Source organism: Nerophis ophidion, linkage group LG05 (genome assembly GCF_033978795.1).
Source record: "Nerophis ophidion isolate RoL-2023_Sa linkage group LG05, RoL_Noph_v1.0, whole genome shotgun sequence".
Taxonomy (NCBI): Eukaryota; Metazoa; Chordata; class Actinopteri; order Syngnathiformes; family Syngnathidae; genus Nerophis; species Nerophis ophidion.
In genome coordinates this window covers 11,389,050-11,516,771 of record NC_084615.1, presented here as the reverse complement: position 1 = coordinate 11,516,771, position 127,722 = coordinate 11,389,050, and the positions used below count along the sequence as shown (strand labels likewise).

The 127,722-nt window shown below is 39.9% G+C and overlaps 3 protein-coding genes across 7 annotated transcripts; 2 read left to right on the top strand and 1 right to left on the bottom strand.

Annotated features, from left to right (window-relative positions):
• Window positions 1-6,657: 6,657 nt before the first annotated feature.
• On the top strand, window positions 6,658-14,117 carry rbmx (RNA binding motif protein X-linked). Of its 3 annotated transcripts, none has more exons than XM_061900013.1 (10): window positions 6,658-6,781; window positions 6,869-6,992; window positions 7,079-7,207; window positions 10,615-10,721; window positions 10,821-10,968; window positions 11,048-11,140; window positions 11,218-11,332; window positions 11,416-11,538; window positions 11,617-11,720; window positions 12,356-12,936. In XM_061900013.1, the coding sequence occupies exons 3-10, from the start codon at window positions 7,099-7,101 to the stop codon at window positions 12,664-12,666; spliced, it is 1,110 nt and encodes a 369-aa protein (XP_061755997.1). In that variant the 5' UTR covers window positions 6,658-6,781; window positions 6,869-6,992; window positions 7,079-7,098; the 3' UTR covers window positions 12,667-12,936. The 3 variants fall into 3 exon arrangements, 2 of the variants coding, with proteins under 2 accessions (XP_061755997.1, XP_061755998.1); XM_061900014.1 differs by having other exon boundaries at window positions 6,718-6,781; window positions 6,912-6,992; XR_009806739.1 differs by lacking the exon at window positions 12,356-12,936 and adding exons at window positions 13,784-13,876; window positions 14,016-14,117 and having other exon boundaries at window positions 6,740-6,992.
• A 10,750-nt stretch (window positions 14,118-24,867) lies between these two features.
• On the top strand, window positions 24,868-110,154 carry arhgef6 (Rac/Cdc42 guanine nucleotide exchange factor (GEF) 6). Its single transcript, XM_061900011.1, has 22 exons — window positions 24,868-25,159; window positions 34,931-35,014; window positions 50,608-50,692; window positions 56,332-56,426; window positions 56,489-56,684; window positions 56,747-56,799; window positions 58,859-58,953; window positions 62,591-62,686; window positions 66,277-66,399; window positions 69,975-70,113; window positions 72,398-72,457; window positions 74,712-74,858; window positions 76,188-76,274; window positions 83,581-83,662; window positions 83,739-83,854; window positions 83,929-84,108; window positions 87,395-87,415; window positions 95,294-95,390; window positions 98,846-98,932; window positions 105,273-105,372; window positions 106,245-106,299; window positions 106,369-110,154. Exons 1-22 carry the CDS (start codon window positions 24,995-24,997, stop codon window positions 106,492-106,494), a joined length of 2,289 nt encoding a protein of 762 aa, XP_061755995.1. The 5' UTR covers window positions 24,868-24,994; the 3' UTR covers window positions 106,495-110,154.
• A 4,143-nt stretch (window positions 110,155-114,297) lies between these two features.
• Window positions 114,298-125,762, bottom strand: cd40lg (CD40 ligand). 3 transcript variants are annotated; one of them, XM_061900009.1, is made up of 4 exons: window positions 125,091-125,762; window positions 119,626-119,653; window positions 119,442-119,534; window positions 114,298-114,830 (listed from the first exon to the last, which is right to left on the bottom strand). In XM_061900009.1, exons 1-4 carry the CDS (start codon window positions 125,325-125,327, stop codon window positions 114,436-114,438), a joined length of 753 nt encoding a protein of 250 aa, XP_061755993.1. In that variant the 5' UTR covers window positions 125,328-125,762; the 3' UTR covers window positions 114,298-114,435. The 3 variants fall into 3 exon arrangements, with proteins under 3 accessions (XP_061755993.1, XP_061755992.1, XP_061755994.1); XM_061900008.1 differs by having other exon boundaries at window positions 114,298-114,833; window positions 125,091-125,751; XM_061900010.1 differs by lacking the exon at window positions 125,091-125,762 and adding an exon at window positions 123,235-123,355 and having other exon boundaries at window positions 114,298-114,833.
• Window positions 125,763-127,722: the final 1,960 nt, after the last annotated feature.

Sequence of the window (127,722 nt, the reverse complement as noted above, 5' to 3'; positions counted from 1 at the left end):
TAGATCGGAATCTGGGTTTAACGTGGTTTGTGGAGCTCCCCCTGGTGTTGTGGTTATGGCGGTCTTTTAAGTTAAGGAAGTAGTTTGACATGTACTTCGGGATCAAGGAGGTGTAGCGGATTTTATAGACTAGGCTCAGTGCAGGTTGTTTTACTCTGTCCTCCACCCTGAGCCAGCCCACTTTGGAGAAGTGGGTTGGATTGAGGTGTGATCTGGGGTCGAGGTCTAAAAGTAACCGGATTAGCTTATTCTGGGATGTTTGGAGTCTAGATTTGAGGGTTTTGGAGGTGCTGGGGTACCAGAAGGTGCAAGCGTAATCGAAGAAGGGTTGAATGAGAGTTCCCGCTAGAATCCTCAAGGTGTTTTTGTTAACCAGAGAGGAGAGAGTCCTGGGTTCAAATCCAGGCTCGGGATCTTTCTGTGTGGAGTTTGCATGTTCTCTCCGTGAATGCGTGGGTTCCCTCCGGGTACTCCGGCTTCCTCCCACTTCCAAAAACATGCACCTGGGGATAGGTTGATTGGCAACACTAAATTGGCCCTAGTGTGTGAATGTTGTCTGTCTATCTGTGTTGGCCCTGCGATGAGGTGGCGACTTGTCCAGGGTGTACCCCGCCTTCCGCCCGATTGTAGATGAGATAGGCGCCAGCGCCCCCCGCGACCCCAAAAGGGAATAAGCGGTAGAAAATGGATGGAAGGGCCTCCACTCAGTTATGATCCCAGGGACCCCTAAGGGTTTTGGTAAAAAAATAAATAAAAATGTGTCCATCCATCCATTTTCTACTGCTTATTCCCTTTCGGGGTCGCGGTGGAATCTAGGAATCACAAATAAGCCGGAGTCTTTTGAACGCAGATTTCTTGCCGGGACATATGGTACAATACAATCGGCAAGATAGGCTGGAGCTAGACCGTGTAGTATTTTATACGTAAGTAGTAAAACCTTAAAGTCACATCTTAAGTGCACAGGAAGCCAGTGCAGGTGAGCCAGTACAGGCGTAATATGATCAAACTTTCTTGTTCTTGTCAAAAGTCTAGCAGCCGCATTTTGTACCAACTGTAATCTTTTAATGCTAGACATGGGGAGACCCGAAAATAATATGTTACAGTAATCGAGACGAGACGTAACAAACGCATGGATAATGATCTCGGCGTCTTTAGTGGACAAAATGGAGCGAATTTTTGCGATATTACGGAGATGAAAGAAGGCCGTTTTAGTAACGCTTTTAATGTGTGACTCAGAGGAGAGAGTTGGGTCGAAGATAATACCCAGATTTTTTACCGAGTCACCTTGTTTTATTATTTGGTTGTCAAATGTTAAAGTTGTATTATTAAATAGAGGTCGGTGTCTAGCAGGACCGATAATCAGCATTTCCGTTTTTTTGGCGTCACACTAAACATATTCTACGTAACAAAGACTTAATTTAAAGTTATTTGGTTCGGGTTCGGGTTAGGGTTATAATAAGGCCACGCCGAATAAGGCATTAATAAGTACTTAATAATGACTAGTTAGGAGCCAATATGTTACTAATTTGCATGTTAATAAGCAACTAATTGATGTTGAATATGTGTTTGTTCCCCATACTAAAGTGTTACCATGTTTTTTACTGGTGCACAAAATGAACCGTGCATGAACATCACCTTGTTCAAACAACAAAACGTACACAGCACATAAACTCACAACAAATTACACACCTGCAAATCAGTCTGACTTCTGCTGTTGCCGTATCTGTAATAAGCCGATAGGGAGAAGTTTATATTTACACGATAAGTCGGGTGTGTTTTGACCTCAGCCGAACCCCTGAGCCCGACTCACCGAACCCCTAAGGTTCGATCGAACCCAGGTTAGGAACCACTGTGTGGTTCTCAACCTTTTTTCAGTGATGTATCCCCTGTGAACATTATTTTAATTCAAATACCCCTGAGTCAGACCGAAGTATTTTTGGTTGAAAAAAAGAGCTCAAGAAGTAAAATACAGCACTATGTCATCAGTTTCTGATTTATTAAATTGTATAACAGTGCAAAATATTGCTCATTTGTAGTGGTCTTTCTTGGATTATTTGGAAAAAAAGATATAAAAATAACTAAAAACTTGTTGAAAAATAAACAAGTGATTCAATTGTAAATAAAGATTTCTACACATAGAAGTAATCATCAACTTAAAGAGCCCTCTTTGGGGATTGTAATAGAGATCCATCTGGACTCATCAACTTCATTCTAAACATTTCTTCACAAAAAAAGAAATCTTTAACATCAATATTTATGGAACATGTCCACAAAAAAATCTAGCTGTCAACACTGAATATTGCATTGTTGCATTTCTTTTCACAGTTTATGAACTTACATTCATATTTTGTTGAAGTATTATTCAATAAATAGATTTATAAAGGATGTTTGAATTGTTGCTATTTTTAGCATATATTTTTTAAAATCTCACGTACCCCTTGGCATACCTTCAAGTACCCCCAGGGGTACGCGTACCCCCATTTGAGAACTACTGATCTAGTTCAACATTAGGGGAAAAAAAAGGAAAAAACACCAAACATGCAATATGTTCACCCAATAACTTTATTAGGTGGAATATTTGAGATTATATAATAATCGGAGCCTTAATTTTGGATTTTGATTCATTATTATTTTTTGAGCAATGACACTTAAAAACAAATCACACTAAAATAATCGGGGATCCAAAAGTGTTCCTACTCATTAAAGTGTTAAAAAATAAATTATAATTTTTTTTTATTGTTTACTTTCAGCACAATAATCTCGAGATCAACTTCAGATTCATCCGTCAATTATAAATTGTATTGTTGTTTATGTTTTTTGTTTGATTTAGGCCCTTCTTTAAAAAAAACAGTTCGGTTTTTTTATATGGCAAAACACAAAATATGCAACATTTTCCCCCCAAAAATATCTCAAAGTGGACAATTTAATGTGACGTAATTGAAGCCTTGAATAGGTCAATAATTCAAAATGACATTTATTTTGATTCATGTGAAAACATTGCAACATTTTCTTGTTACATTTCTCCTGTTTGCACTTTTATACCACTTTTTATGTTTTTTATTTTTTTCAATTGTTTTTTTTTTTTAAATGTGCCGTGGGGCCGTTAAAGAATGACCTGTGGGCCGTAAATGGCCCCCGGGCCACACTTTTGATACCCTGTCTTACAAGGTTACTTGCATATTTGTTAAATATATCTTAAAAAAACAACAATCTACTATAGATTAAAATATGCTGTGCAGTTAAAAAAAATACAGATAATATAGCTTTTATTTATGTTTTGTATAATTGTATTGTTCAGTATTTCTTACTACAACTTTCCATTATATACAAACCACAAATAGCCTTGCATTACATACTCAAATATCATAACACTAAATTGGCCCTAATGTGTGAATGTGAGTGTGAATGTTGTCTGTCTATCTGTGTTGGCCCTGCGATGAGGTGGCGACTTGTCCAGGGTGTACCCCGCCTTCTGCCCGATTGTAGCTGAGATAGGCGCCAGCGCCCCCCGACACCCCAGAAGGGAATAAGCGGTAGGAAATGGATGGATGGATGTTTCTATGAATGACTTGAGGGGTTTTTCTATCTTTTAAATGTGTGACTTTTTTTCAATCTTTAAATGTACTATTTTTTCTCCATCCACTCTTCCCTCACTTGTGAACAAGACTCTGAGGTACTTGGGGCACTTAGGATTCACTTAGGGTCCACTTAGGGCAGGGTCTCCTCCCCAACCCGGAGATGGAACTCCATCCTTTTCCGGGTGAGAACCATGGACTCGGACTTGGAGGTGCTGATTCTCATCCCAGTCGCTTCACACTTGGCGGCAACTGATCCAGTGAGAGCTGAAGATCCTGGCCAGATGAAGCCATCAGGACCACATCATCTGCAAAAAAGCAGAGACCTAATCCTGCAGCCACCAAACCGGATCCCCTCAACACCCTGACTGCGCCTAAAAATTCTGTCCATAAACGTTATGAACAGAATGGGTGACAAAGGGCAGCCTAGGCGGAGTCCAACCCTCAATGGATAAAAAGTAAAAACAAAAAAAAAAAAAAACCCTAACCCGGCAAACCGGGGTGGTGGACCGGAGGGTGTGTTCCCACTATCGTGGGATCACACTCCTCAGGCTTTCCGATAAGGTTTATTCAGGTGTACTTGAGAGGAGGCTACGCCAGATAGTCGAACCTCGGATTCAGGAGGAACAGTGCGGTTTTCGTCCTGGTCGTGGAACTGTGGACCAGCTCTATACTCTTGGCAGGGTTCTTGAGGGTACATGGGAGTTTGCCCAACCAGTCTACATGTGCTTTGTGGACTTGGAGAAAGCATTGGACCGTGTCCCTCGGGAAGTCCTGTGGGGAGTGCTCAGAGAGTATGGGGTTTCGGACTGTCTGATTGTGGCGGTCCGCTCCCTGTATGATCAGTGTCAGAGCTTGGTCCGCATTGCTGGCAGTAAGTCAGACCCGTTCCCAGTGAGGGTTGTCCTTTGTCACCGATTCTGTTCATAACTTTTATGGACAGAATTTCAAGGCACAGTCAAGGCGTTGAGGGGATCCGGTTTGGTGGCTGCAGGATTAGGTCTCTGCTTTTTGCAGATGATGTGGTCCTGAAGAATTCATCTGGCCAGGATCTTCAGCTCTCGCTGGATCGGTTCGCAGCCGAGTGCGAAGCGACCGGAATGAGAATCAGCACCTCCAAGTCCGAGTCCATGGTTCTCGCCCGGAAAAGGGTGGAGTGCCATCTCCGGGTTGGGGAGGAGACCCTGCCCCAAGTGGAGGAGTTCAAGTACCTAGGCGTCTTGTCAACGAGTGGGGGAAGAGTGGATGGTGAGATCGACAGGCGGATCGGTGCGGCGTCTTCAGTAATGTGGACCTTGTACCGATCCGTTGTGGTGAAGAAGGAGCTGAGCTGGAAGGCAAAGCTCTCAATTTACCGGTCAATCTATGTTCCCATCCTCCCCTATGGTCATGAGCTTGGGTCATGACTGAAAGGATAAGATCACGGGTACAAGCGGATCAAATGAGTTTCCTCCGCCGTGTGGTGGAGCTCTCCCTTAGAGATAGGGTGAGAAGCCCTGTCATCCGGGAAGAGCTCAAAGTAAAGCCGCTGCTCCTCCACATCGAGAGGAGTCAGATGAGGTGGTTTGGGCATCTGGTCAGGATTCCACCCGAAAGCCTCCCTAGGGAGGTGTCTAGGGCACGTCCAACCGGTAGGAGGGCACGGGGAAGACCCAGGACACGTTGGGAAGACTATGTCTCCCGGCTGATCTGGGAACGCCTCGGTATCTCCCGGGAAGAGCTAGACAAAGTGGCTGGGGAAAGGGATGTCTGGGCTTCCCTGCTTAGGCTGCTGCCCCCGCGACCCGACCTCAGATAAGCGGATAAGCGGGAGAAGATGGATGGATTTTTTTTATTTTTTTTTTCTCCAAGATGGCGCTGCTGTAGTGGCTGCTGTAGGCAGGAGCTCTGTGCTCTTGTGTCATCCTTTTGTGTTTCCCTCTTGTTTTCATGTGTTATTATATTTTTTTGCATTTTGGTCCGGGACCCTTTGGGACTGTGTGACAAGGGGTGGCACTTTCGTGGCCTCTGTGGTGCTTTTTTTTGTGGACTTTTTGGATCTGCCTCCCGGGAGCCTTTTGGCCATGGAGACCAGCTGCTGGGTCTCTGCCACACCGGAGTCTGTTTGGAGGGACTGGAGGAGATGCGGATGAGGGGACAGGACTGTGGAGCTAGCACTGAGCGCTGGGACGGAGAGGCTTCGCGGTGTCTTGGCTGGGTGAGCAGGCGTCGGACACCTCAGTCACCTTGGACGTATCCTCGCTCATCCATGCGGACTGGACACTGGCCGAGAGTGGAGTCGGCTGTCTTGGTCGCTTTGTTGGGTCTGCTTCTGTCTCTGGCCATCCTCCCTCCACCCCAGGGGACGATGGCGTGGAACACCGCAGAGGCCACCACAGTGTATATGTTTACCATGAATTGATTAACGTGGACCCCGACTTAAACAAGTTGAAAAACTTATTCGGGTGTTACCATTTAGTGGTCAATTGTACGGAATATGTACTGTACTGTGCAATCTACTAATAAAAGTATCAATCAATCAATCAATATGTTTCTTTTACTTTTTATTCATAGCTGTATGTAGAAGTGTCTGGTTGTATCTGCTGCTTTAATGTCTTTAATGTCCTCTGTGTTCTTTGATGTTTGATGTTTCCCTCTTACACACAAGAGGGATGTGTACTATGGCAATGAGTTGTTGTTTTGTTTTTGTTTGTTTTTTTTTGTTTTTTCCCTTGGCCTCAGTCTGCACCCCCACTACAGGGCCCAGGCTAAGACCGATTTTTTTTAATTTTATTTTAATCTTCTATTCTTTTCTTTTATACCCCCCCCCCCATGTTTACCTGTATGTCATGTTTGTCTGATCTTGAATGGGATTGTGCTGAAAATTTTAATTTTCCTGACGGAATAAATAAAGTACTATCTAATCTAATCTAATCCAAAAAACAAAAACAAAAAACACTGAATTTATCGGAAACATTTTCCATTTCTCTAATAAACACAATAATTTATTTTATTTTCTATTTTAAACATTTTCCTAGATGGTATTCATAATTTGAAATCATTCACGGAAAGGGAGAGAAGCGTGTTGTAATTGGCACCGTGGCGATGCAATAGTATCTCCTAACCGACAGGTGGCGACATCCAGCTTCTGCGTGTGTTTGCTGGCCATTCGTGTGTAAGAAAAGAAGAAGTGTTTCATCAAGGAGTGACAAAGTGTGCTCGGCGAGGTGAGTGAGAGCTAGTGTGGCAAACTTGCTTTCTACTACTTAGGCCGAGATAAACATACATGCTGACTTCATCTTAAACTACACCAGGTGGTCGACAAGGCATCGTATTGTTCACCTCTCGCCTTCTTAGATTCGTACGTCGAGGGAAAAAAAAGGAGCTGCGAAGTCGGGGAGCGCGGTAATCGCCATTTTGTGCTTTCAACAACTGAAGGTAGGTGATATAACATAATACTGTGCTTGTCATCTAAATACCGCACACGACGACGGTTGATTTATTCATTCAATGTTCTTTTTCAGGGGGACTTTTTTTCTGTACCATGGCGGAAGCAGACCGGCCAGGAAAGCTGTTTATCGGCGGGCTGAACATCGAGACCACGGAGAAGGCCCTCGAGCAGTACTTCGGCAAATATGGCAGGATTTCTGAACGTAAGTTTAAAAAGCCTACTTTTTTTCCACTATATGAACCCATATTACTTACAAAGAAATGCTAGGTCGATTACACTTGCATAAATTTACATTTGCCCTGGAATAAGACGGTGACTGAAATAGTTCATGGATTTGGAAGAGACAGCCATTTTGTTATGTGCCGTGCCGTTTTTACAGTGTGAGGAAATAAACTAGATATATCAATAGAAATGTATTTTCCACATTAACCAGAGTGTTGTGTTTATTATACAGTGTTGGCGTTAGCACATTTTTGTGTCTTTTTACGCATTTCAATCAATCAAATCACGAGTGTTTCAAAAGGCTGCACAAGCCACAAAGGGAAAAACTCAACCCAATCGGATAACAATGGGAAACCTTGGAGGGGACCACAGTTGTGGGACCCCCATCCCCCGGAAGAAATCTTTAACGTCAGTATTTATGGAACATGTCCACAAAAAAATCTAGCTGTCAACACTGAATATTGCATTGTTGCATTTTTTTTCACAGTTTATGAACTTACATTCATATTTTGTTGAAGTATTATTCAATAAATAAATTTATAAAGGATGTTTGAATTGTTGCTATTTTTAGCATATCTTTTTTAAAATCTCACGTACCCCTTGGCATACCTTCAAGTACCCCCAGGGGTACGCGTACCCCCATTTGAGAACCACTGATCTAGTTCAACATTAGGGGAAAAAAATGGAAAAAACACCAAATACGCAATATTTTCACCCAATAACTTTTTTAGGTGGAATATTTGAGATTAAATAATAATCGGAGCCTTAATTTTGGATTTTGATTCATTATTATTTTTTGAGCAATGACACTTAAAAACAAATCACACTAAAATAATCGGGGATCCAAAAGTGTCCTACTCATTAAAGTGTTAAAAAATAAATTATACATTTTTTTTATTGTTTACTTTCAGCACAATAATCTCGATCAACTTCAGATTCATCTGTCAATTTTGAATTGTATTGTTGTTTTTTGTTTGATTTCAGGCCCTTCTTTAAAAAAAACAGTTCAGTTTTTTTATATGGCAAAACACAAAATATGCAACATTTTCCCCCAAAAATATCTCAAAGTGGACAATTTAATGTGCACATTTTTGTGTCTTTTTACGCATTTCAATCAATCAAATCACGAGTGTTTCAAAAGGCTGCACAAGACACAAAGGAAAAACTCAACCCAATCGGATAACAATGGGGAAACCTTGGAGGGGACCACAGTTGTGGGACCCCCATCCCCCGGGCGACCGGTGCAATGGACGTCGGGTGGATCTAGCATAATATACTGAGAGTCTAGTCCGGGGGTTACCAACCTTTTTGAAACAAAGAGCTACTTCTTGGGTACTGATTAATGCGAAGGGCTACCAGTTTGATACACACTTAAATAAATTGCCAGAAATAGCCAATTTTCTCAATTTACCTTTAATAAATAAATCTATTCATATAAAAAAAAGGGTATTTCTGTCTGTCATTCCGTCGTACATTTTTCCTCCTTTTACGGGAGGTTTTTTGTAGAGAATAAGTGAAATGAAGTGAATTATATTTGTATAGCGCTTTACATAGTGACACCCAATATCTAAGTTACATTTAAACCAGTGTGGGTGGCACTGGGAGCATGTGGGTAAAGTGTCTTGCCCAAGGACACAACGGCAGTGATTAGGATGGCACAAGCGGGAATCGAACCTGCAACCCTCAAGTTGATGGCACGGCCACTCTACCAACCGAGCTATGTGATGAAGAAAAAAAAACACTTAATTGAACGGTTTAAAATAGGAGAAAACACACAAAAAGAAGAAAATTAAATTTCGACTCTTCAAAATCCCACGGAAAAAAGAAGAGGAAAAACTAGCCAATTTGAATTTTTGGGGGGAAAAAATAAATACATTTATGGAGCATCATTAGTAATTTTTCCTGATTAAGATTAATTTTAGAATTTTAATGACATGTTTCAAATAGGTTAAATTCCAATCTACACTTTGTTAGAATATATAACAAATTGGACCAAGCTATTTTTCTAACAAAGACAAATCATTATTTCTTCTAGATTTTCCAGAACAAAAAATTTAAAAGAAACTCAAAACACATTTGAAATAAGATTTAAATTTGATTCCACAGATTCTCTAGATTTGCCAGAATAATCTTTTTGAATTTTAATCATAAATTTGAAGAAATATTTCACAAATATTCTTTGTCGAAAAAACAGAAGCTAAAATGAAGAATTAAATAAAAATGTTTTCATTATTCTTTACAATAAAAAAAAAAATTACTTTAACATTGATTTAAATTGTCAGGAAAGAAGAGGAAGGAATTTCAAAAGTAAAAAGGTATATGTGTTTTAAAAATCCTAAAATTTATAAGAACTAGGTAAAAAAAATAAATGAATTTATTTAAACAAGTGAAGACCAAGTCTTTAAAATATTTTCTTGGATTTTCAAAATCTATTAGTCTTTTCTCTCTTAGAATTAAAAATGTCGAGCAAAACTAGACCAGCTTGCTAGTAAATAGAGGCAGCTCACTGGTAAGTGCTGCTATTTGAGCTATTTTTAGAACAGGCCAGCGGGCGACCTGGTGCCCACGGGCACTGCGTTGGTGACCCCTGAACTAGATACATCAATAGAGATTTATTTTCCACATTAACCAGAGTATTTAGCACACTTTTTGTGTCTGTTTACGCATTTCAATCAATGTTTACTTATACAGCTCTAAATCACGAGTGTTTCAAAAGGCTACACAAGCCACAAAGGAAAAACTCAACCCAATCGGATAACAATGGGAAACTTTGGAGGGGACCACAGTTGTGGGACCCCCAACCCCCTTGGCAACCGGGATAATGGACGTCGAGTGGATCTCGCATAATATTCTGAGAGTCTAGTCCATAGTGGATGTAACATAATAGTGAGAGTCCAGTCCATAGTGGGGCCAGCAGGAGACCATCCCGAGCGGAGACGGGTCAGCGGCGCAGAGACGTTCCCAACAGATGAGTGGTCTACCCTGGTTTATTTAATTTTTTTAATGAATTAAAGTTTACGACAACATTTTTCCAAAACACAATATAGAATGTGAGATATAACAGGATAATGCATACATTTAACATTTGTTTTCAAGACACCTACAAAAAAGTGGGACCCCAAAAATTTCCTATGGTACGCGATTTTTATGACTAGATGGGGTCCTTGGGTTATGAACACCGAGTATATAGTTGTCTTTTGTCAAAACGCCCATTTTGAGTATGCAAAAAATGTTGCTGTTGGTGGTTTGAAGAGAGAAAAATGTTTCCTCAATCAGTGCTTTGAGGTTCATGTAACTAATGTCGACAATGATGATTGGCAACAACACGTTATTGCTTTGTGAAACTTGATTATGCAACATGTGATTTCTTTTATTTCCTTTTTACAGTCATTTTGATGAAAGATCATGAAACTAACAAGTCGAGGTGCTTTGCATTTGTGACGTACGAGAACCCAGCCGATGCAAAGGACGCGGCACGGGAGATGAATGGAAAGGTGCATCATTTTTACCGTACACAGGCCATCTATAAGAAAAAGTCAATTTAGATTTTTAGTATGGTGTGGTCATTTTGCTTCTGCCATCTCCCTCCATAGTCTCTTGATGGAAAGTCTATTAAAGTGGAGCAAGCAACCAAGCCTCAGTTTCAGTCCGGGGGTAGACGAGGGCCACCCATGCGCAGTCGTGGTCCACCTAGGGGCATGCGCGGGTCCAGGGGGGGTATGAGAGGCCCACCATCTAGAGGTAAAAAAATCACATTAAAGAATGATTAATTTCCCTTGGTCTTACCCTTGATGTGTACGTAAATTTTCTGTGCTTGCAGACTACTATGACGACGGCGGAGAACCCTATTTTAAAGGGATGAAGCGAGGACCTCCTATGCGCAATGGAGGTCCCCCAGCCAAAATGAGCAGACGTACGTCCCTTACCCACCCACTATTACCTTTTTGAAATGATTTTTTTTAGACATTTTAATTTCTGGTGATATTTCAGCCTCCATGTCAAGGGACAGGGACCCCTATGGCCCACCTCCTCGCAGAGACTCCATGATGTCAAGAAGGGATGACTATCCTTCACCCAGAGATGACCACTACAGCTCAAAAGACGGGTAGGGCCATCAAATATTTTACTACAGTAATATTTGCTTGTATGATACAAATTACTATCCTGAATTATGAAATTTTTGTACAGCTACTCGAGTCGAGAGTATAGCTCAAGAGATTCACGGGACTATGGACCTCCTCCCAGAGATTATTCATACCGTGACTACCCCAGTTCCAGGGATGACTATGGCTCAATGTCTAGAGGCTACAGGTAGGAGTTTGAGTGCATATAAAAGCTTGGTACAAAAGCCACGTTTTTACCACCAAGTAACAAATGTGCCTTTTGTAGTGACCGAGACGGCTATAGTGGAGGCAGAGATTCTAGAAGCTACATGGACCGCCCAAGTGGTGGTGGAGGCGGCGGCTCATACCGAGATTCTTTTGATGGTTACGGTAAGATATTTCCACACAGGTAAAATGCCCCCAAAAAAGTTTGAAGAGGAGCTGCAAAATAACAAACCTTCACTCCAAACAAAGAACAACCAAAGGGAAAACTACCTTTCAGTCAACTTGTCAAAGTGTTATGCTCAGTTTTCAGAACTAGTTGAAGAATTGGTATCCCAAATGCTATTACCACTATTTGCCTCAAAATAAGTAAATGTGCCGCAACAATTTTGCAGATTAGTTAATATGGCCAGTGTTGACTACCATAAGGAACCATCAAAAGTCCTTGGAAGCGTCCACAGAACAGAATAAGCTCCCCCTCAAGGAGTTTTCTTCACAAATAACCACCAAACTTGGATCACTTAAAGGAAAAGTGGCCTCAGAAATCAATGACAGGATGAAGCAGATAACATTGCTCAAGTCCATGTATCTGGATGTTTAGCAGCCTTAAGTGTTTGCAACAAATTGTTGAATTTCAGAGCATCATCACCAGCAAAAGATGGGACATGTACACATGGCCATCTGTTGAATTGCTTGGCACACAATTCAATGTATTGACAAAAGAATGAGCACCAAAAGCTGCAAGAACAAAAGCAATTTGTCAAATTGAACCTTTCCAATTACCTGACCCGTTGACCCTGCAGGTAACTCTCGCAGCGGCCCACCTTCACGGGGCCCGCCACCGTCCTTTGGGGGCGGCGGAAGCGGTCGTTACGATGACTATGGCAGCAGTTCCCGAGATGGCTATGGCGGCCGTGACAGTTACAACAGCAGTCGGAGTGACCCGTATCCACCTCCCAGAGGCGAGCGAATGGGTAGGCAAGAGAGGGGCCCCGGTCCCCCGGTTGAGAGAGGATACCCTCCTCGCGATTCGTACAGCTCAAGCCGCGGAGGACCGCGTGGCAGCCGTGGAGGCCACCGAGCTGACAGAGGCATGGCTCGCAGCAGATACTAAAATGGACATGGAAGTCTACATGTTAAGTCTTCGTGCACCCTTCAACGTGTTGTGGGAGCAGTTTATCAAACAAGCCAACATGTCTACATCTGTGAAATATGAAGCTTAGGTTTAAATTGTGTCTTGACTTTTTTATTTTTTATCTGTATTTAGCTTATTCATACAACAGTAGTTATCCAGTGCTTTTGTACATTCAGTTATTTTTAGAACCTGCAATGCCCTATAAGTCTGGCTTTTCCTACTCCAATAAAGCTATTAGTTGTACCCTGACCACTGAGCATCAATAGTGCAAGAAGACAAGACCTCATGATTGTTGCCAACTGAAATATCTCGTTGAACAAGTTTTCTGTCACGTTAAGTTGCTGCGTCTCTGCTCTGGAGCCTGAGTTAAAAGTCAAATGTGCATCCCACTCGTCACTTCTGTGTTAGGCGAATGTCACTGTCAAAATGTTCCAATGTAGTTCACCCGGAAATGGACCCATCTTCCTAGAGCAATTTGATGGCACGCAACGACAATACCAAAGGCCAAATGCAAGCTTCTATCCTACAAGAACCCATAGTCCACAGCTGGTAAGCAAAGCAAACCTCTTTGTTTCTCGTCTGTAAACTGACTTTGTCCTGTATTGCAATCGTCACTCAGTTCAAGACAACTTTTTTCTCAAAGGACTTAAAGAAGGATGTCCCCTCTAACATTCCTTTTCAGTCTAGCTAGGTCTCAAAACTGCAAAAAAAAGAACCTCCAAGGCAAGACCTTTTACTCCTTGCAAATAATGAAAATGGTAACAATTTTGCCGGCTGAGCCCAGAAGAAGAGATCCTAAGTATGCAGCTTTTGATATCCGTGCTTCTTGTTATACATCATAGTCAAAACTACTATTAAGGCCTTTTTGTCAATGTAAAATTAAAAGGAAAAACAAACATCCATTCTCAGTCTGAAAACATTTTCCTCAAGCATGCCAGCGCAAACAAAGGAGACCTCTGGAAGCTGCCGCCATAGCAAGCACCCAACTGGAAACAATCAGTCGAGCAAAATGGACCAAGGACTAGGAAAATTGTCTTTAAATGTTTCATGAATACAAAGCAAACGGTGTGGTGGTAAACATGTGTTCTCATTACAGGATGAACACTCTTCAAGGGAATCTTTCTTTCAAGATTGTACTCGGGGTTTTCAGACATGTGGACCAATCAGGATCACATCCCAGCTTGTGCAGGTATTTGGAATGACAATATTTCAATCATGTATGAATGACTGGAGAAATGACATTTCAATATTAATGTAAAAAAGTATTGCTATGGAATCTGTCTGCACTGACTGGTAACCAGTTGTTCTGAATGCCTGTTGTCCTTAAGGGTCTGCCACAGGCGAGAGACAGCTGGTTGAAAGACTTCTGGCAAAGGGGAGGAGAACAGGTGGATTTCCCTCAGTGGTTTTCAATAAATACCAAAAAACGGGTTTGCAAAGTTTCTTGTCCTCAAAGACTTGGAAGAACTGCTTGCATATTTTCCTAAACTTTCTTTTGATGTGCAGTCAAACATTAGCACCGTGTATATTTTCCAAACTTTGGTGAAAGATGTGTAATACAAAGGCGTAAGTAAGGATTCCAAAGATGGAACAAGCTCATTGTTGGGATAAAATTGTAAGTCGCTTACTTTTCAGTACAAACCTAGTACCATTCTGTCTTGGTCGTACATGTTAGGGTACCGTTAAGATAAACCAATAAAATGTTGAGCACTCTCTGATTAAAGAAAATATGATTTTTACCTCAAAACAATTCTGCATCCAAAGGTTGCAGGGAATTTGGTATGTTTCTTATTGTATCTTAGAAACCCTGTTTCCATATGAGTAGGGCAATTGTGTTAGATGTAAATATAAACGGAATAAATGATTTGCAAATACCTTTCAACCCATATTCAGTTGAATGCACTACAAAGACAAGACATTTAATGTTCAAACACATAAACTTTATTTTTGTGCAAATTAACTTCATGGCTTCAACATGTGCCAAAGTAGTTGGGAAAGGGCATGTTCACCACTGTGTTACATCACCTTTTCTTTTAACAACACTCAAACGGTTGGGAACCTAGGAAACTAATTGTTGAAGCTTTGAAAGTGGAATTCTGTCACATTCTTGTTTTATGTAGAGCTTCAGTCTTTCAACAGTCCGGGATCTCCGCTGTCGTAGTTTACACTTCATAATGCGCCACATATTTTCGATGGCAGACAGGTCTGGATTGCAGGCGGGCCAGGAAAGTACCCATACTTTTTTTTTTTTTTTTTACAAAGCCACGCTATTGTAAATAAATAAAATGATAAATGGGTTGTACTTGTATAGCGCTTTTCTACCTTCAAGGTACTCAAAGCGACGATTGTAACACTTCTCTTGCTGAAATAAGCAGGGGCGTCTGATAACGTTGCTTGGATGACAACATATTTTGCTCCAAAACCTGAATGGAACTTTCAGCGTTAATGGTGCCTTCACGGATGTGTAAATTACCCATGCCTTGGCCACCAATGCACCCCCATACCATCACAAATGCTGGCTTTTGGACTTTGCGCCTATAACAATCCAAATGGTTATTTTCCTCTTTGATTTGGAGGACACTACGTCCTCTTTCCAAATATAATTTGAAATGTTGACTCGTCAGACCACAGAACACCTCTCCAATTGGCATCAGTTCATCTTAGGCGAACTCGGGCCAAACCGGCGGTGTTTCAGGATATTGTTGATAAATGGGTTTGGCTTTGCATAGTAGAGTTTTAACTTGCACTTACAGATGTAGCGACCACCTGTAGTTACTGACACTGGTTTTATGAAGTGTTCCTGAGACCTTGTGGCGATATCCTTTACACACTGTCGGTTTTTGATGCAGTGCCGCCTGAGGGATCAAAAGTCCGTAATATCGCTTACGTGCAGTGATTTCTCCAGATTCTCTGATCGTGTTGATGATTTTACGGATTGAAGATGGTAAAATCCCTAAATACCTTGCAATAGCTTGTTGAGAAATGTTCTAAAACTGTTCGACAATTTGCTTACAAAATGGTGACCTTCACCCCATCCTTGTTTGTGAATCACTAAGCATTTCATGGAAGCTGCTTTTATACCCAATCATGGCACCCACCTGTTCCCAATCAGCCTGCACACTTGTGGGATGTTTGATATGTGTTTGATTAGCATTGCTCAATTTTATCAGTATTTATTGCCACCTTTCCCAACTTCTTTGTCACATGTTGGCTTCAAAAGTTAATGATTATTAGCAATTTGAACATCAAGTATGTTGTCTTTGTAGCCTATTCAACTGAATATGGGTTGAAAATGATTTGCAAATCATTGTATTCTGTTTATATTTACATCTAACACAATTTCCCAACTCATAGGGAAAAAGGATTTGTACACCTGTCAAAATGGCTGAATGGCGGTCACTCGAACGAGTATGACGATCATCCCGGTAGAGGTGTATCCCTCTATGGAGGATGCCTGTGCATGACTTGGTTTAACGTGGGGAGACTTGTGCAAAGACAGTCACCACATGATCCTTTACAGAATGGGATCAGGGTCCAGTGGCTTGAAGTCCAAGACGACTGGGGACCCTTTTCTGCTGCAGCCTTCTTCCGGCATCTTAGCTGTTGTGGTAGTTCTTAAAATTTACCGTATCCCTGGCTATGGGGCAGTCAGGTACTAGGCCTTTGCCAAGGGCAACCTGGGGTATCAGTAGTAAAGGGGTTAACCTTCTAGTGCCCCAAGACCCCATAGAGGAGCCTCCACTGCCGGATGCACTTTAACCTCATGTCCAGGACACTAATAATATATATAAGACACGGTTGGTGCCTACTATTAGGTTTAATTTTTTTGGTAAGATGTATTTTACCTACCCAACCAGCTTGTAATGAACACAGGAGTAACTCGCCCAATTTGGAGAAAGGGTATAGTGCAGGTGTAACATTTGTTATTCTGAAAAGAAGACCTAACAATAGTGATATGCACCACTTAACAACATCCTGTGGCCAGCTTGGACAATTGTGTTAGAATGAGTTTCTCTCTGGGTGCATATACATGTCAGCATTATGCCTGCTCTGCATATAGTCTCCAGGGGGACATTGTCCCTTTGTGCTAAAACCAGGGGTGCTCAAACTACCTTGAAGGGCCAAAGGGAAAATGTGCTAATGCAACTAGAAGTCAATTGTGTGAGTCTGAAAGCGGTCCTCACATCATGCACCACAGATTCACACTCAACCCAGTGATTCTCAAACTAGAATGGATAAACCAAAGAATTAAATAGAAGTTTTGTCTATTTTTACAACATGGTGCTACTGTTCAAATTATGTAATGTTACAATATATTTGGTCAATATAACCTCTGCCTTGTTTTTAATTGGAACTTAATGTTGGTAACTATGGTGGTCCTTTTAATAGCAGTGTTTTCTGAGGTGGTACTTGGGCACAAATGTTTGAGAACACTTTACTAAACTGTACATGGTTGCTTATAGTGACAAGTATCTCGGTGAGTGCAAATTGTGTTTAGAGTTGTTCCTTGCACCACGGGTGTCAAACTAAGGGCTCGTGAAAACCTGAAAAGAACAGGCATCAAAGTACTTCATCTTTCTATCTTTTTTGTACATGTTTTAAAACATGAATATTATCTAATGCAACAAATATACTTTCCAAACTTAGATTTTGGTTAAAACAAAAATATTTGAAAATGTGCATTTCTGGTCTCGTCATCCTCGACCCGACAGTATGGAGACACGGTGGTGCGGCTGGATCAAAAGAGATGCTGTGCGGAACTAAAAGATGCTTTATCACGAGTGAGTGTCCTTATACAGGACTGCAGTTCCTGGAGGAGGTCAAATAAAAAAAAAAAACAAGGCAAACCATCAGTTTTATAGTCCTACCTCCTGTCGGTGTGTGTGTGTGCTGGGTCAGGCGAGCGCATCCTGACCATAAAGGAGATGTTGGTGACTGAAAAGAAGTCTGTGGTCCCCTCCGAGGTTGCTCATAGTGCCCATTGGGTTGAGTTTTTACTTGTCCTGTTGTGGCTTGTGTGGCCCTCTGAGACATTTGTGATTAAGGGCTATATAAACATTTCACTTGTCCTGTTGTGGCTTGTGTGGCCCTCTGAGACATTTGTGATTAAGGGCTATATAAACATTTCACTTGTCCTGTTGTGGCTTGTGTGGCCCTCTGAGACATTTGTGATTAAGGGCTATATAAACATACTTGCCAACCCTCCGAATTTTCTCGGGAGAGTCCTGAATTTCAGTGCCCTTCCCGAAAAACTCCCGGGGCAACCATTCTAACGAATTTCTCCCGATTTTCACCCTGACAAAGATATTGGGGGCGTGCCTTTAGCGTCCTCTCTCACCTGAGACCTTCACTCTTTAACGACCACATGCTGTCCTCGGTTACGTCCGCTTTTCCTCGATATAAACAGCGTGCCGGTCCAGTCACGTAACCTCTATGGCTTTTGGAACTCAGGTTGTTGAGTGTGCACTATCTGGATTTCATAAGAGATTCGATTAGGATTCTGTTTGATAAGAGGATTCGCAAATGGCGGCGACATATATATACATTATATCCATCCATCCATATTATACCGCTTGTCCTGTTTGGGGTCGTGGGGGTTGGCTGGAGCCTATCTCAGCTGCATTTGGGCGGAAGGCGCTGTACACCCTGGACAAGTCGCCACCTCATCGCAGGGCCAACACAGATAGACAACATTCACACACTAGGGAACATTTAGTGTTGCCAATCAACCTATCCCCAGGTGCATGTCTTTGGAGGTGGGAGGGGCCTATCCTCAGGTGCATGTCTTTGGAGGTGGGAGGGGCCTATCCCTAGGTGCATGTCTCTGGAGTTTGGAGGGGCCTATCCCCAGGTGCATGTCTTTGGAGGTGGGAGGGGCCTATCCCCAGGTGCATGTCTTTGGAGGTGGGAGGAAGCCGGAGTAGAACCCATGCAGTCACGGTGAGAACATGCAAACTTCACACAGAAAGATCGGGAGCCCGGAATCGAACCCAGGACTACTCAGGACCTTTGTATTGTGAGGCAGATGCACTAACCCCTGTTCCACCATGCTGCCCATATATATATATATATGTATATATTCTCCCCAGCGGGCCTTTTGAACATCTCCCCAATTCTGAGGTCTCAAGGTTGGCAAGTATGTATATAAATAACATTCACCTTATGCAAAACATAGGATGAGTTAATTAATTTGCAAATTTCACACTGTAAAAATGACATCAGGAAAAAAATGCACTTTGAAAACACTTATTTTCCGCAAAATCTATTTTATTTTAGTGTGTTTATGCCAGGGGTGTCCAAAGTGCGGCCCTGGGGCCATTTGCGGCCTGCAGGTCATTTTCTAACGGCCCAATTTAAAAATACGATTGAAAAAAATAAAAATTAAAACATAAAAAGTGTCATGAAGGAGCAAACAGGTGGAATGTAACAATAACATGTTGTAATATTTACTGGAATAACACAAAGCTGCCATGCAGGCTGTTTTTCTTTAAAAAATAATAATGAATCAAAATCTATCCCATTATGAATTATTGACCTATTAAAGCAGGGGTGCCCACACTTTTTCTGCAGGCGAGCTACTTTTCAATTGACCAACTCGAGGGGATCTACCTCATTTATATATATCATTTATATTTATTTATTTATGAAAGAGACATTTTTGTAAACAAGTTAAATATGTTTAATGATAATACAAGCATGTGTAACACATATAGATGTCTTTCTTTCCAAAGACAAGAATATAAGTTGGTGTATTACCTGATTCTGATGACTTGCATTGATTGGAATCAGACAGTAATGATGATAAAGCCCACATTTTCAAATGGAGGAGAAAAAAAGTTGTCCTTTCTGTACAATACCAGAGTCTCGGAAAGCTGGCGTGCACAAGTGATGTGAACGCCAGCTTTCTGAGGGATCGCTTGTGCACGCCAGTTTTCCGAGACTCTGTATTTAGTTAGCGCAGGCAGCATGAAGCAGGGCTTTTATTGTGAAGATAGGAAATGTGCAGTCGGCCTTTAGAGTTTTGACGGAAGGGACGGCACGAGAGTCTGTTGAAATAAAAAGTGTTTCTCGCCTTCCTCTCGGTCATATTTTAATAATAATGATCTTGCAGCAGCCAGCCTCATCTCACAAGACCCTCCGGTACCGTGAATGTCATTTAAGTGACGTCTTGGTGAAGATTGATGATCACTAATTTTTAGGTCTATTTTTTTTAAAAGCCTGGCTGGAGATCGACTGACACACCCCCCGCGGTCGACTGGTAGCTCGCGATCGACGTAATGGGCACCCCTGTATTAAAGGCTAAAAAAAAAATAACATTAAATATTCCACTTTGAGATATTTTTGGGGGTAAATGTTGCATGTTTTGTGTTTCCCATATATAAACAACAAGGCAACTTATAATTGACGGATAGATCTGAAGGTGATCTCAATGAGTAGGATCCTTTTTGATCACAATCATTTTAATGTGATTTGTTTTTAGTGTTATTGCTCGAAAATAAAAATAAATAAAATCAATTGTGTTATGAGTAATTGACCTTTTTAAAGCTCCGATTCTTATATAATCTCAAATATTCCACTTAAGAATTTTATTGGGTAAAAATATTGCATATTTTGTGTTTTTTCCATAAAAAAGAGGGTTTTCTTTGACAAAAAGAGCATACAACTTAAATCTTTTCAAATGATATATTGACAGAATGATTTAATGGTGGCAGAGGGGTTAGTGCGTCTGCCTCACAATACGAAGGTCCTGCAGTCCTGGGTTCAAATCCAGGCTCGGGATCTTTCTGTGTGGAGTTTGCATGTTCTCCCCGTGAATGCGTGGGTTCCCTCCGGGTACTCCGGCTTCCTCCCACCTCCAAAGACATGCACCTGGGAATAGGTTGATTGGCAACACTAAATTGGCCCTAGTGTGTGAATGTGAGTGTGAATGTTGTCTGTCTATCTGTGTTGGCCCTGCGATGAGGTGGCGACTTGTCAAGGGTGTACCCCGCCTTCCGCCCGATTGTAGCTGAGATAGGCGCCAGCGCCCCCCGTGACCCCAAAAGGGAATAAGCGGTAGAAAATGGATGGATGGATGGATGGATTTAATGTTGATCTAGACCAGGGGTCACCAACCTTTTTCAAAGCAAGAGCTACTTCTTGGTTACTGATTCATGCGAAGGGCTACCAGTTTGATACACACTTAAATAAATTGCCAGAAATAGCCAATTTGTTCAATTTACCTTTAATAAATAAATCTATATATATTTAAAAAATGGGTATTTCTGTCTGTCATTCCGTCGTACATTTTTTTTTCGTTTTACGGAAGGTTTTTTGTAGAGAATAAATGATGAAAAAAACACCTAATTGAACGGTTTAAAAGAGGAGAAAACACACTATTTTTGAAACATAGTTTATCTTCAATTTCGACTCTTTAAAATTAAAAATTCAACCGAAAACTATAAAGAGAAAAACTGGCTAATTCAAATCTTTTTGAAAAAAAAAAAAAAAAAAAAAAATATGGAACATCAATATTTTTTCCTGATTAAGATTAATCTTAGAATTTTGATGTCATGTTTTAAATAGGTTAAAATCCAATATGCACTTTGTTAGAATATATAACAAATTGGACCAAGCTATATTTCTAACAAAGACAAATCATTATTTCTTCTAGATTTTCCAGAACAAATTTTTTTTAAAGAAATTCAAAGGACTTTAAAATAAGATTTAAATTTGATTTTACAGATTTTCTAGATTTGCCAGAATAATTTTTTTGAATTTTAATCATAATACGTTTGAAGAAATATTTCACAAATATTCTTTGTGGAAAAAAAACAGAAGCTAAAATGAAGAATTAAATTAAAATGTATTTATTATTCTTTACAATTAAAACAAATAAATTACTGGAACATTGATTTAAATTGTCAGGAAAGAAGAGGAAGGAATTTGAAAGGTGAAAAGGTATATGTGTTTAAAAATCCTAAAATCATTTTTAAGGTTGTATTTTTTCTCTAAAATTGTCTTTCTGAAAGTTATAAGAAGCAAAGTAAAGAAATAAATGAATTTATTTAAACAAGTGAAGCCCAAGTCTTTAAAACATTTCCTTGGATTTTCAAATTCTATTTGAGTTTTGTCTCTCTTAGAATTAAAAATGTCAAGCAAAACGAGACCAGCTTGCTAGTAAATAAATACAATTTAGAAAATAGAGAAGGCTCACTAGTAAGTGCTGCTATTTGAGCTATTTTTAGAACAGGCCAGCGGGCGACTCATCTGGTCCTTATGGGCGACCTGGTGTTGGTGACCCCTGACATAGAGATTTAAAACTTGAAAAATAATACTGAATAATGACACATTTTTAATATTTTTTTTTACCAAAATCCTATGGGGACTGAGTGGAGGCCTAAATGTATATTTGTTATACATATATTGTATTGGTGTTCAAAATAAAATAAAAACTATCACAACGGCCCCCGCTTGCTTTGATTTTTCAGTGTGCGGCCCTCAGTGGAAAAAGTTTGGACACCCCAGTTGTATGCAATATAATCAAATGCATAGGTCAGTTGTTTTAATCTTATATTGGTATATTTTCGGAATGAAAAAGAGTTTGCCACGCCTGCCTTATAGTAGTTCCTGACAACAGGCTTGTTGCAACTATATTTGGTGTCACATTTGCTGAGCTCTCAGATTGAGTCTGACCTGCTGCATTTTGCTAATATGCTGCATATGTTGCAAATCAATCATCAATCAATGTTTATTTATATAGCCCCAAATCACAAATGTCTCAAAGGACTGCACAAATCATTACGACTACAACATCCTCGGGAGAACCCACAAAAGGGCAAGGAAATCTCACACCCAGTGGGCAGGGAGAATTCACATCCAGTGGGACGCCAGTGACAATGCTGACTATGAGAAACCTTGGAGAGGACCTCAGATGTGGGCAACCCCCCCCCCTATAGGGGACCGAAAGCAATGGATGTCGAGCGGGTCTAACATGATACTGTGAAAGTTCAATCCATAGTGGCTCCAACACAGCCGCGAGAGTTCAGTTCAAGCGGATCCAAGACAGCAGCGAGAGTCCCGTCCACAGGAGACCATCTCAAGCGGAGGCGGATCAGCAGCGTAGAGATGTCCCCAACTGATACACAGGCGAGCGGTCCATCCTGGGTCTCGACTCTGGACAGCCAGTACTTCATCCATGGTCATCGGACCGGACCGAGGGGGGGGGACATAGGAGAAAGAAAAGAATCGGCAGATCAACTGGTCTAAAAAGGAGGTCTATTTAAAGGCTAGAGTATACAGATATACAGATAAATATGCTGCATGTTGCAAATATGCTGCATATGTTGCACCATGAATTGATGAAGGTGGACCCCGACTTAAACAAGTTGAACAACTTATTGGGGTGTTACCATTTAGTGGTCAATTGTGGGGAATATGTACTGTACTGTGCAATCTACTAATACAAGTTTCAATCAATCAATCAAAGTATGTGCTGCAAATATGCTGCATGTTGCAAATATGTTGAATATTCTGCAAATATGCAGCATATGTTGCACCATGAATTGATTAACTTAAAGAAGTTGAAAAACTTATTGGGGTGTTACCATTTAGTGGTCAATTGTACGGAATATGTACTGTACTGTGCAATCTACTAATACAAGTTTCAATCAATCAAAGCATGTGCTGCAAATATGCTACATGTTGCAAAAATGCTGCATATTTTGCATATGCTGCAAATATGATGCACCATGAATTGATTAACGTGGACCCCGACTTAAATAAGTTGAAAAACTTATTGGGGTGTTACCATTTAGTGGTCAATTGTACGGAATATGTACTGTACTGTGCAATCTACTAATAAAAGTATCAATCAATCAAAGCATGTGCTGCAAATATGCTGCATATGTTGCAAATATGTTGAATATGTGCTTCACGGTGGCAGAGGGGTTAGTGCGTCTGCCTCACAATACAAAGTTCCTGCAGTCCTGCGTTCAAATCCAGGCTCTGGATCTTTCTGTGTGGAGTTTGCATGTTCTCCCCGTGAATGCGTGGGTTCCCTCCGGGTACTCCGGCTTCCTCCCACTTCCAAAGACATGCACCTGGGGATAGGTTGATTGGCAACACTAAATTGGCCCTAGTGTGTGAATGTGAGTGTGAATGTTGTCTGTCTATCTGTGTTGGCCTTGCGATGAGGTGGCAACTTGTCCAGGGTGTACCCCGCCTTCCGCCCGATTGTAGCTGAGATAGGCGCCAGCGACCCCAGAAGGGAATAAGCGGTAGAAAATGGATGGATGTTGCAAATATGCTGCATTTGTTGCAAATATGCTGAATATGTTGCAAATATTCTGCAAATGTGCTGCATTTGTTGCAAATGTGCTGAATATGTTGCAAGCATTTAAGTCTCACCTTAAAACTCATTTGTATACTCTAGCCTTTAAATAGACTCCCTTTTTAGACCAGTTGATCTGCCGTTTCTTTTCTTTTTCTTCTATGTCCCACTCTCCCTTGTGGAGGGGGTCCGGTCCGATCCGGTGGCCATGTACTGCTTGCCTGTGTATCGGCTGGGGACATCTCTGCGCTGCTGATCTGCCTCCGCTTGGGATGGTTTCCTGCTGGCTCCGCTTTGAACAGGACTCTCGCTGCTGTGTTGGATCCGCTTTGGACTGGACTCTCGCGACTGTGTTGGATCCATTATGGATTGAACTTTCACAGTATCATGTTAGACCCGCTCGACATCCATTGCTTTCCTCCTCAAGGTTCTCATAGTCATCATTGTCACCGACGTCCCACTGGGTGTGAGTTTTCCTTGCCCTTATGTGGGCCTACCGAGGATGTCGTAGTGGTTTGTGCAGCCCTTTGAGACACTAGTGATTTAGGGCTATATAAGTAAACATTGATTGATGATTGAAATATTCTGCAAATATGCTGCATATGTTGCACCATGAATTGATTAACGTGGACCCCGACTTAAATAAGTTGAAAAACTTATTGGGGTGTTACCATTTAGTGGTCAATTGTACGGAATATGTACTGTACTGTGCAATCTACTAATAAAAGTATCAATCAATCAAAGCATGTGCTGCAAATATGCTGCATATGTTGCAAATATGCTGCTCGCCAGTGACTAGCATGTGTTGTGCAGCAACAATCAGTTGTGGCAAGTAGCAACAGAGCCCTTCTTCCTTCCTCCCCTCCACCTCCACCGCCACCCCTCCTCTCCTCTCCCCTGACGCCTCTCGCCCAGCTTCAAGCAGAAGTGCGGGCTCAACACTTGCAAACTGCAGCCGGCGGCCATGAGCGCCTTTTAGCGGGCGGTGACGGCGCCATGAACCCGGAGGAGCAGACCGTGACGTGGCTGATCTCGCTGGGGGTGCTGGGCTCCCCCAAGAAGACCATCGCCGACCCGCAGGAGTTCCTGCAAGCCTCCCTGAAGGATGGCACCGTCCTGTGCAGGCTGGCAGAGCGCCTGGTGCCGGCCTTCTCTGCCAAGGTGAGACGCAGCGACACAAGCTGACAAGAAAGATGAGGACGTGCGTCAAGCTCGAAGGAGGCTCTGATGTCAACACAAACATGCTCTCCGCCTTCTTCCTCGCTTCCAAACTACGCCTTCTCTTCTTTTCCACCATGTTTAACTTTGCACGGCTGCATTTGATTCTTGAAAGAACAACTTCCGCATTGACGTCGTGTCTCGCCCCAAAAAAATACAACACCCGGAAGTGGTATCCTTCAAAGGAGTGGGAATTGTTACGTTTATTGACATTTGGCGATGTGTTTTCCATGTAAAACAGGCACGGAGATTGGAAAGTGGATAAGAGTTTGTGCAGGAGAAAGTTCGTCACTTCCTCCTTCAAGTGTCTTCCCGCTGCGGTTTGTCGCTTAGACATGTTCTAGAAGGCGAGACAACATGGGGCGCTGCTGACGAGATTCGGGGCCGCCATCTTGGAGTGGTGATCCGCTACACTCAGTGATATTCATTTGGCACGGATTCCATCCATCCATCCATCCATACCGCTTATTCCCTTTTGGGGTTGCGGGGGGCGCTGGCGCCTATCTCAGCTACAATCGGGCGGAAGGCGGGGTACACCCTGGACAAGTCGCCACCTCATCGCAGGGCTGGCACGGATTCATTGATTGAAACTTTTATTATAGATTGCACAGTTCAGTACATATCCCGTACAATTGACCCCTAAATAGTAACACCCCAATAAGTTTTTCAACTTGTTTAAGTCGGGGTCCACCTTCATCAATTCAACTACTAATAAAAGTTTGATTGAAACTTTTATTGGTAGATTTTACAGTACATATTCCGTACAATTGATCACTAAATAGTAACACCCCAATAAGTGTTTCAACTTGTCAGGGTCCAAGTAAATAAATTCATGGTAAGGAGCAATAAACTGTCCGCACATTTAATTAATCCTACTTCACTAAACACCACAAATGTTCATGCAATTTGTTTGTCATATGTGGAGCTATGATAAAGGACACATGTTTTATTATTCATCCATCCATCCATTATCTACCGCTTATTCCCTTTTGAGGTCGCGGGGGGTGCTGGCGCCTATCTTCATAGTTTGCTTAAACCTACTGAAATTAGATGTTCTTATTTAAACGGGGATAGCAGCTCCATTCTATGTGTCATACTTTATCATTCCGCCATATTGCCATATTTTTGCTGAAAGGATTTAGTAGAGAACATCAACGATAAAATTCGCAACTTTTGGTCGCTAATATCAAAACACGAATTGGTATGTCAGACTTAGCCCTGTCTTGGTTTAACTCTTATCTTACTGATAGGATGCAGTGTGTCTCCCATAACAATGTGACCTCGGACTACGTTAAGGTAACGTGTGGAGTTCCCATGCCCCTAAAGCTGACCAACACGCCGGACTGTAGTCAGCTGGAGGCGTGTCTTAATGAAATTAAACAATGGATGTCCGCTAACTTTTTGCAACTCAACGCCAAAAAAACGGAAATGCTGATTATCGGTCCTGCTAGACACCGAACTCTATTTAATAATACAACTCTAACATTTGACAACCAAACAATTAAACAAGGCGACACGTTAAAGAATCTGGGTATTATCTTCGACCCAACTCTCTCCTTTGAGTCACACATTAAAAGCGTTACTAAAACGGCCTTCTTTCATCTCCGTAACATCGCTAAAATTCGCTCCATACTGTCCACTAAAGACACTGAGATCATTATCCATGCGTTTGTTACGTCTCGCCTCGATTACTGAAACGTATTATTTTCGGGTCTCCCCATGTCTAGCATTAAAAGTTGGTACAAAATGCGGCTGCTAGACTTTTGACAAGAACAAGAAAGTTTGATCACATTACGCCTGTACTGGCTCACCTGCACTGGCTTCCTGTGCACTTAAGATGTGACTTTAAGGTTTTACTACTTACGTATAAAATACTACACGGTCTAGCTCCAGCCTATCTTGCCGATTGTATTGTACCATATGTCCCGGCAAGAAATCTGCGTTCAAAAGACTCCGGCTTATTAGTGATTCCCAAAGCCCAAAAAAAGTCTGCGGGCTATAGAGCTTTTTCATTTCGGGCTCCAGTACTCTGGAATGCCCTCCCGGTAACAGTTCGAGATGCCACCTCAGTAGAAGCATTTAAGTCTCACCTTAAAACTCATTTGTATACTCTAGCCTTTAAATAGACTCCCTTTTTAGACCAGTTGATTTGCCGTTTCTTTTCTTTTTCTCCTATGTCCTACTCTCCCTTGTGGAGGGGGTCCGGTCCGATCCGGTGGCCATGTACTGCTTGCCTGTGTATCGGCTGGGGACATCTCTGCGCTGCTGATCCGCCTCCGCTTGGGATGGTTTCCTGCTGGCTCCGCTGTGAACGGGACTCTCGCTGCTGTGTTGGATCCGCTTTGGACTGGACTCTCGCGACTGTGTTGGATCCATTATGGATCGAACTTTCACAGTATCATGTTAGACCCGCTCGACATCCATTGCTTTCCTCCTCTCCAAGGTTCTCATAGTCATCATTGTCACCGACGTCCCACTGGGTGTGAGTTTTCCTTGCCCTTATGTGGGCCTACCGAGGATGTCGTAGTGGTTTGTGCAGCCCTTTGAGACACTAGTGATTTAGGGCTATATAAATAAACATTGATTGATAATAAAAAAAGCCTTGCCTGTACCGGAAGTAGCAGACGATGTGCGCGTGACGTCACGGGTTGTGGAGCTCCTCACATCTGAACATTGTTTACAATCATGGCCACCAGCAGCGAGAGCAATTCGGACCGAGAAAGCGATGATTTCCCCATTAATTTGAGCGAGGATGAAAGATTTGTGGATGAGGAAAGTGAGAGTGAAGGACTAGAAAGAAAAAAAAACTTAACGGCAGAGCGATTCAGATGTTATTAGACACATTTACTAGGATAATTCTGGAAACATCCCTTATCTGCTTTCTGTGTTACTAGTGTTTTAGTGAGATTATATGGTCGTACCTGTACAACCTGAAGGTCGGCTCCACACCTTTCTTCAGCACCAGTCGACGGGTGGTGGTGATGCCCATCTCCGCCCTTCGCAAGGGACCCTCTTCGAAACACCATCTTTCGAGGATGAAAGATTCGTGGATGAGGAAAGTGAGAGTGAAGGACTAGAAAAAAAAAAAAAAAGAAAAAAAAAAAGACTAGAGGCCAGTGGGAGCGATTCAGATAGGGAAGATGCTGTGAGAGGCGCCGTGGCAGCCATGGGTGTGGCAGGACCACTCGGCCAGGCCCAATCGTAACAAGGGATAGAGCCATACCGCTTTGAACCCGACAATGACGGTCAGGAGGACGCATATTGATGCTGGAGTAGCACACGACATAGATCGCCTTCAGAATACAGAATGGCAAAATTTTTTTTATTAATACACATAATACACTGTAGGGCTTCACGGTGGCAGAGGGGTTAGTGCGTCTGCCTCACAATACGAAGGTCCTGCAGTCCTGGGTTCAAATCCAGGCTCGGGATCTTTCTGTGTGGAGTTTGCATGTTCTCCCCGTGAATGCGTGGGTTCCCTCCGGGTACTCCGGCTTCCTCCCACTTCCAAAGACATGCACCTGGGGATAGGTTGATTGGCAACACAAAATTGGCCCTAGTGTGTGAATGTTGTCTGTCTATCTGTGTTGGCCCTGTGATGAGGTGGAGACTTGTCCAGGGTGTACCCCGCCTTCCGCCCGATTGTAGCTGAGATAGGCGCCAGCGCCCCCCGTGACCCCGAAAGGGAATAAGCGGTAGAAAATGGATGGATGGATGGAGGGATAATACACTGTACTTTGTGGTGTGGTCCAATCCAACCATGTTCGCTTGACCGCTCTTTTCCATAGTAAATCTTGACTGTCATCTTTCGGGAATGTAAACAATGAAACACCGGCTGTGTTTGTGTTGCTAAAGGCGGCCGCAATCCACCGCTTCCTACCTACAGCTTTCTTCTTTGACGTCTCCATTGTTCATTGAACAAATTGCAAAAGATTAACCAACACAGAAGTCCAAAATACTGTGGAATTTTGCGATGAAAACAGATGACTTAACAGCTGGGAACGATGCTGGAACATATGACAAAAAAATTGTGTGAAAATGAGTGGTATTCAGTGAAGTCACATTCATTAGATATGCTGACTGTTCATTTCTCCTGCCAATGAATTGATTTACATGGACCCCGACTTAACAGTAATACAATATTCTTCTATGCTATAAGTCAGTGTTTTTCAACCTTTTTTGAGCATGAGCTCATTTTTTGCGTTGAAAAAAAGCGGAGGCACACCACCAGCAGAAATCATTAAAAAACGAAACTCAATCGACAGTAAAAAGTCGTTGTTGCAATTGTTGGATATGACTTTAAAGCATAAGCAAGCATGCATGACTATAGCTCTTGTCTCAAAGTAGGTGTACTGTCACCACCTGTCACATCACACCCTGACTTATTTGCACTTTTTTGCTCTTTATCCTGTGTGTAGTCTTTTACTTCTTGTCTTGTGCTCTTATTTTGGTGGCTTTTTCTCTCTCTTTTGTATTTTTCTTCCTTTGAGTGATATTTCCCGCATCTACTTTGTTTTAGCAATCAAGACTATTGCACTTGTTTTTATCCTTCTTTGTGGAGACATCGTTGATTGTCATGTCATGTTCGGAAGTACTTTGTGGACGCCGTCTTAGCTCCACAGTAAGTCTTTGCTGTCGTCCAGCATTCTGTTTTTGTTTACTTTGTCGCCGTTTTAGTTTTGTTCGGCATAACCTTCTCTAAGCTTCAATGCCTTTTCTTAGGGGGCACTCACCTTTTGTGTATTTTTGGTTTAAGCATTAGACACCCTTTTACCTGCACACTGCCTCCCGCTGTTTCCGACATCTACAAGGCTATTAACTACCAGCTGATATGCAAGAGTATTACAGGGTTACTCTGCCGAGCTCGAGACAGCACCGACACTCAACAACAACACATCATTTGCAGACTAGAATTACTGCTTTGCAAAACATATCTTTAGGTGAAACAAGATAATCTCCCACAGCACACCAGACTAGTGTGCCGCGGCACAGTGGTTGAAAAACACTGCTAGAAGTGACCAGACGTTCCAGATCAAAACTGGGAATGTAATCACAGAAAAGGGGGGGAAAAAACGGTCAGCTATTTTTAAGTTGAAGAAACAATATGATGAGGTTATACTGTACATACATGCTACATAAACAATGTATGAATACATTAGATATCTTTATATCTTTATATGATATTTTCTATTACATTCTTCCCTTACATGATCATGTTTACATTGATTGTTTTATATGTATATCGCTTTGAATAAAAGCGTCTGGCAAATACTTTAACATAAACTGAAAGTCTTTATATCAGTTAAAACCACCATTCTGTTTCACTGGATTCAGAATAAAACCAAATTCTGTCTTACCCAACAATGTTAGTATTTGAATATTTTTACTTGAAGAATTATTCCTGGTTACAATTATACTGTTAAGAAAGTATTGTCTTACACTTTGCCTAAAATAAGAATGCATCATAATCAGTGAATTTTGTATTAGGTGGGCCAGAAGATTTCTTTGTGATTTTCACGTACAAATGAAGTATTCTGGTGCATTCTGACAAAATAATGAAGACAAAACTGAACATTTCATAGGTTTACAAAGAACTATATACAATATGTTATTTAAGTAGGACATTTTTAACAAGCAATTCTATGATGGTCATACTCTTGTTTGCTCGTGACTACGACTTTAGTACTATTGAAGATCTTTTCTCCTTCTCAACTCTCTGCTAATATTCTTTTCACAAAATACAACCAATAGTACGTTAATGTTAAATCTTACTTGTGAAAAGTAATCCCCCGATTCCTATTTTCAACAGTCCGCTCATTCAAGCAGGAAAACGCTGAACACCATCTTTGTTTTCTACCTGTCAACTGTGACTTTAGCATCTTTGTTCTCTACCTGTCAACTGTCACTTTAGCATCTTTGTTCTCTACCTGTCAACTGTCACTTTAGCATCTTTCTTTTCTACCTGTCAACTGTCACTTTAGCATCTTTGTTTTCTACCTGACAACTGTCAGTTTAGCATCTTTGTTTTCTACCTGTCAACTGTCACTTTAGCATCTTTGTTTTCCACCTGTCAACTGTCACTTTAGCATCTTTGTTTTCTACCTGTCAACTGTCACTTTAGCATCTTTGTTTTCTACCTGTCAACTGTCACTTTAGCATCTTTGTTTTCTACCTGTCAACTGTCACTTTAGCATCTTTCTTTTCTACCTGTCAACTGTCACTTTAGCATCTTTGTTTTCTACCTGTCAACTGTCACTTTAGCATCTTTCTTTTCTACCTGTCAACTGTCACTTTAGCATCTTTCTTTTATACCTGTCAACTGTCACTTTAGCATCTTTCTTTTCTACCCGTCAACTGTCACTTTAGCATCTTTCTTTTCTACCCGTCAACTGTCACTTTAGCATCTTTGTTTTCTACCCGTCAACTGTCACTTTAGCATCTTTGTTTTCTACCTGTCAACTGTCAGTTTAGCATCTTTGTTTTCTACCTGTCAACTGTCACTTTAGCATCTTTGTTTTCTACCTGTCAACTGTCACTTTAGCATCTTTGTTTTCTACCTGTCAACTGTCACTTTAGCATCTTTGTTTTCTACCTGTCAACTGTCACTTTAGCATCTTTCTTTTCTACCTGTCAACTGTCACTTTAGCATCTTTCTTTTCTACCCATCAACTGTCACTTTAGCATCTTTCTTTTCTACCCGTCAACTGTCACTTTAGCATCTTTGTTTTCTACCTGTCAACTGTCAGTTTAGCATCTTTGTTTTCTACCTGTCAACTGTCACTTTGGCATCTTTGTTTTCTACCTGTCAACTGTCACTTTAGCATCTTTGTTTTCTACCCGTCAACTGTCACTTTAGCATCTTTGTTTTCTACCTGTCAACTGTCACTTTAGCATCTTGGTTTTCTACCTGTCAACTGTCAGTTTAGCATCTTTGTTTTCCACCCGTCAACTGTCACTTTAGCATCTTTGTTTTCTACCTGTCAACTGTCACTTTAGCATCTTTGTTTTCTACCTGTCAACTGTCACTTTAGCATCTTTGTTTTCTACCTGTCAACTGTCATTTTAGCATCTTTGTTTTCTACCTGTCAACTTTCACTTCAGCATCTTTGTTTTCTACATGTCAACTGTCACTTTAGCATCTTTGTTTTCTACCTGTCAACTGTCACTTTAGCATATTTGTTTTCTACCTGTCAACTGTCATTTTAGCATCTTTGTTTTCTACCTGTCAACTGTCACTTTAGCATCTTTGTTTTCTACCTGTCAACTGTCAGTTTAGCATCTTTGTTTTCTACCTGTCAACTGTCATTTTAGCATCTTTGTTTTCTACCTGTCAACTGTCACTTTAGCATCTTTGTTTTCTACCTGTCAACTGTCACTTTAGCATCTTTGTTTTCTACCTGTCAACTGTCACTTTAGCATCTTTGTTTTCCACCTGTCAACTGTCACTTTAGCATCTTTGTTTTCCACCTGTCAACTGTCACTTTAGCATCTTTGTTTTCTACCTGTCAACTGTCAGTTTAGCATCTTTGTTTTCTACCTGTCAACTGTCACTTTAGCATCTTTGTTTTCTACCTGTCAACTGTCAGTTTAGCATCTTTGTTTTCTACCTGTCAACTGTCACTTTAGCATCTTTGTTTTCTACCTGTCAACTGTCAGTTTAGCATCTTTGTTTTCCACCTGTCAACTGTCACTTTAGCATCTTTGTTTTCTACCTGTCAACTGTCACTTTAGCATCTTTGTTTTCTACCTGTCAACTGTCACTTTAGCATCTTTGTTTTCCACCTGTCAACTGTCACTTTAGCATCTTTGTTTTCTACCTGTCAACTGTCACTTTAGCATCTTTGTTTTCTACCTGTCAACTGTCACTTTAGCATCTTTCTTTTCTACCTGTCAACTGTCACTTTAGCATCTTTGTTTTCTACCTGTCAACTGTCACTTTAGCATCTTTCTTTTCTACCTGTCAACTGTCACTTTAGCATCTTTCTTTTATACCTGTCAACTGTCACTTTAGCATCTTTCTTTTCTACCCGTCAACTGTCACTTTAGCATCTTTCTTTTCTACCCGTCAACTGTCACTTTAGCATCTTTGTTTTCTACCCGTCAACTGTCACTTTAGCATCTTTGTTTTCTACCTGTCAACTGTCAGTTTAGCATCTTTGTTTTCTACCTGTCAACTGTCACTTTGGCATCTTTGTTTTCTACCCGTCAACTGTCACTTTAGCATCTTTGTTTTCTACCCGTCAACCGTCACTTTAGCATCTTTGTTTTCTACCTGTCAACTGTCACTTTAGCATCTTTGTTTTCTACCTGTCAACTGTCACTTTAGCATCTTTGTTTTCTACCCGTCAACTGCCACTTTAGCATCTTTGTTTTCTACCTGTCAACTGTCACTTTAGCATCTTTGTTTTCTACCTGTCAACTGTCAGTTTAGCATCTTTGTTTTCTACCCGTCAACTGTCACTTTAGCATCTTTGTTTTCTACCTGTCAACTGTCACTTTAGCATCTTTGTTTTCTACCTGTCAACTGTCACTTTAGCATCTTTGTTTTCTACCTGTCAACTGTCACTTTAGCATCTTTGTTTTCTACCTGTCAACTGTCAGTTTAGCATCTTTATTTTCTACCTGTCAACTGTCAGTTTAGCATCTTTGTTTTCCACCTGTCAACTGTCAGTTTAGCATCTTTGTTTTCCACCTGTCAACTGTCACTTTAGCATCTTTGTTTTCTACCTGTCAACTGTCAGTTTAGCATCTTTGTTTTCCACCTGTCATCTGTCACTTTAGCATCTTTGTTTTCTACCTGTCAACTGTCAGTTTAGCATCTTTGTTTTCTACCTGTCAACTGTCACATTAGCATCTTTGTTTTCTACCTGTCAACTGTCACTTTAGCATCTTTGTTTTCTACCTGTCAACTGTCACTTTAGCATCTTTGTTTTCTACCTGTCAACTGTCAGTTTAGCATCTTTGTTTTCTACCTGTCAACTGTCACTTTAGCATCTTTGTTTTCTACCTGTCAACTGTCAGTTTAGCATCTTTGTTTTCCACCTGTCAACTGTCACTTTAGCATCTTTGTTTTCTACCTGTCAACTGTCAGTTTAGCATCTTTGTTTTCTACCTGTCAACTGTCACATTAGCATCTTTGTTTTCTACCTGTCAACTGTCAGTTTAGGCTGCTCGCCGGCTCCTCATCACCACTTCAAGATGGCGGCCCAATTTCTCGCGTCACAGCAGCCAATGCTGCATCTACTTATAACATGTCTATGGTTTCTTGCCTTGTAAAGATGGCGTCAAAACAGGAAGTGCATGACAACCATACAGGAAATCGGTGTTTTTTAAGCGTGTACATTTGTCTTCTTGAATTGTGGTCTCCATTTCTCTTTTTTTCAAACACGGTTTCGTAATTAATCACAAAGACACACATCTTGCCATTTTTATAACGGGACATTTCACGCGGGATTCCGAGGCTTTTGGACGCCGACGTCAGCGTTTTATTTTGAAAGTCTGACACATGGGCGGATGTTTGGGTTCGACGATGCTAACTTGGCGCTTCAGTAATCGTTGATGTTTCCACGAAGGCAAGGCAGACAAACTCCATATTTCATCAACCGACGTTACAATAAACGGACTTTAAAGGCCAATGCTGTCGGGAGACGTTAGGGAGCGCGTAAAGAGTGTCCTCACGCACATTTGTATTCTTCTGTGTGTTTGTGCTCTCAGTACTGTTCGGATCCCCGAAGCGAGGCTGACTGCATCGGAAACATTTGGGAGTTTTTACGAGGATGTTCGTCCTTGAAAGTGGAGGTAAGTTTCTAGGCACTTTTTTTAATGATTGTCATCTCCAGGACTTAATTGCCCTATTAGGAGGTTGTTGTTGTTGTTGTTGTTGTTTGACTACACGTCCTTGTGTAGCAGACACGAATACACAAGGCGACATTTCATCTTTATTTTTTATATTTATTATTTATCTCCTTCATTGGTGTGCATTTTTGACCAAAAGACAGTTCAACTTTAGCAACAGAGCACATATTTACACATGTACTCAAGTAAGAGTACCGTTACTTTGGAGGTATATTACTTGAGTAAAAGTAAAAAGTATGTTGTGAAAAAACTACTCAAGTACTGAGTAACTGATGAGTAACCTGTTTGTTTAATGATGACGGCAACAAGTAATGCACAAAAACATAAAAATAGCAATGAACAAATTCACAGCCAGGAATATCTCTTTAGCAACTAAAACATCCATCCATCCACTTTCTACCGCTTATTCCCTTTCGGGGTCGCGGGGGGCGCTGGCGCCTATCTCAGCTACAATCGGGCAGAAGGCGGGGTACACCCTGGACAAGTCGCCACCTCATCGCAGGGCCAACACAGATAGACAGACAACATTCACACTCACATTCACACACTAGGGCCAATTTAGTGTTGCCAATCAACCTATCCCCAATAATATATATTAAATAATATATATTTGGTTTTACACTGTATTGAAAAAAAAAATGAATTTTTTTTTTACCTTTGCAAGATCATTATTGTATTGGCTAAGTTTTATATTCATAAATGTAAGTTTCTCAATACCCAACCTGTTTTTTGTGCCTTTAAAACAGATTTAGAACTCTACATTAAAACACTCTACCTCTAACAAGCAAAAAGCTGTGAAAACAATGATGCTGTGTTTCAGATTTAAGTTATTTACTGAGATTGAGTGAGCCTATAGCTTTGCACTTTGTTTATTTTATATATATATATATATATATATATATATATATATATATATATATATATATATATATATATATATTTTGCATTCTATTTTAGTTACTTTGAATTTACAACCCCCTGGCGCTGTTTCGTCCTGTTTTTGTACTGTTTTTGTACATACGTTGATTATTATTTTCAACTGTTTGTAAACGTTGAAGTTTATAAATAAAGGTTTATCAAAAAAACAGTGCAGGTAATCATGTGACCGCCTGACTCTGTTTGATTGGTGAAACAGAGTCAAACGTCACCAGTGACTGCATTTGATTGGTGAAACGCAGGCATGCGTAGTTCCTACTTTGAAGGTCTGTCTGACAAACCAAAACAAACAAACAAAGCGTGCATTAACAGATCGATAAAAATCAGTAGCGAGTAGCGAGCTGAATGTAGATAAATGGAGCGGAGTAAAAGTAGCGTTTCTTCTCTATAAATATACTCAAGTAAAAGTATGTTGCATTAAAACTACTCTTAGAAGTACAATTTATTCCAAAATTTACTCAAGTAGATGTAACGGAGTAAATGTAGCGCGTTACTACCCACCTCTGGACTTACTTCATGGATAGATATCCCAGATTCACAAACATACAAACCAAACAAATACATCCAAATGTAATGAAAACAAACAAAAAAACAAGTGCAAAACTTCATAAAGTACAAACCGGACAAAAAGATAATATACACCTCACAGGATGACACACAACAAGTGCAAAACCAAACAAAAAATACGTAAAATAATTAGAGATGTCCGATATTTTCCAAATCCTAATTACCGATTACGATATTAACCAATACGGATACATACAATGGTGGAATGAACACATTAATGCCTAATTTTGTTGTGATGCCCCGCTGGATGCATTAAACAATGTAACAAAGTTTTCCAAAATAAATCAACTCAAGTTATGGGAAAAAATGCCAACATGGCACTGCCATATTTATTATTGAAGTCACAAAGTGCGTTATTTTTTGTAACATGCCTCAAAACAGCAGCTTGGAATTTGGGACATGCGCTCGCTGAGAGAGCATGAGGAGGTTGAGGTGGGCGGGGTTGAGGTGTGTGGGGGGGGGGGGCAATATATGGTAGCGTCCTGGAAGAGTCAGTCCTGCAAGTGGTTCTGGGTATTTGTTGTGTTGTGTTTATGTTGTGTTATCGTGCGTATGTTTTCCCGAAATGTGTTTGTCATTCATGTTTGGTGTGGGTTCACAGTGTGGCGCATATTTGTAACAGTGTTGGCGTTGTTTATACGGTCACCCGCAGTGTGACCTGTATGGCTGTTGACCAAGTATGCCTTGCATTCACTGGTGTGTGTGAAAAGATGTAGATATTATGGGCCTGGGCCTCCACGCAAAGGCAGTGCCTTTAAGGTTTATTGGTGCTCTGTACTCCTCCCTACGTCCGTGTACGTAGGGAAACCGATAATTTCCAATATTATGTTTTAAAGCATTTATTGGCCGATAATATCAGCAGTCCGGTATTATCGGACATTCCTAAAAATAATAAATATAAAGCAAAATCTAAACACTTTGGGCTGTCCATATGAGCTTATTATTCTGTCTTTTATATCCTTTTTTAACCAAAATGTATTTTGAGACTTATTTAAATATAGGGGACCACAACATTTTTTGTTATTGTCTTCATTGTAAAAACAAATATTAGTGTAGATGAAACATATGTTTATTATTGTCATTTAGTCCTTCAATAAAATGTTGAACATACTAGACAACTTGTCTTTTAGTAGTAAGTAAACAAACAAAGACTCCTAATTAGTCTGCAGTAACATATTGTCTCATTTATACAACTATTATTTTATACACATTATGAGGGACAAACTGTAAAAAATGATTATTCATCTACTTGTTCATTTACTGTTAATATCTGCTTACTTTCTGTTTCAACATGTTCTATCTACACTTCTGTTCAAATGTAATAATCACTTATTCTTCTTTTCTTTGATACTTGACATTAGTTTTGGATGATACCACACATTTAGGTATCGATCTGATACCAAGTAGTTACAGGATCATACAATAAAATATAATACCTAATAAACCAATAATAATATGGTTAGGAAATACTGATATAAAGGGTAGGTGTCGCGCTGTTTTCTGTTTTAACATGTTCTATCTACACTTCTGTTAAAGTGTAATAATCACTTGTTCTTCTCTTCTTTGATAGTTGACATTAGTTTCGGATGATACCACACATTTAGGTATGGATCCGATACCAAGTAGTTACAGGATCATACAATAAAATATAATACCTAATAAAGCAATAATAATATGGTTAGGAAATACTGATGTAAAGGGTAGGTGTCGCTCTGTTTTCTGTTTTAACATGTTCTATCTACACTTCTGTTAAAGTGTAATAATCACTTGTTCTTCTCTTCTTTGATACTTGACATCCATACCACACATTTAGGTATGGATGTGATACCAAGTAGGTACATGATCATACATTGGTCATATTCAAAGTCCTCATGTGTCCAGGGATGTATTTACTGACTTTATAAACATAATATGAATTTTTAAAAAACGAAAAAAGATTTAGTGATGCTAAAAAATATCAATGTAGTTATAGTAGATATGCTCTTGTACTTGGTATCATTACAGTGGATGTCAGGTGTAGATCCACCCATGGCATTTGTTTACATTCAGGCGCTAGCTTTTGATAGCGAAGATGCCAGCGAGCTATTGTATCTTCCTACGGTGTGTAGTGAAGCATGTTTAGCTGTTCCTTATAAGAAAATTACTTTATTTGTTGCCATGGAGACCAGTATTAGTGATTTAGAAGTAGCTAAAACACTGTGGATGGATGTTAGCCGCATGTGTTAAAGCAGTTCTTCCTGAGGGTGTTTCCGTGTTATAACTTCACCTTTATCTTGACTTTTTACACCAAAATGCGTCCGTTCTCCCTTTTCTGTCTACACACTGTCTGCTTGTAAGTACTCTGTGTGTGTGCGCTGCCATACATGCTCCTCTGCTCCTAAAACCAGCAAAGTCACCAGTACTTTTCAAACAGAGTTTAGTACAGTTTTGGATTCATTAGTACCGCGATACTATACTTGTACTGGTGTACCGTAGAGCCCTGGTAATGAGTAGAAAGACAGTGACTGATGTGTGTGGTGTTTACTAGATGATGACATCATTGCACACATAGTTGACTTGTTTAAGACTTAAGAAAACAGCGGTTGATAAGAGAAACTTCCTTGCTGTGAGATGTTACATGATGTTGCTGGCGTACAACCTCTTGTGCTAAAAGAAATACCAATGAAAATTTTATTTTTTCCTCATATTTATTTACACAAATTACATAGTACCGATACAACTGCCTATTAATACCTGTATCGATAAAAATATCCATTGGTATCGATAAGATCCTAAACAAATACATCTCTAGTCAAGAGGCAGTAGGCAATATTGGAATTGAAACTCACTCGGTCCTTCCTCAAAACGCTTTGCATTCACACGCTTGTGGGTCAAAAAGTGTTTATCAGCAAACAGGCATTTGTTGAAATATGATTTTAATTAAACTCAACTCATCCTTACCTCCTGTACAGTGTCAATGATTTAAAAATGTAGATGAAAGTTTCTCTATTATTTTATGTTGAAGAAAACACCCCCCACATAGTATCATTTGTACATGAAATGATACACCTCTGCATAACTTTGTGTCATTAATACCATTAATGAAAACAACAAATAAATAAATAGAGATCAGCTTACACACACACACACAAAAAATGGACGTTTTTTTTTATATCGACAAAGTTCAGTGAGCATGTCTGTTGCCTTTTTTTTTCTTTTTTTTTCACCATGACTAGGGAAGGTTGTTTGCATTGGGTCATATAAGTAAATGTTGCACATAGTTGCAAGCAAGACATAATTAAAGATTATTGATCTAAACAAAAAACAACTTCAGTTATACAAAAACAACAAAAAAAATAATTTTTTTTATATCGACAAGAAAAAAAATAAAATTAATTGAAAAAAAAAAGCCCTGTTTTGAATGCCCATTAACGTCCTCTTCAGTGGACATTTCTTTGTGCTGGATTTGTTTTGCTGGCTTTACAACATTTGTTTGAAAAAATGTAAAAACAAAAAACACTTAGAGTAAAACTTTTAGAATACATTTTTGTTTGCAAGTTAAAGATCAATCAAACTAAGTCTAAGTAGCTGGACAGGACAAAATAAGAATAAATAAATAAATAAATAAATAGCCCTGTTTTGCGTGTCCATAAACGTCCCCTGCAGTGGACATTTATTTGTGCTTGATTTGTGCTCCACCCACATCTGCGGTCCTCTCCAAGGTTTCTCATAGTCATTCTCATTTACATCCCACTGGGTTGGGAGTTTTTCCTTGCCCTTTTGTGGCCTCTGAACCGAGGATGTCATTGTGGCTTGTGCAGCCCTTTGACACACTTGTGATTCAGGGCTATACAAATAAAAATTGATTGATCGATTGAAAAAAAAAGGTGAATAAAAAAAACAGTTGTTAAACCTGTCTACAAACGTCCACTGGAGTGAACATTTGTTTGTACTCTATTTAGTGAGAGTTACACACAAAAAATGGAAGTTTTTTTTTTATATCGACAAAGTTCAGTGAGCATGTCTGTTGCCTTTTTTTTTTTGCACCATGACTAGGGAAGGTTGTTTGCATTGGGTCATATAAGTAAATGTTGCACATAGTTGCAAGCAAGACATAATTAAAGATTATTGATCTAAACAAAAACAACTTCAGTTATACAAAAACAACAACAAAAATACATTTTTTATATCGACAAGAAAAAAAATACAATTAATTGAAAAAAAAAAAGCCCTGTTTTGAATGCCCATTAACGTCCTCTTCAGTGGACATTTCTTTGTGCTGGATTTGTTTTGTTGGAGTTACATCATTTGTTTGAAAAAAAAAACAAAAAAAAAACACTTAGAGTAAAACTTTTAGAATACATTTTTGTTTGCAAGTTAAAGATCAATCAAACTAAGTCTAAGTAGCTGGACAGGACAAAATAGGAATAAATAAATAAATAAATAAATACCCCTGTTTTGCGTGTCCATAAACGTCCCCTGCAGTGGACATTTATTTGTGCTTGATTTGTGCTCCACCCACATCTGCGGTCCTCTCCAAGGTTTCTCATAGTCATTCTCATTTGCATCCCACTGGGTTGGGAGTTTTTCCTTGCCCTTTTGTGGCCTCTGAACCGAAGATGTTGTTGTGGCTTGTGCAGCCCTTTGAGACACTTGTGATTCAGGGCTATACAAATAAAAATTGATTGATTGATTGAAATAATAATTTTATCAACATTGTTGAAAGAATTAAAGCCTGAAAATAAATAAATAAATCCCTAATTCAACTGTAAAATTTTTTTGACCAAATTGAGCCATTTGTTACTGAAAATTAAAATATGATAATGCAGTCAAATGAATCAACAACATAACTCAGGGGCACAATATAATAATCAATTAAACCTATGCAACAATTGAATCCAACTTTTGCTTTCTTCTAATAAAAAAACAACAACCCCAAGTTAGTCAGGATTAATGACTACAATGAGCACGTTTTGGAGTGCACAGCTTGTCAAAGTGGGGTTTAAAGCATGATACTGATAAAGCATGTTTCCCCGGGGCCACACGCACCCCACTGGAATTTGGTATGGTAGCTTACACTCACGCAGTGCATGCATGAGGAATTATGATTTCAGTGACGATGTTACTGTATGGCTCAAGTATCTACACAACCCAGTTGGGGCGGTATAGCTCGGTTGGTAGAGTGGCTGTGCCAGCAACTTGAGGGTTGCAGGTTCAATTCCCGCTTCCGCCATCCTAGTCACTGCCGTTGTGTCCTTGGGCAAGACACTTTACCCACCTGCTCCCAGTGCCACCCACACTGGTTTAAATGTAACTTAGATATTGGGTTTCACTATGTAAAGCGCTTTGAGTCACTAGAGAAAAGCGCTATATAAAATATAATTCACAATAATTCACAATTCAGTTAGGTAGGGATATGGCATAGTAGCCCACAGTATTCGGCTTCATGTTTAATGACTGTACCTTTTACATCGTAGTTTAGAATAGTAAGAACTAGACATTATTAGGGAGCAATTAAAAAAGTAAAATATTGTAAAAATTGAAAAACTGTTTATAGGAAAAAGGATTGTCCAGTAATTGAAAAGATTGTTTCACAAAGTACAGTTCTGGTCAGAAGCTTACTTAGACCCATCACAGGATTTAAAGTTGTATTCATCTCAGCCCCTAAATTAAGGCAAAAATTATTGCGTGCATATTTATTTTCTTTATTTCACTCATTGTTGGCACACCTATCGTTGGGCACTTTCTCTCTTTCCTCTTTGCAGCACCTCTCAAGCTTCACCAGGGTGTCTCTGTGCATTGCTGCATTCATCTTTCCCTCTATCCTGACTAGTCTCCTAGTTCCTGCTGCTAAAAAGCATCCCCACATCATGATGCTGCCACCACCATGTTTTGGTATTGTCCTGGTGATGAGCGGCGCCTGCTTTCCTCCAAACATTCACGCCAAAGACTTCAATCTTTGTCTCATCAGGCCAGAGGATTTAGTTTCTCACGGACTGAGAGTCTTTCAGGTGCATTTTGGCAAACTTTTGACTCCTGTCCGGTCACTCTACCATCCAGGCCTGATTGGTGGATTGTCCTTCTGGAAGGTTCTCCTCTCTCCACAGAGGAATGCTGTAGTTCTGACAGAGTGACCTTGGTCTTGGTCACCCCCTGACTAGACTAAGATGAATGCAGCAATGTACAGAGACATCCTGGATGAAAAGCAACACTTCCCATCCAACCTGATGGAGCATGAGAGGTGGTGCAAAGAGGAAAGAGAGAAAGTGCCCAAAAATAGTTACTGTATTGTTTTAAAAAGACTTGAGGCTGTCATTTCTGCCAAAGGTGCATCAACTAAGTATTGAGCAAAGGTTCTGAATACTTTTTATTTTTAATACATTGGCAAACATTTCTACATTTCTGTGGAGATGGGGTGCTGAGGTGGATAGCGAGCTCGCGGTGGATGGTGGAGGGTGTGTCAGTCCATCGCCAGCCAGGCATTCAAAAAATAGACCTAAATCCTGCTGCCAGGTCATTATTAAGAAAAAAACGACTAACAGGAAGGCGAGAAACACTTTTTATTTCAGCAGACTCTTGCAAAACTCTAAAGACCGACAGCACAGTTCCTCTCTTCACAATAAAAGCGCTGCTTCTTCCTGCCTGCGCTAACAAAATAAGAGTCTCAGAAAACTGGCGCGCACAAGCTAGCAAGCTAGGGAGTTTACCACCAATGTATTTCTTGTAAAGTGCATAAAAAGGAGTGTGGAAGCTGGACAAACTTTCATGTGGTGTTGGACAGAAAGGAGGACTTATTTTCTCCTCCATTTGAAAATGTGGAGGTTATCATCACTACTGTCTGATTCCAATCAATGAAAGTTATTTGTGTTTTATTTTTTTATTGCATTTTATTTCATTTGATTTTGTGTTTTTCTCCTCCATTTGAAAATGTGGAGGTTGTCATCACGACTGTCTTATTCCAATCAATGCAAGTTATTTGTGTTTTATTTCCTTTTGCATTTTATTTTATTTATTTATTTGTTTCTTTTTTATTATTATTATTATTATTATTTTTATTTTTATTTTTTATGTTTTCCCCTCCATTTGAAAATGTGGACTTTATCATCACTACTGTCTGATTCCAATCATCGCAAGTTATTTGTGTTTTATTTTATTAATTAATGTATTTATTTTTTATTTATTTAATTTTATTTTCCTCCATTTGTAAATGTGGAGGTTATCATCACTACAGTCTGATTCCAATCAATGCAAGTTTTTTGTGTTTTTTTATTTTTTATTTTGTGTTTTATTTTTATTATTTTTGATTAATTTTGTGTTTTATTTTATTTTTTTAATTTATTTTATTTTATTTTATTTTGTAATTTTCTCCTCCATTTGAAAATGTGGACGTTTAATCACTACTGTCTGATTCCAAGCAACAAGTTTTTTGTGTTTTATTTTATCTTGTGTTTTATTTTATTTACTTATTTTTTGTATTTATTTTATTTCTTTTTATTTGATTTTGTGTTTTTCTCCTCCATTTGAAGAAGTGGAGGTTATCATCACTACTGTCCGATTACAATCAATGCAAGTTATTAGTGTTTAATTTTATTTTGCGTTTTATTTTATTTATTTGTTTCTTTTTTTTAAATTATTTTATTATAGTTTTTTTTTATTTTTTATTTTTTTAAAATGTTTTCCCCTTCATTTGAAAATGTGGACTTTATCACTACTGTCTGATTCCAATCAATGCGAGTTATTTGTGTTTTATTTTATTTATTTATTTTTAATTTATTTTATTTTATTTAATTTTCCTCCATTTGAAAATGTGGAGGTTATCATCACTACAATCGGATTCCAATCAATGTAAGATTTAAAAAAAAATTGTTTAATGTTGTGTTTTATTTCATTTGTTTATGTTTTATTTTTATTTAATTTTATTTTGTTTTATTTATTTATTTTTATTTTATTTTGTGTTTTCTCCTCCATCTGAAAATGTGGACGTTATCATCACTGATTGCAATCAATTCATTTGTGTTTTTATTTCATTTATTTATTTTTTTATTCAATTTAATTTAATTTAATTAGTTTTTATCCCTCCATTTGAAAATGTGGACGTTATCATCATGACTGACTGATTCCAATCAATGCAAGTTTTTTGTGTGTAATTTTATTTTCTTGTTTTATTTTATTCATTTAATTTTTGTATTTATTTTATTTGATTTTGTGTTCTGTCTCCTCCATTTGAAAATGTCGACGTTACCATCACTACTGTCTGATTCCAATCAATTCAAGTTATTTGTGTTTTTATTTTATTTTGTGTTTTATTTTATTTATTTAACTAATTTAATTTAATTTAAAAACTTTTTTTTTCCTCCATTTGAAAAAGTGGAGGTTATCATCACTACTTTTTGATTCCAATCAATGCAAGATTTTGTGTTTTATTTTATTTTATCTCGTGTTTTATTTATTTATTTATTTTTTGTATTTTTATTTTATTTTATTTTATCTTATTTGATTTTGTTTTTATCTCCTCCATTTGAAAAAGTGGAGGTTATCATCACTACTGTCTGATTCCAATCAGTGCAAGTCATCACAATCACAGCAACTTAGATTCTTGTCTTCATGAAAGAAACATGCTTGTATTATCATTAAACACCTTTCACTCCATCATAAATAAGTAAATAGAAATGATAAATATGAATGATCCCCTCCACCTGGTACATTGACAAGGAGCTCACCTGCAGAAAAGGTGTGGCCCTCCCCCCCTGATTTAGATGAATAAGAAATTAAATGGACTATTTTGATTTGAGCCGATGGCTGCCATGACCCAAAGGGGTGTGAGTACTTTCCGGACCTGCTGTATGAACATTTCTGAGCAGAACTTTAGCTCCACTCTCATGGAGGGAATGTGGAGCAGATGTTGGGAGTGTCCTCGGTCTGGATGTGGACCACACTGGACACTAAGCCTTGCATCTTTATAAATAATCTGTTCCTGGTCAGGTCTGGAGGCCCATCATGTGGCAAAGTTCTGGCTCCTTCTTGCTCCTCCGAGCCCATAATTAGACCTTCTGCAGGCCGCCAGCCCACTGATGTCATCATGTCTTCTTCCTCCTCCTCCCCGCACAAAGAAGACAGTCATAGTCTTTTCACTTCTGCACTCACAAAGAGGAAGTAGTGCTTGCAAGCTGAATGAGATGATCTGTTAGTGAGTGAGTGCTCACGCTCCGTCTTCATCTGGCAAAGTAGAGCTGAGGCCTGTTGGTCAGTGGGTCATGTGACCTCTGCCGGCGATGTTTTACTCCTTTTGGATTGCCTGAGTTTGCATGGAGGAGGTGAGCCACTTACAACTACTGTCAACACAACAACATGGATCACGCACCGAGGACTGTGATCTAGGCTTCTATTGATTTACTCTTAATTAACATCCGCCATCAGTGTGTCAATGTGTGTGTGCGTGTGTGTGTATGTGTGTGTGTCTCTATATGCCACTTTGGGTAAGGTGCGGGTATACTACAGCAGCAGTGCAGTTGTCACCTTGTGTAAATGGTAAATAAAAAGAGAATACAACAAATCCTGTTCAATTTATATTCAATTGAATAGTCTGCAAAGACAAGATATTTCATCTTTACACTGAGAAATATAATTAGTTTTTGCAAATAATCATGAAGTTAGAATGTAATGGCAGCAACACATTGCAAAAAAGGCGGTTTTACCAGTGTGTTACATGGCCTTTCCTTTGAACAACACTCAGTAAAGGTTTGGGAACTGAGGAGACACATTTTTGAAGTGGAATTCCATGTACAGCTTAAGTTGTTCAACAGTATAAGCAGGGGCGTCCATAATAACAACATTTTGCTCCAAAAGCTGTATGTACCTTTCAGCATTAATGGTGCCTTTACAGATGTGTAAAATAGCCATGCCTTGGCCACTAATACACCCCCATACCATCACACATGCTGCCTTTTACACTTAAAACACCTAGAACAGTCCGGATGGTTCTTTTCCCCTTTGGTCCGGACGTCCACAGTTCCCAAAACAATTTGAAATGTGGATTCGTCAGACCACAGAACACTTTTACACTTTGCATCAGTCCATCTTAGATGAGCTCGGGCCCAGCGAAGTATTTCTGGGTGTTGTTGATAAATGGCTTTGGCTTTGCATAGTGGAGGTTTAACTTGCACTTACAGATGTAGCGACCAACTGTAGTTACTGACAGGGGTTTTCTGAAGTGTTCCTGAGCTCATGTGGTGATATCCTTTACACACTGGTGTCGCTCTCTAAAGCAGTAGCGCCTGAGGGATGGAAAGTCACAGGCATTCAATGTTGGTTTCCAACCTTGCTGCTCGCATGCAGTGATTTCTCCAGATTGTCTGAACCTTTTGGTGATATTACGGAGCGTAGATGGTGAAATACATACATTTCTTGCAATAACTGCTTGCAATAGCTGCTTGAGAAATGTTGTTCTTAAACAATTTGCTCAGGCATTTGTGACTCTCGCCCCGTTCTTGTTTGTGAACGAGTGAGCATTTCGTTGAAGCGGCTTTTAAAGCCAATCATGACACCCACCTGTTCCCAATTAGCCTGTTCACCTGTGGCATGTTCCAAATAAGAGCATTCCTCAACTTTCTCACTCTTTTTTGCCACTTGTGCCAGCTTTTCTCAAACATGTTGCAGGCATCAAATTCCAAATGAGCTAATATTTGCAAAAAATAAAATTTGTCAGTGTGAAGATGACATATCTTGTCTTTGCAGTCTATTCAAATGAATATAAGTTGAAAAGGATTTGTTGTAGTCTCTTTTTATTTAGCATTTACACAACCTGACAACTCCACTGCTTTTGTCTTTTGTACTTATCCACACACACACAGAGTTTTGACTCAATAATGTCTTGAAAATGTAATTATATTTGATCAAAAATTTAGCACAATATTCATGTTTATTATTTTTTTAGAATTGTATAATAAAAACAATAATGAATATACTTTTTTTTTTGGAATGCAAGAACCCCCATTTTTAGCTTTATCAAACAACATTCTTATAACTTCAGTTAGTGCTTTTATTCACCACTAGACTTATGAATGTTTTAATCATTTCCCAGTGGATGTGTCTATACTTGCTTTGGAATGGAATGACTTTTCTGCCTGTAAGCAAAATGAAGATGATTTTATTTAGCTCAAGTGGTTACAGGTCACTTGCAAAACAAGGTGTATAAAACTGCAAGAATATTGCATTTCCCTACAAAAATTTTAGTTTTTAATGGTATATATATATATATTCAGAGAGAAAGATACAAATGGCAACATGACACCTGGGTGGTCACATGACTGCCTCTTGTTGTGCAGGTGTCATCTTCAATGGCCGCGATGTCAGGATGATGATGTAATGGTCTCCACTCTCTGAGCAGCACCAATCTACCTCCTGGATTTAAGATGTTTTATTTAAATGTGAAACCAAATACGCTGGAGGAAAGAAGATGGCTGTGTGAAACAACAGCACACGTGTGTGTGCTTTAATATGTTTGTCCTTTGTAGGCTTGTATGTATACTGGCACTAGTATTGTATCGCGGTACTAATCAATCAAAAACGGTACTATATTCTGTTTGAAAAGTACTAGTCCCCCCTTTTTTTCCTTTTAACAAACATGACAGCACGTCGTCGTCACGTGGTGACATTGCTGGTTTTAGGAGCAGAGGAGCATGTTGGGCAGCGCACACACACAGAGTACTTACAAGCAGACACAGTGTGTAGACAGAAAAGGGAGAATGGACGCATTTTGCTGTAAAAAGTCAAGATAAAGGTGAAGTTATAACACTGAAACACCCTCAGGAAGAGCGGCTTTAAGAAATGCGGCTAACATCCATCCACAGTGTTTTAGCTACTTCTAAATCTATAATCCTTGTAAGTTTCTTACATGTATCATTATCACTGGAGGAGGAGGAGGTATAGCTAAACATGCTTCACTACACAGAGAAGGAGGATACAATAGCTCACCGGCGTCACAATGTAAACAAATGCCATGGGTGGATCTACATCTGACATCCACTGTAATGATACCAAGTACAAGAGCGTATCCCAGGGGTCACCAACACCAGGTCGCCCGTAAGGACCAGATGAGTCGCCCGCTGGCCTGTTCTCAAAATAGCTCAAATAGCAGCACTTACCAGGGAGCTGCCTCTATTTTTTAAATTGTATTTATTTACTAGCAAGCCGGTCTCGTTTTGCTCGACATTTTTAATTCTAAGAGAGACAAAACTCAAATAGAATGTGAAAATCCAAGAAAATGTTTTAAAGACTTGGTCTTCACTTGTTTAAATAAATTCATTTATTTTTTTTACTTTGCTTCTTATAAGTTTCAGAAAGACAATTTTAGAGAAAAAATACAACCTTAAAAATGATTTTAGGATTTTTAAACACATATACCTTTTTACCTTTTAAATTCCTTCCTCTTCTTTCCTGACAATTTAAATAAATGTCCAAGTACATTTATTTTTTTTTGTATTTAAAGAATAATAAATACATTTTAATTACATTTTTCATTTTAGCTTCTGTTTTTTCAACGAAAAATATTTGCGAAATATTTCTTCAAATTTATTATGATTAAAATTAAAAAGGAATATTCTGGCAAATCTAGAAAATCTGTAGAATCGAATTTAAATCTTATTTCAAAGTCTTTTGAATTTCTTTTAAAAATTTTGTTCTGGAAAATCTAGAAGATATAATGATTTGTCTGTTAGAAATATAGCTTGGTCCAATTTGTTATATATTCTAACAAAGTGCAGATTGGATTTTAACCTATTTAAAATATGTCATCAAAATTCTAAAATTTATCTTAATCAGTAAAAATTACCAATGATGCTCCATAAATTCTTTAATTAAAAAAAAAAAGATTCAAATTAGCTAGTTTTTGTTTTTTTTTTGGTTGAATGTTGAATTTTAAAGAGTTGAAATATATTTATAAAAATATTTATCTGTTTTTATATATATTTATTGTGAGAAATCATTAAGATGATCAGTGTTTCCAAAAAGATAAATATCATTAATTATTAATAATAACATAGAGTTAAATGTCAATTGAGCAAATTGGCTATTTCTGGCAATTTATTTAAGTGTGTATCAAACTTGTAGCCCTTCGCATTAATCAGTACCCAAGAAGTAGCTCTTGCTTTCAAAAAAGTTTGTGACTCCTGGCGTATCTATTCGATACTACTATGATTACATGGATATTTTTTATCGTCACAAAATATTTTTTCTTTTTTTTTAAAAATTCATATGTTTATGAACTCAGGAAATATGTCCACATGAGGACTTTGAATATGACCAATGTATGATCCTGTAACTACTTGTTATCGTATCGATACCTAAACGTGTGGTATCATCCAAAACTAATGTCAAGTATCAAAGAAGAGAAGAATAAGTGATTATTACATTTGAACAGAAGTGTAGATAGAACATGTTAAAACAGAAAACAGCGCGACACCTACCCTTTACATCAGTATTTCTTAACCATATTATTATTGGTTTATTAGGTGTTATATTTTATTGTATGATCTTGTAACTGCTTGGTATCAGATCCATACCTAAATGTGTGGTATCATCCAAAACTAATGTCAAGTATGTACGAAGAGAAGAATAAGTGATTATTACGTTTGAACAGAAGTGTAGATAGAACATGTTAAAACAGAAAGTAAGCAGATATTAACAGTAAATGAACAAGTAGATGAATAATCCATTTTTTACTGTTTGTCCCTCATGATGTGTACAAAATAATAGGTGTATAAATGACACAATATGTTACTGCAGACTAATTGGAAGTCTTTGTTTGTTTACTTACTACTAAAAGACAAGTTCACTATTTTATTTAAGGACTAATTTGCAATAATAAACATATGTTTCATGTACACTAACATTTTTGGTTGCAATAATGACATTTTTTGTGGTCCCCCTAATTAAGAAAAGTATCGAAATACATTTTGCTACGGGTACCAACATATTGGTAAAGAGACAACCCTAGTCCTTGTCATTTGTGTTCTGCCCGTTCCAAATACTTTTGTCTGTTCTTTCTTCCTCCGCAGGGGTTTGAACCCGAGTGTTTGTACAGCGGGGAGAACTTCGCCAAAGTCTTGACCACTTTGCTGGCCGTCAACTTTGCTACACAAGGTAAGAACTCCGCCGTCCTACCCCGACCTTCCCTCTCTGCTTTGTGGTTTTACACCATCGATCGCTCCAACAGTTTTTCCACAATTAATCAATTATTCATGTGGGCTGTGTAATTGTCAAAGGAAAAAAAAGCCATCAAGGGTCACGGTGACTTCTAGAGCTTGTTTTGTGGACTATCCGTCCTCGAGCACATGGTTGAGAGTGAATAAGAAGACACATGAAGGTACAACAGTCAGGACAGCTGCTACACCTGTGATGTATACTTTGTGCAAGTCACTGATTGTGGAAGTGAGGGCTGGATCGTGCCTGTAAAACACAGTCAAACCCAGACCTCCTTTAGCAGAAGAGAGCCGTAAGAATCCTTCCTGAAAATGCACACAGAGGGACCCCAGCAATCCAACGGTCAAAGAGTTCAACTTATTGAAATGCACTGCTGGAGTATAACATCCTGAAGATTATGTACAACGTGCATGCAACTATTCACCAAACATTTGGAAAAATAGAAAGGAAGTAAGGAGCTACTTAACCAACAGAAGCAATATGTGAAAATAGGTGAAAACATGTCAACACAGCCAGATATACAAACCCCGTTTCCATATGAGTTGGGAAATTCTGTTTGATGTAAATATAAACGGAATACAATGTTTTGCAAATCCTTTTCAACCCATATTCAATTGAATATGCTACAAAGACAACATATTTGATGTTCAAACTCTTAAACTTTATATTTTTTTGCAAATAATAATTAACTTAGAATTTCATTGCTGCAACACGTGCCAAAGTAGTTGGGAAAGGGCATGTTCACCACTGTGTTACATCACCTTTTCTTTTAACAACACTCAATAAACGTTTGGGAACTGAGGAAACTAATTGTTGAAGCTTTGAAAGTGGAATTCTTTCCCATTCTTGTTTTATGTAGAGCTTCAGTCGTTCAACAGTCCGGGGTCTCCGCTGTCGTATTTTACGCTTCATAATGCGCCACACATTTTCCATGGGAGACAGGTCTGGACTGCAGACGGGCCAGGAAAGTACCCGCACTCTTTTTTTTTTTTACGAAACTACATTGTTGTAACACGTGGCTTGGCATTGTCTTGCTGAAATAAGCAGGGGCGTCCATGATAACGTTGCTTAGATGACAACATATGTTGCTCCAAAAGCTGTATGTACCTTTCAGCATTAATGGTGCCTTCACAGATGTGTAAGTTACCCATGTCTTGGCCACTAATACACCCCCATACCATCACACATGCTGGCTTTTACACTTTGCGTCTAAAACAGTCCGGATGGTTATTTTCCTCTTTGTTCCGGAGGACACCACGTCCTCTGTTTCCAAATATAATTTGAAATGTGGACTCGTCAGACCACAGAACACTTTTAAACTTTGCATAGGCCCCTCCCACCTCCAAAGACATGCACCTGGGGATAGGCCCCTCCCACTTCCAAAGACACACACTAGGGATAGGCCCCTCCCACTTCCAAAGACATGCACCTGGGGATAGGCCCCTCCCACTTCCAAAGACATGCACCTTTGGATTGGCCCCACCCACCTCCTTAGACACGCACTAGGGATAGGCCCCTCCCACCTCCAAAGACATGCACCTGGGGATAGGCCCCTCCCACCTCCAAAGACATGCACCTGGGGATAGGCCCCTCCCACCTCCAAAGACATGCACCTGGGGGTAGGTTGATTGGCAACAGTAAATGGTCCCTAGTGTGTGAATGTTGTCTGTCTGTGTTGGCCCTGTGATGAGGTAGTGACTTGTCCAGGGTGTACCCCGCCTCCCGCCCGATTGTAGCTGAGATAGGCAACATGGACGCCCAGGACCCCAAAGGGAATAAGCGGTAGGAAAATGGATGGATGGATGGTTTTCCACACCAAAATTAATCTATTTATTATTACTGTGTGACTGCTCCAAACATTCACACATATGGTTTTCTACACCAAAATTAATTTATTATTATTGTGTGAATGCTCCAAAACATTCACACATACGGTTTTCACATATGTGGGCCTACCGAGGATGTCGTAGTGGTTTGTGTTGTGGTTTGTGCAGCCCTTTGAGACACAAGTGATTTAGGGCTATATAAATGAACATTGATTGATTGATTGATTGATTGATTTTCCACACCAACATTCATCTATTTATTATTACTGTGTGAATGCTCCAAAACATTCACACATTGTTTTATACATCAACATTTATCTATTATTACTGTGTGAATGCGCAAAACATTCACACACATGGTTTTGTACACGAAAATGAATCTACTATTACTGTGTGAATGCTCCAAAACATTCACACATGGTTTTTTACATCAAAATAAATATATTTATTATTACTGTGTGAAATCTATTTATCATTACTGTGTGAATGCTCCAAAACATTCACACATGGTTTTCTACAGCAAAATGTATCTATGTATTACTACTGTGTGAATGCTCAAAACATTCACACACATGGTTTTGTACACCAAAATGAATCTATTATTACTGTGTGAATGTTCCAAAAAATTCATACATGGTTTTCTATACCAAAATAAATCTATTTATTATTACTGTGTGAAAGCTCAAAACATTCACACACATGGTTTTCTACACCATAATGAATCTATTATTACTGTGTGAATGCTCCAAAACATTCACACATTGTTTTATACACCAACATTTATCTATTTATTATTACTGTGTGAATGCTCAAAACATTCACACACATGGTTTTGTACACCAAAATGAATCTATTATTACTGTGTGAATGTTCCAAAACATTCATACATGGTTTTCTATACCAAAAAAAAATCTATTTATTATTACTGTGTGAATGCTCAAAACATTCACACACATGGTTTTGTACACCATAATGAATCTATTATTACTGTGTGAATGCTCCAAAACATTCACACATTGTTTTATACACCAACATTTATCTATTTATTATTACTGTGTGAATGCTCAAAACATTCACACACATGGTTTTGTACACCAAAATTAATCTATTATTACTGTATGAATGCTCCAAAACATTCACACACGTTTTTTTTACATCAAAATAAATCTATTTATTATTACTGTGTGAATGCTCAAAACATTCACACACATGGTTTTGTACACCAAAATGAATCTATTATTACTGCGTGAATGCTCCAAAACATTCACACATGGTTTTCTACGGCAAAATGTATCTATTTATTACTACTGTGTGAATGCTCAAAACATTCACACACATGGTTTTGTACACCAAAATGAATCTATTCTTACTGTGTGAATGTTCCAAAACATTCATACATGGTTTTGTATACCAAAATAAATCAATTTATTATTACTGTGTGAATGCTCAAAACATTCACACACATGGTTTTGTACACCATAATGAATCTATTATTACTGTGTGAATGCTCCAAAACATTCACACATGTTTTTTTTACATCAAAATAAATCCATTTATTATTACTGTGTGAATGCTCAAGACATTCACACATGGTTTTGTACACCAAAATGAATCTATTAGTACTGTGTGAATGCTCCAAAACATTCATACATGGTTTTCTACAGCAAAATGTATCTATTTATTACTACTGTGTGAATGCTCAAAACATTCACACACATGGTTTTGTACACCAAAATGTATCTATTCTTACTGTGTGAATGTTCCAAAACATTCATACATGGTTTTCTATACCAAAATAAATCTATTTATTATTACTGTTTGAATGCTCAAAACATTCACACACATGGTTTTCTACACCATAATGAATCTATTATTACTGTGTGAATGCTCCAAAACATTCACACATTGTTTTATACACCAACATTTATCTATTTATTATTACTGTGTGAATGCTCAAAACATTCACACACATGGTTTTGTACACCATAATGAATCTATTATTACTGTGTGAATGCTCCAAAACATTCATACATGGTTTTCTACAGCAAAATGTATCTATTTATTACTACTGTGTGAATGCTCAAAACATTCACACACAGGGTTTTGTACACCAAAATGAATCTATTCTTACTGTGTGAATGTTCCAAAACATTCATACATGGTTTTCTATACCAAAATAAATCTATTTATTATTACTGTTTGAATGCTCAAAACATTCACACACATGGTTTTCTACACCATAATGAATCTATTATTACTGTGTGAATGCTCCAAAACATTCACACATTGTTTTATACACCAACATTTATCTATTTATTATTACTGTGTGAATGCTCAAAACATTCACACACATGGTTTTGTACACCAAAATGAATCTATTATTACTGTGTGAATGTTCCAAAACATTCATACATGGTTTTCTATACCAAAATAAATCTATTTATTATTTCTGTGTGAATGCTCAAAACATTCACACACATGGTTTTGTACACCATAATGAATCTATTATTACTGTGTGAATGCTCCAAAACATTCACACATGTTTTTTTTACATCAAAATAAATCTATTTATTATTACTGTGCGAATGCTCAAGACATTCACACACATGGTTTTGTACACCAAAATGAATCTATTAGTACTGTGTGAATGCTCCAAAACATTCACACATGGTTTTCTACAGCAAAATGTATCTATTTATTACTACTGTGTGAATGCTCAAAACATTCACACACATGGTTTTGTACACCAAAATGAATCTATTATTACTGTGTGAATGTTCCAAAACATTCATACATGGTTTTCTATACCAAAATAAATCTATTTATTATTACTGTGTGAATGCTCAAAACATTCACACACATGGTTTTGTACACCATAATGAATCTATTATTACTGTGTGAATGCTCCAAAACATTCACACATGTTTTTTTACATCAAAATAAATCTATTTATTATTACTGTGTGAATGCTCAAGACATTCACACACATGGTTTTGTACACCAAAATGAATCTATTAGTACTGTGTGAATGCTCCAAAACATTCACACATGGTTTTCTACAGCAAAATGTATCTATTTATTACTACTGTGTGAATGCTCAAAACATTCACACACATGGTTTTGTACACCAAAATGAATCTATTATTACTGTGTGAATGTTCCAAAACATTCATACATGGTTTTCTATACCAAAATAAATCTATTTATTATTACTGTGTGAATGCTCAAAACATTCACACACATGGTTTTGTACACCAAAATGAATCTATTAGTACTGTGTGAATGCTCCAAAACATTCATACATGGTTTTCTACACCAAAATAAATCTATTTATTATTACAGTGTGAATGCTCCAAAACATTCATTCACACACATGGTTTTCTAGGCAACACTAAATGGTCCCTAGTGTGTGAATGTGAGTGTGAATGTTGTCCGTCTATCTGTGTTGGCCCTGTGATGAGGTGGCGACTTGTCCAGGATGTACTCCGCTTTCTGCCTGAATGCAGCTGAGATAGGCTCCAGCGCTGACCGTGACCCCAAAAGGGACAAATGGTAGAAAATTGCTGGATGGAATTGTTAGGTCAGTACATCATCCAGCAGTATGAGTTAGGGGCCCAGTAGCATCCTAACATCAGGACTTAATGACGGTGCAGGACGGCGTGTTGCTGTGTGAAAACACTCGGCTGTAACTTGTTTTCCTGTGTGAAATGTGCAGCAAGGAACATGACTCGGGTCTGCATGTTGTGTCCGCAGACAGCGCTGCAGAGAGATCATGTCCGCAACCTCATAGTCAGTCCAGCTCCTCGGCCAAGTCCAAAGGCTCTCTGCGGCGCCAGTCCAAGCCAGCGGTACGCTTCTTCTCTCCTTCCGCCACAGCAATGCAGCCTCTGTAAGCCCCGCCTTCCTGCAGGAGATGTCCGAGAACGGGCAGCTGGTGGTGAAGGCCCGCTTCAACTTCAAGCAGAACAACGAGGACGAGCTGTCCTTCAACAAAGGGGACGTGATCGTGGTGACGCGGCAGGAGGAAGGCGGCTGGTGGGAAGGCAGCCTGGGCGGGAAGAGCGGTTGGTTCCCCAGCAACTACGTGCGCGAGATCAAGTCCTGCGGTGAGTACACCAACCATCCTGCTCCTCGACTTCTGCTGGAACTATCTTCTTTTCCTCTGCAGAGAAGCCATTGTCTCCTAAAGGAAGCCAGCTGACCAAAAGCTACTACAGCGTGGTGAGCGCACTTTGCTTTTATTTCCTCTGGGATACATTGTGTTTGTCTACCACCATGCAAACATACTTATTCATTATATTTTTTGCAGCAGAATTTTACATTGTGAGTAAAAATACCCGACAAAAAAAATGTTTTTATATTGATTCATTCTTTGCTATGTTTGGACACCTGTGTGTGGCACTAACTTAGGGTTGTTTGCATCCCCTTATGTTATTTACTCTTCATATTTATTCATTTTTAGCAGCAAAATCAAAACATTTTGAGCAAGATTAGCAGCAAAATAATGGAGAGCTTAATAAAAATGTATTTGACTGTGACAGGGCTTCACGGTGGCAGACGGGTTAGTGCGTCTGCCTCACAATACGAAGTTCCTGCAGTCCTGGGTTCAAATCCAGGCTCGGGATCTTTCTGTGTGGAGTTTGCATGTTCTCCCCGTGAATGCGTGGGTTCCGTCCGGGTAATCCGGCTTCCTCCCACTTCCAAAGACATGCACCTGGGGATAGGTTGATTGGGAACACTAAATTGGCCCTAGTGTGTGAATGTGAGTGTGAATGTTGTCTGTCTATCTGTGTTGGCCCTGCGATGAGGTGGCGACTTGTCCAGGGTGTACCCTGCCTTCCGCCCGATTGTAGCTGAGATAGGCGCCAGCGCCCCCCGCGACCCCGAAAGGGAATAAGCGGTAGAAATGGATGGATGGATGGATTGACAGTGACAAACTGTCCTTAAGGATACATTATGGCCATCTGGCAACATGCATTTTCATTATTATCACTGTTAATTAGATTTTTGGAGCAAAATATTATACAAACATATTTATTCACTATATTAAATAGTTTTTTTTGCAGCATGATTTTACATTTTGAGTAAAAATGTGTGACAGAAAATATATTTTCATAATGATTCATTCTTTGCTATGTTTGGACTCTTGTGTGTGACACTTACTTAGGGTTGTTTGCATACCCTTATGTTATTTATTCTTCATATTTATTCATTTTTAGCAGCAAAATCAAAACATTTTGAGCAAGATTAGCAGCAAAATAATGGAGAGCTTAATAAAAATGTATTTGACAGTGACAAACTGTCCTTAAGGATACATTATGGCCATCTGGCAACATGCATTTTCATTATTATCACTGTTAATTAGATTTTTGGAGCAAAATATTATACAAACATATTTATTCACTATATTAAATAGTTTTTTTTTGCAGCATGATTTTACATTTTGAGTAAAAATGTGTGACAGAAAATATATTTTTATAATGATTCATTCTTTGCTATGTTTGGACTCTTGTGTGTGACACTTACTTAGGGTTGTTTGCATCCCCTTATGTTATTTATTCTTCATATTTATTCATTTTTAGCAGCAAAATCAAAACATTTTGAGTTAGATTAGCAGCATAATAATGGACATCGTTTTAAAAAATGTATTCATGTATAAGGATACATTATACAACAGGGGTGCCTATTACGTCGATCGCGAGCTACCAGTCGACCGCGGGGGGTGTGTCAGTCGATCTCCAGCCAGGCTTTTAAAAAAAATAGACTTAAAAATTAGTGATCATCAATCTTCACCAAGACGTCACTTAAATGACATTCACGGTACCGGAGGGTCTTGTGAGATGACGCTGGCTGCTGCAAGATCATTATTATGAAAATATGACCGAGAGGAAGGCGAGAAACACTTTTTATTTCAACAGACTCTCACGCCGTACCTTCCGTCAAAACTCTAAAGGCCGACTGCACATTTCCTATCTTCACAATAAAAGTAATTTAATTTAAGTAAGATTAGCAGCAAAATATTGGACAGCTTTTTAAAAATGTATTTAACAGTGACAAAATGTACTTAAGGATACATTATGACCGTCTGGCAACGTGCATTTTCATTATTACCAATGCTAATTATCGGTAGATTTTTGAAGTAGGATTAGCAGCAAAATAATGGTCAGCTTTTTAAAAAAATTTTTGTTTTTTTTTTGCTTTCTCCAGACTTGTTTGTGTGTTTGATGCTTGAACTGAGCTGTAAGATGAATAACCCAAAGAGATGCTGTGCGTCCTGCAGGTGGTTCAGGACATCTTGGAACACGAGCGAGAGTTTGTCAAAGAGCTGCAGACGCTGCTCACTTGCTACTTGCGACCGTTACAAGCCAGCGACAGGTAAGTCACATTTTATACTTCATTATCAGAAGCACGTCTGTGTCTTTACATGCACATGGAGCACGTCAAGTGTTTGTTTATTTGTGCCGACAATGTGCAGTTGCATTAAGAAGATGGCTGCACCAGATTTAGCACCATGCTCATTTCTGTCTGTAGTCCTTTTAGGGGTCGGCAACCCAAAATGTTGAAAGAGCCATATTGGACTAAAAATACAAAAACAAATCTGTCTGGAGCCGCAAAAAGGTAAAAGCCATATTACATACAGACAGTGTGTCATGAGATATACATTGAATTAAGAGGACTTAAAGCAAACTAAATGAGCTCAAATATAGCTACAAATGAGGCATAATGATGCAATATGTACATACAGCTAGCCTAAATAGCATGTTAGCATCGATTAGCTTGCAGTCATGCAGTGACCAAATATGTCTGATTAGCACCCCACACAAGTCAATAACATCAACAAAACTCACCATTGGGCATTCACGCACAGCGTTAAAAGTTTGGTGGACAAAATGAGACAGAAAAAGAAGTGGCATAAATCACGTCTTAGAAAGTCGGAGAAAGTTATACATGTAAACAAACTAGGGTGAGTTCAAGGACCGTCAAAATCAGTAGGACAAAACGGCGCTCGCCAAATACTCGAATCGGTGAAGCATGTTTAATATAAACGGTGTGTTTTATAACAATTAGGGAGGTTTGTGTCATGTTTGTCCTCCTGCAGCAGGGGTGTCCAAAGTGCGGCCCGCAACTAATTGTTTACCGGCCCGAAGCACATTCTGGAAATGCTGTTGCAAAAATAAAAAAGAACACTTAAAAAAAGGGAAATGAGGTGAAATCCAACGAGAAAAAGTTGCAATGTTGACACAAAGCTGCCTTTTTTTTATTTTGTATTTCTTTATTTTTCTTTTTTTGCCATTGCTAAAAATTTTTTTATTTATAATACAAAAAAATCTGTTATAATTAATTATTTTCAAGGCTCCAATTACTTCAAGTATTTCACTTTGAAATGTTTTGTGTTGTAAATATTGCATATATTGTGCGGTTGCCATATAAAAACATCAACGTTTTCTTTGACAAAAGAGCATAAAACAAACAAAATAACACTTCAAATGTAAAATCGATTGATTTTGATCTTGTAATTTGTGCGTGGAAAGTAAAAGAAAAACCTAATAAAAATGTATCACTTTATAAGTGGGGCACCCTTTGGATACCAAATATATTTAATGGTATTTTATTTATTTTTCACTGTTATTACTCCAAAAATATAAAGTAATTAAAATCAATGGTGCCCTGCATTATTGATCTTTTAGGGCTTTAATTACTAAATACTGCATATTTCAGTTTGACTGTGAAAAAAAAGAAGTAGTTTTACCAATTTTATTTTGTTACATACAGTCAAACTGGTTTTTGAATGCTTGGATAGCTGGTTTTTGAATGCTTGGATAGCTCTGCTCCCCAATTGCTCTGCAAGGCATTCACAAGACTGCAAAGTGGTAGCAGATCTACCACCAGAGCAATGTCAAAAGGCAACTGTTGCGTTCCATTCCGTAGGACATCTTTTGCCCAGACTGCCTTTTCAATAAAAGGACCACAACTATGGAACTCTTTACCTGACACTTTGAAAAGTATATCTGCACTTGTCACTTTCAAAAAACAAACAAAAGTATGGCTAGTTGAGCAGCAATCGTGTTCCCATGTTTAGTTTTTACAAATTTTTACTAATTGTTTTTTATCTAGTCTGCACTTTGTCTATATTATTTCCATTATCATTAATATCGACTCATTTTTGCCTTAATATTTTTACTTTCCTGTTTTAAAGATGTTGGATCTGTGTTGTTGTTGTTAGTGGGGACAAGTGTTGTAAATTAGCTTTGACTACAAACACTATGATGCAAACATTGGATAACTGTTTCAGATGTCTATGTTTTTTGTATCTGTCGCTATTTCAAATAAACCTTAATCAATCAATCAATCAATGTTTATTTATATAGCCCTAAATCACAAATGTCTCAAAGGACTGTACAAACCATTACGACTACGACATCCTCGGAAGAACCCACAAAAGGGCAAGGAAAACTCACACCCAGTGGGCAGGGAGAATTCACATCCAGTGGGACGCCAGTGACAATGCTGACTATGAGAAACCTTGGAGAGGACCTCAGAAATGGGCAACCCCCCCCCCTCTAGGGGACCGAAAGCAATGGATGTCGAGCGGGTCTAACATGATACTGTGAAAGTTCAATCCATAGTGGCTCCAACACTGCCGCGAGAGTTCAGTTCAAAGCGGATCCAAGACAGCAGCGAGAGTCCCGTCCACAGGAAACCATTCCAAGCGGAGGCGGATCAGCAGCGTAGAGATGTCCCCAACCGATACACAGGCGAGCGGTCCATCCTGGGTCTCGACTCTGGACAGCCAGTACTTCATCCATGGTCATCGGACCGGACCCCCTCCACAAGGGAGGGGGGGACATAGGAGAAAAAAGAAAAGAAGCGGCAGATCAACTGGTCTAAAAAGGAGGTCTATTTAAAGGATAGAGTATACAGATGAGTTTTATGGTGAGACTTAAATGCTTCTACTATAATAACATATAATTTTTGACAGAAAAGCCATAAACACTTTTTTTTGTATTACTTTATATCAACTTGAAGTTGATATAGAGATTTAAATAAAAAATAATAATAATTTGACTTATTTTTAACATTTTAATGACTGAGACCCTTTATGGTCCCCGGGACCCTTAAAGGTAAAATAAAAAAAATAAAAAAATCCATACACAGTGTTTCCCACAGGTCAGGCATCTATTTGTGGTGGTGTGGTTGGGTGGCGGGGGGGGAACGGGTGAGGCAGCGGCGATGACCAAGAAGAAAGCGCAGTTGGAATATAATGACAACACTTTATGTACATATTTATATAATATTTACATATTTATATAATATGTAACCACAAACTCCATTCACAGACAGAGTCCCATTGCTTTTATGATCGGTCGAATGAGTCAAAAGACGGAAAAAACCCCAAAACTTTTTATTTTTATTTTTATTTTTGGCGGCTGTAATTCTTTCATGGCGGGCCGCCACAAATAAATGAATGTGTTGGAAACCCTGATACATTTTGTTCTGGTTTGAAAATGACAAAATATCAAAATGGCCCCCGCACGCTTTCATTTTTCCATGTGCGGCCCTCAGTGGAAAGAGTTTGTACACCCCTGTCCTACAGAAACCATATTAAAACCAAAAATGTGTTTATTTTTTCCCTCTCATTTTTTTCCATTTTTCATACTTTTTTAAAAAAGTTCCAGAGAGCCACTAGGGCGGCGCTAAAGAGCCACATGCGGCTCGCCGACCCCCCCCTGTAGTGCATCTAACCTCCATAATAAAATGACACAGGATTGAAAATCCACAACAATATTACAATGACATAATGACAAAGAGTTTAAAATACAAGTAGAATACACAGAGAGTACGTGAGTTACACATCAGTGGCTGTCAAGTTAAAGTATTTTTATTTTAGCAGCTTTATTTCAAGTGCAGAAATACATAAAGTGCAGCAGCTTTGAATAAAGTGCACAAATATACTCCACTCAATTTGGTTCTAATCTCTTTCCTGGAACCGTTTTTGTTCCTGCGTCTGCAGGCTGAGCAGTGCAGACAGCGCCACCTTGTGTGGAAACCTGGAGGAGATACTCACCTTCCAGCAGGGCTTGTGTGCCACCTTAGAGGAATGTACCAAGTAAGTGACAATTGTTGACATTAATGCACTCATGTACCAAGTAAGTGACAATTGTTGACATTAATGCACTCATGTACCAAGTAAGTGACAATTGTTGACATTAATGCACTCATGTACCAAGTAAGTGACAATTGTTGACATTAATGCATTCATGTACCAAGTAAGTGACAATTGTTGACATTAATGCACTCATGTACCAAGTAAGTGACAATTGTTGACATTAATGCATTCATGTACCAAGTAAGTGACAATTGTTGACATGAATACACTCATGTACCAAGTAAGTGACAATTGTTGACATGAATACACTCATGTACCAAGTAAGTGACAATTGTTGACATGAATACACTCATGTACCAAGTAAGTGACTATTGTTGACATTAATGCACTCATGTACCAAGTAAGTGACAATTGTTGACATTATTGCACTCATGTACCAAGTAAGTGGCAATTGTTGACATTAATGCACTCATGTACAAAGTAAGTGACAATTGTGGACATGAATGCACTCATGTACCAAATAAGTGACAATTGTTGACATAATTGCATTCATGTACCAAGTAAGTGACAATTGTTGACATTAATGCACTCATGTACGTGACTATTGTTGACATTAATGCACTCATGTACCAAGTAAGTGACAATTGTTGACATTAATGCACTCATGTACAAAGTAAGTGACAATTGTGGACATGAATGCACTCATGTACCAAATAAGTGACAATTGTTGACATAATTGCATTCATGTACCAAGTAAGTGACAATTGTTGACATGAATGCACTCATGTACCAAGTAAGTGACAATTGTTGACATTATTGCACTCATGTACCAAGTAAGTGACAATTGTTGACATTATTGCACTCATGTACCAAGTAAGTGACAATTGTTGACATTAATGCACTCATGTACCAAGTAAGTGACAATTGTTGACATGAATGCACTCATGTACCAAATAAGTGACAATTGTTGACATGAATACACTCATGTACCAAGTAAGTGACAATTGTTGTCATGAATACACTCATGTACCAAGTAAGTGACAATTGTTGACATGAATGCACTCATGTACCAAGTAAGTGACAATTGTTGACATGAATACACTCATGTACCAAATAAGTGACTATTGTTGACATTAATGCACTCATGTACCAAGTAAGTGACAATTGTTGACATGAATACACTCATGTACCAAGTAAGTGACAATTGTTGACATGAATACACTCATGTACCAAATAAGTGACTATTGTTGACATTAATGCACTCATGTACCAAGTAAGTGACAATTGTTGACATGAATGCACTCATGTACCAAATAAGTGACAATTGTTGACATGAATACACTCATGTACCAAGTAAGTGACAATTGTTGACATGAATACACTCATGTACCAAATAAGTGACTATTGTTGACATGAATGCACTCATGTACCAAGTAAGTGACAATTGTTGACAATGAGAAACTTTGGAAGGGACCACAGATGTGGGGTATCCCCCCCGTCCACCTGGGCGACCGGTTCAATGGACATCGAGTGGATCTAACATAATAGTGAGAGTCCAGTCCATAGTGGATGTAACATAATAATTTGAGAGTCCAGTCCATAGTGGATCTAACATAATAGTGTGAGAGTCCAGTCCATAGTGGATCTAACATAATAGTCTGAGTCCAGTCCATAGTGGATCTAACATAATAGTGAGAGTCCAGTCCATAGGTTATCTAACGTAATAGTGAGAGTCCAGTCCATAGTGGATCTAACATAATAGTGAGAGTCCAGTCCATAGTGGATCTAACATAATAGTGTGAGAGTCCAGTCCATAGTGGATCTAACATGATAGTGTGAGAGTCCAGTCCATAGTGGATCTAACATAATAGTGTGAGAGTCCAGTCCATAGTGGATCTAACATAATAGTGAGAGTCCAGTCCATAGTGGATCTAACATAATAGTGTGAGAGTCCAGTCCATAGTGGATCTAACAGAATAGTGAGAGTCCAGTCCATAGTGGATCTAACATAATAGTGTCAGAGTCCAGTCCATAGTGGATCTAACATGATAGTGTGAGAGTCCAGTCCATAGTGGATCTAACATAATAGTGTGAGAGTCCAGTCCATAGTGGATCTAACATAATAGTGAGAGTCCAGTCCATAGTGGATCTAATATAATAGTGTGAGAGTCCAGTCCATAGTGGATCTAACATGATAGTGTGAGAGTCCAGTCCATAGTGGATCTAACATAATAGTGTGAGAGTCCAGTCCATAGTGGATCTAACATAATAGTGAGAGTCCAGTCCATAGTGGATCTAACATAATAGTGTGAGAGTCCAGTCCATAGTGGATCTAACATAATAGTGAGAGTCCAGTCCATAGTGGATCTAACATAATAGTGTCAGAGTCCAGTCCATAGTGGATCTAACATGATAGTGTGAGAGTCCAGTCCATAGTGGATCTAACATAATAGTGTGAGAGTCCAGTCCATAGTGGATCTAACATAATAGTGTGAGAGTCCAGTCCATAGTGGATCTAACATAATAGTGTGAGAGTCCAGTCCATAGTGGATCTAACATAATAGTGAGAGTCCTGTCCATAGTGGATCTAACATAATGGTGAGAGTCCAGTCCATAGTGGATCTAACATAATAGTGTGAGAGTCCAGTCCATAGTGGATCTAACATAATAGTGAGAGTCCAGTCCATAGTGGATCTAACATAATAGTGAGAGTCCAGTCCATAGTGGATCTAACATAATAGTGAGAGTCCAGTCCATAGGTTATCTAACGTAATAGTGAGAGTCCAGTCCATAGTGGATCTAACATAATAGTGAGAGTCCAGTCCATAGTGGATCTAACATAATAGTGTGAGAGTCCAGTCCATAGTGGATCTAACACAATAGTGATAGTCCAGTCCATAGTGGATCTAACATAATAGTGTGAGAGTCCAGTCCATAGAGGTTCTAACTAAATAGTGAGAGTCCAGTCCATAGTGGATCTAACATAATAGTGAGAGTCCAGTCCATAGTGGATCTAACGTAATAGTGAGAGTCCAGTCCATAGTGGGGCCAGCAGGAGACCATCCCAAGTGGAGACAGGTCAGCAGTGCAGAGACGTCCCCAACTGATGCACAGATGAGTGGTCCACCCTGGGTCCCGACTTTGGACAGCTAGCACGTCATCCGTGGTCACTGAATCTGTCCCCCTTGCCCCCTCCACGAAGGAGAGGGGGGCAGAGCAGAAAAGAAAAGACAGATCAACTGGTCTAAAAAGGGGTCTATTTAAAGGCTAGAGTATACAAATGAGTTTCAAGATGAGACTTAAATGCTTCTACTGAGGTAGCATCTCTAATTGTTATCAAGTCCAGTAAAAATGAACTTGAACAACTGAGTATCTTTGATATCTGAAAGGATTGGAAGTCAAAATATTAACCATAAAAATGGTCTCGGGAAGGTATTCCCTTCAAAATAACACAAACAGAGGTATGGCCAAAAACAGGATGGAAAAGTCGCCAGCACACTTGAAGGTTTTAAGCAGGATTGTGCAGTTCTAGAAAGACAAAGACACTTCTGGACCAACACAAGATGTTTCTCTCCTCAACATGTCTGCAGAGTCCCTGAGGGTCAGCAGCACCTGGCGGGATGCTACCTGAACGTCTCGTGTCAGATCAAGTCTCTGTACCTGGCCTACTGCTCCAGCCACCCTTCGGCGGTCTGCATCCTCACTGACCACAGGTGAGCACACAGGTGGTGGTCTGTGTACTTACTGACCACAGGTGAGCACACAGGTGAGCACACGGGTGGCAGTCTGTGTCCTCACTGACCACAGGTGAGAACACAGGTGGTGGTCTGCATCCTCACTGACCACAGGTGAGCACACAGGTGGCGGTCTGCATCCTCACTGACCACAGGTGAGCACACAGGTGGCGGTCTGTGTCCTCACTGACCACAGGTGAGCACACAGGTGGCGGTCTGTGTCCTCACTGACCACAGGTGAGCACACAGGTGGCGGTCTGTGTCCTCACTGACCACAGGTGAGCACACAGGTGGCGGTCTGTATCCTCACTGACCACAGGTGAGCACACAGGTGGCTGTCTGTGTCCTCACTGACCACAGGTGAGCACACAGGTGGCGGTCTGTGTCCTCACTGACCACAGGTGAGAACACAGGTGGTGGTCTGTGTCCTCACTGACCACAGGTGAGCACACAGGTGGCGGTCTGTGTCCTCACTGACCACAGGTGAGCACACAGGTGGCGGTCTGTGTCCTCACTGACCACAGGTGAGCACACAGGTGGCGGTCTGTGTCCTCACTGACCACAGGTGAGCACACAGGTGGCGGTCTGTGTCCTCACTGACCACAGGTGAGCACACAGGTGGCGGTCTGTATCCTCACTGACCACAGGTGAGCACACAGGTGGCTGTCTGTGTCCTCACTGACCACAGGTGAGCACACAGGTGGCGGTCTGTGTCCTCACTGACCACAGGTGAGAACACAGGTGGTGGTCTGTATCCTCACTGACCACAGGTGAGCACACAGGTGAGCACACAGGTGGCGGTCTGTGTCCTCACTGACCACAGGTGAGCACACAGGTGGCGGTCTGTGTCCTCACTGACCACAGGTGAGCACACAGGTGGCGGTCTGCATCCTTATTGACCACAGGTGAGCACACAGGTGAGCACACAGGTGGTGGTCTGCATCCTCACTGACCACAGGTGAGCACACAGGTGGCGGTCTGCGTCCTCACTGACCACAGGTGAGCACACAGGTGGCGGTCTGTGTCCTCACTGACCACAGGTGAGCACACAGGTGGCGGTCTGTGTCCTCACTGACCACAGGTGAGCACACAGGTGGCGGTCTGTGTCCTCACTGACCACAGGTGAGCACACAAGTGGTGGTCTGTGTCCTCACTGACCACAGGTGAGCACACAGGTGGCGGTCTGTGTCCTCACTGACCACAGGTGAGCACACAGGTGGCGGTCTGCATCCTCACTGACCTCAGGTGAGCACACAGGTGGCGGTCTGCATCCTTATTGACCACAGGTGAGCACACAGGTGAGCACATGGGTGGCAGTCTGTGTCCTCACTGACCACAGGTGAGTACCCAGGTGAGCACACAGGTGGTGGTCTGCGTCCTCACTGACCACAGGTGAGGGCAGGTGAGCGTCTAAGTCAACATTTAGGTTGTGCAGGGGTCCCTGGGTCTGGGTGCAGTTAGTGTTGAAGCCAGCAGGTGTCAGGCTTGCACAGGATGGTAAATGCTGGCTGCATGGTGTGTGTGTGTGCGCGTGTGCGTGTATGTGTGCGCGTGTGTGTGTGTGTGTGTGCGTGTGTGTGTGTGCAGCAGGTGATGACATCACAAGGAGTGGGTTCATCAGTATTAAGTGGGCCTGCACACAGGAAGCTGCACGTTGACAGGATGTGCACACTTGCGGTTAGGCCACTGTTCAAAGTATCAATAGATAAGAGTAGAAGAAGAAGTTGACTTTAAACACTTTATTGTGTTCCATTGCATCTATTCAACCACATCCAGTTGGAATTCTGGTCTGCAAACTTTGCTAAAATAGTGTCTAGACTTCACCGAATGCCACAATGTCAGACTGCCATTTTAAATATTCAGCTCCAAATGTCCTTGGCAATTTCCGTACATTCAGGGTCTGCACTCTGATCATAGTACAAACCCCGTTTCCATATGAGTTGGGAAATTGTGTTAGATGTAAATATAAACAGAATACAATAATTTGCAAATCATTTTCAACCCATATTCAGTTGAATATGCTACAAAGACAACATAATTGATGTTCAAACTCATAAAATTTTTTTTTTTTTGCAAATAATCATAAACTTTAGAATTTGATGCCAGCAACACGTGACAAAGAAGTTGGGAAAGGTGGCAATAAATACTGATAAAGTTGAGGAATGCTCATCAAGCACTTATTTGAAACATCCCACAGGTGTGCAGGCTAATTGGGAACAGGTGGGTGCCGAGATTGGCTATAAAAACAGCTTCCCAAAAAATGCTCAGTCTTTCACAAGAAAGGATGGCGCGAGGTACACCCCTTTGTCCACAACTGCGTGAGCAAATAGTCAAACAGTTTAAGAACAACATTTCTCAAAGTGCAATTGCAAGAAATTGAGGGATTTCAACATCTACGCTCCATAATATCATCAAAAGGTTCAGAGAATCTGGAGAAATCACTCCACGTAAGCGGCATGGTCGGAAACCAACATTGAATGACCGTGACCTTCCAACCCTCAGACGGCACTGTATCAAAAACCGACATCAATCTCTAAAGGATATCACCACATGGGCTCAGGAACACTTCAGAAAACCACTGTCACTAAATACATTTTGTCGCTACATCTGTAAGCGCAAGTTAAAGCTCTACTATGCAAAGCGAAAGCCATTTATCAACAACATCCAGAAACGCCGCCGGCTTCTCTGGGCCCGAGATCATCTAAGATGGACTGATGCAAAGTGGAAAAGTGTTCTGTGGTCTGACAAGTCCACATTTCACATTGTTTTTGGAAATATTCGATATTGTGTCATCCAGACCAAAGGGGAAGGGAACCATCCAGACTGTTATCGACGCAAAGTTGAAAAGCCAGCATCTGTGATGGTATGGGGGTGTATTAGTGCCCCATCCTTTCTTCTGAAAGACTGAGCATTTTTTGGGAAGCTGTTTTTATACCCAATCATGGCACCCACCTGTTCCCAATTAGCCTGCACACCTGTGGGATGTTCCATATAAGTGTTTGATGAGCATTCCTCAACTTTATCAGTATTTATTGCCACCTTTCCCAACTTCTTTGTCACGTGTTGCGGTCATCAAATTCTAAAGTTAATGATTATTTGCAAAAAAAAACAAAGTTTATGGGTTTGAACATCAAATATGTTGTCTTTGTAGCATATTCAACTGAATATGGGTTGAAAAGGATTTGCAAATCATTGTATTCTGTTTATATTTACATCTAACACAATTTCCCAACTCAAATGGAAACGGGGTTTGTAATTATGTTACCAAATATAATATGTCGAGAATCTGTTTGAATCTAGAACTGTGTTTAAATGGAATCCTCAGTCTGGGAGTCTGATTTGGTGCCTTGAGGTTCACATCTCTACTATTGACCTTTTTTGCTGAGAAAATGGTACGTGATAAAAAAGAACGTGGAAGTAGTTTGAATATTGTGTGGACTTTGTTCACCTGCACTTGCCATTGGAAGATGTACAAGTGGTCGGTGTCACTCATGCACGGTGGTCATCTCGCCTCAGCGTTGCTGTTAAAAAGTAACTTCTTCTTCTTTTCCCAGCGAGGATCTGGACAAGTGGATGGAGAGCCAAGGAGCCAGCGCTCCAGGCGTCCTGACGCTCACCAGCAGCCTCAGCAAGCCCTTCATGAGGCTGGACAAGTACCCCACTCTGCTGCAGGAGCTGGAGAGACACGTGGAGGTACGTCATCACCGCATCACCACATGGGTTGTTCGCTATACTGCTGCTAATTAACTACCGACATACTCATTGATTGAAATCCCTACTATACTGCCTTTCAAAAGTACCCTTCTTTTATCTGTAACATGTAGATACGTAGCCTGTAGATCCGTAACATGTAGGTACAAAACATGTAGATGCGTAACATGTAGATACAAAACATGTAGATGCGTAACATGTAGATATGTAACATGTAGATGCGTAACATGTAGATGCGTAACATGTAGATATGTAACATGTAGATGCGTAACATGTAGGTGAAAAACATGTAGATGTGTAACATGTAGCTGTGTAACATATAGGTACAAAACATGTAGATATCTAACATGTAGGTACAAAACATGTAGATGCGTAACATGTAGATACCGAACATGTAGCTGCGTAACATGTAGCTGCGTACAAAACATGTAGATATGTAACATGTAGATACGTAACATGTAGATGAGTAACATGTAGGTACAAAATATGTAACATGTAGATGCGTATTATGTAGATGCGTAACATGTAGATGTGTAACATGTAGCTGTGTAACATATAGGTACAAAACATGTAGGTATCTAACATGTAAATGCGTAACATGTAGATGCGTAACATGTAGGTACAAAACATGTAGATATGTAACATGTAGATGAGTAACGTGTAGGTACAAAACATGTAAATATGTAACATGTAGATGCGTATTATGTAGATGCTTAACATGTCGATGCGTAACATGTAGGCGCGTAACATGTAGGTACATACATGTAGGTACATAACATGTAGATGCGTAACATGTAGATGTGTAACATGTAGGTACAAAACATGTAGATGCGTAACATGTAGATGCGTAGCATGTAGCTAGTTAACATGTAGCTGCGTAACATGTAGATGCATAACATGTAGATGCGTAACATGTACATATGTAACATGTAGCTGCGTAACATGTAGGTACAAAACATGTAGATATGTAACATGTAGATGCGTAACATGTAGATGCATAACATGTAGGTACAAAACATGTAAATATGTAACATGTAGATGTGAAACATGTAGATGCGTAACATGTAGATGCATAACATGTAGGTACAAAACATGTAGATATGTAACATGTAGATGTGAAACATGTAGATGCGTAACATGTCGATGCGTAAAATGTAGGTGCATAACATGTAGGTACACATATGTAGGTGCATAACATGTAGATGCGTAACATGTAGGTAAAAACATGTAGATGCGTATCATGTAGATAGTTAACATGTAGCTGCATAACATGTAGATGCGTAAGATGTGGATGTGTAACATGTAGGTACAAAACATGTAGATGCGTAACATGTAGATAGTTAACATGTAGCTGTGTAACATGTAGATGCGTAACATGAAGATGCATAACATGTAGATAGGTAATATGTGTTTAAGTAACATGTATCTACGTAGCATGTAGATGCGTAACATGTAGATAGGTAACATGTAGAGAGGTAACATGTAGATGTGTAACATGTAGATGCGTAACATGTAGATAGGTAACATGTAGATGTGTAACATGTAGATAGGTAACATGTAGATAGGTAACATGTAGATACGTAACATGTAGATACGTGGACGTGCACACAGCTGCTTGGCTTGATGGCAAATGTTAGTGTAGTTAAGACCGCCCATCTGGCGTCAACTAATGCAAGTAAAATGACTGAGTTGTGTAAGAAATTGCTACAATATGTGTTTCATCTTTAACAAAAGTGTGTTTTACCAGCTGCATGTCTTATCTGTGTACATTTATCCATAGTTGTGTTTTTAGTACTTCCTAATAATTCTATTTTTCCTAAAGCCCAGAGCAGGATTGGCAACCATAAATCATGAAGCATTTAATATAAGGTCAATAAATCTTTGTATTATATTCTAATCTAATCCTTGACGATGTCAGACTATATGGAATATGGAACATTGTAAATTGTTCATTGAGTGCAAGAAGAAGAACACATTGTGTTTAATGCCTTTTCATTTATGTTTTTAACCTTCTAAAATTGTTCTTTGATTGTACTAGGAAACATATGTTAATTGTATTGTAAGATTTTCCATTCAAATGAAGGCAAAATTGACACTTTTGCACGGTTCCCTTTATTTGGAAAAGTATCGATATACATCTTGGTCCCGGTACCAAAAGACTGGTACAGGGACAACTGTAATACGGAAGAGCATTCAAGGTACAAACAAGTATAATTTGGACTCAAATGCTGAACTCCTGGGTTTGTGTTTTCTGTGCTGGTCCCAGGAAGGCCACCCGGACTTCCCAGACATGGTCAAGGCGACTGCAGCATTCAGGAGCTTGGTGGTAAGCATGCGACACCCCTTCTTATGACCCCTGGCCTCACCACAGCCACTTGTCTATTAGCACACTTGCAGATGAGACGTGTGCACCAGAGGAAAACCACACTGAAGCTGTTCATAGTTTCCTCACACTTCCTGGCTAGAATGCACAAGAAGGTGACTCACTCTGCTGCAGGGGGGAAAACATCACATTATTGCCACTGAAATGTTGTTCCACTTGAAGGACGGCTCTGCCCACAGAGTCCTTTTGCAGTGGAACATAGAAACTTTTACCGCCACGGTTTTCCTTTCTGAGTCAGAGGAGGCCCTCGTTAGCGCGATGAAATGTCACCCACACCTCCAAGGAAATAGGAAGCAAACACCGCTTTATTTTCCATGACTACAACTTGTTTTGGCTTTAAGAATTGGTGATGTAACAGCAGGTCTTGCTAGAACATCAAATTGTAGACAAAAAAAGCACAATCATAGAACTCATTTGTCATCCAATGAAATTGCTCCGCTATGACACGATCCACAAACATTGCAAGAAGTCAGTGTTCAAAAAGAAGAAAAAATAAATAAAAGAATGAGGGGTATTTTATTTGAACTAGGCAAACTGATCTGCCAATAGCACAAGAAAATTCAGCTTGTCCAGACTTCGTCAAGTAAAATTAGCTAACCTCAATCAACCCAAAAAATACCTTAAAAAGGGTATACCGTATTTCCTTGAATTACCGCCGGGGCGCTAATTAATCTAAAACCTTTTCTCACTCCGACACTTACCAAAGGCATGCAGTAAATTTAGGCCTGTGCTTACAAATTTGAGTGTGATGTAAGGATACCATCATGAAAAGCACATTTGATGAAAAAAAACAACTTATTATGGTCTTATCTTTACTTATAAATGAAGTCCATGCGCAGCTCCTTCTGATCAAAAGCATCAATAACTTGTTTATAGAAGTCTTCCTTATCTTTCTTCAGTTTTAAAAGTCCCTCTATCTCGATGGAAATCTTCCTTTATTACCTCCTGCTTCCATTGAAAGTCCAGTTTAAAAAACTGTTTTATTTTACACATGTAATGCTCCATGTTAAAAGTGCAAGCGAGAGGAAAAAATAAACGATTGCTGCTCACTCTTGCTGCTTGTTGTCACTTCTTCTGCAGCCGAGTAGTCGCAAGAAGGATCACTATCGCCCTCTACCACCAGGAGGCGGGAGTCATTTAATGACTCATATTTGACACACGCAGCTACGGTATATTAATAAAACATAGCTGCTTACTGTCCTTTTTGGCATATTCAATAGCTTGGACCTTACATCCTACTGAATAGCTCTTAATCTTCTTCCCTTTATGCGATTTGAAATGATTGAAATCAGCCTCCTCCATTTTGAAAATGATGACAGGTGAAGTGTCACTCGTGACGTGACGAGTTTGACCCGGCGGAAATTCTAGGCATATGCTAATTATTTTGCGAAACAAGTTTAACTTGACGCCAATGCTAAGCATGCGCTAATTATTTTGCGAAACGAGTTTGACCCGGCAGTACTTCTAGGAAGGTGCATACTATATACCCGGCAGCAATTCAAGGAAATACGGTATTTGTTATTTTGTGCCATATTACTTTGTTTATAATGCTTGTGTTGCACATTCAATTTTCTATTTGATTTACCTACATACATGGTCATTTTTTTTTTTTTTTTTAATAAAACTTGGTTAAAAGATTTTACTATAAATAGTTTAAAACATATTTTTAGCACATTTAAAAATGTGGTGCTAATTATAAGAACCGTGATCACTTGGGTCACAATAACTGTGATAAGAAATGTTCCAACTGTGACATCACAAATTGGTACAAAACAATTAGCGATCCATCCATTTACTACCGCTTGTCCCGTTTGATCTTAATCAACAAATAAAAATGAAACATCTGTATTCAAAAAATATTAATCTGAAACATTTTTATATATGTTTAAATGTAGTTTTATATGCAGATGACACAACCAAGTTTTGTTTAGGGGCAAACACACTGAAGAGAATACGAACAATAAGAGAATAAATTTAAAAGATGGTTTGACATCTGTGTTAGCCCTGCGATGAGGTGGCGACTTGTCCAGGGTGTACCCTGCCTTCCGCCCGATTGTAGCTGAGATAGGCGCCAGCGCCCCCCGCGACCCCGAAAGGGAATAAGCGGTAGAAAATGGATGGATGGATGGATGGGTTTGACAGACTCGGTAAGACTAAAATGCTGATATTTGGTAAGAGTATGAATACTTTACTGTAGGTGCAGTGCCAGGACCTGCGGAAGCGCAAGAACCTGGAGCTCCAGATCTTGTCAGAGACGGTGCGCGGTTGGGAGGGAGACAGCATGAAGAGCCTGGGTCACGTGGTCTACATGTCCCAGGTCCACTTGAGGAGTGGCTCCAGCGAGGTGAGCCGGGTCCCTGGTGGATGAACCTGTTCCCAGATTTACTGTGTGTTTGTGTGTGTGTGTGTGTGTGTGTGTGTGTGTGTGTGTGTGTGTGTGTGTGTGTGTGTGTGTGTGTGTGTGTGTGTGTGTGTGTGTGTGTGTGTGTGTGTGTGTGTGTGTGTGTGCGTGTGTGTGCGCGTGTGAATGGGTGAATGTGGAAATAGTGTCAAAGTGCTTTGAGTACCTTGAAGGTAGAAAAGTGCTACACAAGACCCATTCATGTCTCAAGAAGGTACAAATACAAGAATGTGTGCGTGCTTTCCAACAGGGGGACTAGGGTTTGTACGGTACTAGTACTGCAATACTAATGAATCACATTCGGTACTATACCGCCTCTAAAAAGTACCAGTCCCCACCCCCTTTTTTTAAACGGGCACGACAGCGCTCTGTCGTCATGTTGTGACATTGCTGGTTTTACCAGCAGAGGAGCATGTATGGCAGTGCACACACACAGAGTACTTACAAGCAGACACAGTGTGTAGACAGAAAAGGGAGAATGGATGCATTTTGGTGTAAAAAAGTCAAGATAAAAGTGAAGTTATAACACTGAAACACCCTCAAAAAGAGCTGCTTTAACACAAGTGACTAACATCCATCCACAGTGTTTTAGCTACTACTGAATCACTAATCCTCATCTCCATGGCGACCAAAAAAGTAAGTTTCTTACATGTATTATTATCACTGGAGGAGGAGGAATAGCTAAACATGCTTCACTACACAACGTTGGAGGATACAATAGCTCACCGCCGTCACAATGTAAACAAACGCTATGGGTGGATCTACACCTGATATCCACTTTAATGATACCACGTACAAGAGCATATCTAGTCGATACTACTTACATCGATGTTTTATTAACCAGACAAAAATGTATGTTATGTTTATAAAGTCAGTAAATACGTCCCTGGACACATGAGGACTTTGAATATGACCAATGTATGATCCTGTAACTACTTGGTATCACATCCATACCTAAATGTGTGGTATCATCCACAACTAATGTCAAGTATCAAAGAAGAGAAGAATAAGTGATTATTACATTTGAACAGGGTAACGGTTCAAACAAGAAAAACTGCATCAGGGAGTTGCCTACAGCCACAGCTGCAAATGTCAGTGTTTGTGACCCAGCGCTACGTGAATTATATTTTATATATTTATGATTTCCTCAAATCTGATTTGGTGTTAGAGAGCGTACACCCGGCAACTGTGAGAGTTGTTTCAAACGGTCATGGATTTAGGCTTTTTCACGCCCGAGATGAAGACCTCACATGACCTTGATGTGTCTTTCAGGACAAGGACGAGCGCTACTTGATGCTTTTCCCCAACCTTCTGCTGATGTTGTCCTCCAGTCCACGCATGAGCGGCTTCATTTACCAGGCAAGTAGCTGTCAACCTCGCCTGATTGCACAGGAAGTGAAGCGGGGGCGGGCGTCCACACTCAGCTACTTTCTAATGTACCAAGTGGAGGGCATCAGTCATATTTATCATTTATATTTACTTATTTATGATGGAGTGAAAGGTGTTTAATGATAATACAAGCATGTTTCTTTCATGAAGACAAGAAGATAAGTTGCTGTGATTGTGATGACTTGCACTGATTGGAATCAGACAGTAGTGATGATAACCTCCACATTTTCAAATGGAGGAAAAAAAATGTTTTTAAATTAAATTAAAATAAATAAATAAATAAAATAAAACACAAAATAAAATAAAAACACAATAACTTGAATTGATTGGAATCCGACAGTAGTGATGGTAACGTCCACATTTTCAAATGGAGGAGAAAAAAAACACAAAATCAAATAAAATACAAAAAATAAATAAATAAAATAAAACAAGAAAATAAAATTAAACACAAAAATCTTGCATTGATTGGAATCAGTCAGTAATGATGATAACGTCCACGATTCAAATGGAGGGAAAAAAAATAATTAAATTAAATTAAATTGAATAAAAAAATAAAAAAATTAAATAAAACACAAAATAACATAAAAACACAAATAACTTGGATTGGAATCAGACAGTAGTGATGATAACGTCCACATTTTCAAATGGAGGAGAAAACACAAAATAAAATAAATAAATAAAATAAAACACAAAATAAAATTAATAAAAATAAAACATAAATAAATGTACTCCGGCTTCCTCCCACTTCCAAAGACATGCACCTGGGGATAGGTTGATTGGCAACACTAAATTGGCCCTAGTGTGTGAATGTGAGTGTGAATGTTGTCTGTCTATCTGTGTTGGCCCTGCGATGAGGTGGCGACTTGTCCAGGGTGTACCCTGCCTTCCGCCCGATTGTAGCTGAGATAGGCGCCAGTGCCCCCCGCGACCCCGAAAGGGAATAAGCGGTAGAAAATGGATGGAAATGAAATAAAACACAACATTAAAAAAAATAAAATATTACATTGATTGGAATCAGACTGTAGTGATGATAACCTCCACATTTTCAAATGGAGGAGAAAAACACAAAATACAATAAAATAAATAAAAATAAATACAATTAACTTCAAAATAAAATTAAAATAAAACACAAAAAACTTGCATTGATTGCAATCAGACAGTAGTGATGATAATGTCCACATTTTCAAATGGAGGAGGAAAACAAAATACAATAAATACATAAAAAATAAATAAAATAAAACACAAAATAAAATAAAAATAAAACACAAAAAATTAGCATTTATTGGAATCAGACAGCAGTGATGATAACCTCCACATTTTCAAATGGCGGAGAAAAACCCAAAATACAATAAAATTAATAAAAAAATGAAAATAAATTAACAATAAAAGAAAACACAAAACACTTGCATTGATTGGAATCAGACAGCAGTGATGATAACCTCCACATTTTCAAATGGAGGAAGGAAACAAAATAAAATAAATCAATAAGAAATAAATAAATAAAATAAAACACAAAAAACTTGCATTGATTGGAATCAGACAGTAATGTTGATAACCTCCACATTTTCAAATGGAGGAGAAAAACACAAAATACAATAAAATAAATAAAGATAAATAAATAAAATTAACCTCAAAATAAATTAAAATAAAACACAAAAAACTTGCATTGATTGGAATCAGACAGTAGTGATGATAATGTCCACATTTTCAAATGGAGGAGGAAAACAAAATAAAATAAGTACATAAAAAAAAAAAATAAAATAAATAAAACACAAAATAAAATAAAATAAAACACAAAAAACTTGCATTGATTGGAATCAGACAGTAGTGATGATAACCTCCACATTTTCAAATGGAGGAGAAAAACCCAAAATACAATAAAATTAATAAAAATAAATAAATACAGTTAACCACAAAATATAATAAAATAAAACACAAAAAACTTGCATTGATTGGAATCAGACAGTACTGATGATAATGTCCACATTTTCAAATGGAGGAGGGAAACACAAAATAAATAAATAAAATAAAACACCAAATAAAATAAATGAAACACAAAAAACTTGCATTGATTGGAATCAGACAGTAGTGAGGATAACCTCCACATTTTCAAATGGAGGAGAAAAACACAAAATACAATAAAATAAATAAAAATAAATAAATAAAATTAACCTCAAAATTAATTAAAATAAAACGCTAAAAACTTGCATTGATTGGAATCAGACAGTAGTGATGATAATGTCCACATTTTCAAATGGAGGAGGAAAACAAAATAAAATAAGTACATGAAAAACATTTTTTTTTAAATAAAACACAAAATAAAATAAAATAAAACACAAAAAACTTGCATTGATTGGAATCAGACAGTAGTGATAACCTCCACATTTTCAAATGGAGGAGAAAAACCCAAAATACAATAAAATTAATAAAAGTAAATAAATACAGTTAACCACAAAATATAATAAAATAAAACACAAAAAACTTGCATTGATTGGAATCAGACAGTAGTGATGATAATGTCCACATTTTCAAATGGAGGAGGGAAACACAAAATAAATAAATAAAATAAAACACGAAATAAAATAAATGAAACACAAAAAACTTGCATTGATTGGAATCAGACAGTAGTGAAGATAACCTCCACATTTTCAAATGGAGGAGAGAAACACAAAATAAAATAAATAAATAAAATAAAACACAAATAACTTTCATTGATTGGAATCAGACAGTAGTGATGATAACCTCCACATTTTCAAATGGAGGAGAAAATAAGTCCTCCTTTCTGTCCAATACCACATGAAAGTTTGTCCAGCTTCCACACTCCTTTTTATGCACTTTACAAGAAATACATTGGCGGCAAACTCCCTAGCTAGCTAGCTAGTGCGCGCTAGCTTTCTGAGACTCTTATTTTGTTAGCGCAGGCAGGAAGAAGCAGGGCTTTTATTGTGAAGACAGGAACTGTCCGTGGCCTTTTGAAATCGGCATTTACATTTAATTTAGCAGTCGTCTGCATAAAAGTGGTAAGACACTCCTTGCCTCTTAAAAATCTCTCTAAGGGGGAGGAGTTATAGAGCCAACAGGATGGGGCTGTGTCACGCCAAATTTCTTCCCCCCTACAAAAACATTCCCCCCTATTTACTTCCGGGGTCATGATTAATACAGACGTTTTGTTAACGCTATATTATAAAATGATGACGCTATATTATAAAAATACAGACGTTTTGTTAATGCTATATTATAAAAAATAGAAAATAAAATTTAAAAAACAATTTACAAACACTAGCTATGGGATGATGCATCTACTTCTGGGGTCTTGTTTCCTCAATCAATCAATGTTTATTTATATAACCCCAAATCACAAATGTCTCAAAGGACTGCACAAATCATTACGACTACAACATCCTCGGAAGAACCCACAAAAGGCCAAGGAAAACTCACACCCAGTGGGCAGGGAGAATTCACATCCAGTGGGACGCCAGTGACAATGCTGACTATGAGAAACCTTGGAGAGGACCTCAGATGTGGGCAACCCCCCCCCTCTAGGGGACCGAAAGCAATGGATGTCGAGCGGGTCTAACATGATACTGTGAAAGTTCAATCCATAGTGGCTCCAACACAGTCGCGAGAGTTCAGTTCAAGCGGATCCAAGACAGCAATGAGAGTCCCGTCCACAGGAAACCATCTCAAGTGGAGGCGGATCAGCAGCGTAGAGATGTCCCCAACCGATACACAGGCGAGCGGTCCATCCTGGGTCCCGACGAGCGGTCCATCCGGGGTCTCAACTCTGGACAGCCAGTACTTTATCCATGGTCATTGGACTGGACCCCCTCCACAAGGGAGGGGGGGACATAGGAGAAAAAAGAAAAGAAGCGGCAGATCAACTGGTCTAAAAAGGAGGTCTATTTAAAGGCTAGAGTATACAGATGAGTTTTAAGGTGAGACTTAAATGCTTCTACTGAGGTGGCATCTCGAACTGTTACCGGGAGGGCATTCCAGAGTACTGGAGCCCGAACGGAAAACGCTCTATAGCCCCCAGACTTTTTTTTGGGCTCTAGGAATCACTAATAAGCCGGAATCTTTTGAACGCAGATTTCTTGCCGGGACATACGGTACAATACAATCGGCAAGATAGGATGGAGATAGACCGTGTAGTATTTTATACGTAAGTAGTAAAACCTTAAAGTCACATCTTAAGTGCACAGGAAGCCAGTGCAGGTGAGCCAGTATAGGTATATATGTATGTATATATGTATATAAAGGTATATACAGTACAGGCGTGATATGATCAAACTTTCTTGTTCTTGTCAAAAGTCTAGCAGCCGCATTTTGTACCAACTGTAATCTTTTAATGCTAGACATGGGTAGACCCGAAAATAATACGTTACAGTAATCGAGACGAGACGTAACAAACGCATGGATAATGATCTCGGCGTCTTTAATGGACAAAATGGAGCGAATTTTAGCGATATTACGGAGATGAAAGAAGGCCGTTTTAGTAACGCTTTTAATGTGTGACTCAAAGGAGAGAGTTGGGTGGAAGATAATACCCAGATTCTTTACCGAGTCACCTTGTTTAATTGTTTGGTTGTCAAATGTTAAAGTTGTATGATTAGATAGAGGTCGGTGTCTAGCAGGACCGATAATCAGCATTTCCGTTTTTTTGGCGTTGAGTTGCAAAAAGTTAGCGGACATCCATTGTTTAATTTCATTAAGACACGCTTCCAACTGACTACAGTCCGGCGTGTTGGTCAGCTTTAGGGGCATGTAGAGTTGGGTGTCATCAGCATAGCAGTGAAAGCGAATACCGTATTTGCGTATGACGTCACCTAGTGGCAGCATGTAGATGCTGAAGAGTACAGGGCCAAGGACCGAACCCTGGGGAACTCCACACGTTACCTTAACATAGTCCGAGGTCATACTGTTATGGGAGACGCACTGCACCCTGTCAGTAAGATAAGAGTTAAACCAAGACAGGGCTGAGTCTGACATACCAATACGTGTTTTGATACACTCTGATAAAATATTATGATCGACGGTATCGAAAGCAGCGCAAAGATGGAGGAGCAGCAACATAGATGACGCATCAGAATCCATCGTTAGCAATAGATCATTAGTCATTTTTGCGAGGGCTGTCTCAGTAGAGTGATTTGCCCTGAAACCGGATTGAAAGGTTTCACATAGATTGTTAAACGCTAAGTGATCATTTAGCTGCTCTGCAACAATTTTTTCGAGGATTTTCGAAATAAAGGGAAGGTGAGACACCGGTCGTTAGTTTACCATGAGGTCAGGATCGAGGTTAGGTCTTTTAAGGAGAGGATGAATAACCGCTTTTTTGAATGCTAGGGGAACAGTGCCCGAGGAAAGTGATAAGTTTATAATATTTAGCACTGATGGACCTAATAATACAAGAAGCTCCTTGATAAGTTTCCCAGGAAGTGGGTCAAGTAGACATGTTGTTTGTTTTATTCCATTTACACGTTGTAATAATTCTTCTAATGTTATTTGATCAAAACGAGAGAAACTATTTTGGATATTTGCAGTATCCGCCGTATATACAGTCTTATCTGTGTTACTATAACCCAGTTGTAGCTGGGACGCATTGTCTTTAATCTCCTTTCTAATAAGTTCAATTTTCTTATTAAAGAACTTCATAAAGTCATCTGCCGAATGGGTGGAGCTACTGGAAGGAGTCCCTTGTTGGGTTAGCGATGCTACTGTACTAAACAAAAATTTTGGATCGTTTTTATTAATGCGGATGAGATTTGAGTAATAATTAGTTTTAGCTAAGGTAAGCATGCGTTTATAAGTTATTAAACTATCACTCCATGCTTGATGGTGCACCTCAAGTTTAGTCGTGCGCCATTTGCGTTCCAGCTTTCAACATAATAATTTCTGGGCTCTAGTTTCTTCAGTAAACCATGCCATACGCCTTTTTGGAGCCTTTTTTAGCTTCAGCGGTGCTATACTATCAATGGTTTGGCGCAGGGCGTTGTTAAAGTTGTTAGTGAGGTTATCAATAGAGCCCACATACTTTGGGAACGGTGCCATTACCGAGGGCAGTAGGTCAGCAAGAGTCGTCGTTTCCTCACATTTCCTCTTACGTCGTCCCATAGCTTGTGTTTGTAAATTGTTTTTTTATTAATTTTTTTAGAATATAGCGTTAACAAAACATCTGTATTAATCATGGCCCCGGAAGTAAATGGGGGGAGGTTTTTGTAGGGGGAAGAAATTTGGCGTGACAGGGCCTAGAATAGATCCCTGGGGGACACCACAGTAAAGCGGAGCAGAAGAAGAGGTGGCTTCCCCCAGCCTGACAGAGAAGGACCTCTTTTAGGGCTTACGGCAAATGACAAGGGCAGCCAGTTGCCGTGGTTAAATTCTAACCCTGCTGTTGAATTAAAAAGTGTTTCTCGCCTTTTTGTCGGTTGTTTTCAATCAATCAATCAATGTTTACTTATATAGCCCTAAATCACTAGTGTCTCAAAGGGCTGCACAAACCACTACGACATCCTCGGTAGGCCCACATAAGGGCAAGGAAAACTCACACCCAGTGGGACGTCGGTGACAATAATGACCCAGTGGGACGTCGGTGACAATGATGACTATGAGAACCTTGGAGAGGAGGAAAGCAATGGATGTCTAACATGATACTGTGAAAGTTCAATCCATAATGGATCCAACACAGTCGCGAGAGTCCAGTCCAAAGCGGATCCAATACAGCAGCGAGAGTCCCGTTCACAGCGGAGCCAGCAGGAAACCATCCCAAGCGGAGGCGGATCAGCAGCGCAGAGATGTCCCCAGCCGATACACAGGCAAGCAGTAGATGGCCACCGGACCGGACCAGACCCCCTCCACAAAGGAGAGTGGGACATAGAAGAAAAAGAAAAGAAACGGCAGATCAACTGGTCTAAAAAGGGAGTCTATTTAAAGGCTAGAGTATACAAATGAGTTTTAAGGTGAGACTTAAATGCTTCTACTGAGGTGGCATCTCGAACTGTTACCGGGAGGGCATTCCAGAGTACTGATTAAGAGTTTTCTCTTAATAACGATCTGGCAGTGGCCAGCGTCATCTCACAAGACCTTCGGGTGCCGTGAATGTCAACCAAGTGACCAAAGTCACGTCTTGGTGAAGATTGGTGATCCATCCTTTTTAACTTAATTTGTTGAATGGCTGGCTGGCGGTGGAGTGACACACCCTCTACCATCCACCGCCAGCTCGCCATCCACATAGTGGCACCCCGGAAGTAAACAATGATGGCGTCCATCTTTGGTTTAGGGAAGGCTGGCGTTGACTGGCACCACGGTGACGAGGCATGCGGAGGACGCTGACGGTGCACACTTTGCCTTCGACATCACAGGTCTGTGTGCCCATTCCTCTTCTACCAGGGTCTGTCCTCACCCTCCCGTGACATGACGTGTGTTTGTGTGGCGCAGGAAGCGTGACGGAGCGCCTCACCGTCTTCTGCAGCAGCGCCGGCGAGCTGCAGGAGTGGCTGGAGCACCTGCAGCCGTTTAGTAAAGGCGGCAGCCCCGCCGGCACCATCTTGAAGGTGAGACGAGGACAAAGTGCACACGGAGGTGAACACGGTGAAACCGTGATCACCGACTTCTTTCCTTCGTGCAGAGCGTGGAGAGCAAGTCACTGAGCACGGTGGGCGCCCCCACCCACTTGTCACACCTCGGCAGCTTCAGCGCCACGAGCCGTGGGCCCCTGGAACCGCCTAAAAGCAGCAAGCCCTGGTCGCTCAGCTGCCTGCGCCCAGCGCCGCCCCTTAAGGCGTCCGCCGCCCTGGGCTACAAGGAGGTTAGTGGTGCTTCAGGGAGTCAACTGTTGTTTTTACCAAGGTTACTATTAACTAGTTATACATGTGTTACCAAGGTTACTATTAACTAGTTATACATGTGTTACCAAGGTTACTATTAACAAGTTATGCATGTCTTACTTTGGTCAAAGTCCTCAAAACTTTATTACACAGAATATACAGCCACATCATTAGGTACTCCACCTGAATCTTGCCACCTACCGTATTTCCTTGAATTGCCGCCGGGTATATAGTATGTGCCTGCCTAGAATTACTGCCGGGTCAAACTCATTTCGCCAAATAATTAGCATATGCCTATAATTTCCGCCGGGTCAAACTCGTCACGAGTGACGCTTCACGCGTCGTCATTTTCAAAATGGAGGAGGCTGATTTCAATCATTTCAAATTGCATAAAGGGAAGAAGATTAAGAGCTATTCAGTAGGATTTAAGGTCCAAGCTATTGAATATGCTAAAAAGAACAGTAAGCAGCTATGTTTTATTAATATACCGTAGCCGCGTGTGTCAAATATGAGTCATTAAATGACTCCCGCCTCCTGGTGGTAGAGGGCGCTAGTGATCCTTCTTGCGACTACTCGGCTGCAGAAGAAGTGACAACAAGCAGCAAGAGTGAGCAGCGATCCTTTATTTTTTCCTCTGGTTTGCACTTTTAACATGGAGGATTACATATCTAAAATAAAACAGTTTTCTAAACTGGACTTTCAATGGAAGCAAGAGATAGAAGATCTCCTTCGAGACAAAGAGACTTTTAAAACTGAAGAAAGATAAGGAAGACTTTTATAAACAAGTTATCGATGCTTTTGATCAGAAGGAGCTGCGCATGGACTTCATTTATAAGTAAAGGTAAGACCATTATAACATTTTTTTTATTAAATTTGCTTTTCATGATGGTATCCTTACATCACACTCCATTTTTTAAGCGCAGGCCTAAATATACCACATGCCTTTGGTAAGTGCCGGAGTGACAAGAGGTTTTAAAATAATTAGCGCCTTGGCGGCAATTCAAGGAAATACGGTATGTGAATAATGCTCAATTTTGTCAGACATTCACATTTTCATCACATTTCATCCTCTCTTTTTTAATTTTATTTTATTTGTGACTAGAGAAATAATCAATTTTTCATGTGCATCGCAATTTGGACATGGGTGATTCCAAAATTGATGAGTAAACATCAGTAACCTAATTATTTAATTCAAATAAAGTCTAAACTGTGTCTGACTGCAGCGAGCGTCCTCACCGAGAGATGCCACTAGCTCCTTTGACTGTCTGACACTTATGGTCCACTTTTACATGAGTTGAACTGTTTCTTATTACAAATGAATTGTTTTTTTTAAAGTTTAGTTTACTTTATTAGTCCACATTGCAGTGGAGACTATTCTTCCTGGGGTCCAGGCCACAAACATCACACAATCACAAAAAAAAAAAGATGACAATGCAGTACAACATGAGCAAATAATAAAATGTTGTAATACAAACATAGCAACAACAAAGAACCCCCCCAAAAAAACAATAACTTTGAGTTTACATAATAACCAATGGCCTAAAATATACATATTAGTGTTCCAAAGACAAACAATAAGTGACAAAAAAGTACCATCCATCCATTTTCTACTTCTTGTCCGGTAATCAATAAAATAGTCAATAATCAATAACACCATTCATGACATTAGGTACAATCTAGAATAATCTCTTTCCACACTACTGTCCGTGCCAGTAAGTGATTGCCCAACATAACAGTCTTTTCAAAACATCACTTTTGGCGAAGCGACTGAGATGAGAATCAGCACCTCCAAGTCCGAGTCCATGGTTCTCACCCAGAAAAGGGTGGAGTGCCATCTCCGGGTTTGGGAGGAGACCCTGCCCCAAGTGGGGGAGTTCAAGTACCTAGGAGTCTTGTTCACGAGTGAGGGAAGAGTGGATGGTGAGATCGACAGGCGGATCGGTGCGGCGTCTTCAGTAATGCGGACGTTGTATCGATCCGTTGTGGTGAAGAAGGAGCTGAGCCGGAAGGCAAAGCTCTCATTTTACCGGTCGATCTACGTTCCCATCCTCACCTATGGTCATGAGCTTTGGGTTATGACTGAAAGGATAAGATCACAGGTAGAAGCGGCCCAAATGAGTTTCCTCGGCTGGGTGGCGGGTCTCTCCCTTAGAAATAGGGTGAGAAGCTCTGTCATCCGGGAGTAACTCAGAGTAAAGCCGCTGCTCCTCCACATCGAGAGGAGCCAGATGAGGTGGTTCGGGCATCTGGTCAGGATGCCACGTCCGACCGGTAGGAGGCTACGGGGAAGATCCAAGACAAGTTGGGAAGACTATGTCTCCTGGCTGGCCTGGGAAGGCCTCGGGATGCCCTGGGAGAAGTTCGACCCAGTGGCTGGGGAGAGGGAAGTCTGGGCTTCCCTGCTTAGGCTGCTACCCCCGCGACCTGACCTCAGATAAGCAGAAGAAGATGGATGGATGGATGTGTATATGTATGTATATATATATATATATATATATATATATATATATATATATATATATATATATATATATATATATATATATATCCATCCATTTTCTACCGCTTAATCCCTTTTTGGGGTCGCGGGGGGGCGCTGGCGCCTATCTCAGCTACAATCGGGCGGAAGGCGGGGTACACCCTGGACAAGTCGCCACCTCATATATGAAATACTTGACTTGGTGAATTCTAGCTGTAAATCTACCCCCACCTCCCAAAATCGGAGGTCTCAAGGTTGGCAATAATATGACTAATATTGATATTGTTTTTGATAATAATATACAAAAATATTATAATTATGATTATGTAATATTACAATTTAATTATTTTAATTAGTTTTTATATGAAAAATGGATACAAAATAAATGCCTTTACCTTAATAGACGCCTGCTACTCTCTGCTGTTGAGTAATTAAATGTCCCATATGAAATGAAACTGTGCTGAAAGACATACTGTATCATTCATTCTATTTTCCTTTTTCATTTTCCTGGAAAAATCTTACATTTGGCTCCTCTTTTTGCATTTGGAGACACTGAATCCTTCTGGCATGTGCATGTAATCACTCGCATGACTCCGAGCCAACATTATTTCATAAGCAGCGCACAAAAGTAATTTTGTTTCTGATCCCACAATGCATTGCTCTTCTCCCCACCACACAAGTCATGGAGGGTGTTGCCAGTGTGTGATAATGTCGACATCTTCATCACATGCTTCTCCTGACATATTTTCATACACTTTTTCCTCTCTTTCTCCACTCCCTGTGTGTAGAGGATGTCTTATATCATGAAGGTAAGGTTAGATTCCTCTCTACTTCCCTTTCTCAGTGTGTGCGTGTGTGTATATATATATATGTATAGTAGTGGTCAAAAGTTTCCATATACCTGTAAAGAACATACTGTCATGGCTGTTTTAAGGTTCCCCAAAATTATTTCTAGGATTAAAGGCCTCACCTTTTCTCCTCCAAACATATTGCTGGGTATTGTGGCTCCATTTTTGTTTCATTTGACATCACATGGACAAAGATAAGACCTTCTGGAGGAAAGTTCTGTGGTCAGATGAAACAAAAATGGAGCCACAATACCCAGCAATATGTTTGGAGGAGAAAAGGTGAGGCTTTTAATCCCAGGAAGACCATACCTACCGTCAAGCATGGTGGTGGTAGTGTTATGCTCTGGACCTGCCAATGGAAGTGCTGCTTTAAATAGGAGGATTATCTCCAAATTGTTCAGGACAAGCTAAAATCATCAGGGGGGAGGTTGGGTCTTGGGTGCAGTTGGGTGTTCCAACAGGACAATGACCCCAAACACACCTCAAAAGTGGTCAAGGAATGGCTAAATCAGGCTAGAATGAAGGTTTTAGAATGGCCTTCCCAAAGTCCTGACTTAAAGGTGTGGACAATGCTGAGGAAACAAGTCCAACACATTTAGCTTAACTGCAGCAATTTTGCGGTGAAAAATGTAAGCAGAAGCTTGTGGATGGCTACCAAAAGCACCTTATTGCAGTTAAACTTGCCAAGGGACATGGAAGCAAATATGAACATTGCTGTACGTCAGAGGTGGGTAGTAACGCGCTACATTTACTCCGTTACATCTACTTGAGTAACGTTTGGGATAAATTGTACTTCTAAGAGTAGTTTTAATGCAACATACTTTTACTTTTACTTGAGTATATTTATAGAGAAGAAACGCTACTTTTACTCCGCTCCATTTATCTGCAATCAGCTCGTCACTTTTTTTTAATCGATCTGTTAATGCACGCTTTTTTCGTTTTGATTTTGTCAGACACGCATTCAAAGTAGGAACTATCACATGCCTGCGTTTCGCCAATCAAATGCAGTCACTTGTGACGTTGGACCAATCAAACAAAACCAGGCGGTCACGTGACCGTCACACGTCGAACCCGACCTAAAAAAGTTGAAAAACGTATTGGGGTGTTACCATTTAGTGGTCAATTGTACGGAATATGTACTGTACTGTGCAATCTACTAATAAAAGTTTCAATCAATCGATCAAAAGTGTAAAGGAAAAAAGACACATTTTATTTCAACCGTACTTCCCGTCAAAAGCCTAAAGACTGATCGCACAGTTCCTGTCTTCACAATAAAAGTGCCGCTCCATCGCGCCTGCGCTAACAAAATAAGAGTCTCCCAAAGCCAGCGCAAACAAGCGAGCAAGCTACGGAGTTTGCCGCCAATGTATTTCTTGTAAAGTGTATAAAAACAAATATGGAAGCTGGACAAATAAGATGCCAAAAACCAACGACTTTCATGTGGTATTAGACAGAAAAGAGGAACTTTTTTTTCTCCTCCATTTGAAAATGTGGACATTATCAGCACTATACTGTCTGATTCCAATCAATGCAAGTCATCAGAATCAGGTAATACACCAACTTATATTCTTGTCTTCATGAAAGATAGGAATCTATATGTTAAACATGCATGTATATTCATTAAAACACCTTTAACATGTCAACAAAAACGGCAAAATAAATAACTATGAATTATATAATATATATATATATATATATATGGTATGTGTGTGTATGTATATATGAGGTTGATCACCTCGACTTGGTCATTTATTAAGTAATTGATTAACGTTGAAAAACTTATTGGGGTGTTACCATTTAGTGGTCAATTGTAGGGAATATGTACTGTACTGTGCAATCTACTAATAAAAGTTTCAATCAATCAATCAATGCCTACTGAGCCTATGGTGCTGTTAAGTTATTGTGGCTCAATTTGCCTTATTTTTTTTTATTTTAATGTATTATTATTTAATATATATTATTGTTTATATATTTGGGTGACTACTCCTTACTTTTACTTGAGTAATAAATCTCTAAAGTAACAGTACTCTTACTTGAGTACAACTTCTGGCTACTCTACCCACCTCTGCTGTACGTATACTTTTGATTGCTCACATTTCAGTAGAGCCATAATAAATTCATAAAAGAAGCAAACATCATGAATAATTTTTGTGAGCAACAAATATGTGCTCCAATCACTACATCACAAACACATAAGAAATGATTGGAAAGTCAAGACAGCCATGACATCATGTTCTTTACAAGTGTACCTACACTTTTGACCACCACTCTCTTTCTGTGTGTGTGTGTGTGTGTGTGTGTGTGTGTGTGTGTGTGTGTGTGTGTGTGTGTGTGTGTGTGTGTGTGTGTGTGTGTGTGTGTGCGTGTGTGTGTGTGTGTGTGTGTGTGTGTGAGAACAATCACGCCTGGCTCTGTGTGGTTTCCTGCTGAAGCTTGCATGTGTATTCTATGTTTCCTGCAATAAATGTCCCACGCTTGGTTGAAAAAGCACAGAAACCAAACAGAAGCTGATGGCCCGTCTGTCAAAGCAAGAACTGTATTCATTGTTTTAAGCCTATAAGACACAAGATCAGATTGTGCGCTTTTTAAGCTCAAATTGGTTTATTTAGGTTAGCGCAAGGCTAAGCCAATATGCCACACATATGTGAATTATATTTACATAGGGCTTTTCTCTAGTGACTCAAAGCGCTTTACATAGTGAAACTCAATATCTAAGTTCTATTTAAAGCAATGTGGGTGGCACTGGGAGCAGGTGGGTAGAGTGTCTTGCCTCAGGACACAACGGCAGTGACTAGGATGGCGGAAGCAGGAATCGAACCTGGAACCCTCAAGTTGCTGGCGCGGCCGCTCTACCAACCGAGCTATACCGCCCCATATTGTGCAAGATGGTGTAAAAGTCAAATTTTGTATTACTCTAATGCTAATATACACAATTTTAACATCTTCCATACCTTTTTGTATAGAACTACCGTATTTCCTTGAATTGTATATAGTATGCGCCTGTTTAGAATTACTGCCACATCAAACTCATTTCACAAAATAATTAGCGCATATCTAGAATTTCCGCCAGGTCGAACTCATTTTGCCAAATAATTAGCGCATGTCTAGAATTTCCACCAGGTCAAACTCGTCACGTCATGAGTGACACTTCACCTGTCATCATTTTCAAAATGGAGGAGGCTGATTTCAATCATTTCAAATCGCATAAAGCGAAGAAGATTAAGAGCTATCCAGTGGGATCTAAAGGCCTACTGAAATGAGATGTTCTTATTTAAACGGGGATAGCAGGTCCATTCTATGTGTCATACTTCATCATTTCGCGATATTGCCATATTTTTGCTGAAAGGATTTAGTAGAGAACATCAACGATAATGTTCGCAACTTTTGGTTGCTAATAAAAAAGCTTGCCTGTACCGGAAGTAGCAGACGATGTGCGCGTGACGTCACGGGTTGTGGAGCTCCTCACATCTGAACATTGTTTACAATCATGGCCACCAGCAGCGAGAGCGAGTCGGACCGAGAAAGCCTCGATTCCCCCATTAATTTGAGCGAAGAGGAAAGTTTTGCGGATAAGGAAAGTTAGAGTGAAGCACAAAAAAAAAAATAAGAAAAGGCGACGGCTCCAGGCGGCGGCAGTGTGAGCGTTTCGGATGTAATTAGACACATTTACTAGGATAATTCTGGAAGATCCCTTATCTGCTTATTGTTTTAATAGTGTTTTAGTGAGATTGTAAAGTCATACCTGAAAGTCGGATGGCTGCGGTGAAAGCCAGTGTCTCTCAGAGAAGCCGAGGAGCCAAGATCACAGCTGCCTTTTTGACAGCTACAGGAGGAGGTCCCATAATCCACTGAAGTCTCCGGTAAGAGCCGACTTAATATCACAATTTTCCCATCCAAAAACTTGCTGGTTGACGTAGAGAAACATGTTCGCTTGACCGCTCTGTGTTAAAGCTTCACAACAAAGAAACACCGGCTGTGTCTCGGTGCTAAAGGCAGCTGCAATCCACCGCTTTCCACCAACAGCATTCTTCTTTATAGTCTCCATTGTTAATTGAAGAAATTGCAAAAGTTTCAGCAAAACAGATGTCCAAATTACTGTGTAATTATGCTATGAAAAGATACTACTTTTAGCCGTGTGTGGGGCTGGGCTAATATGTCCTCTCCAACCCGAGATGTCAAGCGCACGCGTCATCATTCAACGACGTTTTCAATAACAAACTCCGCGGGAAATTTAAAAATATAATTCAGTAAACTAAACCGGCCGTATTGGCATGTGTTGCAATGTTAATATTTCATCATTGATGTATAAACTATCAGACTGCGTGGTCGCTAGTAGTGGCTTTCAGTAGGCCTTTAAGCTCCAAGCTAATGAATATGCTAAAAAGAACAGTAAGCGGCTATGTTTTATTAATATACCGCAGCTGCGTGTGTCAAATATGAGTCATTAAATGACTCCCGCCTCCTGGTGGTAGAGGGCGCTAGTGATCCTTCTTGCGACTACTCGGCTGCAGAAGAAGTGACAACAAGCAGCAAGAGTGAGCAGCGATCCTTTATTTTTTCCTCTCGCTTGCACTTTTAACATGGAGGATTACATATCTAAAATAAAACAGTTTTCTAAACTGGACTTTCAATCGAAGCAGGAGGTAATAAAGGAAGATCTCCATCGAGACGGAGAGACTTTTAAAACTGAAGAAAGATAAGGAAGACTTCTATAAACAAGTTATCGATGCTTTTGATCAGAAGGAGCTGCGCATGGACTTCATTTATAAGTAAAGTTAAGACCATAATAACGTTGTTTTTTTTTAGTAAATGTGCTTTTCATGATGGTATCCTTACATCGCACTCAAATTTACAAGCGCAGGCCTAAATTTACCGCATGACTTTGGTAAGTGCAGGAGTGAGAAGAGGTTTTAAATTAATTAGCGCCCCGGCGGCAATTCAAGGAAATACGGTAATCACATTTGACACTTAAATCTTCACATTTTTCAGCTTTTTAAGACGCTACGGGAGAAATGAATGCACTTTGGGACAAAATATCAACAAAGACCTCCCAGTTGGTGACTTTATTCAATATTTACTATACATTTATATAATCAATAATTAATTGATCAGCTGTTTTGTTTATTTTTTCCTTATCTTGGTGAGTATGCTTTCAATTACGCGGAAACTGTTTTGGGAAAGCCCCTTTTTCTAAATCCATCAAGGTTTGGTTGGGTGAGTTTGGTGCGGAAGAACTTGAGAGCCCTGACCTCAACCCCATCAAACATGAAAGGACGGTGGATCCGATAACAATATTTTGGTACCAAGATGTATTTTGATAATTTCCTAAATAAAGGGGACCACAAAAAATGTCATTATTGGCTTCATTGTAACAAAAATGTTAGTGTAGATGAAAAATATGTTTATTATTGTCATTTAGTCCTTCAATAAAATGTTGAACATACTAGACAACTTGTCTTTTACTAGTAAGTAAACAAACAAAGACTCCTAATTAGTCTGCAGTAACATATTGTGTCATTTATACACCTATTATTTTATACACATTATGAGGGACAAACTGTAAAAAATAATTACTCATCTACTTGTTCTTTTACTGTTAATATCTGCTTACTTTCTATTTCAACATGTTCTATCTACGCTTCTGTTCAAATGTAATAATCACTTATTCTTCTCTTCTTTGATACTTGACATTAGTTTTGGATGATACCACACATTTAGGTATGGATCCGATACCAAGCAGTTACAAGATCATACAATAAAATATAATACCTAATAAACCAATAATAATATGGTTAAGAAATACTGATGTAAAGGGTAGGTGTCGCGCTGTTTTCTGTTTCAACATGTTCTATCTACACTTCTGTTCAAATGTAATAATCACTTGTTCTTCTCTTCTTTGCTACTTGACATTAGTTTTGGAGGATACCACACATTTAGGTATCGATCTGATACCAAGTAGTTACAGGATCATACATTGGTCATATTCAAAGTCCTCATGTGTCCAGGGACATATTTACTGACTTTATAAACATCATATAGGTTAATTTGAAAAAGGAAAAAATATTTTGCGAGGACGAAAAATATCCATGTAATCATAGTAGTATCGACTAGATACGCTACTGTACTTGGTATCATTACAGTGGATGTCAGGTGTAGAACCACCCATGGCATTTGTTTACATTGTGACGCACTAGCTTTTGTTAGCGGTGAGCTATTGTATCCTCTTAAAGCAGGGGTCGGCAACCCAAAACGTTGAAAGAGACATATTGGACCAAAAACACAAAAAACTAATCTGTCCGGAGCCGCAAAAAATTAAAAACCATAAAGAAGTCTTATAATGAAGGCAAGACGTGACTTAAGTGTCTATATCAGCCATAATAGCCTACTATCAAAATGACTTTGTGTTGCAGGCTGAAGCAAATCTTCGCTGACAGAAATGTCGAATTTAATATTTATTCTACACATTTTTACAACATTAGAAACCATTAGTAAATCAGAGGCTACTCAGAAGGTGAGATAAATCCTGGAAATTACTGGATTTTAATGTCCAAAATGGTATGGATGTGTGTGTCCAATTTAAAGGAAACGGCAGGCTATTTTAATAATTTAATGAAAATTTTTGGCAAGCTTGGTATTGTTTGCTGTGGTCTGGAACAACATGGCACACAAACAACTATATGAAATGCAGCCAATATTAAATACAGATAATGTGTCATGAGACATGCAAAACTAAATTATATACAAAGAGGATAAAAGTAAAAGATATTAAAAGAGCTCAAATATACCTAAAAATGAGGCATAATGATGCAATATGTACATACAGCTAGTCCAAATAGCATGTTAGCATTGATTAGCTTGCGACCAAATATGTCTGATTAGCACTCCAACAGGTAAATAACATCAACAAAGCGCACCTTTGTGCATTCACGCACGGTATAAAACATTCGGTTGACAAAACGAGACACACTGAGGTGAGTTCAAGAACCGCCCAAATTAGTAGGACATAAGAATGTTCACCAAATACACACAAACATATTAAGCAGTGGGCTTTCTAACAATTGGGAGGTTTTGTGTCATGTTTGTCCTCGCACAAAAAACATACTAAAACAAACACAAAAAATATATATATTTTTTAAATGCTCCAAGGAGCCACTAGGGCGGCACTAAAGAGCCGCGGGTTGCTACAGTGTGTAGTAAAGCGTGTTTAGCTATTCCTCATTTTCCAGTGATAATGATACTTGTAAGAAACCTACTTTTTTCACCATGGAGGCCAGGATTGGTGATTTATCTTGACTTTTTACACCAAAATGCATCCATTCTCCCTTTTCTGTCTACACGGTGTGTCTGCTTGTAAGTACTCTGTGTGTGTGCACTGCCTAACATGCTCCTCTGCTCGTACAACCAGCAATGTCACCACGTGACGACGACCTGCTGTCATGCCCCTTAAAAAAACATATATATATATAAGTTGGGAAGCTATACATTTCAAACAGAGTATAGTACCCTTTTTTATTGATTAGTATATTAGTACAAGCCTAATTCATACCATATACGGATAGTCAGTGATGTCACAGGTTGTACAAAGTCAAGGCGGCTAGTTTGGAGGAATTATGAAATGATTCTGGACTGCAACAGATGTAAGGTGACAAGGTGCAGGACAAGGACAAATGATTTGATTGACAAGCTGCAGGAGAAGTTTTTATCCCGACGTCAGCGCCCGCCTTTTCTTGTCCTGCTCCTGCCGTCTACTTGCTGCTTTCCTGGTTTACCTTCATGGTGACTGTTGCTCGGAGAATGTGACTTTGCTGAGGCTCTCTGACTGTGTCCCTGCTCCTCCAGGACTCCAGCAAGAGCCCCCGCCCCATCAAGAAGTTCCTGCCTGGAAACAGGAAGAAGGAGAGGAAGCCTTCTGATGACGAGCTTCACACCAGGAAAAGTAGGACTTTTTTTTTTTTCTTCTGGTTTTCATTTTAACGGCCATTTGCTTCTGGACTTAAAAGAAAGAGGATTGACTTTTTTTTTTTTTTTTTTAGCTCTGAATGAGAAAACATACAAACCAGAGGACATGTTGACCTTACAATGGTTGAATAATCTGTGTATTCAAACATCAACACACGTGTTAAAGTGACAGGATCGTGCAGGAAATGCTCCTTGTTGAGTGTTCAGTGTAGTCTTTTTAATTGTGGTTACAAGCAACTTGATTGTGGTACCAGCACACATGTCATCGCTAGAAACTTAGTACACTGCAAGAAGTCAGTGGTCAAAAAGAAGGGGAAAAAAAACTACAAAAATGAGGGGTATTTTATTTGAACTAAGCAAAATGATCTGCCAATAGAACAAGAACATTTAGCTTGTCAAGACTTTCCAAAACAAGTAAAATGAGCTAACTTCAATGAACCCCAAAATAGCTTAAAATAAGTATATTCTCACTAATAACAAGTGCACTACTATATGAGTATTTTCTATTGTTTCATTAAAATAACCCAGCAAAGTCCATTTGGCTGTCATCTGTTTTAATGATGAGACACAATTGTGTCCAAGTCCTGATTTATTTTTGTCACGCTTGAAGTAAGAAATGATTACTTTAAAAAAGTAGTTTTATACTTGTGTTGATGACACAGCTTTGCGACACTTGATACCGTATTTCCTTGAATTGCCACCGGGGCACTAATTAATTTAAAACCTCTTCTCACGCCGGCGCTTACCAAAGGCATGCGGTAAATTTAGTCCTGCGCTTTTAAATTTGAGTGTGATGTAAGGATACCATCATGAAAAGCACATTTGATTAAAAAAAAAAAACGTTATTATGGTCTTACCTTTACTTATAAATGAAGTCAATCAATCAATCAATCAATCAATGTTTATTTATATAGCCCCAAATCACAAATGTCTCAAAGGACTGCACAAATCATTACGACGACAACATCCTCGGAAGAACCCACAAAAGGGCAAGGAAAACTCACACCCAGTGGGCAGGGAGAATTCACATCCAGTGGGACGCCAGTGACAATGCTGACTATGAGAAACCTTGGAGAGGACCTCCGATGTGGGCAACCCCCCCCCCTCTAGGGGACCGAAAGCAATGGATGTCGAGCGGGTCTAACATGATACTGTGAAAGTTCAATCCATAGTGGCTCCAACACAGCCGCGAGAGTTCAGTTCAAGCGGATCCAAGACAGCAGCGAGAGTCCCATCCACAGGAAACCATCCCAAGCGGAGGCGGATCAGCAACGTAGAGATGTCCCCAACCGATACAGGCGAGCGGTCCATCCTGGGTCCCGACGAGCGGTCCATCCTGGGTCTCGACTCTGGACAGCCAGTACTTCATCCATGGTCATCGGACCGGACCCGGGGACATAGGAGAAAGAAAAGTCCATGCGCAACTCCTTCTGATCAAAAGCATCGATAACTTGTTTATAGAAGTCTTCCTTATCTTTCTTCAGTTTTAAAAGTCTCTCTGTCTCGATGGAGATCTTCCTTTATTACCTCTTGCTTCCATTGAAAGTCCAGTTTAGAAAACTGTTTTATTTTACATATGTAATCCTCCATGTTAAAAGTGCAAGCGAGAGGAAAAAATAAAGGATCGCTGCTCACTCTTGCTGCTTGTTGTCACTTCTTCTGCAGCCGAGTAGTCGCAAGAAGGATCACTAGCGCCCTCTACCACCAGGAGGCGGGAGTCATTTAATGACTCATATTTGACACACGCAGCTACGGTATATTAATAAAACATAGCTGGTTACTGTTCTTTTTAGCATATTCAATAGCTTGGACCTTAAATCCTACTGAATAGCTCTTAATCTTCTTCCCTTTATGCGATTTCAAATGATTGAAATCAGCCTCCTCCATTTTGAAAATGATGACAGGTGAAGTGTCACTCGTGACGTGACGAGTTTGACCCGGTGGAAATTTTAGGCAGGCGCATACTATATACCCGGCGGCAATTCAAGGAAATACGGTATTCTATTTTCAAGCATGTTTGATTTAATATACTGCAGCTCATCACTTCTCAGCAACAAGTTGTAATATCTTACTGACATCATTTAGGACCAAAACACTTCAAAAAGTAAAAGACTCCAACATCAAATCTGCTTAGTGAAAAGAATGATATCAGGCAGAAAACAAGAAAATATCAGCCTTATTTGACATATTTCATCTTATTTAGAGTTCAGTTTTTGTGGACTGGATGAGTGGGACTGATGGAAGTGGACTGGATGAGTGGGACTGATGGAAGTGGACTGGATGAGTGGGACTGATGGAAGTGGACTGGATGAGTGGGACTGATGGAAGTGGACTGGATGAGTGGGACTGATGGAAGTGGACTGGATGAGTGGGACTGATGGAGGTGGACTGGATGAGTGGGACTGATGGAGGTGGACTGGATGAGTGGGACTGATGGAAGTGGACTGGATGAGTGGGACTGATGAAAGTGGACTGGATGAGTGGGACTGATGGAAGTGGACTGGATGAGTGGGACTGATGGAGGTGGACAGGATGAGTGGGACTGATGAAGGTGGACTGGATGAGTGGGACTGATGGAAGTGGACTGGATGAGTGGGACTGATGGAAGTGGACTGGATGAGTGGGACTGATGGAGGTGGACTGGATGAGTGGGACTGATGGAAGTGGACTGGATGAGTGGGACTGATGGAAGTGGACTGGATGAGTGGGACTGATGGAAGTGGACTGGATGAGTGGGACTGATGGAAGTGGACTGGATGAGTGGGACTGATGGAAGTGGACTGGATGAGTGGGACTGATGGAAGTGGACTGGATGAGTGGGACTGATGGAAGTGGACTGGATGAGTGGGACTGATGGAAGTGGACTGGATGAGTGGGACTGATGGAGGTGGACTGGATGAGTGGGACTGATGGAGGTGGACTGGATGAGTGGGACTGATGGAAGTGGACTGGATGAGTGGGACTGATGAAAGTGGACTGGATGAGTGGGACTGATGGAAGTGGACTGGATGAGTGGGACTGATGGAGGTGGACAGGATGAGTGGGACTGATGAAGGTGGACTGGATGAGTGGGACTGATGGAAGTGGACTGGATGAGTGGGACTGATGGAAGTGGACTGGATGAGTGGGACTGATGGAGGTGGACTGGATGAGTGGGACTGATGGAAGTGGACTGGATGAGTGGGACTGATGGAGGTGGACTGGATGAGTGGGACTGATGGAAGTGGACTGGATGAGTGGGACTGATGGAGGTGGACTGGATGAGTGGGACTGATGGAGGTGGACTGGATGAGTGGGACTGATGGAAGTGGACTGGATGAGTGGGACTGATGGAAGTGGACTGGATGAGTGGGACTGGTGGAAGTGGACTGGATGAGTGGGACTGATGGAAGTGGACTGGATGAGTGGGACTGATGGAGGTGATGTGTGCAGGCACGGTGGCTCTGGAGGAGGATGCTCAGATCCTGAGAGTGATTGAGGCCTACTGCACAGGAGCCAGCCTGCACTCTGCTACCACAGGTATGCATCCTTTCAGGGCCATGGGCAAGATGGAGCCTATCCCAGTGGACCTTTGGTGGATCATCTGTCAATCACAGGGCACATAGACCGGCAATCATTCAAAAGCCAAAAGCAGTTAAGTAGTCAGGTTGTGTAAATGCTCAATAAAAAGAGAATACAACAAATGCTTTTCAACTTATATTCAATTGAATAGACGGCAAAGACAAGATATTTCATCTTCACACTGACAAACTTTGACGCAGTTCTGCCTGAGGGATCCAAGGTCACGGGCATTCAATGTTGGTTTTCGGCCTTGCCGCTTACTTGCAGTTATTTCTCCAGGTTCTCTGAAGCTTTTGATGATATTACGGAGCGTAGATGGTCAAATCCCTAAGTGATGACCCTCGCCCCGTCCTTGTTTGTGAATGAGTGAGCATTTCATGGAAGCTGCCTTTATAGCCAATTGTTCCCAATTAGCCTGTTCACCTGTGGGATGTTCCAAATAAGAGCATTCCTCAACTTTCTCACTCTTTTTTTGAAACATATCGCAGGCATCAAATTCCAGATGAGGTAATATTTGCAAAAAATAAAGTTTGTTAGCGTGAAGATGAAATATCTTGTCTTTGCAGTCTATTCAATTGAATATAAGTTGAAAAGGATTTGTTGTATTCTCTTTTTATTTAGCATTTACACAACCTGACTACTTCACTGCTTGTGGGCTTTGTACTTAGTAGAGTTGTAGCTACTTAGGCCTGGGCTAAAAACAAATTTTACTTAATGACATATTGACCTACGAATTATTGACGACAAGCGATACTGTTGCCATTATATTTATGAGACCAAATTAACCACTGATGTAATGCTAATACATAATAATAATGCGTGAATAGCTTTTCAAATGCAATAAACTTGTATTTCTGGAGTATCATAACGTTATAAGTGGAATTAAAACATTTAAAAATCTTCAAGTTAAATAAAACAAAGAAATAACAAAAATGAAATACACTTTGTTAGCAGAATGTTGCAGTTGAATTAAAAACTACAAGCAAAAGCAGTACAATATGCTAATGAGGCCATGGGGGCGGGGCCCAAATATACACCACCATAACAGTAAATAGAATAGTTCAGTAAAGTATACTGTATTTCCTTGAATTGCCGCCGGGGCACTAATTAATTTAAAACCTCTTCTCACTCCTGCACTTACCAAAGGCCTGCGATAAATTTAGGCCTGCACTTGTAAATTTGAGTGTGATGTAAGGATGCCATCATGAAAAGCACATTTAATAAAAAAAAACCTTATTATGGTCTTATCTTTACTTATAAATGAAGTCCATGCGCAGTTCCTTCTGATCAAAAGCATCGATAACTTGTTTATAGAAGTCTTCCTTATCTTTCTTCAGTTTTAAAAGTCTCTCTGTCTCGATGGGGATCTTCCTTTATTACCTCTTGCTTCCATTGAAAGTCCAGTTTAGAAAACAGTTTTATTTTAGATATGTAATCCTCCATGTTAAAAGTGCAAGCCAGAGGAAAAAATAAAAGATCGCTGCTCACTCTTGCTGCTTGTTGTCACTTCTTCTGCAGCCGAGTAGTCGCAAGAAGGATCACTAGCGCCCTCTACCACCAGGAGGCGGGAGTCATTTAATGACTCATATTTGACACACGCAGCTACGGTATATTAATAAAAAATAGCTGCTTACTGTTCTTTTTAGCATATTCAATAGTTTGGACCTTAAATCCTACTGAATAGCTCTTAATCTTCTTCCCTTTATGCGATTTCAAATGATTGAAATCAGCCTCCTCCATTTTGAAAATGATGACAGGTGAAGTGTCACTCGTGACGTGACGAGTTTGACCCGGTGGAAATTCCAGGCATGCGCTAATAAAAATAATATTTCGCGAAACGAGTTTGACCCGGCAGTAATTCTAGGCAGGCACATACTATACACCCGGCGGCATTTCAAGGAAATACGGTATATGCAGAACAGAATGAAGTTTGGCAGATTACAACACGACAACACTTTTACAAAATGCTAGTTTTATAACAGTATTAAATCGTCTTTGGCCAAGTATTCAAGCAGACTTTCTGTGTGCTTACACCATGTTGCTGTGTTTGGTCTCCACTGAGCTGGCGTGTTCACCCAGGTGAGCTGAGCAGACTGTGGAGTGCTCGTGTTCCAAGTCGACCATGTTGTTGGCTCCTCAGTGTTGTCAGCGTCATCCCGTTCCAAAGGTTTCAACTGAAATATTTCCCACGCTGGTTTTGTCCATGCTAGCTGCTACATGCTAACTGTGTGATGCTAACGTGGCCTCACAAAGACACTTGATGGATGACGAGAGAATTCACCTCCTTTTTATTCCTTTATGGCGGGGCTCCCCAACCGGTTTTTGCACCAGGGACCGGATTAATGTAGGCATTATTTTCACGGACCAGCCTTCCACGCGTAGGCAGATAAATATAGCAAATAAGTGCATGAAAAATGAATACGTGAAAAAAGTAATTAGTCTTTGCCTTTGCAAAAAAGCTCTCCTTAGACTTTTGTTTTTTACTCCTTTTTGCTCGTTGTAGGATTTTTTTTGGCTTTCTATGTGATGGCTTCTAGGTGATACATCACATTCAAGGACAAAAGCATGCGTATATAATCAAACTAGAAGTACTTGCCATTAGTTCCAATGTATTTCTGTGGAATTTTTTTGCAATATTTCATACATAGATACACAGTTAGCTTTTTTTGGTCCCATTTTCCATGCGTAAACATATGTGTTATTGCTAACTTCTGGTGTGATAGGACTACGTGCAATAACACCAGCACTTTAACCTACTAGGCCAAAGAAGATGTGTATGTTCTACCTTCAGCACAGTTCTAAATATTAAATAGTGTTGCTAGGATCCTGATGAGAGTGCAGGAATACGAACACATCACACCGGTTCTCAAATCCCGTCACTGGATTAAATACAAAGTCTCCCTGCTAACTCACCAGTGCCTCCATGGAAATGCCCCCCTCCACCTCAAAGAAATGCTCACCCCCAAATTCTGTCCGTTCCGGACAGGCTAACCTCCTCCAACCTCGGAGGACAAAGCTACGAACAATGGGAGACCAGGTTTTCTGCTCCGCCTTTTCCAGTCTGTGGAACTCTCTCCCTGACCACCTGAGGGCACCACGGACTGTGGATGCTTTTTAAAAAGATTTAAAAACCCTTCTTTTTTTTTAGATATATGCATGTTAGTCTAGCTATTAGGCTGTTCTAGTTTCTATTTTTATTATATTTTTTAATACACTGTAGCACTTTGAGGTTGTTTGCTCAATGTAAAGTGCTTTTACAAATAAAATCCATTATTATTATTATTATTATATGCAAAAATTTAGCACTTTTCCATCTGCCTTATACACTTGAACTACTATGGTCACTTTGTTGCTGATCTGCCCTGATCTTAGGTCTCATCAACCTGCCGCGGACCGCAGACAGAACCTAGCTTTTGGCTACAATTTGGCACCTCTTGTCAGGCTTGGTCAAAAACTGGACAGAGTAGGGATCAATCCGCCAGGCTTTTATTTTGAAAGCTTCTGTTCACCTCCAGAGTCAGGGCGAGTCAACATGGGCTCTAACCTGACGAGTTGGCGAAAAAAATGTTCCACAAAAAGGAACTACCGAAAATCACTTCGAAAGGAGGAAACACAAAAACAATAACAAACTATACTTGGTGCAGGATATATTCTATGAAATGTATCATTCACAAAAAAACACTCCAAAAGGAGGGAGAAACAATGGCTATAAAACTTCTACACTGTCTCTAATCTAAAAAAAGGTTAACAAAAAATGTCACTAAAAAAATGGAGGAAAAGGAAGAACTGTAAGAAAAAACTGAAAACTCACCACTTCGGCCGCAAAACTAAATAACCCAAAATCCCTCTGCTGAGGAGGAGAAAAAGAAAACTCCAAATATCAACAAGGGGATTCAGGATAAAGATATTCAAACAGGAGACGAGGCAAGGCTTGGACATGAGGCGAGAGAGGCACAGACAATCTGGCACAGAACAAAGGGAGGTGTGGGCTTGTAAGACACATGAGGGTCATGGGGAACAGGTGGAAACAATCAGGGCTCAGGGATGACGTCAGACTGATGACACAAAAGGAAGGGCAAGTGACCCTGAAGCGAGAGGAGTTACTTTTCAAACTGAAACATGCAATTCACAAGACAAGACATCCCTCACCGCGGTGTGACACCTTTACATTCTATATGTTTGTTAATGTGTATTGTCCCATGTAAGAAAGATGTAACAAATGGCGACTTTGTGTCAGGGGTTGTATAATACCTCTGTGATGGAGCTCATCGGTGTGTCGGCTGGGACTGGCCAAAGTTAAATGTGAGGAAATGCGCTGGGTTATAATGATTTCATGTCTCAGTGCGGCCCGGTAGCAAACGTGTCACAGACCGGTGGTTGGGGACCCCTGCCCTATGGCACAATCGCACGTAGCACAACCATCTCCAGACAGACAGTTTTTACACATTTAAGCAAAATTGCTTACCTTTGGTGCACCGTGAAACCCTGTCTGCCCCGAGAGACCCAGGTCTTTGGTGTTGACCGCAGCGCTCTTACCCAGATGTTCGTGACGCCAATTTTATGTGGTGGCTGGTACGTTGACAACAATTTTATGTGGTCGAAGAGTCCCAATCTTAAACAGGAACAATAGAGAATTTGTTACAACAGTTTTAATTACTCACAATCAGATAGTACAAAGTTGGATTGAATCGATATGAAAACAGACAATGTCTTAGAACAGGGGTGCCCATTACGTCGATCGCGAGCTACCAGTCGACCGCGGGGGGTGTGTCAGTCGATCTCCAGCCAGGCTTTTAAAAAAAATAGACCTAAAAATTAGTGATCATCAATCTTCACCAAGACGTCACTAAAATGACATTCACGGTACCGGAGGGTCTTGTGAGATGACGCTGGCTGCTGCAAGATCATTATTATGAAAATATGACCGAGAGGAAGGCGAGAAACACTTTTTATTTCAACAGACTCTCGCGCCGTACCTTCCGTCAAAACACTAAAGGCCGACTGCACATTTCCTATCTTCACAATAAAAGCCCTGCTTCATGCTGCCTGCGCTAACTAAATACAGAGTCTCGGAAAACTGGCGTGCACAAGCGATCCCTCAGAAAGCTGGCGTGCACATCACTTGTGCACGCCAGCTTTCCGAGACTCTTATTTTGTTAGCGCAGGCAGCATGAAGCAGGGCTTTTATTGTGAAGATAGGAAATGTGCAGTCGGCCTTTAGAGTTTTGACGGAAGGGACGGCGCGAAAGTCTGTTGAAATAAAAAGTGTTTCTCGCTTTCCTCTCTGTCATTTTTTCATAATAATGAACTGGCAGCAGCCAGCGTCATCTCACAAGACCCTCGGGTGCCGTGAATGTCAATCAAGCAAGCTACGGAATTTGCCGCCAATGTTTTTCTTGTAAAGTGTATGGAAGCTGGATGAATTAGATGCCAAAAACCAACCACTTTCATGTGGTATTGTACAAAAAGGACAACTTTTTTTCTCCTCCATTTGAAAATGTGGGCGTTATCATCATTACTGTCTGATTCCAATCAATGCAAGTCATCAGAATCAGGTAATACACCAATTTATATTCTTGTCTTTGTGAAAGAAAGACATCTATATGTGTTACACATGCTTGTATTATCATTAAACACATTTAACTTGTTTACAAAAATGTCTCTTTCATAAATAAATAAATATAAATGATATATATATAAATGAGGTAGATCCCCTCGAGTTGGTCAATTGAAAAGTAGCTCGCCTGCAGAAAAAGTGTGGGCACCCCTGTCTTAGAAGATCAAAGATGGTGCACCCTCGTGAAAGGAATTAGGAAGAGCGCACACCAGGCTTGGTCTTCCCTTCTTATTTATACGCTCCATGATGGCCTGATTATAGTACAACAACCCATGTAACTGTCCAATGTTCAACTATTACCCCACAAACGTGGTCAGGGTGACTTGACCTCTCATGTCGTGTCCCTCCCAATGCATGTAGTTCGGCGGTAACCCTAGGACAGACATTTTCCACTACAGCTGCTAAAAGCAACATAAAGTGTGAATACTATTGAAGCGTGCACACGGGGATTTATCCATGCCGACTTTCATTTTCACTTATGGAATATCAGCCCAGGCCTTTAGCTACTGTGAGAATCCTACGATTTATGGAATATCGGCCCAGGCCTTTAACTACTGTGAGAATCCTACGACTTATGGAATATCAGCCCAGGCCTGTAACTACTGTGAGAATCCTCCGCAAAGCATCTGTGCAGTCTGGAAGGGATGTCCCGCTCCCACATGACCGTCTTTGTCTTCTCAGCGGTACGTAAAGACTGCAGCCCGCAGGTTCTTCTTCCAGAGGAGGAGAAGATCATCGTGGAGGAGATGAAGAGCAACGGCCAGACGGTCATCGAGGAGAAGTAAGCACGCCGGCTCATACATTGCATTCAAAACTCAGTACAATTACAGAATAATAGTTTTTTTTTTGTTAATCAATCCAACAACACAATACACAACGATACCAAAACAATGCAATCCAAGTCCAAAACCAAAACCCGACCCAACGACATTCAGAATAGCAGCAAACAGAGCAATTAAGAGGACACCACACAGCACGCTCTAAAAGTACCGTATTTTCCGTACTATAAGGCGCACCTAAAAACCTACAAAATGTTCAAAAGCTGACAGTGCGCCTTATAATCCGGTGCGCCTTATATATGGACCAATGTTGAGCCACAACAGGTCTCGCAACTACGGTAAGCAGCCGTCGACTTCATTTTCCCGCGTAGGAGAAGAAGGGCGCGGTGCATGCTGGGATATATGACGGCGCCGTTTCATTTCCATTTGTGTGTTTATGTAAAGACCCCAAAATGTCTCCTTTTGAGAGACATGATTTCTGGAAAGCAGGAATTGTCACTGAACTGCTAGACAACAGCAGCGACACTGACTACATTAACCACGCCTCGAAATAGAGAAAAGTAATAACAATATATCAATAACTCAACCTTGCTCAAACATTAATGTCACACAACACAATACAACACACAAAATAAACATGTAAAGCTCACTTTATTAAGTTTTTCCTCATCCACGAATCCTCCAAATTCTTCTTCCTCAGTGTTCGAATGCCACAAGAGACAGCAAAATACACATTCATGAGGAAGTATTTCTCTATGACGGTGCTGGCACTCGCAGTTTTTTTTGGCCCCATGTGGGCTTATTCTGCCTTCCAGTTGACCCAAATAGAGCCTCCTGTCTGAATGTCCTCACAAAGATGTGTCCACTCTTCCAGGAGCTTGGTGGACGCCGTCTACGCCTTAAAGGATGAAGTCCACGAGCTGAAGAAGGTACGACGGTGCATCTTCTTGACCTGACTCAGCATTTTTCTGCCAACGACTCCAACTTCTGTGTGTCAGGAGAACAAGTGGATGAAACAGTTCCTGGAGGAGGAGCAGAAGTCCCGCAAAGAACTGGAGAGGGCGGTCCGGAAACTGGCCAAGCAGAAGAACGACTGCACCTGGGATGAGGGGGTCGGCCATTGAACGCACGCACACACACACACACACACACACACACAGACACACACACACACACACACACACACACACACGCCACTCCATAGCATGTTATATTAGCATAATGCTAGCTGTCCAATGAAAGGCTCGTCTATTGTGTGCAATCCCGGAAGATACACACTTCCCATTGGTCAGCATCTTTAGCGACTGGACGTGATGTCATCACCAGATCAAGTTATTTGGAGGGAGAAAAAAAAAAAAGCTTGCATATTATAAGTTAAAAATACAAAAACGAAAGCTATTTGTTTTGGCGTTTTCACACGCTTCTGTTACCACGGCAACCATTTTTACCTTGCGCTGCCAGGACCCTGGTCAGGATCAGCTTCGATGTGATTTTTCACCTTTTGGACTCATATCACAGCATAATGTTGGGTTCCACCAAACTGCTCCATAAGAGGCCAGGTGGGCACGCGGAGGCGTGTGGGACTTATGGGACTCGAACCCGGGTTTGATTTTTGACCATTTTTTCCCAATTTTGCTGACTATTCCCACATTTCTCCCCGCCTTCCTGTATGACTTGGCTTGCATATTTTGGACATCCCGGGACTTGCGCGGCAGGACTAGCGGGACTCGAACTCAGGTGTGATATTTGAACATTTTTCTGAATTTTGACGTCTATTCTCAACCCCCCTTCCCGTGTGACTTGGATGGGCCCAAAATGTCCAAAACGCGCCCAGAATTGTCCCATGGGGTAGGAGGGGGAGAACATTTGGAAAAGTTGGCAAAATTCCCCAAAATGTTTAAAAATCACACCCGAGTGAGTCCGAGTCACACAAGTCCCGCCGCTGGCTACGAAAGTCCCGGGATGCCCAAAATGTCCAAAACGCACCCAGCAATGTGCCACAAGGAGGGCAAAAGGGGGTCCAAAAAATGTCCAAAATACCTACCCAGGTTCAAGTCCCGCAAGTCCTGGGATGCCCAAACTGTCCAAAACACACCCAGAATTGTCCCATGGGGTAGGAGGGGAGAACATTTGGAAAAGTTGGCAAAATTCCCCAAAATGTTTAAAAATCTCACCCGAGTGAGTCCGAGTCACACAAGTCCCGCCGCTGGCTACAAAAATCCCGGGATGCCCAAAATGTCCAAAACGCACCCAGCAATGTGCCAGAAGGAAGGGAAAAGGGGGTCCAAAAAATGTCCAAAATACCTACCCAGGTTCGAGTCCCGCAAGTCCTGGGATGCCCAAACTGTCCAAAACGCACCCAGCAATGTCCCACTGGAAGGCAGGTAGAAAAGTCGGCAAAAGTCCCAATTTTGTGCAAAATACTTCCCCGGGTTCCAATCCCACGAGTCCCGCCAGACGCCGGCATGTCCAAAATGTCCAAAACACAGCCAGCAAGGGTGCACAGGAAAGCAGGGAAGAAGAGAGGAAAAGGCGGCCAAAATGGTCAAAGGTCCCAATTTTGTCCAAAATACCTTCAGTCCCACGAGTCCTGGGATGCAAAAAACGTCCATAACACACCCAGCTGGGTCCCACGGGGTGGGGGTGGGGGGGTGGTTGTGTTAAAAGTCAGCAAAAGTCCCAAAAATGTCAGAAATACCTACCTACCCAGGTTCCAGTCCCACAAGTCGTGCAAGTCCCGGGATGTCCAAAACGCGCCCAGCCAAGTCTCAAGGGGAGGCGGGTAGGAAAGTGAGAAAAGACACAAAAATGTTCAAAAATCACACCCAGGTTCGATTCCCGCCGCCGGCCGCACGAGTCCCGTGTTTTTTACCATTCTAACAACACATGCTGTTCAAAAAGGATTTATTTGCTGTCATATATATATATATATATATATATAGTTATTTTTTCATAAAATAGGAAAATAGATCCCCACCTGTGCTCTTTATTAAAATTAATGCTGTCAAATGATGCATTTTTTATAATCAGATTAATCACGATTCATTTCGGCATAGCTCGGTTGGTAGAGTGGCCGTGTCAGCAACTTGAGGGTTGCAGGTTCGATTCCCGCTTGTACCATCCTAGTTACTGCCGTTGTGTCCTTGGGCAAGACACTTTACCCACCTGCTCCCAGTGCCACCCACACTGGTTTAAATGTAACTTAGATATTGGGTGACACTATGTAAAGCGCTTTGAGTCACTTGAGAAAAGCGCTATATAAATATAATTCACATTACAGTTAATTACTCACTTTAATTAACTCAAAGACCCCAATATTTGGACAAACATGCACATTTATTGTCACAATGTCAAACTGGAATATTTTTCTAAATGTTTTCCTTAATTGCGCATCATTTATTTTGTTTGACCTAAAGTCCCGGGTGGCTTTATTTTGTAAGGAAATAAACTAGCGAGCAGAAGTCATTCGTGTATGATCACTGACCAGGTCACCCTGATCGCAGACCAGGTCACCCTGATCGCAGACCAGGTCACCTGATCGCCGACCAGGTCTCCTGATCGCTGACAGTTTTTACACATTTAAGCAAAATTGCTTACCTTTGGTGCACCGTGAAACCCTGTCTGCCCCGAGAGACCCAGGTCTTGGATGTTGACCACAGCGCTCTTACCCAGATGTTCGTGACGCCAATTTTATGTGGTGGCTGGTACGTTGACAACAATTTTATGTGGTTGAAGAGTCCCAATCTTAAACAGGAACAATAGAGAATTTGTTACAACAGTTTTAATTACTCACAATCAGATAGTACAAAGTTGGATTGAATCGATATGAAAACAGACAATGTCTTAGAACAGGGGTGCCCATTACGTCGATCGCGAGCTACCAGTCGACCGCGGGGGGTGTGTCAGTCGATCTCCAGCCAGGCTTTAAAAAAAAATAGACCTAAAAATTAGTGATTCACAATCTTCACCAAGACGTCACTTAAATGACATTCACGGTACCGGAGGGTCTTGTGAGATGACGCTGGCTGCTGCAAGATCATTATTGAAGGTAAAGCTGATATTTTCAGGTGATGGATCACATGAGTTAACAGCCCTGAATAAAATATACAGTTTAACTAACATCTGAAAATAAAGCTTCTTACTTACTCGAATAAAATAAAATATATGATAACTATATTTGAGCAAACTAATGACTTTTGGATTTTTTGAAACATAATTTATTTATTGCTTATTCATGTATTTGTGCTTTCTCTTTTTGAGGCGCAAAAAAACCCAGGAAATATTCCTAAATAGGATTGTGGGCGGTGCAAAAAAAAAAGAAAAATAATATTAGCTCAAAAAAGTAGTTTTTTTAATGCAAATAATTAGAAGTGAGATGTATTTAAAAAGTGCCTCCAGACGAGGTTTTCAAGCTATTGTGCTTATTTTCTACTGGCGGTGGTCCCGGAGGGTTCTGGAAGGCCATAGTTGACCTGCTAGAGTTGGCGGCAGATCAATATTTATGTAGAAAGACAGATTGTAGACAATCGTACTGAGTAGGTCCTGATTTCACGCCACTGTCCGCCGGTGTTTGGTACGACGCTTGCTGTCTGCGAGGAGGCGGCGCTCCACTTCCTGTACAGTTGCTCCGCCCCCTGCAGCCTCGCCGAGCACTTAACTGCAGGGGGGCTCCTTCTTGTCCAAACTATGCAATTGTTGTTAAGACTGTTGGTTTGTTTTTCTAAGCACTCTGTACTTTACGGTGCCCTTCTTTTCATTAAAACAAGATATTCTTGGAAAGGAAAGTGTCTTCTTTCAAGTGCCGTGCAACAGGAAGTGCTTGTTGTAACACGGTCACACTCACTTCCTGTCGGCGTTGGAGTGACTTTGCAAAGCAACACCTTTTGTTGGCAGGTGCATGCTTGGAAAATATGCACACAACTTTATAGAAGATGTTGACTTCATTTTATTTTGAAAAGAAAGATGTTCGACCAAATATGGTCAACTCCACTCAGCTTTATTATTTTAATTAGTGAACTTCTTCCTGACATTATTATTACTATTATTATCATTATTATTATTATTTTAATTAATGTACTTCTTCCTGTAACTATTATTATTTTAATTAGTGTACTTTTTCCTGACACTATTATTATATTATTATTATTATTATTTTAATAGTGTACTTCTTCCTGACACTATTGTTATTTTAATTAGTGTTTTTCTTCCAGACACTATTATTATTATTTTAATTAATGTACTTCTTCCTGACACTATTATTATTATTTTAATTAGTGTACTTCGTCCTGACACTATTGTTATTATATTATTATTATTATTATTATTATTTTAATAGTGTACTTCTTCCTGACACTATTATTATTTTAATTAGTGTACTTCTTCCTGAAACTATTATCATTATTATTTTAATTAGTGTACTTCTTCCTGACACTATTGTTATTATATTATTATTATTATTATTATTTTAATAGTGTACTTCTTCCTGACACTATTATTATTTTAATTAGTGTACTTCTTCCTGACACTATTTTTTATTATTATTATTATTTTATTAGTGTATTTCTTCCTGATGCTATTATTATTATTATTTTAATAGTGTACTTCTTCCTGACACTATTATTATTTTAATTAGTGTACTTCTTCCTGACACTATTTTTTATCATTATTATTATTTTATTAGTGTATTTCTTCCTGATGCTATTATTATTATTTTAATAGTGTACTTCTTCCTGACACCATTGTTATTTTAATTAGTATACTTCTTCTTGACACTGTTATAATATTATTATTATTTTTAATAGTGTACTTCTTCCTGACACTTATTATTTTAATTAGTGTACTTCTTCCTGACACTATTATTATATTATTATTATTATTTTAATAGTGTACTTCTTCCTGACACTATTATTTTAATTTGTGTTTTTCTTCCTGACACTATTATTATTATTATTTTAATTCATGTATTTCTTCCTGACACTATTATTATTATTATTATTATTATATTATTATTATTTTAATAGTGTACTTCTTCCTGACACTATTAGTATTATTATTATCATTTTAATTAGTGTACTTCTTCCTGACATTATTATTGTTATTATTATTATTATTATTATTATTTTAATTAGTGTACTTCTTCCTGACATTATTATTGTTATTATTATTATTATTATTATTTTAATTAGTGTACTTCTTTCTGAGACTATTAGTATTATTATTATCATTTTAATTAGTGTACTTCTTCCTGACATTATTATTGTTATTATTATTATTATTATTTTAATTAGTGTACTTCTTCCTGACACTATTATTATTATTATTATTTTAATTAGTGTACTTCTTCCTGACATTATTATTACTATTATTATTATTATTCTAATAGTGTACTTCCTCCTGACACTATTATTATTATCATTTTAATTAGTGTACTTCTTCCTGACATTATTATTGTTATTATTATTATTTTAATTAGTGTACTTCTTTCTGACATTATTATTGTTATTATTATTATTTTAATTAGTGTACTTCTTCCTGACACTATTATTATTATTATTATTTTAATTAGTGTACTTCTTCCTGACATTATTATTACTATTATTATTATTATTTTGATAGTGTACTTCTTCCTGACACTATTATTATTATTATTTTAATTGGTGTACTTCTTCCTTACACTATTGATATTATTATTATTATTATTCTAATAGTGTACTTCCTCCTGACACTATTATTATTATCATTTTAATTAGTGTACTTCTTCCTGACATTATTATTGTTATTATTATTATTTTAATTAGTGTACTTCTTTCTGACACTATTATTATTATTATTATCATTTTAATTAGTGTACTTCTTCCTGACATTATTATTGTTATTATTATTATTTTAATTAGTGTACTTCTTCCTGACACTATTATTATTATTATTATTTTAATTAGTGTACTTCTTCCTGACATTATTATTACTATTATTATTATTATTTTGATAGTGTACTTCTTCCTGACACTATTATTATTATTATTTTAATTGGTGTACTTCTTCCTTACACTATTGATATTATTATTATTATTATTATTGTTATTATTTTAATTAGTGTACTTCTTCCTGACACTATTATTATTATTATTATTTTAATTTGTGTATTTCTTCCTGACGCAATTGAAAAATGTAATTATTTGGAGGGTTTCAGCCAAAGCAGATGTATTTTAAATATATTTATTAATATTAATTGATAACAAGCCTTCAAAATAACTTCAAAAGATCCGACAATTGAACAAAGTTGTTTTGGTGCTGCCGATAATATTTCAACTGCTGAGTATTTATCTGAGTAGCAACCATCTTGTGATTTTGAATTCTTTTTTTTTTTTTGCTTCATCGCATTTTTGCACCTTTGGTAAAGCCGACTGTACGGTGAAAGCTTATTTATTCAAATGTAGTTTTACAAAATAAATATATACATAAAATGCAGGGATGGGAATTTTCCGCGGAATTACGCCGATTTTGGCGCCGGCAGGTATGGGTGTAACGGTACGTGTATTTGTATTGAACCGTTTCGGTACGAGGGTTCCGGTTCGGTGCGGAGGAGTACCGAACAAGTTCCACACGAACATATGAAGTTGCCGCCTATGCTAAAAACAGCCCCAAAGCATGATGTTTCCACCCCCATGCTTCACAGTAGGTATGGTGTTCTTGGGATGCAACTCAGTATTCTTCTTCCTCCAAACACCACCAGTTGAGTTTATACCAAAAAGTTCTATTTTGGTTTCATCTGACCACATGACATTCTCCCAATCCTCTGCTGTATCATCCATGTATCCATTTTAGTACAAACTCAACTCGTCATGTTTGGAGGAAGAAGAATACTGAGTTGCATCCCAAGAACACCATACCTACTGTGACGCATGGGGGTGGAAACATCATGCTTTGGGGCTGTTTTCACACCAAGCAACTTGGTGTGAAAAAAATCAACTGTGGGAGCAATTATCAGAAATTGGAAGACATACAAGAACACTGATAATCTCCCTCGATCTGGGGCTCCGCGCAACATCTCATCCGGTGGAGTCAAAATGAACAAGAGAACGGTGAGCAAAAATCCCAGAACCACACGGGGGGACCTGGTGAATGACCTGAGAGCTGGGACCAAAAGTAAGAAAGGTTACCCTCAGTAACACACTACGCCGACAGGGAATCAAATCCTGCAGTGCCAGACGTGTCCCCCTGCTTAAGCCAGTCCTTGTCCAGGCCAGTCTGAAGTTTGCCAGAGAGCACATGGATGATACAGCAGAGGATTGGGATGATGTCATGTGGTCAGATAAAACCAAAATAGAACTTTTTGGTACAAACTCAACTGGTGGTGTTTGGAGGAAGAAGAATACTGAGTTGCATCCCAAGAACACCATACCTACTGTGAAGCATGGGGGTGGAAACATCATGCTTTGGGGCTGTTTTTCTGTTAAGGGGACAGGACGATTGATTTGTGTTAAGGAAAGAATGAATGGGGCCATGTATCGTGAGATTTGGAGCCAAAACTTCCTTCGAATGGTTGACCAAATACTTATTTTCCACCATCATTACAAATAAATTCTTTAAAATTCCTACAATGCGAATTTTTTTTCACATTCTGTCTCTCACAGTTGAAGTGTACCTATGATGAAAATGACAGACCTCTGTCATCATTTTAAGTGGGAGAACTTAAAATATACATACACATACGTGTACATATACATGTATGTGTATGTATATATACATAGTTGTATATATACATGTGTACATATATATATATACATATATATGTACATATATATATATATATACACGTGTATATATATGTGTGTGTATATATATATATATATATATATATATATATATATATATATATATGATATGAATGCAAGAAACACATTTTTTCTTCGAATTAAATAAGTACAAAGATTGTAAAAGTTATTTTAATTGTTAAATGGATTATTTTGTCACTAAGTTGCAATATTAATAATAATGTCCCCTCCAAGGCAACAATTAGTTGACAATTGAAATGAATAAATAGAGAGAAATAAATAAGAAGTAGTTCAAAGTTTGTAGACACCAAAGGTGGTGGCGGTGTGGGTGTAGTCCACCAGGGACAAGTCCTCCACCCACACGCTGAGCTGTGCCCCCCGCCCCAGGGTCATCACCTCCCCCTGGGAGGCGGTGCACATCTGGGGGTCAGAGCTGCTCCCAGCCAGGCTGCAGTAGGCCCGCATGGCCTCCGTCTCCTCCCCCTTCGCCGCCGTCTCCCCCGCCTCCTCGCCGCCGCGCCTCAGCTTGACGGAGCTGGCCAGGGGGGTGCGGGGGTCTCGCCTGGAGAAGGTCACCCTGGAGACCACCAGGTAGTCCCCGGGCTGCAGGATGGTCAACCAGCTGCTGCGGTGGAAGTAGTTGATGTTCCTCCTCGCCGAGTGCTTCAGGTCCCACTGCAGGTAACCTGCTGAGGGGGGCGGGGCAAAGACACCTTTTCAAATCCACTTCCTGTTTGGTTTTTCTTTTTTTTTTTACACTTGTCCTGTTTGGACCAAAAGTCACGCAGAAATCACAAACATGTCTGAGGGAATGTGTTGTCTCTCTGGGACAATGCTGCTCTTTAAAAGTATTCTTTTCAAGCTTTCTCTTCAACTCTAAGGCCTACTGAAAGCCACTACTAGCCGCAGTTTGATAGTTTATATATCAATGATGAAATATTAACATTGCAACACATGCTTTAGTTTACTAAACTGCAATTTTAAATTTCCCGCAAAGTATCCTGTTGAAAACGTCACGATATGATGACGCATGCGTTTGACGTCACCGGTTGTAGCGGACATTTTTTACCAGCCCGATCCCAGCTATAAGTAGTCTGCTTTAATCGCATAATTCCACAGTATTCTGGACATCTGTGTTACTGAATCTTTTGCAATTTGTTCAATTAATAATGGAGACGTCAAAGAAGAAAGATGTAGGTAGGAAGTGGTGTATTGCAGCTGCCTTTAGCAACACAAACACAGCCGGTGTTTCATTGTTTACATTCCCGAAGGTGAAGCTTTACTATGGAACAGAGCGGTCAAGCGAACATGTCAAGTGGCAGGTTTCGGTGAGAAAATTGTGCTAATAAGTCGGCTCTTACCGTAGACATGAGCGGAGCTCGTGTCCTCCTGCAGCCGCAAACTATTACCTCCTCCCACCGAGACACTGGCGGTCACCACACCCGTGGCCACACCCCTTAACGTGGACCCCGACTTAAACAAGTTGAAAAACTTATTCGGGTGTTACCATTTAGTGGTCAATTTTACGGAATATGTACTGTACTGTGCAATCTACTAATAAAAGTATCAATCAATCAATCAATTCGACTTTCAGGTACCATATAATCTCACTAAAACACTAGTAACACAATAAGCAGATAAGGGATTTTCCTAGTAAATGTGTCTAATAACAACTGAAACGCTCTCACTGCCCTAGCCTTTTTTTATTTATTTATTTTTAACTTTTTTTTTTTCTTTCTAGTCCTTCACTCTCACTTTCCTCATCCACAAGTCTTTCATCCTCGCTCAAATTAATGGAGAAATCGTCGCTTTCTCGGTCCGCATCGCTCTCGCTGCTGGTGGCCATGATTGTAAACAATGTTCAGATGTGAGGAGCTCCACAACCCGTGACGTCACGCGCACATCGTCTGCTACTTCCGGTACAGGCAAGGCTTTTTTTATTAGCGACCAAAAGTTGCCAACTTTATCGGGGATGTTCTCTACTAAATCCTTTCAGCAAAAATATGGCGAAATGATGAAGTATGACACATAGAATGGAGCTGCTATCCCCGTTTAAATAAGAACATCTCATTTCAGTAGGCCTTTAAGCTAGTAAATGTATTAGATCACCTTTAGTATTTATCACATTTGTCATTTTGGTTTGGGATGTTTAAGTTAATCACAAAATATGTCACAAACAGTATATTTTTGAAGCTTTTGTTCAATACAAAGTGAAGAAATATAGTAGATCATCTCAGTATTTAGCTTTTTGGTTTAGAATGTATGAGTCATATCACAACAAATATGTCACAAAAGCTGTCCTTTCAAAGTACATTTTACAAGCTTTTTCAACTCAAGCCAGTACAAACCCCGTTTCCATATGAGTTGGGAAATGGTGTTAGATGTAAATATAAACAGAATACAATGATTTGCAAATCATTTTCAACCCATATTCAGTTGAATATGCTACAAAGACAACATATTTGATGTTCAAACTCATAAACATTATTTTTTTTTTTGCAAATCATTAACTTTAGAATTTGATGCCAGCAACATGTGACAAAGAAGTTGGGAAAGGTGGCAATAAATACTGATAAAGTTGAGGAATGCTCATCAAGCACTTATTTGCAACATCCCACAGGTGTGCAGGCTAATTGGGAACAGGTGGGTGCCATGATTGGGTATAAAAACAGCTTCCCAAAAAAATGCTGAGTCTTTCACAAGAAAGGATGGGGCGAGGTACACCCCTTTGTCCACAACTGTGTGAGCAAATAGTCAAACAGTTTAAGAACAACCTTTCTCAAGAGATTTAGGGATTTCAACATCTACGCCCCATAATATCACCAAAAGGTTCAGAGAATCTGGAGAAATCACTCCACGTAAGCGGCATGGCCAGAAACCATCATTGAATGACCGTGACCTTCCATCCCTGTATCAAAAACCGACATCAATCTCTAAAGGATATCACCACATGGGCTCAGGAACACTTCAGAAAACCACTGTCACTAAATACAGTTGGTCGCTACATCTGTAAGTGCAAGTTAAAGCTCTACTATGCAAAGCCAAAGCCATTTATCAACAACATCCAGAGATCATCTAAGATGGACTGATCCAAAGTGGAAAAGTGTTCTGTGGTCTGACGAGTAAATTGTTTTTGGAAATATTCAACATGGTGTCATCCGGACCAAAGGGGAAGCGAACCAACCAGACTGTTATCGACGCAAAGTTGAAAAGCCAGCATGTGTGATGGTATGGGGGTGCATTAGTGCCCAATTCATGGGTAACTTACACATCTGTGAAGGCACCATTAATGCTGAAAGGTACATACAGCTTTTGGAACAACATACAGTGGGGCAATAAAGTATTTAGTCAGAACACCGATTGTGCAAATTCTCCCACTTCAAATGATGACAGAGGTCTGTCATTTTCATCATAGGTACACTTCAACTGTGAGAGACAGAATGTGGAAAAAAAATCCAGGAATTCACATTGTAGGAATGTTAAAGAATGTATTTGTAAATGATGGTGGAAAATAAGTATTTGGTCAAGCTTTCAAAGCTCTCACTGATGGAAGGAGGTTTTGGCTCCAAATCTCACGATACATGGCCCCATTCATTCTTTCCTTAACACGGATCAGTCGTCCTGTCCCCTTAGCAGAAAAACAGCCCCAAAGCATGATGTTTCCACCCCCATGCTTCACAGTAGGTATGGTGTTCTTGGGATGCAACTCAGTATTCTTCTTCCTCCAAACACCACCAGTTGAGTTTGTACCAAAAAGTTCTATTTTGGTTTCATCTAACCACATGACATTCTCCCAATCCTCTGCTGTATCATCCATGTGCTCTCTGGCAAACTTCAGACGGGCCTGGACAAGGACTGGCTGAAGCAGGGGGACACGTCTGGCACTGCAGGATTTGATTCCCTGTCGGCGTAGTGTGTTACTGATGGTAACCTTTCTTACTTTTGGTCCCAGCTCTCAGGTCATTCACCAGGTCCCCCCGTGTGGTTCTGGGATTTTTGCTCACCATGTTCATTTTGACCCCACCGGATGAGATCTTGCGCGGAGACCCAGATCGAGGGAGATTATCAGTGTTCTTGTATGTCTTCCATTTTCTGATAATTGCTCCCACAGTTGATTTTTTCCACACCAAGCTGCTTGCCTATTGTAGATTCACTCTTCCCAGTCTGATGCAGGTCTACAATTCTTTTCCTGTTGTCCTTCGACAGCTCTTTGGTCTTGGCCATAGTGGAGTTTGGAGTCTGACTGTTTGAGGCTGTGGACAGGTGTCTTTTATACAGATAACAGGTTCAAACAGGGGCCATTAATACAGGTAACGAGTGGAGGACAGAAGAGCTTCTTAAAGAAGAAGTTACAGGTCTGTGAGAGCCAGAGATCTTCCTTGTTTGAAGTGACCAAATACTTATTTTCCACCATCATTTACAAATAAATTCTTTAAAATTCCTACAATGTGAATTCCTGGATTTTTTTTCTTCCCATTCTGTCTCTCACAGTTGAAGTGTACCTACGACAAAAATTACAGACCTCTTAAGTGACATTTTAAGTGGGAGAACTTGCACAATCGCTGGCTGACTAAATACTTTTTTGCCCCACCACATGCTGCCATCCAAGCGCCGTCTTTTTCATGGACGCCCCTGCTTATTTCAGCAAGACAATGCCAAACCACATTCAGCACGAGTTACAACAGCGTGGCTTTGTAGTAAAAGAGTGTGGGTACTTTCCTGGCCCGCCTGCAGTCCAGACGGGTCTCCCATGGAAAATGTGTGGCGCATTATGAAGCGTAAAATACGACAGCCGGACTGTTGAACCACTGAAGCTCTACATAAAACAAGAATGGGAAAGAATTCCACTTTCAAAGCTTCAACAATTAGTTTCCTCACTTCCCAAACGTTTATTGAGTGTTGTTAAAAGAAGAGGTGATGTAACACAGTGGTGAACATGCCCTTTCCCAACTACTTTGGCACGTGTGGCAGCCATGAAATTCTAAGTTAATTATTATTTATGAGTTTGAACATCAAATATGTTGTCTTTGTAGCATATTCAACTGAATATGGGTTGAAAAGGATTTGCAAATCCTTGTATTCTGTTTATATTTACATCTAACACAATTTCCCAACTCATATGGAAACAGGGTTTGTAGAAGCTTTTTGTGAAATGTAGGATGGTAAGCGGCAGGACATATATGCGTTAAATACCACATTCATTATTTGGATTTGATTAATTTGGATTGTGTCAGGTACTATTTTCGAAAAGCCGCCCTTTAAAAGTCTTTTTTGTGCCATATAAGTGAGCCACTTACATCTTCTGACTGCAGGCTCGGATGGTTTCTCCACCGTCATGCGGGCCAAAGTTCTGGAGAAAGCGTGCAGCTTCTCTGACGACTGGAAATCCGCTGGAAAAAAAAAACAAACCCAAAAAGAAACCAGACGAATGTTGATGTCCTTCTTTTGAGGATTTGTGAGAGAAATGAGGTGAGAAGATACCTTTTCCCTCAGGTGATGGACGCCTCTCCTGTGGGAGAACCATGAGAGATGGAATAAGTGACGGATACAACAAGTCTTTCCCACATAATCTGATAGTAATGCTCAGTTAACAGCTGTATTGAACAATATGCTAAATAGTACAAAAACATTCCCATCCACCAAAATAAAAGACGTATATGACTAAGTTAACGATGTCAATCAAACCTAAACATTATCTTAATGTTTTGTTTTTTTTAATCCATCCATCCATCCATTTTCTACCGCTTATTCCCTTTCGGGGTCGCGGGGGGCACTGGCGCCTATCTCAGCTACAATCGGGCGGAAGGCGGGGTACACCCTGGACAAGTCGCCACCTCATCGCAGGGCCAACACAGATGGGCAGACAACATTCACACTCACATTCACACACTAAGGCCAATTTAATGTTGCCAATCAACCTATCAAAGATGTTTAAATTAAATTTTTTTGGAGGGGGGGTTGCCTATCATTAACAGCCCTTATATTAGACAAGAAGACATTATCAGCAGCGCTAACGTAGATCGGGGGTCACCAAGTTTTTGAAAGCAAGAGCTACTTCTTGGGTACTGATTAATGCCAAGGGCTACCAGTTTGATACACACTTATATAAATTGCCAGAAATAGCCAATTTGCTCAATTTACCTTTAACTCTATGTTATTATTAATAATTAAATGATATTTATCTTTGTGTTTGCAGGTTAAAGATCAATCAAAGTAAGTCTAAGTAGCTGGACAGGACAAAATAAGAATAAATAAATAAATAAATAACCCTGTTTTGCGTGTCCATAAACGTCCCCTGCAGTGGACATTTATTTGTGCTTGATTTGTGCTCCACCCACATCTGCGGTCCTCTCCAAGGTTTCTCATAGTCATTCTCATTTGCATCCCACTGGGTTGGGAGTTTTTCCTTGCCCTTTTGTGGCCTCTGAACCGAGGATGTCATTGTGGCTTGTGCAGCCCTTTGAGACACTTGTGATTTAGGGCTATACAAATAAAAATTGATTGATTGATTGATTGTGGAAACACTGATCATCTTAATGATTTCTCACAATAAATATTTTATAGAAACAGATAAATATCAATATGCAACACTTTATTTTTCTATTTTCTCTAAGTGCACATTTTTCAAATTGAACATTTTCAAATGATCACTTCTAAGACAGTCTTGAGAAATCACAACATCCCATTTTAACTAGCTAGCCACTAACATTTTTTTTAACAAAAATTGAACCGTTCAATTGAAAAAAAAACACTCAATTGAACAGTTTAAAAGAGGAGAAAAGACGATAAAAATGAAAATAAAATTTTGAAACATATATCTTCAATTTCGACTTTTTAAAATTCAAAATTCAACCGAAAAAAAAAAAGAAGAGGAAAAACAATCTAATTCGAATATTTTTTTAAAAATTAAAAAAATAATTCAAGGAACATCATTAGTAATTTTTCCTGATTAAGATTAATTTTAGAATTTTGATGACATGTTTTAAATAGGTTAAAATCCAATCTGCACTTTGTTGGAAAATATAACAAATTGGACCAAGCTATATTTCTAACAAAGACAAATCATTATTTCTTCTTTTCAGAACAAACATTTTAAAAGAAATTCAAAAGACTTTGAAATAAGATTTAAATGTGATTTTTTTCCGTTCGGGCTCCAGTACTCAGTTCGAGATGCTACCTCAGCAGAAGCATTTAAGTCTCACCTTAAAACTCATCTGTATACTCTAGCCTTTAAATAGACCTCCTTTTTAGACCAGTTGATCTGCCGCTTCTTTTCTTTTTTCTCCTATGTCCCCCCCTCCCTTGTGGAGGGGGTCCGGTCCAATGACCATGGATGAAGTACTGGCTGTCCAGAGTCGAGACCCAGGATGGACCGCTCGCCTGTGTATCAGTTGGGGACATCTCTACGCTGCTGATCCGCCTCCGCTTGAGATGGTTTCCTGTGGACGGGACTCTCGCTGCTGTCTTGGATCCGCTTTGAACTGACCTCTCGCGGCTGTGTTGGAGCCACTATGGATTGAACTTTCACAGTATCATGTTAGACCCGCTCGACATCCATTGCTTTCGGTCCCCTAGAGGGGGGGAGGGGTTGCCCACATCTGAGGTCCTCTCCAAGGTTTCTCATAGTCAGCATTGTCACTGGCGTCCCACTGGATGTGAATTCTCCCTGCCCACTGGGTGTGAGTTTTCCTTGCCCTTTTGTGGGTTCTTCCGAGGATGTTGTAGTCGTAATGATTTGTGCAGTCCTTTGAGACATTTGTGATTTGGGGCTATATAAATAAACATTGATTGATTGATTGATTGATTTTACAGATTTTCTAGATTTGCCAAAATAATTTTTTTGAATTTTAATCATAAGACGTTTGAAGAAATATTCCACAAATATCCTTCGTCGAAAAAACAGAAGCTAAAATGAAAAATTAAAGTAAAATGTATTTATTATTCTTTACAAAAAAAAAAAAAATATTTGAACATTGATTTAAATGGTCAGGAAAGAAGAGGAAGGAATTTAAAAGGTAAAAAGGTATATGTGTTTAAAAATCCTAAAATCATTTTTAAGGTTGTATTTTTTCTCCAAAATTGTCTTTCTGAAAGTTATAAGAAGCAAAGTAAAAAAATAAATTATTTAAACAAATGAAGATCAAGTCTTTAAAATATTTTCTTGGATGTTCAAATTCTATTTGACTTTTGTCTCTCTTAGAATTCAAAATGTCGAGCAAAACGAGACCAGCTTGCTAGTAAATAAATACAATTTAAAAAATAGAGGCAGCTCACTGGTAAGTGCTGCTATTTGAGCTATTTTTAGAACAGGCCAGCGGGCGACTCATCTGGTCCTTGCGGTGTTGGTGACCCCTGACATAGAGGAATTACTTTTAGCCGCGCTGTGATCCCTTTTGACACGTTGAGCCGCTGCATCACCTCTGAGTTGGTGAAAGTTCATTGTAGATCATAAATCATGCTTCTGACCTGGATGACATGTGGATGATGGACATAAACCCAGAACTTTGAAATGAAACTTATACCTGAAACTGGAGGGAAAGACAAGAAAAAGATGCCCGCCTTTTTAGTCTAAAGAAATATACATACTTATGTATATTTTTATGGTGTGAGAATTATGATTAATTCTTCATCTAAGGGGAAGATGTAAACGTCCCAGTGAGAGCAGACATCGTGCAGTAGGTTTTATTATTTCTTGTTTAGCACTTAGCAATTCCTGTATCTGCTTATCACTCAGCTTCTAAAATGTGTTGCTCATCTTCCATATATTCAGGCTCAAAAATAGAAGGTTCTGGGTCATCATTTGTCTTTTTTGGCTCTCCAGAAGTCAGCCGGAGTAGTAGTGTAGTCATTGTTGAAGGAAACAGCGAACATAGTCATATATGTCTGTGAAATGAATGCTCTGCTGTATTTTTAACGTGAGCAAAATACGTAAATATCGGAAGAGAGCAAATCCTACTACCACTCTTGTTGGCTGACTCTCGCTAGCCTTTGTTTATGTGTTAGAATGCATTTTTGTTGTTATTGTAATCATCTGTTTGGAACACAAAGTAAGACAGTACATCTGGGTAAAAGTGGTAGTATCCTTCCTACCGTGTGGTAGAGGAACACGAAGTAAGACAGTACATCTGGGTAAAAGTGGTAGTATCCTTCCCACCGTGTGGTAGAGGAACACGAAGTAAGACAGTACATCTGGGTAAAAGTGGTAGTATCCTTCCCACCGTGTGGTAGAGGAACACGAAGTAAGACGGTACATCTGGGTAAAAGTGGTAGTATCCTTCCCACCGTGTGGTAGAGGAACACGAAGTAAGACAGTACATCTGGGTAAAAGTGGTAGTACCCTTCCCACCGTGTGGTAGAGGAACACGAAGTAAGACAGTACATCTGGGTAGAAGTGGTAGTATCCTTCCTACCGTGTGGTAGAGGAACACAAAGTAAGACAGTACATCTGGGTAAAAGTGGTAGTATCCTTCCCACTGTGTGGTAGAGGAACACAAAGTAAGACAGTAGATCTGGGTAAAAGTGGTAGTATCCTTCCCACCTTGTGGTAGAGGAACACAAAGTAAGACAGTACATCTGGGTAAAAGTGGTAGTATCCTTCCCATCGTGTGGTAGAGGAACACGAAGTAAGACAGTACATCTGGGTAAAAGTGGTAGTATCCTTCTTACCGTGTGGTAGAGGAACACAAAGTAAGACAGTACATCTGGGTAAAAGTGGTAGTATCCTTCCTACCGTGTGGTAGAGGAACACAAAGTAAGACAGTACATCTGGGTAAAAGTGGTAGTATCCTTCCCACCGTTTGGTAGAGGAACACAAAGTAAGACAGTACATCTGGGTAAAAGTGGTAGTATCCTTCCCACCATGTGGTAGAGGAACACAAAGTAAGACAGTACATCTGGGTAAAAGTGGTAGTATCCTCCCTACCGTGTGGTAGAGGAACACGAAGTAAGACAGTACATCTGGGTAAAAGTGGTAGTATCCTTCCCACCGTGTGGTAGAGGAACACAAAGTAAGACAGTACATCTGGGTAAAAGTGGTAGTATCCTTCCTACCGTGTGGTAGAGGAACACGAAGTAAGACAGTACATCTGGGTAAAAGTGGTAGTATCCTTCCCACCGTGTGGTAGAGGAACACAAAGTAAGACAGTACATCTGGGTAAAAGTGGTAGTATCCTTCCCACCGTGTGATAGAGGAACACGAAGTAAGACAGTACATCTGGGTAAAAGTGGTAGTATCCTTCCTACCGTGTGGTAGAGGAACACAAAGTAAGACAGTACATCTGGGTAAAAGTGGTAGTATCCTTCCCACCATGTGGTAGAGGAACACAAAGTAAGACAGTACATCTGGGTAAAAGTGGTAGTATCCTCCCTACCGTGTGGTAGAGGAACACGAAGTAAGACAGTACATCTGGGTAAAAGTGGTAGTATCCTTCCCACCGTGTGATAGAGGAACACAAAGTAAGACAGTACATCTGGGTAAAAGTGGTAGTATCCTTCCTACCGTGTGATAGAGGAACACAAAGTAAGACAGTACATCTGGGTAAAAGTGGTAGTATCCTTCCTACCGTGTGGTAGAGGAACACAAAGTAAGACAGTACATCTGGGTAAAAGTGGTAGTATCCTTCCTACCGTGTGGTAGAGGAACACGAAGTAAGACAGTACATCTGGGTAAAAGTGGTAGTATCCTTCCCACCGTGTGGTAGAGGAACACAAAGTAAGACAGTACATCTGGGTAAAAGTGGTAGTATCCTTCCCACCGTGTGGTAGAGGAACACGAAGTAAGGCAGTACATCTGGGTAAAAGTGGTAGTATCATTCCTACCGTGTGGTAGAGGAACACAAAGTAAGACAGTACATCTGGGTAAAAGTGGTAGTATCCTTCCCACCGTGTGGTAGAGGAACACAAAGTAAGACAGTACATCTGGGTAAAAGTGGTAGTATCCTTCCTACCGTGTGGTAGAGGAACATGAAGCCTCCCAGTGTGAGCAGGACCTGCAGGATCATCACAGAAACCAAGAACCAGGTCAGGTTCTTGCTGGCTGCTGGCGGCATGAAGACCACAGGCTGAGGACCACCATGTTGGCGTGGAGGCAGTGGTGGTGGTGGTGGTGATGGTGGTGGTTTTCCAAAGCTGCTCTGGTAGGTGTTGATCATGGACACAGACGCAGGTGAGGATGTCTGTGACATCCTGCACGCTGGATGGTGAGATGTGAGACACCTTCTTCCTGCACGCCGGATGGTGAGATGTGAGACACCTTCTTCCTGCACGCTGGATGGTGAGATGTGAGACACCTTCTTCCTGCACGCCGGATGGTGAGATGTGAGACACCTTCTTCCTGCACGCTGGATGGTGAGATGTGAGACACCTTCTTCCTGCACGCCGGATGGTGAGATGTGAGACACCTTCTTCCTGCACGCCGGATGGTGAGATGTGAGACACCTTCTTCCTGCACGCTGGATGGTGAGATGTGAGACACCTTCTTCCTGCACGCCGGATGGTGAGATGTGAGACACCTTCTTCCTGCACGCCGGATGGTGAGATGTGAGACACCTTCTTCCTGCACGCCGGATGGTGAGATGTGAGACACCTTCTTCCTGCACGCTGGATGGTGAGATGTGAGACACCTTCTTCCTGCACGCCGGATGGTGAGATGTGAGACACCTTCTTCCTGCACGCCGGATGGTGAGATGTGAGACACCTTCTTCCTGCACGCCGGATGGTGAGATGTGAGACACCTTCTTCCTGCACGCTGGATGGTGAGATGTGAGACACCTTCTTCCTGCATGCTGTATGGTGAGATGTGAGACACCTTCTTCCTGCACGCCGGATGGTGAGATGTGAGACACCTTCTTCCTGCACGCCGGATGGTGAGATGTGAGACACCTTCTTCCTGCACGCTGGATGGTGAGATGTGAGACACCTTCTTCCTGCACGCTGGATGGTGAGATGTGAGACACCTTTTTCATAATGCCCCAAATAAAAAGTGTGATGATAACCATAGAACCGGAAACTGAACTCGGTGCACTGTGTAAAAGCCTGACATAGTTCCATAAAAACATTTCAGGTTCTATGGTTATCATCACACTTTTTTTTATTTTGGGCATTATGGTATGATTCTGTGTTTGATGCATTTCTGGTTCTATGGTTATCATCACACTTTCTCTCTTTAGAATTAATGGTGTCAGTTTTTATAACATCTTTTTTAGGTTATGTGGTTATCATCACACTTTTTTATTTTGGGCATTATGGTATAATTCTGTGTACGATACATTTCTGGTTCTATGGTTATCATCACACTTTCTCTCTTTAGAATTAATGGTATAATTTTTTATAACATCTATTTCAGGTTCTGTGGTTATCATCACACTTTTTTATTTTGGGCATTATGGTATAATTCTGTGTTTGATGCATTTCAGGTTCTATGGTTATCATCACACTTTTTATTTTGGGCATTATGGTATAATTCTGTGTATGATACATTTCTGGTTCTATGGTTATCATCACACTTTCTCTCTTTAGAATTAATTGTATAATTATTCATAAGATCCATTTCTGGTTCTATGCTTATCATCACACACTTTATTTTGAACAATGTGGTATAATTATGGTTCTATTGTTAGCATCATACTTTTTTATTTTGGGCATTATGGTATAATTCTGTGTACGATACATTTCTGGTTCTATGGTTATCATCACACTTTCTCTCTTTAGAATTAATGGTATAATTTTTTACAACATACATTTCAGGTTCTGTGGTTATCATCACACTTTTTATTTTGGGCATTATGGTATAATTCTGTGTATGATACATTTCTGGTTTTATTGTTATCATCACACATGTTCTCTTTCGAATTAATGGTATAATTATTTATAAGATCCATTTCAGGTACTATGGTTATCACCACACTTTTTATTTTGGGCATTATGGTATAATTCTGTGTACAATACATTTCTGGTTCTATGGTTATCATCACACTTTCTCTCTTTAGAATTAATTGTATAATTATTCATAAGATCCATTTCTGGTTCTATGCTTATCATCACGCACTTTATTTTGAACAATGTGGTATAATTATGGTTCTATTGTTAGCATCATACTTTTTTATTTTGGGCATTATGGTATAATTCTGTGTACGATACATTTCTGGTTCTATGGTTATCATCACACTTTCTCTCTTTAGAATTAATGGTATAAATAATTATAAGATCCATTTCAGGTTCTATGGTTATCATCACACTTTTTTATTTTGGGCATTATGGTATAATTCTGTGTACGATACATTTCTGGTTCTATGGTTATCATCACACTTTCTCTCTTTAGGATTAATGGTATAATTTTTTATAACATCTATTTCAGGTTCTGTGGTTATCATCACACTTTTTTATTTTGGGCATTATGGTATAATTCTGTGTTTGATGCATTTCAGGTTCTATGGTTATCACCACACTTTTTATTTTGGGCATTATGGTATAATTCTGTGTACAATACATTTCTGGTTCTATGGTTATCATCACACTTTCTCTCTTTAGAATTAATTGTATAATTATTCATAAGATCCATTTCTGGTTCTATGCTTATCA

Bases quoted from the DNA above. Each gene is read 5' to 3' on its own strand.
- cd40lg (XM_061900008.1), bottom strand. From the start codon at position 125,327: ATGTCACAGACATCCTCACCTGCGTCTGTGTCCATGATCAACACCTAC. The intron at 119,535-119,625 runs GTATCTTCTCAC...TTTTTTTTCCAG, and splicing joins TCCATCACCTGAGGGAAAAG to CGGATTTCCAGTCGTCAGAG. The intron at 114,834-119,441 runs GTAAGTGGCTCA...CGCCCCCCTCAG, and splicing joins CGAGCCTGCAGTCAGAAGAT to CAGGTTACCTGCAGTGGGAC.
- rbmx (XM_061900013.1), top strand. From the start codon at position 7,099: ATGGCGGAAGCAGACCGGCCAGGAAAGCTGTTTATCGGCGGGCTGAAC. The intron at 7,208-10,614 runs GTAAGTTTAAAA...TCCTTTTTACAG, and splicing joins ATATGGCAGGATTTCTGAAC to TCATTTTGATGAAAGATCAT. The intron at 11,333-11,415 runs GTAGGGCCATCA...ATTTTTGTACAG, and splicing joins CACTACAGCTCAAAAGACGG to CTACTCGAGTCGAGAGTATA.
- arhgef6 (XM_061900011.1), top strand. From the start codon at position 24,995: ATGAACCCGGAGGAGCAGACCGTGACGTGGCTGATCTCGCTGGGGGTG. The intron at 62,687-66,276 runs GTAAGTGACAAT...ACATGTCTGCAG, and splicing joins ACCTTAGAGGAATGTACCAA to AGTCCCTGAGGGTCAGCAGC. The intron at 87,416-95,293 runs GTAAGGTTAGAT...CTGCTCCTCCAG, and splicing joins GGATGTCTTATATCATGAAG to GACTCCAGCAAGAGCCCCCG.